The sequence below is a fragment of the Panicum hallii genome, chromosome 9, assembly GCF_002211085.1.
Source record: "Panicum hallii strain FIL2 chromosome 9, PHallii_v3.1, whole genome shotgun sequence".
Taxonomy (NCBI): domain Eukaryota; kingdom Viridiplantae; phylum Streptophyta; class Magnoliopsida; order Poales; family Poaceae; genus Panicum; species Panicum hallii.
Genome location: NC_038050.1, coordinates 5847045 through 5977166, shown reverse-complemented (window position 1 = coordinate 5977166; position 130122 = coordinate 5847045). Strand labels below are relative to the sequence as shown.

At 47.8% G+C, this 130122-nt stretch overlaps 14 protein-coding genes, 1 long non-coding RNA gene and 3 pseudogenes across 21 annotated transcripts; 12 read left to right on the top strand and 6 right to left on the bottom strand.

Annotated features, from left to right (window-relative positions):
* Positions 1 to 28592: 28592 nt before the first annotated feature.
* LOC112873637 (ribosomal RNA small subunit methyltransferase E) lies at positions 28593 to 31801 on the top strand. The gene is made up of 8 exons (XM_025936653.1): positions 28593 to 28869; positions 29167 to 29240; positions 29669 to 29811; positions 29898 to 29944; positions 30018 to 30126; positions 30328 to 30389; positions 30870 to 30984; positions 31402 to 31801. The coding sequence occupies exons 1-8, from the start codon at positions 28699 to 28701 to the stop codon at positions 31560 to 31562; spliced, it is 882 nt and encodes a 293-aa protein (XP_025792438.1). The 5' UTR covers positions 28593 to 28698; the 3' UTR covers positions 31563 to 31801.
* Positions 31802 to 36167: 4366 nt separating this feature from the next.
* Positions 36168 to 39124, top strand: LOC112875619 (ACT domain-containing protein ACR3-like). 4 transcript variants are annotated; one of them, XM_025939537.1, is made up of 6 exons: positions 36168 to 36457; positions 36775 to 36951; positions 37037 to 37082; positions 37182 to 37296; positions 37465 to 38219; positions 38351 to 39124. In XM_025939537.1, the coding sequence occupies exons 2-6, from the start codon at positions 36881 to 36883 to the stop codon at positions 38930 to 38932; spliced, it is 1569 nt and encodes a 522-aa protein (XP_025795322.1). In that variant the 5' UTR covers positions 36168 to 36457; positions 36775 to 36880; the 3' UTR covers positions 38933 to 39124. The 4 variants fall into 4 exon arrangements, with proteins under 4 accessions (XP_025795322.1, XP_025795321.1, XP_025795323.1 ...); XM_025939536.1 differs by having other exon boundaries at positions 36168 to 36668; XM_025939538.1 differs by having other exon boundaries at positions 36168 to 36951; positions 38351 to 38455; positions 38540 to 39124.
* LOC112875620 lies at positions 39102 to 44525 on the bottom strand. Of its 2 annotated transcripts, none has more exons than XM_025939539.1 (3): positions 43524 to 44525; positions 42171 to 42358; positions 39102 to 39900 (listed from the first exon to the last, which is right to left on the bottom strand). In XM_025939539.1, the coding sequence occupies exons 1-3, from the start codon at positions 44431 to 44433 to the stop codon at positions 39463 to 39465; spliced, it is 1536 nt and encodes a 511-aa protein (XP_025795324.1). In that variant the 5' UTR covers positions 44434 to 44525; the 3' UTR covers positions 39102 to 39462. The 2 variants fall into 2 exon arrangements, with proteins under 2 accessions (XP_025795324.1, XP_025795325.1); XM_025939540.1 differs by having other exon boundaries at positions 39102 to 39885; positions 43524 to 44516.
* Positions 44526 to 45384: 859 nt separating this feature from the next.
* Positions 45385 to 47173, bottom strand: LOC112873579 (lecithin-cholesterol acyltransferase-like 1). Its single transcript, XM_025936588.1, has 2 exons — positions 46640 to 47173; positions 45385 to 46547 (listed from the first exon to the last, which is right to left on the bottom strand). Exons 1-2 carry the CDS (start codon positions 47077 to 47079, stop codon positions 45620 to 45622), a joined length of 1368 nt encoding a protein of 455 aa, XP_025792373.1. The 5' UTR covers positions 47080 to 47173; the 3' UTR covers positions 45385 to 45619.
* Positions 47174 to 48957: 1784 nt separating this feature from the next.
* On the top strand, positions 48958 to 49399 carry LOC112877347 (annotated as a pseudogene).
* Positions 49400 to 50799: 1400 nt separating this feature from the next.
* On the bottom strand, positions 50800 to 53280 carry LOC112877344 (G-type lectin S-receptor-like serine/threonine-protein kinase At2g19130). The gene has a single exon (XM_025941640.1). The coding sequence runs from the start codon at positions 53278 to 53280 to the stop codon at positions 50800 to 50802; it is 2481 nt and encodes an 826-aa protein (XP_025797425.1).
* Positions 53281 to 56230: 2950 nt separating this feature from the next.
* On the top strand, positions 56231 to 61031 carry LOC112877546 (peptidyl-prolyl cis-trans isomerase FKBP62-like). Of its 2 annotated transcripts, XM_025941872.1 has the most exons (14): positions 56233 to 56550; positions 56658 to 56747; positions 57001 to 57252; positions 57369 to 57449; positions 57610 to 57690; positions 58082 to 58276; positions 58362 to 58448; positions 58823 to 58998; positions 59084 to 59206; positions 59282 to 59428; positions 59537 to 59664; positions 59745 to 59865; positions 60543 to 60584; positions 60697 to 61031. In XM_025941872.1, exons 1-14 carry the CDS (start codon positions 56325 to 56327, stop codon positions 60739 to 60741), a joined length of 1794 nt encoding a protein of 597 aa, XP_025797657.1. In that variant the 5' UTR covers positions 56233 to 56324; the 3' UTR covers positions 60742 to 61031. The 2 variants fall into 2 exon arrangements, with proteins under 2 accessions (XP_025797658.1, XP_025797657.1); XM_025941873.1 differs by lacking the exons at positions 60543 to 60584; positions 60697 to 61031 and adding an exon at positions 60384 to 60525 and having other exon boundaries at positions 56231 to 56550.
* Positions 61032 to 63181: 2150 nt separating this feature from the next.
* Positions 63182 to 63810, top strand: LOC112877549. 2 transcript variants are annotated; one of them, XR_003225511.1, is made up of 2 exons: positions 63182 to 63296; positions 63565 to 63810. It is a non-coding gene; the product is annotated as an uncharacterized LOC112877549 (long non-coding RNA). The 2 variants fall into 2 exon arrangements; XR_003225512.1 differs by lacking the exon at positions 63182 to 63296 and adding an exon at positions 63305 to 63454.
* Positions 63811 to 68597: 4787 nt separating this feature from the next.
* Positions 68598 to 71432, top strand: LOC112874475 (annotated as a pseudogene).
* Positions 71433 to 71461: 29 nt separating this feature from the next.
* On the bottom strand, positions 71462 to 87023 carry LOC112874474 (calcium-transporting ATPase 3, endoplasmic reticulum-type). Its single transcript, XM_025937803.1, has 34 exons — positions 86547 to 87023; positions 86396 to 86446; positions 86252 to 86285; positions 85364 to 85381; positions 84711 to 84847; positions 84560 to 84634; positions 84019 to 84064; positions 83688 to 83747; positions 83504 to 83584; positions 83019 to 83104; positions 82230 to 82331; positions 81975 to 82028; positions 81501 to 81602; positions 80996 to 81054; positions 80731 to 80875; positions 80445 to 80552; positions 79701 to 79853; positions 79500 to 79604; positions 78500 to 78696; positions 78097 to 78208; positions 77830 to 77928; positions 77614 to 77759; positions 76638 to 76695; positions 76155 to 76247; positions 75734 to 75784; positions 75499 to 75630; positions 75139 to 75240; positions 74584 to 74638; positions 74414 to 74499; positions 73308 to 73456; positions 72325 to 72430; positions 72188 to 72241; positions 71974 to 72022; positions 71462 to 71870 (listed from the first exon to the last, which is right to left on the bottom strand). Exons 1-34 carry the CDS (start codon positions 86577 to 86579, stop codon positions 71806 to 71808), a joined length of 3003 nt encoding a protein of 1000 aa, XP_025793588.1. The 5' UTR covers positions 86580 to 87023; the 3' UTR covers positions 71462 to 71805.
* A 1161-nt stretch (positions 87024 to 88184) lies between these two features.
* LOC112877928 lies at positions 88185 to 90907 on the top strand. The gene is made up of 2 exons (XM_025942305.1): positions 88185 to 89008; positions 89966 to 90907. The coding sequence occupies exons 1-2, from the start codon at positions 88484 to 88486 to the stop codon at positions 90605 to 90607; spliced, it is 1167 nt and encodes a 388-aa protein (XP_025798090.1). The 5' UTR covers positions 88185 to 88483; the 3' UTR covers positions 90608 to 90907.
* An 810-nt stretch (positions 90908 to 91717) lies between these two features.
* LOC112877178 lies at positions 91718 to 93556 on the top strand. Its single transcript, XM_025941393.1, has 2 exons — positions 91718 to 92254; positions 92885 to 93556. The coding sequence occupies exons 1-2, from the start codon at positions 91718 to 91720 to the stop codon at positions 93533 to 93535; spliced, it is 1188 nt and encodes a 395-aa protein (XP_025797178.1). The 3' UTR covers positions 93536 to 93556.
* Positions 93557 to 94321: 765 nt separating this feature from the next.
* On the top strand, positions 94322 to 97530 carry LOC112878329. Its single transcript, XM_025942779.1, has 2 exons — positions 94322 to 95062; positions 96638 to 97530. The coding sequence occupies exons 1-2, from the start codon at positions 94577 to 94579 to the stop codon at positions 97277 to 97279; spliced, it is 1128 nt and encodes a 375-aa protein (XP_025798564.1). The 5' UTR covers positions 94322 to 94576; the 3' UTR covers positions 97280 to 97530.
* Positions 97531 to 98117: 587 nt separating this feature from the next.
* Positions 98118 to 99528, top strand: LOC112873561. Its single transcript, XM_025936559.1, has 3 exons — positions 98118 to 98435; positions 98559 to 98605; positions 99227 to 99528. The coding sequence occupies exons 1-3, from the start codon at positions 98252 to 98254 to the stop codon at positions 99359 to 99361; spliced, it is 366 nt and encodes a 121-aa protein (XP_025792344.1). The 5' UTR covers positions 98118 to 98251; the 3' UTR covers positions 99362 to 99528.
* A 1854-nt stretch (positions 99529 to 101382) lies between these two features.
* On the top strand, positions 101383 to 108773 carry LOC112874861. Its single transcript, XM_025938423.1, has 16 exons — positions 101383 to 101897; positions 102339 to 102698; positions 102777 to 102917; positions 103067 to 103199; positions 103290 to 103403; positions 103500 to 103648; positions 104366 to 104458; positions 104596 to 104656; positions 104773 to 105105; positions 105547 to 105673; positions 105756 to 105855; positions 106170 to 106239; positions 106311 to 106463; positions 107106 to 107201; positions 107452 to 107768; positions 108187 to 108773. Exons 1-16 carry the CDS (start codon positions 101835 to 101837, stop codon positions 108376 to 108378), a joined length of 2502 nt encoding a protein of 833 aa, XP_025794208.1. The 5' UTR covers positions 101383 to 101834; the 3' UTR covers positions 108379 to 108773.
* A 539-nt stretch (positions 108774 to 109312) lies between these two features.
* On the top strand, positions 109313 to 110533 carry LOC112877335 (uncharacterized protein At1g28695-like). The gene is made up of 3 exons (XM_025941628.1): positions 109313 to 109468; positions 109585 to 109962; positions 110042 to 110533. Exons 1-3 carry the CDS (start codon positions 109313 to 109315, stop codon positions 110531 to 110533), a joined length of 1026 nt encoding a protein of 341 aa, XP_025797413.1.
* Positions 110534 to 110951: 418 nt separating this feature from the next.
* Positions 110952 to 114672, bottom strand: LOC112876297 (4-hydroxy-3-methylbut-2-enyl diphosphate reductase, chloroplastic). Its single transcript, XM_025940374.1, has 10 exons — positions 114316 to 114672; positions 113995 to 114191; positions 113533 to 113712; positions 113275 to 113406; positions 113105 to 113179; positions 112911 to 113016; positions 112721 to 112815; positions 111806 to 111991; positions 111564 to 111650; positions 110952 to 111434 (listed from the first exon to the last, which is right to left on the bottom strand). Exons 1-10 carry the CDS (start codon positions 114560 to 114562, stop codon positions 111369 to 111371), a joined length of 1371 nt encoding a protein of 456 aa, XP_025796159.1. The 5' UTR covers positions 114563 to 114672; the 3' UTR covers positions 110952 to 111368.
* Positions 114673 to 115804: 1132 nt separating this feature from the next.
* On the bottom strand, positions 115805 to 118810 carry LOC112877311 (annotated as a pseudogene).
* Positions 118811 to 130122: the final 11312 nt, after the last annotated feature.

Sequence of the window (130122 nt, the reverse complement as noted above, 5' to 3'; positions counted from 1 at the left end):
GATTGCAACCATAGCCATCCAAAAGCCATCCTCTACTCCAAGGTTCTTCAACAACATGTCCGATGATGATGACTACCACTCCTCTCACATTTGTCTTATGGCAAAGGGTGAGAAGGTAAAACTGAAAGCCACACCTCCTCCCTCACCATCTTCTAGTGATATCTTTAGTGAACTTAGTGATAGCTCTAGTGAAGATGATGTCTCTAGTGATGAGAAACTAAATGAGATAACTAGAAAACTAGACCCTTCAACTAAAATCTTCATCATTAAAATTTTGGAGGACTTAGAGAGTGTACAAGCTGAGCTAGCAACTAGAGATGATGATCTCTTAGCACAAGAAAAGCTGTACATTGCTTGCAAGGAAGCTGTTGCATTATAGAGAAGTGAGGTGTCCTCTTTACGCAAAGCTTTGGCTAATGAGCAAAGAGAACATGCTCTCACAAAGAAAGCAAATATTACACTCAATGACAACTATTGTGTCTTAGATGAAAAGCACAAGGACCTTGAGATGCAATATAACCTTCTTTGGGAGAGCACCTCACATCCTTCTAAAACAAAGGACACCTCTACTCCCTCCACTAGTCAAGGTTGTGGAAAATGTTATAATGTTGATTTGAATGTCTATTCCACTAACCTTGCAAACATGGAGGCAATGAGAAAGGAGATTACTAGGCTCAATGCTATGCTGAACAAAAGTGGCAAAGATGATCAATCAAAGAGGCCACAATACAAGGATGGGAGATTACCTCACATCAAAGATGGATTTGGTCATAAAAAAGGTAACAAAACCAATGGTCGCAAGGTGATCAATGGTTTTGAGTGTGTTCAGTTCATCAGCAAAGGGAAGATAGGTACAGAGAGACCTGCACAGAGTGTGACACAAAAGCCAACCCTAGCAGCACAGCCTGCCAAGCGCGGCAGTGCCGCTGTGAAGGGCGGTAGTGCCACGCCCCCAAGAAAAGGGAAGGTCACCTACTCTTCCTCTGCTCATGATAAGACCAAGAAGCAGGTCTACAAAGTGAAAAATGAGCCCCAGAGGCCGAAGAATACCATCTGGGCCATCCCGAATAGATATTCTTATCAACCGAAGACTCATGCACATAGACAAAGCTTGAGTTCATGCTTTGTATTGAAGAACAACAGCAAGGGGGAAGTGTATGCCAAATATGTTGGCAAGGACAGAAATATTTATATTAACACCTTTATTTGGGTTTCTAAGATTCTTGTTACTAATATGCAAGGCCCCACGCACCCAATCGTTTAGAACTCTTGCCTAATCTGTGAAACTGAGTCTCAAACACATTCTAAGCACTCCAAAGCTCCCCAAAGTGAAACCCTAGCTTGCCCACTCCAAATCTTTGGTCTAGGGTTGGGTTTGAGCAAGATCCAAGTAAGATTCAAGTTCTTCCCAAGAGATTCACCTCTCTTGGGCATCTCTTGGCTCTCTCCATCGCTTTCCACATCTATTACTCTTGGAGCTTGGCTTCTAGACGGTTAGAGGTGCTCAAGAACAACCAACTCGTGGTGTGGTTGGATTAAGAAGTTTGTATTACCCTTGTTGCTAGTGAAAAGCTCAAGTTTGACCTTTGTGGTTGCTTGAGAGAGGAAAGGGTTGAGAGGAACCCGGTCCTTTGTGGACTCCTCAACGGGGTCGTAGAATCCTTGAGTGGATTCGAACCTCGGGTGAAAATCTTGTGTCTCTTGTGCTTGATTATCTTACTTCATTCTAGTGTTTTTATTATTCCTACCTTCGTCTAGTATTCTTACCCGATCTACTTGTGTACTTACTTTGAGCTAGATTGCTTCCACATTTAGTGTTCCTCACTTGTTTTAGAGTCTTTCTATTCAAGTGGATTTTGGTATACAAGTTTTATTTTTCGAAAGATTGCATTTCATTCCCAAGACCTCCCAGCGGACGTTGGAAGTGCCCAGCGGACACTCCCAGCGGACAGTCCGCCAGGCAGCCTCGGGCTGAGATTTTTGTGTGTAGGTTTTAAGCGACGATCGCCTATTCACCCCCCTCTAGGCGTACTTTCAAGTGGTATCAGAGCGTGATTCCTCAAATTTGAGTCTAACAACTCGAGGAGATCATGGCCGAAGAAGATTCACACAAGAGTCTTGAGAAGAACAAGGGCAAGGAAGATGAGATGTACAAGGAAGACGACAACGCCAAGTTTGACGTATCCGATTGCTCCAAGAAGAGTGGAGATCACAAGAAAAAGAGTAAGAGCACGAGCAAGAGCAAGAGCATAGTGATTGAGTCATCCTCATCCTCAACATCAAGTAGTGATGAAGGGTCCATCTACATCAAGAGAAGAAAGAAGAAGAAATCGGTTACTTCTAACTACTCTCGCACTCCTTTTAACTATGATAATATGAGTTCCAACAATAATTTTCTTTCCGTTTCTCTTGAAAAACCCCCACACTTTGATGGAACTAACTACTCTCAATGGAGGACTAACATGAGATGTCATTTGTTTTCTCTTCACCCTAGTCTTTGGGAGATTGTTTGTGTAGGTATTGAGCAGCCGGATAGTGGTGATGAAAGCTTTGGACCAACTATGCAACAATTTTTCCACCGCAATGCTCAAGCCGCAACCATCCTTCTTTCATCCTTGAGTAGAGAGGAATTTGATAAAGTGGATGGATTGCAAAGTGCAAAGAAGATATGGGATACTCTCAAAGTGGCACATGAAGGCACCAAGACCATTCGAAAAGCAAAAATTGAGATGATTGAAGGAGAACTTCGGAGGTTTGCCATGTTGGATGATGAAACCCCCCAAGAGATGTACACAAGGCTCAAGAAGATAATCAATCAAGTGAGGAGTCTTGGAAGCAAGAAGTGGACCGACCATGAAGTGGTCAAGAGGATGATAAGGGCTTTTTCGGTAAGGCACATAACCTTGTGTACGTTGATAAGGGAGAGTCCCAACTACAAGAAGATGACACCGGAAGAAGTACTTGGAAAGATTATCAACCATGAGATGATGGAAAGTGAAGCTAAGTATGTGAAGAATTTGTCCAAGGGAACCTCAACCTCAAAAGGGCAAGACATTGCCCTCAAGGCAAATAAGAAAGAGAAGAGCAAGAAAGTAGTGCAAGAATCCTCATCAAGTGATAATGATAGCGATAGTTTAAGTCTTGATGATGATGACATGGCTCTTCTCATGAAGAACTTCAGCAAATTGATGAGAAACCGCAACTATAAGGGCAACAAGAGGTATGAGAGCTCCAAAAGAAGGACCAAAAGAAATTGCTATAATTGTGGCAAGAGTGGGCACTTCATTGCAAATTGCCCATATGAAAAGAAAGAGGACAAGGAAGAGAAGAGGAAGGACAACAAGGAGAAGAAGTACTTCACCAAGGACAAGAAGTTCTTCAAGAAGAAATAAAGTGGTGAATCACATCTCGGCAAGGGGTGGGACTCCGATGATGAGAGCTCCAACTCGGATGAAGAAGAAGTGGCCACACTTGCCTTTAACAAGACTTCTCTCTTCCTCAACCTCAAGGATGGGAAAAACATCACCCACACTTGTCTTATGGCAAGGGGAGGTAAAAGAAAGGTAAAAACCATCCCATGTTCTTCTCCTAAATACACCACTAGTGATGATGAAAGTTCATCAAGTAGCTCTAGTGGAAATGATAATGATATTGATATGATTGCCATGCTCAAGAATCTAGATAAAAATACCATTGCTAAGTTTAACGAACTCATGGAAGAGTTAAATGAGAAGAATGACCTCCTTGAGAAACAAGAGGACTTGCTCATTCTTAAAAAGAAGAGAAACCTTGAACTCAAGAAGCTTATAACTAAGCAAGAAGAAAAATGTAAGGACTTGGATAAGGAACTTGTGGAAAGCAAGGAGACTAACACTAGTCTCAAGAGTGCAAATGTTGCACTTCAAGATGAACTTATTTGCTTAAACAAAAGCCTTGAATTGCAATTTGACACTCTCTTGTCCAATGCCTCAACATCTCAACATGACCCATCAATTAGTCTCTCCATAGCACAATCATGCATTAGATGCAAGGAAATTGATGTTGATGCTTGTGCTACTAATGTAAAGTTGATTGAAAGCTTGAAAGTTAAGATCACATCTTTAGAAGGTGAGACACAACAAAAAAAGAAGGATCTTGAGGAAGAAAAACTCAAATATGCAAGAGGTGCATACTTGAACTCAAGACGCCCCAACATCAAGGATGGTATTGGTTTTTAACATTTTGTAAAGCATAATGCAAGAGTCAAGTTCAATGGGCATGAGTTCCCTAAGTTTGTGAGGGAAGCAACAAATGTGAAAATTGCTTACGGCACTGGGCACCCGAGAGTGCCTGGCGGACAGTCCGCCAGGAACCCTCGGGTGGCAGATTTCCGGCCTCCCGTCCCACTTTCTCTACTGCATCAAAACTTTCTATTATGCACTTTCATGAGTTTAATTCATCATATGTAATTATGAGGAACAAGTTTGGTAGAATCTTTGCTAAATATGTTGGGACACACCGCAAGAGTCCAAAAACTTGTGTGTGGGTGCCCAAATCACTTGTGACTAATGTGAGAGGACCCAAGCAAATTTGGGTACCTAAAAACAAAGCCTAAATTTGTTTTGCAGGGCTATGCCTCCGGTGGATCGAAGTGGATCATTGACAGTGGATGCACTAACCACATGACCGGAGAGAGAAACATGTTCTCAACTTATGAAGAGAACGACGATCCAACCGACTTAATCTCCTTTGACGACAATAGCCAAGGAAGAGTATTGGGTGTAGGTAACATTGCTATATCTTCCGAACACTTCATTTCAAAAGTTTTCTTGTTGAAACCTTGAACTACAACTTATTATCCGTATCACAACTTTGTAACATGGGCTATAATTGTATTTTTACTGATGAGGGTGTGATCGTCTCTAGGAAAAGTGATGGTTCAATTGCGTTTAAGGGTATATTAAAGGGAAAGCTTTATGTAGTGGACTTCACTAAAGATAAAGCTCAACTTGATACGTGCTTAATCACAAAGTCCAACATGGGTTGGTTATGGCACCGCCGCCTAGCCCATGTTGGTATGAAAAATCTTCATAAGCTCCTAAAAGGTGATCATGTCATTGGACTAACCAACGTTGTGTTTGAAAAAGATAGGCCTTGTGGAGCATGTCAAGCGGGAAAGCAAGTTGGGTCAAGCCATCCCGCCAAGAACATCATGACAACAAGTAGACCATTGGAACTACTTCATATGGACTTGTTTGGTCCTATTGCCTACATAAGCATCGGCGGTAACAAATATGGCTTAGTCATTGTTAATGATTATACACGTTTCACTTGGGTAATCTTTTGCATGATAAAAGTGAAACTCAAGGGGTTCTCAAGAAATTCTTAAGGAGAGCTCAAAATGAGTTCAACTTAAGAATCAAGAAGATTAGAAGCAACAACGGGAGCGAGTTCAAGAACACTCAAGTAGATGACTACTTGGATGAAGAAGGAATCAAGCATGAGTTCTCCGCTCCCTATGCACCTCAACTAAATGGGGTGGCGGAGAGGAAGAACCGCACGCTCATTGAGATGGCAAGGACAATGCTTGATGAGTACAAGACTTCCGACCGGTTTTGGGCGGAAGCGGTCAACACCGCTTGTCACGCCATCAACCGACTATATCTTCACCGTCTACTAAAGAAAACTCCCTATGAGCTTCTCACCGGTAACAAACCTAATGTTTCATACTTTAGAGTTTTTAGGAGCAAATGTTATATTCTCAATAAGAAAGCTAAGAGTTCTAAGTTTGCTCCTAAAGCTATGGAAGGTTTTTTACTTGGTTATGATTTAAACTCACGTGAATATCGAGTGTTCAACAAAATCTCCGGATGTGTTGAAATCTCATGTGATGTGGTGTTTGATGAGACTAATGGCTCTCAAGGAGAGCAAGTTGATCTTGATGAATTAGATGATAAAGAAGCTCCAAGTGCAGCCTTAAGGAACATGTCAATTGGAGATGTACGTCCTCAAGAATCAAGCAATGATCAAGGTCAACAATCTTCAAACAAGGCATCTCCTCCAACTCAAGATAGCGATCATCAAAAGATGGCAATGATCAAGGGGGAGGTATTGAACAAGATGAAGAAGAAAAGGATGACGAACAAGAGGAGTCAAGAAATCAAGTGCCACATCCTAGGGTGCACCAAAGTGTTCAACGGGATCACCCCGTGGACAACATTGTTGGTGACATTGCAAAGGGAGCAACTATTCGTTCTCGTGTTGCTACTTTTTGTGAACATTACTCCTTTGTTTCTTTTATTGAACCTCTTAAGGTGGAAGATGCTCTACAAGATGCGGATTGGGTAATGGCCATGCAAGAGGAACTCAACAACTTCAAAAGAAATGAGGTGTGGTCATTGGTGGAGCGACCCAAGCAAAATGTTGTTGGAACCAAGTGGGTGTTCCGCAATAAACAAGATGAACATGGTGTGGTGACAAGAAACAAAGCACGGCTTGTGGCAAAAGGTTATTCACAAGTCGAAGGTTTGGATTTTGATCAAACTTTTGCACCCGTAGCTAGGCTTGAGTCAATTCGCATTCTTGTTGCTCATGCTACTCACCATAACTTTAAGCTCTATCAAATGGATGTCAAAAGTGCATTTTTGAATGGCCCAATTAAGGAAGAGGTATATGTAGAGCAACCACCGGGGTTTGAGGAAGAACCATATTCTAACCATGTTTACAAACTCCATCAGGCGCTCTATGGGCTTAAGCAAGCTCCTAGAGCATGGTATGAATGCCTTAGGAATTTTCTCATTGAAAATGGTTTTAAAATTGAAAAAGCCAACTCTACTTTATTCAATAGAAGAGCCGGTGATGATTTATTTGTTTGCCAAATTTATGTCGATGATATTATAATTGGTTCTACTAACAAATCTTGTTGTGATGAGTTTAGTCAAACAATGATCAAGCGATTTGAGATGTCTATGATGGGAGAGTTGAACTTCTTCCTAGGATTTCAAGTCAAGCAACTCAAGGAAGGGACATTCCTATGTCAAACCAAGTACACACATGACATACTCAAGAAGTTTAACATGGAGCATGCAAAGCCAATCAAGACCCCCAAGGGAACAAATGGACACCTTGATCTTGACATTGGAGGTAAATCCGTGGATCAAAAGGTATATCGATACATGATTGGCTCACTGCTTTACCTTTGTGCATCTAGGCCCGATATTATGCTTAGCGTTTGTTTATGTGTAAGATTTCAATCAAACCCTAAGTAATGCCATTTAAGAGCTGTTAAAAGAATCATGAGATATTTAGTTCATACATGTCACCTAGGTCTTTGGTATCCAAAAGGTTCAAATTTCAAACTAGTTGGCTATTCCGATGCGGATTATGCCGGATGCAAAATTGATAGGAAAAGCACATCCGGGACTTGCCAATTTTTGGGTAAGTCCCTTGTATCATGGGCATCCAAGAAACAAAATTTCGTAGCTCTTTCCACGGCCGAAGCGGAGTATGTTGCAGCCACACATTGTTGTGCTCAACTCTTGTGGATGCGACAAACTCTAAAGGGAGGATTACGGTTATACTTTTAACCGTGTTCCTCTCCTATGTGACAACGAGAGCGCCATTAAAATAGCCGAAAATCCATGTGAGCATTTTAGAACCAAACACATAGATATCCGACATCATTTCTTGAGAGATCATAATCTTAAAGGAGATATAGAGATCTCTCATGTGAGAACAAACGACCAAGTTGCCGATATTTTCACTAAACCTTTAGATGAGAAAAGATTTTGTGCATTAAGGAATGAGCTAAACATCATTGATTTTGCGCACCTGCTTGTCTAATGGTAAACCTCGTAACAACAAAATGATTTTCAAAATATTGTGTGCCTTGTTTGTGAAAATCTTGGATTCTCTTGATCGTTTAAATCGAATTGGTTAACATGGTCATTTTTATATGATGTTCTCTTGAAAAACCATGTATTATATCCAAAATATCCTGCATCATATATATCCAATATACTCTCTAAGTTATTTGAAAATTGGATAGGTTACGTGAGAGAGGAGTGTTGCTAGCTGAGGGCTCCTGGCGGGCAGTCCGCCAGGAGGCTTCGGGTCCAGTCAACCGAGCTGACCGATTTCTTGTATCTGTCGTGATTCTCTTGTGGGCCCATTGTCTCTTATCCGGGGTAAGGTGCTGAGTGGGAGCATTATGATGTAGGTGATGATGATGATGATGAGTGATTGTTGCTCCTAGCTTTCATTTGTCTTTTCTCTTTTTGGTGCTTGATGCCAAAGGGGGGGAAAAGATTGTATCCTAACATATGTTCTTAGAGTCGGTGTGGGCTTGAGTGCCGTCAAAAACTTATTTGGATGTATGTGAGACTATATGTTTATTGCTTATCTCGTATTTGAACTAAGTTGGTTTGTAATAACTTATTTATGGATGATGCTATGCTATGATTGTGAACTTATTGCTTATCCTTGTTTATCTAATCTATTGTTTATATCTCATCATGGTGCTATAACTTTATTTGGTATGCTCATTATGAAATGGAGTTCATGAATATCTTGTGGATGCATGGATTTAGGGGGAGCTCATCACATATATATTTCTGTAACACTCAGGTAATTAGCTAGGTTATACCCTAGATTTTAAGCATACTTGTATGTTCAAAGTTTGGCAAAAATGTACTTTATGTATGCAATGCTATGGAAGAAAGGATGTTTATGTAATTAATATTAACTAAAGGTCCTTTTATGCAAAATGGATGGGGAATGAGGGAAAAGTTTAAAAGCATAAGGGTTATTTTGCAAAAAGTAGTATCTGTGGTCAAATTGCAAAAATATATGTGAAATTACCATAGGATGTATGTGCAAAAGTAATTTTACTTAGGGATTTACATAAAATATGAAATTATTACTAAGTCTAGTTTATTTCCAAAACTATTGCTCAAATGTAGATGAACCTTAAAGAGAAGTTGTAGAGTTTGAAAAACCATGCACTTTTGCTTTTTGGACCATCTTCATTTGAGCATTGGTTTAAAAGTTGCAAGCCCTTTACAGTAAGGCCCCTGCCTTTCTCTGAAATTACAGATCAGTCCACAAATCAGTTCATCCCCTTCCTCCTACCTGCGCTCTGCTCCCCCTGCTCTGCCTCCCCTGCTTTCCTGCCGCCGGCGTAATGCGCCGCCCCTGGTTCACCGCCGGCCACCTCCCGTGCCCCCCCCTTGCCACGCGTTGCTTTCCTGCTCCTCACCGCCCTAGACTTCTGCCGCTGGCGCCCCACCCGAGCGCCACGATTCCTTCCCCCGACTGCCAGCACTGCACGCCGGAGTGCCGGCCGCCGCCGCAATTTCTCCACCGGCTTGCCTTATCCTTCCCTCTCTTCTACTCAGTGGGATCCGCAACTCCACATTGCATGTTTCCCTCGCTCAATTGCTCACCAAACCCCGGCCTACGGCTGTCTCTCCCCTTTTCTTCTTCCCTGCCTCACCGGAGCCGCCCGCTTCTCTCATCGGCACACGCCGTAACCACTCCACCTCGCTCAAATTCCGCTGACCCAGAGTCTCCCCACCTCCTTCCCTTACTCTACATCCTGATCCCGTCCAGCCCCGACCCCTCCTTCCGCCGGATTTACTCCACTCCGAACCGCCCCTCCATTGGCGCCGCCGAGCTCGGCTTCACCGTCGACAGCCCGCCTCGCCACTCCTCCGACCAATCCATGTAAGGGAATCGCTCCACCACATCCCAGTGGTGCTCATGCGCGCGCTAGGCCCCCTTGTTCACCGGCCGTTCGCCGGGAACGGCGTTGCGCCGCCTCGGTCGCCGCCCCTTCTCGTCGCCGGCCGGATTCCTCCTCTATCTGTTGGATCCCGCCTTGCCCTATGTGCTTGCCTCTTTCCCCTGGTCGTGCTTGACCGGCCCCTCACCGCCGGCGACCTCGCCGCCGGTGAGAACGCGCCGGAGGCCGAGCCTCCAGCCGTGTCGAGGCCGGGCAAGGGCCTAATCGTGAGGAGGATATATCTTTTAGGGACCCCAGTGCAAAATGTTCAACCCCCCCCTTAGGCTTCTATTATTTCATGTGAATGTGATTCCCTGTCTTGTAAAATTCATAACAAATCGCAGAAAAATCCAAAAATAGCAAAACTAGTTTTGTTAGAAACTAGATTTCAAACTCTATGACTTTTGTTAATAGAGTTTAGTTTGAAATAAAATATTTCTACCTGTATTTTGAATCTAAAGTTAAAGGGTAAAATACACCCAACCTTGTTATTTCATGTTCTTTTGTTTTTCTAAAATGTAGCATGAATGTTTTATGAACTCTAGCTAACCTTGTGTTAAGTTGCAAACTTAAACTTGATTAAATTTAAATTCTCTTATTTGAACTTTCAAATTTGAAATATTAAATAAACCTATTATATAACCTCTTCTAAATTAACACCAATATTAGTCTCTAATGTGATATTTTATAATCAAATTTCTATAATCTTTTATTTAAAAGTTTTTAATTCAAATTTTGGTTCATTTCAAATTTAATTTAAATATTTTAGTTCTTATTACAATAAATTCTACCATAAATAATATTTCAAATCTACACCCTCTTTATTTATGCATGTTTGGGTGTTAATTGAATGAGTTATAATATTTGAAATGTGGATTTCTAAATTTAACTTTCACCTTATTAACTTATTGCCTTTCATATAGAATCAACGACACTCGACGACGGAGATTACGAACTGGTCTTAGGGCAAGACCAAGGCTTTTCAGAAGATCCTGCACAAGTCGTCGAAGGGCTAACTGAAGCTCCGAACCCGAGTTCGGAAACCTCTGACTCTCCTGCCCCCGCCCCCACTCCAGAAGGCAAGCCCCGGACATATCCCATTATTTTATTTACACTGCAATCTATGCTTATCTATATTATATCCTGCATTAAGTCTAGGAGTTGAAGTGAAACTCTAGATGCATGAATCCTAGGAATCCAATGTAATGCTCCCGAGTCCTTATCGGATAGTTGCTCCGCTAATAGGACCGGTAGAAGTCGAGTGATTTCCTGTCACTCGCGCGATATAGGAGTTGCATGTTTACATTTCTGCAACCACTATAAGGATGACGGACAGGGTCATGTATTGTATCGTGACCTGGAAGTTTACCCTGTCTGTTTTGATAAAAGCTTTAAGGTCGAAATGTGTGGTAGTGGTGGCTAAGTTTTTGAAAGTACTAGCCACATGCCGCGAAATATGGTAAGTGGTAAGCCTAGTAACCAATCGGCCCGGCAAGTGGACATACCTCCCACCACTCGATTTTATGTTATGTATACACGCACCGACGTGCGGGAGTACATTCTGCAAGGCAGACAGGAATACGGTTTTTGTAGTCGCGCTACAGACGTATGTCCTGTACACATTGGGTGTGCGTACGGTCCTGCAGTCGCTTGTGGTGGACCTGATCCACGACCCGGAATGAAAGGCAAACGGTTGCTTCGGAACGATCGTTGGATCTTCCAAGCGTGTGTGTTAGGTTTACCTTGCAAGGTTAAATTCGATTCGAATCGTCCGCCTCTCACGAGGATTGAGACTGCTTATCCCTTCTGCCACATTGAGTAAGAAGTGGAACTAATGATGGATAATCTTGATGGAGGATAATCACTACCTTGCTTGCTTAGTATAGGTGCTAATCTAGAATAAATACTCAACTAGAAGATGAAAGCTAAAACTTGAAAATAGATCATACTCTTTGTTACTTTTCAGCTGAAAATAAACCCAGAGCCTTTGCAATGCCTTCATGAGTCTAGTTATGGGCTAAGTATACCCAGCCCCGGGTAAGCCTTGCTGAGTATTAGAATACTCAGCCTTGCTAATAGCTGTTTCAGGTATAACCTACGAGAATCCCACGGACAACCTTGTGTGGCCAATGTCCGTTCCTTTTGGCTGGTCCGTGGAGTGGGACCCGTCCCCGGCCGGCACTGACCCTCCGGAGTGACACCAGGCCCTGGGCTAAGCTTGGCGTCCGTCTTCGCGACGTGTGTAGTCGCGTAAAACTTTTTCTTCCGCTGTGAGTTTAGACAAGCTGTTATGCTTGTCAGTTGAACATGGTTATGTATAAGTTTACTTATCCTTGAAACTCGGTTGTAATAATGTTGTATGGTTGTAAATTAAAAGTTGATGAGCTATTCTGTGATGTGAACTCGCCTTCGTGCGAGATAAACCTGCTTCGATCCTGCCGAACCGTGGTTATATCGGGCGGAGACCCGACAGACCAAAGGATTGTTCCGTTTGAAGTGCGTTAAGCTGTTTGCAGTTTGTACGGCGGTCAATAGCGCACTTGAGCCGGAATAATTCAAGCGGTTCTGCCACAATTTCCTCAAACTCTATTGAATTCATTATTTTTATTGGTTCATTTGGGTTGTCATCAATCACCAAAAAGGGGGAGATTGAAAGTGCATCTAGGCCTAATGACCTATTTTGGTGATTAATAACAAGCTAAATGAGTATTTAATGTTTAAATTGAGTATAATGAGCAGGGGTCAAAGAAACCAAAAAGGAGAAAAGAAAAGGAGTGAATCTTGATGATTATTCAAAATTGGAGAACGATACCGGATCAAGAAAAGAATTGCAAGCGGAGAAATTTATTTGTTTTATATTTTCTTGAGTTTAGTTTTGCCGTACTATCAAGGGGGATGTGGAAAGTGTGTGGAAGATCACCAATAAATCAAATCCGGAGTGTAAGCCTTGTAGCAAATTATCCAAATCCGAGAGCTCGTGGCGGACAGTCCGCCAGGGCTCTAAAATCAGCCTACATCCGAGAGCTCCTGGCGGACATTCCGCTAGGTCACTAAAAACAGCCTAACGGCTAGTTTTTGTGAGGCACTATTTATGCCCCCCACGCACCCAATCATTTAGAACTCTTGCCTAACCTGTGAAACTGAGTATCAAGCACATTCTAAGCACTCCAAAGCTCCCCAAAGTGAAACCCTAGCTTCCCTACTCCAAATCTTTGGTCTAGGGTTGGGTTTGAGCAAGATCCAAGTAAGATTCAAGTTCTTCCCAAGAGATTCACCTCTCTTGGGCATCTCTTGGCTCTCTCCATCGCTTTCCACATCTATTACTCTTGGAGCTTGGCTCCTAGATGGTTAGAGGTGCTCAAGAACAACCAACTCGTGGTGTGGTTGGATTGAGAAGTTTGTATTACCCTTGTTGCTAGTGAAAAGCTCAAATTTGACCTTTTTGGTTGCTTGAGAGAGGAAAGGGTTGAGAGGAACCCGGTCCTTTGTGGACTCCTCAACGGGGACGTAGAATCCTTGAGTGGATTCGAACCTCGGGTGAAAATCTTATGTCTCTTGTGCTTGATTATCTTACTTCATTCTAGTGTTTTGTTATTCCTACCTTCGTCTAGTATTCTTACCCGATCTACTTGTGTACTTACTTTGAGCTAGATTGCTTCCACATTTAGTGTTCCTCACTTGTTTTAGAGTCTTTCTATTCAAGTGGATTTTGGTATACAAGTTTTATTCTTCGAAAGATTGCATTTCATTCCCGAGACCTCCCAGCGGACGTTGGAAGTGCCCAGCGGACACTCCCAGCGGACAGTCCAGCCTATCGTGTCTTCAACAAAACCTTGGGTAGAGTTGAACTCACAATAGATGTGACATTTGATGAACCTAATGGCTCTCAAGTAGAGGAACTTGATTCAAGTGTTGTAGGAAAGGAGGATCCACCATGTGAGGCAATCAAGCAATTGGCCATCGGCGACATTAGGCCATAAGAAGTTCAGACCACAGATGAGGAGGATCCACAAGCTGTTGCTGCACAAGATTCCGCTGACGTACTCGATGACCAAGTGCAGCACACTCCTGCTGGAAATCAGCAGAGAGGTAGTGCCGTACTTAGGAGCGGTAGTGCCGCTCCCTCTACCTCGACAACAGCTTCACCAACTCCTGCACCACCAATTCAGGGGGTCAATCTTGATCCCATATTTGAAGAAGAAGAAGCTGAAGGTGAAGAAGAAGAAGAAGGTGTTGAGCATTCGAGACTACGCCAAACCATTCAACGGGATCACCCCGTTGACAACATCATTGGAAGCATCCGAAGGGGAGTGACAACAAGATCACATTTGGCAAGCTTCTGCCAACACTACTCCTTTGTGTCACCCAAGGAACCAACCAAGATTGAAGATACTCTCAAGGATCCCGATTGGGTCTTGGCAATGTAAGAAGAGCTCAACAACTTTGAGAGAAATCAAGTGTGGAGCTTGGTGGAAAGACCCAAGACCAACATTATCGGCACCAAGTGGGTCTTCCGCAACAAGCAAGATGAGAATGGCATGGTGACAAGGAACAAGGCAAGATTGGTGGCTCAAGGCTTCACTCAAGTTGAGGGCTTGGACTTCGACGAGACATATGCACCGGTGGCAAGGCTTGAAGCAATCCGAATGCTTCTAGCCTTTACTGCCCATCATGACTTTAAGCTATACCAAATGGATGTCAAAAGTGCATTTCTGAATGGCCCAATTCAAGAATTGGTCTATGTGAGGCAGCCACCGGGTTTTGAAGATCCCAAGTTCCCCGACCACGTCTTCAAGCTCCATAAGGCACTCTATGGGCTTAAGCAAGCACCAAGAGCATGGTATGAATGCCTTAAGGATTTCGTACTCAAACAAGGCTTTGAAATAGGCAAAACCGATCCTACTCTCTTTATACATAAAGTTGGCAATGATTTATTTGTGTACCAGATATATGTCGATGACATAATATTTGGTAGCATTAATTATGTGTATGTTGAAGAGTTTAATAGGACCATGACAAAGAGATTTGAGATATCCATGATGGGTGAACTCAAGTTCTTCCTTGGATTTCAAGTCAAGCAAATGAAGGAAGGGACCTTCATATGCCAAACCAAGTACACCCAAGATATGTTAAAGAAGTTTGACATGGTGAATGCAAAGCCAATCAAAACTCCCATGCCAAGCAATGGACATCTTGATCTTGATGAAGAAAGAGTACCCGTGGAGACCAAGGTATATCGTTCTATGATAGACTCTCTACTTTATCTTTGTGCATCTAGACCTAATATTATGCTTAGTGTGTGCATGTGTGCTAGATTTCAAGCTAACCCGAAAGAGTGTTATTTAACGGCTGTTAAGAGAATCTTGAGATATTTAGTACGCGCTCCTAACCTTGGCTTGTGGTATCCCAAGGGCTCCAAGTTCAATCTACTTGGGTATTCGGATTCCGATTACGCCGGTTGCAAAATAGATAGAAAAAGCACTTCGGGGACTTGTCAATTCCTTGGACGGTCCCTAGTGTCTTGGAGCTCTAAGAAGCAAAATTGTATAGCCCTTTCCACAGCCGAGGCCAAGTATGTTGCAGCTGGTGCATGCTGCACTCAACTACTTTGGATGAGACAAACCTTAAAGGATTTTGGATGTCAATACTCAAAAATCCCACTCTTGTGTGATAATGAAAGTGCTATCAAACTTGTAAACAATCCTGTAGCACACTCTCGCACCAAACACATTGATATCCGTCATCACTTCTTGAGAGACCACGAACTTAAAGGAGATATCGAAATTCGCCATGTGAGCACCGAAAAGCAACTAGCCGATATTTTCACTAAGCCTCTCGATGAGTCAAGATTTTGTGCTTTGCGTAGTGAGCTAAATATACTTGATTCTCGTAACATGGTTTTAAATCCTGCACACCTTCTGATTGATCAACTAGCATGTGTAGGAAAAGAATTTTAAAAAAATCATATTGTGTTTCAAAACCAATTGCAAAACTAGCTCCAAAGATTCTTACCATAGCCTGTATTGATTATTTGTTTCTGGCCATGAAATTTGGAGAATATACGTCCATATCTAAGATGAAAAGAGTCACCTAGATAGTAGCTAAATCCGGTCACTTTGGGCAGGTGCGGCAGTGCCGCACTTCCGGTTTTCTGTGAAAATTCGCCCGTGACTCGTCTGCTCTGTGGGGCCCATTTTTATTCTTCCTTATCTACTCTGGCCCCACGGTAACTCTTCTCCTCTCTCTCTTTTCCCCGTCACCCGTGACCGTGCGCTCTCTCTTCCTCACACGCGCGCACGGAGTGACGGTCGCCGCACGCCCTACCATGGTAGTGCCGCGCCGTCCCTGGGTGTCCTCCCGCTCGTCAGCGCCCAAGGGCTAGGGTCCCTGGCCGGACCCCTTCTCTCCTTCGCTCTCCATTCCACGTGGGCAGTCAAGGTGAAACCCCAACCAAACTTTCTTTTGCCCAGTCTATGCAATGTGATACTTTAGCTCTTGGATTTCTGTTCCTCGATATAATGTGGGGCATTTAGAATTGATTTTGGTGGTTTAAATCGAATCAATTTGGTTTTCCATGATTTGGAAGAAAGAGGGGGAGGGTGGCAGTGCTGCCCAAAATAGAACATCAATGTGCTTTGATGATTCAAACAGCATTTAACTCCTCATTCATCCATGTCATTGACAACCAAGTAGATTGAATTTACTCTTTACAAAGTCAAATTTCTTCATTTCCCATGTTTATTCTCTCAAATTCATGAGCAAATATCATAATATTTTTAGACTTCGATTCAGAGATTGTAGTAAAGAAAAGATTCAATTAGGAGTAAGATTTAGGCAGAGAAAGAAACTGATTGCTGACTGACTGAAAGAACTGAGCGCGGTAGTGCCGCTCTCAGAGTGCGGCAGTGCCGCACTGACATGCAAATATCACTTTCAGACAGTCAGCCCTCAAGTTCTTTCCCTGGTTAAATCTCACCTTTAATTGCAACTAAAACTTTACTAAATGCAGTTTCTTATTCAAGTCTTATTCAAATTGCATAGATGGAGCATGGTGATGACCAAAGAGGCAAAAGGAAGGCAATTCAAAAGCAGCCTGCTCGCTGAGGCAAGGGGAGGGGATCCGACAGCGGTGCAACCCCTCGAGAGTCAATTGACAGGGAGACTCACAGGCAGTACATGCACCAGGAGGATGTGCAACAGCAGATTGGGTACACCATCTCTCCTGAAGGTGATCAAGGCACCCCTTTTCACCTTGCAGAAGCCAATATGGGATATATGGTCTTGAGGACAGAGGAGTTTAGCCTCATAGCTCCAAAGAATGCAGCAAATCACCGTTATGAAAGCTACTACAGGAAATTTAAGGAGAGGCAAAAATAAGCCCGAGTTCAATGCTGCCATTGACACTTGTGAGAGATATGACTTGACTAACATCATGGGTTTCAGGTATGATTGAAATGTGGAGATCCTTTCTCAGTTTCATTCCACATATTTTTGGAACAGGGATTCAGATGAGACGCACTGGATGACTGATGGTAGACACTACCGCATTAGCTTTATCACCTTCTGAATTCTTGATTTTGGAGAGCAGCACAGGACTTACTCCAGGATTCACCAGGATGATCCTTTCAAGGTCAGTGACATCAGTCACTGTTGGAGAGTCCCCAGCCAGGCAGATGGCAAGAGGAGTGGTCTGAAGAGCTTCTATTATGTCATGAACAACCTTCTGAGGAACACCATTGATCCTAAGGATGGAGCAGCTTCAGATATTAATGGCTATGTGAGGAACTTGCTTGCTCGTTTTCCTGATGGTGAGAGATTCAATGTTGGTAGGTTCATTTGGGTGCAGCTGGCTTATGCTATGGATGATGATAGGAGAAGTCTGCCCTATGCTCCCTACCTCATGTTCATGATTGAGAGGTTTCTGGCTATATATTTCCTAAGGATGGTTTCCACACCGTCTATAAAATTGAGAAGACCCAGTCTTATGCAGCAGCCACAGAGACAGTTGGTGGCACCTCCAGAGGTCGTGAGGACGTTCCTGAGAGTTCTCGCTCTAGGAGCAGTGGCAGAGGACTGAGTAGCACAGTCAAGGCCTGGCTGAGAGCTATCTTTGGACATTGCTCTTATACTTCTCAGACAGCCTATGACACCAGGATGGAGCTCAGAGAGTCAGTCAGGGAGACCAGAGAGCGTGCAGGGCTTGCACGGCTTCCACCTCCTCCTGTCCCACCTCAGTTTGAGTTGCCTGACCTTTCTGGGACAGAGCAGAGCAGTGACTCAGGACAGCATTCCAGTGGATGGTATGACACTTTGTTTGAGTATCAGCAGAGACACAGAGACACTCAGGATGGAGGACGTGCAGTAGTCTCTTCTGATGATGAGTGATCCCTCTATTTTATCTTCTCTTTTTGGTACTTGATGCCAAAGGGGGAGAAAATTAGAGGGGTCAAACCTTTTTCGACGACGTGTCCCTGCTGCGGCTGTGCTTCATGTCAGATCCAATGAGAGTAGATGTTAGGTTGTGAGTTTGAGAGTCGATTAAAACTCTATTTGTGTAATATTGCTACCTATGTGACTCTATTTGTATCGGATATGGACATGTATGTGTTTGTGTGCTGTAGCGTACTTCATATTTATACTAGAGATAGTATCTTTCATATATTTCTTGCTGTGAAATTTTCTTGTTGATCTGACTGATGCATATGAGTGCGGCAGTGCTGCACTTTTGTGCAGCAGTGCCGCACCCCATTGCAACAGCCAGATCCTGTAATGCTCTGAACCGTCACATGCATCACGTATTATTATTTTGACACAGTGTTTAGCACCCCACAGCAGGCATGGATGTAGGGGGAGGCCCCAAATCACATTTAAATATACGAACTTTGACTTTTGTGTCAAAATTGGAATTAAAATCCAACTCATATATTTAGGGGGAGGCTCCTACATCCATTTCTCAAAAAATTCTCAGTTATAATTTATACCTTTTGTAAGCTCTAATTGGGTTGTCATCAATTACCAAAAAAGGGGAGATTGTAAGTGCAATCAAGCTCTTTGTGGATTTTGGCATTGATGACCACCTAATTAAGGAACTAATGAGATTCATCGAGATGACATGTAGGGAATTTAAAAAGGAGGATGATGTACAGGTTGGAGGATCCCCCAAATCGATATGATGGCTATCTTGACTCATGAAGGCTTAATTTATTTTATATTTTGAATATTGAGTTTAAGAAAAGCCGTACTATAAAGAGAGATCCAAGAACAACTGTCCAACCGTTGAACCAAATGCTCAAATCCTGAAAACCACATCCTCATACTCAACCAAAACAGCCAGCAAAATTTCACATCTAGCAGAGTTGTTTTGGTGGGTGCGGTAGTGCCGCACCTTGAGTGCGGCAGTGCGGCACTTAACGTACCGTTGGGACCAGAGGGGTATAAATTCCCCAAAGGTAACAGACCACAATTTCTCTCTCTCCAACGTTAAAATTCGCAGAAGAAAGAACCAAAGCTCTTCTCTCTCTCCTCCATTGCTCCCAACTCACCTCTCAAGTGGATCTTCACATCCAACCATCAAATCTTGAGAGAAAAGGCAGCAAACTTCGATTGGAAAGTGGATCTACTGATTCCCCCACTCAAAAGAGCATTTGGTTCATATTTGGCCGGCAGTTCTAGGGTTTGTTACTCTTGGAGCTTGCTTCTAGCCGGCTAGTCGTCGCCCTTGAGCTTGCCTCTTCGTGTGGTAGCCTTGGGAGGTCTGTAACCTTCTCTTGCGGCTAGTGATATTACCCCTCATCTCAAGAGTTCACTCTCTTAACTTGAGAACGAGGAAGAGCCAACCTTTGTGGTGAAGCTCAAGCCTTTTGTGGCTGCCTCAACAACGTGGACTTAGGCCAGCCTTTGTGGCGACGCTGAACCACGGGATAAATCTTTGTCTCGCGTGCTGATTTATATTATTGCTAAGTTAATTTCTCGTTCTAGGTTTGAGGCCGATCTACTTCTCTACTGTGGTTTCCTCTGTTCTAGTTCCATATCTGTGTTGCTGACACCTGCAGAAAATCTAGAAATTAACTCGATCTACTCTTTGGTTCGTCAGATTTTGAATTCTGTAATTTGTGTTCTGTTGAGCGCGGCAGTGCTGCACTCAGGTGCGGCAGTACCGCACTCTCCTCTGACGAGAATTTGGAATTGAGTTTTTACAAGCCTATTCACCCCCCCCCCCTCTAGGCCTCTTTACTGGTCCAGTGATCCTTCAACCCTGCACGCCTAGGCTCTCGGCATCCTCAACGTCCGTGCTCTCGTGCCGATGCTGCTTGACCTCGCCACGCCGTCCTTCTCCAAGTGGCGACGCCTTCTCCTCCTCGCCCTCGGCAAGTACGCGCTTGCCGACCACGTCTTGTGCGATGCCGCCTATCCCGCTGTCCCTCACTGGGTCCAGATGGATCTCCACGTCCTCTCGTGGCTCTACGGCTCCATCACCTCCGAGCTGTTCGAGATCGTCACTACCGCCTCGCCGTCCGCCCGCACCGCCTGGCTCGCCCTCGAAGAACAGTTCATCGGCAATCGTGAAACCCGGGTCGTCCTCATCGACACCGAGTTCCGCACCTTGATGCAGGGCGCTCTCTCCGTCACGGATTACTGCCGCCAGATGAAAACACTCGCTGACTCCCTCATCGAGCTCGGCGAGCCCATCTCCGACCGCCTCCTCATCATCAACATCCTCTGTGGCCTGAATGACCGCTTCGCTCACCTCCGCCCCTACCTCAAGCGACAGCGGCCATTTCCCTCCTTTGCCGAGGTATGCTCCGAACTCCAGCTCGAGGAACTCTCCCTGGGTGCTCCGTCCGCCGTCATGCCGCTCGTTGCTCCTACACCGTCTGCCCCCACGGCCCTTGCCGCCGGCCCCGCACCCCCTGCGCCAACCTCGAGTGGGGGCCGTCGCCGCCGCAAGAACAAGGGGGGCAACGGAGGCACTGTCCCCGGGGGCGGTGGCAGCCGCAGCGGTACCACTCACACCTTCGGCGCCTCTCCAGCTGCCGGCAGCGCTGCTTGGCCCAGCTTCTACAATCCTTGGACGGGCACGATCCAGATGTGGCCCGGACCGCGCCCGCCGTCATCCACCGCTCCACGGCCGTAGGCTCTCCTCGGCGGCCCCGTCGCCTCAGTCGCCGGCGTCCTCGCTGGAGGTCCCACCGCACCGCCCACTCCGACCTACCCCAGCTATACCGGGCCAGTATCCCCGGCGGCCTAGCCACTCTCGTGGCCTTCCCCCTCGGGGGGGACGGGACTGCCTGCCCCGTGGGCTGCTCTTTTAGCCGCGCCCTGGGCCGGCACACCTCCTCAGGCCGTCCCCTGGGCTGGTGCACCCAGTGGGCCGCCCTTGGTGGGCTGGGACCAACCGGCCCTTGCTGGGGCCTTCAACACCATGACTCTCATCCCCCCATCAACGGGTGAGTGGTACATGGATTCCGGTGCAACAGCACACATGGCCTCCAGCTCCGGTATACTTTCTTTTTCCCATCCCCCATCCACCTCCACACCTTCCACAATCATTGTGGGGGATGGTTCTGCTCTTCCAGTCGTGTCCACCGGCTCTGCACATATCGATTCTCTTCACCTTAACAATGTTCTTGTCGCCCCTCACATCATCAAAAACCTTGTTTCTATTCGCCAATTTACAACCGATAATAATTGCTCTGTCGAGTTTGACCCATTTGGTTTTTCTGTAAAGGACCTCCGGACCAGGCGTTTGATCAGCAAGTGCAATAGCTCTGACTCGCTCTACCCGTTGCTGCCTCCGGCCTCCACCACCACACCTAGCGTCCTCCTCACCAGTGTATCCTCCCAGCTGTGGCACTGCCGCCTTGGACACCTCGGTCATGAAGCCCTTTCTAAGCTAGCTGGCTCTTCTGCCATTACTTGCAATAATGGAGCACATGACGACCTCCGCCATGCTTGCCAACTTGGCCGTCATGTCCGTCTCCCTTTTTCCACTTTGCAGTCTCGTGCCTCGCATAATTTTCACCTTGTTCATTGTGATTTATGGACCTCTCCGGTGTCTAGTGTTTCAGGGTTCAAATATTATCTTGCTATTCTTGATGAGTGCTCTCACTACTTGTGTACCTTCCCCCTCCGTCTCAAATCTAACACGTTCTCTACTATTGCACACTTTTTTTCCTTTGTTGCCACCCAGTTCGGCACCACCATCAAGAGTGTGCAATGTGATAACGGTCGCGAGTTTGACAACCCCTCCACTCGCCAATTCTTCCTAACCCATGGTGTTGTTCTCCGCATGTCGTGGCCCTACACCTCGCAGCAAAATGGCAAAGCTGAGCGTGTTTTGCGCACCATCTACAACATCATTCGCTCCCTCCTTTTCCAATCCCACCTTCCCCCTCCCTACTGGGTGGAAGGCCTCCACACTGCCACCTACCTTTTCGATCGCCACCCCTCGAAAACACTTCAGTTTTCCACTCCCCACCATGTCCTCTACGGGCATCCACCATCCTACTCCCACCTCCGCGTGTTCGGTTGCAAGTGCTATCCCAACACCTCTGCTACCGCTCCCCACAAACTTGCCCCACGCTCCGTCCTGTGTGTCTTCCTTGGTTACTCATTAGATCACAAAGGCTACCGCTGTCTAGACATCTCCACAAACCGTGTCATCATCGCTCGCCATGTGATCTTTGATGAGTCCTCCTTTCCCTTCGCTGACACAACTCCGACGGCCTCCCGCCCTCCCTCTAACCTTGATTTTTTGGATGATTTTCATTGTCCAGACTCTATGTAGGTCATTCATCGGAGCACGCCTGGGCCCCCTAGCTTTCCACCCCTGCCAACCAGGCCATCCACGCTAGTTGGGCCGGCCTCGTCGCCTGGCGGGCTGCCTCCGCTTGGGCCACCTTCGCCTGGGCCGCCTCCACCGCCTGGGCTACCCGGAGCTAGGCCTCCCCCGCCTAGGCTTCCCGTGGTTGGCTCCCTTGCCTCTCCGCCATGGCACTGGGGCCATCCGCCGGCCGCTGGTCAGCGCACCGCGCGCGTCCCGCGCCAAGCGCTCGCTCCAGTGCACCTTCCCGCCCGTGCAGCCCCGGCACCTCCTGTCGTCAACAGCCACCAAATGCGCACTCGCGCTAAGAGTGGCTTCATTCAGCCTCGTCTACTTCATGCCACCGCCGTATCCCTAGTACCTACGACTTATCGTTGGGCCCTGGACGATCCGCACTGGCGCGCGGTGATGAACGATGAGTTCCAAGCTCTCATCCACAACAACACTTGGACTCTCGTTCCTCGCCGCCTCGTGCCAACGTCGTCACTGGCAAGTGGATCTTCAAGCACAAGATGCGGTCCGATGGTACCCTGGATCGGTACAAAGCGCGCTGGGTTCTCGGTGGCTTCACCCACCGCCCTAGTGTTGACTTCGACGAGACTTCCAGTCCAGTCGTGAAGCCCGCCACCATCCGCACCGTCCTCAGCTTGGCTCTCTCCAAAGACTGGCTAGTTCACCAGCTCGATGTCCAGAATGCCTTCCTGCATGGCACTCTTTTCGAGACAGTCTACCGCACTCAGCCCTCCGGCTTTATTGACCCGGCTCGCCCAGATCATGTCTGCCGGCTCAACAAATCGCTGTACGGGCTGAAGCAGGCTCCCCGTGCTTGGTACAGCTGCTTCGCCGCACACTTGCTGACCCTGGGGTTCGTGGAGGCCAAGTCGGACACCTCCCTGTTCGTTCTTCAGCGGGGTTCTGACACCGCCTTCCTGCTCCTGTACGTCGACGACATCGTCCTGACTGCATCAACACCTGCTCTTCTTCACCACATCATCGCCGCACTCCAGGGGTCCTTTCCGATGAAGGACCTCGGCCCCCTCCAGCATTTTCTTGGGGTCGCTGTCACTCGCTCCGCTTCCGGGATGCTCCTCTCGCAGCGCTAGTACACCCTCGACATTCTGGAGCGTGCCGGTATGACTGAGTGCAAACCATGCAGCACTCCGGTGGGCACTCAGGCTAAGCTCTCCTCGGAGGGCTCTCCTGTTCCGGATGTGACGTTCTACCACAGCTTGGTTGGGGCTCTCTAGTATCTCACCTTCACTCGCCCCGACATCAGCTACGCGGTGCAGCAAGTCCGCCTCTGCATGCATGATCCACGGGAGCCGCACCTCCTCGCTGTCAAGCGCATCCTGCGCTACCTTCGTAGCACCGTCAATCTTGGCCTCTTCGTCGCCCGCACGCCTTCGCCGAGCACCCTGACCGTCTACACGGATGCTGACTGGGCCGGCTGTCCGGACACATGTCGCTCCACCTCGGGGTATGCCGTGTTTCTCGATGACTGCCTCATCTCCTGATCCAGCAAGCGTCAGCATACCGTCTCTCGCTCCAGTGCTGAGGCTGAGTACCGCGCCATGGCCAATGGCGTGACCGAGGCGACGTGGCTCCGTCAGCTCCTCCTGGAACTCCACCAGCCCCTACAGCGTGCTACAGTCATCTACTATGACAATGTGAGTGTTGTCTACCTCTCGACAAATCCGGTGCAACATCAGCGCACCAAACATGTTGAGATTGACCTTCACTTCGTCCGGGAACGTGTCGCTGCTGGGGCTGTGCGTGTTCTTCATGTTCTGACTACCTCGCAGTTCGCCGACATCTTCACCAAGGGCCTACCTTCGTGTGTGTTCTTGGAGTTTCAGTCCAGCATGAACGTTCGCTCCGCCGACGTTCCTACTGTGGGGGGATGTTAGACAGAGGATATCTCGGCTCCTTTAATCACGGCCGCCCTCCCGTCATGTTTCTATAAATGGGCAGAGGCTTGGCTATTTAGGCCTGTAATCCCCTATCGATCAATTCAGGGTGTGATTACCCAAAATATTCCACGCTTCCACGGTTCACTGCTGTGGAAGCCGCTGAGACGTCCGGACCATAGGATGCTCATGCTGCGCCAGTCAAGGATGCAGATATGATCATCCGTGGAATCCTCCAGTCTCACACACTTGTTGGACAGCAGGAACCACAGGGCACCGTCCGGCATTACGACGGGGCACTTGGGCAGATTCTCTCCTCGGGGCACCGCGTTGTGGTGAGGAAACTTCCCGGCCGTCTCTCCCTTTCCCTACCGCGCTCCCGTGCCTGTACGAGCTCGCCGGAGTAACCGAGCCGCCGCTCGCCGTCGTCCCGTTGCCACGGTCATCTTCGCCGCCTCCTTTTGCCCTAGATCGGTTCCCCGCGTCGCGCTCTCGCTTCCCGTCCAAGTCCGAACCAAAACCGAGCCGGGAATCGCTTTATCGCATGAAGTTCGGCGAGCCGCCGCCGCCTCCGCCTCGCCGCCGGCGCCCCGCCGCCGCTCCCGCGCTGTTCCCCCCGCCAGCGCGATCCCCGCCATGGGATCTAGATCCAACGGCCCGTAATCGATCTAATCCCGGGTCAATTAGTTAGATACCGGTCAACCCGCGCCCTTTTGCAGTTTAGCCCTTTGAGTTTTCCGAAATCAACCCGCACTCCGTCTCAGTTCAAAAGTATTTACGTTTCAGTCCTGATTCTTCTGTTTAGGCCCCTAAGGTTTTTCAAAATCGAACCCGCCGTCCAATATCTCTCGGTTTTGCAAGCTAACCCTTCTGTTTAGGGTTTATTTTCAATCTAGCCCCCGGTTTCTTCTGTCTGAGCCTTTTTAGATCTAGATTTATCACAGATAGGTCCCTGGAACCCCGTTTTAGCCCTAACTTCTCCGTTTTAACTCCGATTCCAATGATTCTTGCGCTCACGCGATCCTTACGACTTATACAATGTTTTTAAATATTATTTTGCTCTGTTTACATTGTATGGTGTACTGTTTCTTATTGTTTTACTTGTTTGCCTGTATGTGCTTGTGTGCGACGTTAGACGGTGCGCAGTTCGAGGATCCGCAGGGCCAAGACTTTGAAGAATTCCCTGAGCAGCAGCAGTTTGCTAACGAAGGCAAGTGGTCCTTGATCATGTTTCAGTCCTATTAATCTCACAAATACACATTTACTTTATATGCATGCATGTGTCTAGAATATGATGGAACCCAAGTTAAGGACATGCCTAGTTTCAATTTATCTTCCTTGATTAAACCTAGGTTGTTTTATTTATGTTATAGCTACGCTAGTTGCTTATTAATAGTTTTTGGATAGTTGGAAATCATGTTACCTCCTATACCTTTCTTGTCCTTTGGAATTCTGTTATGGCGATGAATAAGATTATTGAATGAATTGAAACATGGAGAACCACCCAGGAAAACAGTACAACCACAGTACTATATGGCTCTGGTCTTGGCTAATTAATTAGAAACTTTGGCTTATGATGATCTTACCGCAAGGGCAAGAGGGGTTGCATCGACGGGGTATAGCTCGGTCCTCTTGAGGCACATGGCTATGTGAACCTTGGCTAAGGTATTTCCTCATTAGGGAGGGTTATGACCGCTTTGACTTGAAACCTTAGCGGATTGTCATAAGTTAGGAAATCTTTGTAAAGGTCTCGTAGTGAATCCCTACCACTCACCTCGGAAGTGTTTAAGGGCTTTGCAAACCCGGGCATCAAGGGAAACACGAGCTGTGGGTAAAGTGTACAATCTCTGCAGAGTGAAAACTGATATATCAGCTGTGCTCACGGTTAAGAGCGGCTTGGACCCTCACATGATAATTGAACTCGAAGATGACTTAAGCTGATGTTCTTTATTGTTGTTGTTGTTTGCTTACTCAGTCTTTTATATAAGGGTTGGTATAAACTTAAACCTAGTTAATGCTTGCTAAATAAAACTTGGCCAACTAAAATGCTTATCGCAGTCAAACCATGTCAGCTTATCCTTGATTTGGCCTTGCATGTCATATAATTTACTCCACTTGCTGAGTACCAACCATAAGTGTACTCACGCTTGCTTTATTAAAAACAATGCTGCTCAGAACAAGATAACTTTCCGGAGTTTCCTGAAGACATTGGAGATTTCTAGGCGTATGTCTCCCAGTCAAATGCCTGTGAAGTTGAAGTCCGCTGCTATTTCTCAACGTTTGATTATTCGTTTAAGATTAAGGCTATCGGTCATGTAATAAAGTACTATTATACTTTTATTCATTAATGCATTGCTTCAGATATTCGCTTGTGACGTCTACTGTATGTGCGGAACTTGATCCTGGCGCACATATGGGATGCATTCGGTTACCTTTTCTAAACCGGGTGTGACAGAAGTGTATGTCTCCCAGTCAACTGCCTGTGAAGTTGAAGTCCGCTGCTATTTCTCAACGTTTGATTATTCGTTTAAGATTAAGACTATCGGTCATGTAATAAAGTACTATTATACTTTTATTCGTTAATGCATTGCTTCGGATATTCGCTTGTGACGTCTACTGTATGTGCGGAACTTGATCCTGGCGCACATATGGGATGCATTCGGTTACCTTTTCTAAACCGGGTGTGACATTCTCTGGCAGCCTCGCCTTCTTGAAGTCCTCCAGCAGCTCCCAGATGCTTCTCACACGGAACTGGGCGTCTTGGATCCACCCCCCGCCATGCCCACAATCCAGGTGCAGAGTCCACACGCTCACCATCCTGTCACCGAAGTCCCCGATGTGATCGATGGAGACGAACTTGATAGAATCCCCGGCGCTGCCCATGGTCCGGAACATGTTCACCAACGCCAAGTCCATGGTAGTGTCGACTTGCTCCAACTTCATGGTACCGCCGAGTTCAAGCTCGAACCCAGGGGGCAAGTTGAGGAAGTCAAAATCGACGTGAGGGCGGTCACCGGCGGCGTGCAGGTCGCAGTGCATGGCGCCTTCCATGAGATTGGCCCAGAAGGCATGGTCTTGGAAGGAGAAGGCGACGTGCGCAAAGAAGGGCCCCTTACCCCGCTCATCCTGGATCGGAAGACCCGCTTCTTAATCTGCCACGGATCGGTGGCGCATGACGACGGATCCGCCGACGGCACCATAGGCCACACGCAGCCGCCGCCCTTGCTTCGGGAACTCTGCCTCAACCAGCTCCGCCACGGTGAGCAGATCGACGTCGTCGCGGCGCCGCACGGGAACGGGGGTCCTCGTAAGAGGGGATGCCTGATGCTCTTTAGATCCTCGGCCACCGAGAGCGACTCGCCGACGGCGTCATAGACGAGGTGGTAGAGGAGCTCGCTTGCCTCGAAGCGGAAGACCACCGTGAGCGCGATGAGGCTCTCGTTCGCTTGGTGGACGTGGCCCCGGGCGTAGATCCCTCTGCTCCCGCCGATCTGGAGGAGGGCCGGGGTCTATGGCTCAGGCCCAGCTCCGCTTGAACGATACCAAGCACTTGGTCGCTGAGGCGGATGCACAGGGGCGAGGTGAGGTTCGGGTGGTCGTCGACGCGCAGGTGGAGCGCGAGGCCTTCCACCAGCTCCTGCCCGCGCTCGCCGCATCCGTAGGCCTTCCGGTTAGGGCACCTGATCGCCCCCCACGCGTGCTGGCGCTCGTCGGAGAACCGCTCCAGATTCACGCTGCGGAGCAGGACGACGCACGGCGGCAGATGATTTGCGGCGGCCATAGCTGAGAAGGCGGCGCAGGTGGAGCAGATCGAGGGGGAAGTTGCAGGTTGATCAGATCAGATGGTGTGATTGGCGTGGAAGACTCATCTGCGCGCACGATCCGATTTCAACTCGCGCCGGAAATGGGAAAGCATCTTATGTCTCTTGATGAAGCTCATCTGATTGGGCCAGGCTGCTGCGTTCGTTGTGGGCTGGCCTGACTCGTCCAACCGGGCCGTGCTGCGCGCGGTCCAAAACGCAAAACCCCCTGCGGGCTGCTCCGTGCTCCGATATCCTACCCGACGACCAGCACAGCAGCACCACTGCACCAGCACCTGTAAGGCCCGACGACGTCTCCACCTTCCGCTGCCCCGCCGGCGTTTGCTCGGCCGTCCTCCGCCGGCGTTTGCTCGGCCGTCCTCCGCCGCCAGGCCCAGTGCCGTGGCGATGCCGTCCGTTTCCGCCTTCGCTTCCTCATCCTCAGCTCTGCTGCGCGGCCCCCCCGCGCGGGTCCGGCGCCTCCTCGTCGCAGCCGCGACGCGCGCGCACAGCAGCGCCGCTAGCCGCGCTCGCGGTGGGCTGCCGCTGTTCCACATCCCGTCCCTCCCCTCTTCGAAGGTAAACACGCTTCTTAACCCCATCGCTACTTGCCCGCCGCCGCCTAGGCATTCCGTCGAACGCCTTGTTCTCATTCCTGCTGGCCACGCGGTGGCCTCATATGCAGCTTATCCGCTTGCTGCACCAGATGTTCGTCTGTGTTGGGTTGCCGAGGAGACAATGCGTGTTGCACGAAACGTTGATTTGTTTCGCTTGTATCATGGCATTTTGTCTGAGTAGGTGGCGTGTGTTGAAGTTATTCGCTTGTTGTTCCGTGGGCTCATACTGGATGTAACTAAAATGGATATTACCTTGCAGGGTGAGGTGGTCCGGATCCAAGGAGACGAGTTCTGGCACATGACAAGGGTTTTGCGCCTTGGCGTCAATGACAGGTATCATTGCTTTTCTTCTTCCGTGGAGTACGCGCCTGGCTTGGCTTCTACATGAGTATCTATTCAGCTACTAAAATCAATGCGAAAAACTGTTTTTATATATTCATTTCTACGTATACAGTCAGTCCGGCAAGCACTAGCTTGCGAATTAGTTTATGGCTGCTTAAGCAGGTACTCCAATAAGTTTGATCGGTTTATTAACTTCTTAGGGATCGTCCACATCTATGGTTTAAGTTATTGACCATCTACTAAATACTTTAACTGGTCAGCTCATGCATATTAGCATGTAAGAGAATAATATCGTTACATGGATATAATATAGCATTTTCTAGGAGACAATATTTTTAATACAGCATGGTAAATTACATCTTATATTTCCAACAATTGCTTGTTTACGTGCTGAAACTTCTCTCAACATTTTTTTAAAGGGTTGAGCTATTTGATGGAGCTGGCGGTTTAGTTGAAGGATCCATAACGAAAGTTGACAAGGGTGGCACGGATGTTGAGCTATTAGAGGATGCTAGGCTCGTAGCTCCTCAAGGAATCCAATGGCATGTCTTTGCTGCATTTGGTGAGTCTCGTGAAATAAATATACTGTGCGAACCATGGGACTGTTTGATCGCATCCTGTACCATTTTATAATTCTATAATTTCCAGGGACACTGAAGGGTGGACGTGCAGATTGGCTTATAGAGAAATGTACTGTATGTTACTTGCAATTTGGGTGTTCTGCTTCTTCGTTGCCTACTTCTAAGTCTGTTTCCTTTTCCTATTCAGGAACTTGGAGCTTGTAGTGTAACCCCTCTTCTGACTGAACGGTGTCATACTATAGCAGAAAATAGGGTGGACAGGTTGCAACGTCTCGTGTTGGCTGCAGTTAAACAATGTATGTAGGTTGAGAATATCCTGTATTTCATTGTCTGTTAATTAGTTTGTTCTTAATTGATATATGTTATTAGCATGGTGCGCATATGCTGTTGTTGTTTCCAAGATTTCAGTGAGAAAGGATCTAATCTAACAAATTGCATTGCTCTTGTCTTCTCATAGACCTAAAATACACTAATTTCGCCACTCTTGTGTTCTTTAGGCCAGAGAATACATGAAATGTCACTGAAGCCACCGATTCAGATAGGCAATCTTCTACCTGTTGTAAGTATTGCTTATATTTTGTTATCTATGCATAAAACATTCTGAGCAACCTCAAATTAGTGCAGTCACTACCGACTACTGAGGATACTTTTCTTCTGTGGTTAAGTAACATTGTTTTGACAGAAACCCTGTCATCCTGCAGATTATGACTGACTACTGAGGATACTTTTCTGCTGTGGTAAAGTAACATTGTTTTGAGAGAAACCCTGTCATCCTGCAGATTATGGTAGTTTGTTAAGAAAATGTGTCAGTTCAAACTCAAACTACAGTCATTCTTCATGGGATATGGAAAGTACCACAATACATGTTTAAATGAACTTTCTTGCTGAAGCTGTTTGCGTCTAATATGCATGCAAAACAACTGGAACAACTGTTGCATACTTGATATTTCCACTGTCTGTGTGTGACTAAACAAATTGATCTGAATCTTTTTTGCAGTATAATTCATTTCTGATGAACTGTTGACCTTTTTTCTGTCAGGTTTCACAGTCAAAGCTTGCTTTCCTAGCATCAGCAGAAGCACCTCCTCTTTTAAGGGTCCTGCCAAAATCCAGCAATGAACAAAACGGGCTTTTGATTATTGGGCCTGAAGGAGGTAACAAGATCTATATACATATTCATATCTAATTGTTTAAATAGGAATGACATTGGTGATTGATCACTAAAAGCTCAAATTATTCACCCAGATGTTTATCGTTTACCCCAATATGTGCTTCATAATTTTCATTTTGTTATTAGTTGCTTCCAATAAATGAGAAAGTGATTATATAATGCAAAGTACATATATTAATGAAAAAAAAGTTGTAGGATATTTTGTGTTGGTGCAGGCATGTATGTTAGAAGAACTGTTAAACACATAATTGGATTACATCATTTTTCAGCCATCATAATTTTTTTTATCTTCAAAGACTACTTATAGGGATGCTGTTATTTAATTGTAATATAAAGAATCTCATATTCGAAATCACCATTGTTATTCTAATTCGCACCGTTTGTCATCCATATTCCTCAGACTTCACAGAAGAGGAGGTACATGCACTGAAATCAGCAGGCGCGGCACCTGTCGGTCTTGGTCCATGCAGGCTACGAGTCGAGACAGCCACGATATCGCTCCTATCTGCTCTCATGCTATGGTCGGATGCTAATCACCAGGAAATACAGCAATGCAGCTAGTCAATGGACAGTCACCAGTAATGTGCTTCCTTGTGGTATAATTGTGTCCATAACGTTTGGAGCGTGACGTTCTCCTTGAACCAACTTTCGGGTGAATTTTGTCGTGAAACGTTATTCAAGATGTAGTTGGACTTGATTAGCAGAATCATGTAGAGAATGAGTCCTCAGTGAGCTTCTCGCGAACAACATGGGCATGGCGAACATGAAGACTTATTATACATCATGTCTTGCTTCAGTTATGTTGTCTCAGCGTGCTGGTTGGATATGTATGAAGACAACTACAACCATTTTTCATTCCCCGTCTTTTGAACCAACAACTTAAAACTTCTGTCGCCTTGGCTTTTGATGGAAAACAAAGCTACTGCAGCAGTTAGGTCTCGTGCTGGTTCTGCACACATTCGTACCACATGTTTTCGATGCAACAGAATCAAAGCTTCTCGTATTTAGAATGGATCAATCGACTAGAGAGCTCGACTAATCTTCTAAAGCGAGAGACCAAACGGCCCCCACACTGCCACACACAATCACCTGGTGCTACGATGCGCTGCCTCTCCAGGCACTTCTCTTCCACCAGGTTCCTCCGGAGTCCAGACTGCAGACTTGGCATCAGCCAGCAACCAGCAGGGTCGGACCAGATTCAACAAATATTTTCTTTTATTTAAACGCTTCTTACAAACATCTGTTCCTTCTCTCTCATCTCTGATCTCCTCTCAGAAACGAGGTGCTTCTCTATGCCTGCAGGAACTGTGACCATCAGGTTAACTGATCCTCCATATTTACCTTTCCTGAGTCCATAATTTGCTCAAAGATTTGAAAATGTCTTTTTAAATTGTGCAAAAGATTTTCTATGTCAAGACTCAAGAGTATCTCAATTTAAGGGCAGTCAGCGAGTCACCCAGCTTCTTGTTCCGAAGTTCTGAACTTCATGGGGCTGCAAGTATCTTGTCTGAAACTCTGAACTCTACAGGAGGTGGGCGAAACAAACTGCTTGTATCGGAACATGGGGGACCACGCCGCTGGCGAGGTCACGCAGGTGCTCTTCGAGGACGTCGCCTTTGATTCGACCCCGCCGGGCCACCCTGCCCCGCACCAAGTCCGTCTGCTGCGCCGCCTGCGGCCACGGCCCAGATCAGCTCCATATCTGTCTTGTCTTCTTGTCTAATTGTCTTCTTCAGTGGGTTCAGAGCCCAGGCCTGACGGCCACCACGCTTGCATCGTTGGCGCAGGCGACGGCGAGGGGGCGAGGAAGGCATGGCGCTCTTCTTCGTCTGCTGCAACCCAACTGCGGCTACCGATGGAGAGACTGAAACGATGATGCAATGCTTCAGTTGGTTGCTGCAAGGGAACATCGTCGATGCATTGTAACTTGTCTACCAGCCCCGGCCGGCCGCTTCGCCTCCGGAAACAGGCAGCTACACGGGCGTCGCCATGAGTTGATGCAAGCGGGGAAGGAATGATATGAAAGCAAGAGACCACCGGAGTGAGGTGCCCTGCCGCCGTACATGGCGCTCCGCCTAGCCCCACGGACGGCGTGAAGGAGAGGAGAGTAGGCGTCTCTTGTCATACCAAACACCCCAACCCTCCATCCATGCAAGCTGGGGCGAATGCGATTGAAGCAGAAGGAACAAGATGTAGTAACCAAGGGACTGCCGCCGTCAGGCAGTGCTCCGGCGAGCCGCGGTTAAGGGTTGGGTCCGGATCAGGAATTTCAAAAATCACCCTTAAATATTTACAAATAGACCCGTTATTTGGATCGCGGTTATAGATCGCGATCCGAATATTAACAAAATACCCCCTAATATATGCAAATAAACCCCTGAATTGGATCGCGATTATGGATCGCGATCCGATTATTTATAAAATGACCCCTACAACTTACAAATAACCCCCTGGTTCGGGTCGTCTTCTCCCCACCCGTCCAACGCCGCCCGCGGCTGCCGCTGTCATCCCTGCCCGCCGCGCCATCCAGAGCCTGAAAACCCCGTTACGCTCGAGAGTGCCTGAACCCGGGCGGCGGCGCAACTTGTTCACGCAATATCTCGGTGACTCGGTCGGCTTCCTCGCCGGCACTACGCATCCGCGTCCGTCTTCGCAGCCGACGAGTGACCATCCCCGCTCCCAGCAAGAGCTCTGCCGCAAGTACCACTGCTTGCTCCCTCGCTTTCCCCTTAATATCCACGCCCGATTCCTGTCCCAAATCACTCTTCTTGTCATGTGACGAGGTGGCCGTCTGGCCGACAGCAACTGCTTTGTATCGGAACGTGGTGGATAACGCCGCCGGCGAGTTCACACAAGTGCTCTTCGAGGACGTCGCCTCCGACCCCACCCTGCCTCGAACCAAGCCCGTCTTATTCCAGGTCACCATCATGTCTGTCTTGTTTTCTTCAGTGGGTTCAGACTCGGAGCCAGGCCTGACGGCCACCACGCTCGTATCGTTGGCGCAGGCTACGGCGAGGGAAGAGGACGCTCTTCTTCGTCCGCTGCCACCCCAACTGCGGCCAGCGATGGGGAGACTGACTCTGGAGATCAGGTTCAGCTTGGTGTCTGGGAGCTTTGGACCTCCATCTTCAGACTAGCCGTTGCCATCGTCGTCGGGTTGCTCCTGCTCCATCGAGGTAAAAAGACAATCATGGCGATAAAGATATTTGTTCCTGTCGAGAATTGCAAGGTGTCCAGCAGCTGCAGGGTGATCTGGTGCTCTATACTTGCTCAGGCACTGTAAAACTATCTTTCCAACACGGTAAAAACCTTTCTCAACTTACCGGCCGTTTCGAGCCCGAGGATTGAATGAATGAATTTCAGGTGGGGATCCTCCATTTGACATAGTTTTTTGAAGAGCTTCAAAACAAGCTTCACATAAAGCTATGCTAAAGGGCTATTTTTTAGCAGCTTCATCAATGAAACACCTGATGAAACTATTTTCAGCTTGAGGAGGAGAAGCTAGAAATCGCCTAGCTTCTTCCGCAGATTCACGTTTCACCAAATAATTTTGAAAATAGTTTTAGCCTCACCAAATAAGCTGCTTTCAGGAGCTGTTCTGAGAAACTATACCAAATGGGGCTAGTCTCGTCCTTCCCTCGGCCGTATTTGGGCTCAAACCTCACTTCTACTAAAGTGCGCATCGCTGACCTACAGCAGCGGCCGTTAGCCCATAACTATCGTCTAATCCGGCCCACGCAGCGGCCTCGCCGCCTTGGGCCCAGACCGCGCACGCACGCACGCCGCCGCCGCCGCTGACGCGCGTAGCCCACACGGCCGTTGCGAACCCCGGGCTGATGCCACGCCCTACGCCACGGCTGCTGGGTGGGAGCATGATCTCGCGGCCGCCGCAGCTCGCTCATCGCGTGCGGCGTGACCCGCGGGTACGTGATCCCTCACCTGGTACCGACGCGTCGCGTCACAATTTCGTCGCGACCGCCTCCCGCCGCGTCACTGGTTGCGGGCCGAGCTTGCCCGCCACGCCACCAGGCCACTGCCCACCCCAATGGCGGCGCGCCACGCTCCCACCCTCGCCGCGTGGCGTTCCACATGCACCGGATCGCGGGAGACCCGGAGCCAAACGCGACTGCCATCCCCGGGACCCCGTCCGGCCGCAGGCCGCGCGCGACGCGACGAACGGGACACCCCTCCCGTGCGTGCGGCTGCGGCGCGGCGCGCCCTTGGTCGCTGCCGTCGCACGGGAGACGGCGGTCAGGCCATCCGCAGACCACGTCGTGCGGTCGGCCGGCGGCGCATCTGGCTGCCGGCGGCTGAAACGAACTGATCGGCCGATCCATCGACCTGATGCTGCGGCGCGGATCTGGATGGATCACGCCGATTCCGCAGGTGTGGCGCTGCTGACCCGGCCGGCACGGCAGCAGCACGTACGTAACCGAGTGCTCACGGTTGCCGCTAGCTGCTGCAACCGTAGCTGCCGTCAGCGCTGAGAACGACGACGACGAACTCAGCTAGCCGAGCAGCTGTGTTGTGGAGGCCGGGGATGATGAAGCTAGGTGCCTAGGTTCGTGTTCGACAACTGATAATAATTAACCTGCACAGCACTCGATCGACCGGTCGACCAAAACATACAAGCACGAGCAAACACAAACGAACGCAACCTGGTGGCGGCGGCTCGCTCGTAGGGCCTATCTAATCCAACGGTTGGCTAGCTAGCGGCAGGCTGCTGAACAGGCCGGCGATGCTCCCGCGCCATTTTGCTTGTCCCGTGCTCAAGACAAACTTACTAAACCCATGGCGGCGCGCGGCCTCTTTCCTCCATGGCCTGGTCCGCACGCATCGCGTCAAGAAGATGGTTTCAGAACTGCCGTGGGCTGCGGCACCGCGTGCTCTGACCGATACTAGAGTATGCAAGTGGCACGCCGGCGACATCTCAGCCGCCTTGGGCACAGCAAGCTTGGGTTTTTGCTGTGGTTTCGATCAAAGTGGCATTATTGACTGTATCCGCACGTGCAGCTTTAGATGATGTGCGATTCTACTCTGCTAACGACAGAGTTTTATATTAAAGTATTTCCTTGAAACATAAAAAATATTGAGAAATAAAAGGATGTTTCTTAATTAAGAAAATCTACTGCTAGTACGCCGTGATCGGATCGGCACCGGCCGGTCAACCTCGAGAGCCGAGACGGGAAAGAAAACCACGAGTCACGAACGAACCCGGACAAAGTTACGCTAGCGATCGACCAGGCTGCCGCCGCCACGTGCCCGCGCGCCCGTCCGACGTGGCGCGGCGGCCGTTCGCGCCCCCCCGCGCAAATCCTAAAACGCCGCCGATTCGCAGAGCTCGCAGGAGGAGAGAGAGCCCAAACCCATCGACGAGCGCAGGCGCACATCGGAGCCCGAGACCACCACACCACACGTCTCGCGGCTCGGCTCCCTGCTCCTCCTGGAAACCCAGGGTAATCTCCGCCTCCGCCATCCTCATCCGTCTAGCTATAAAATCGCCTGCTCCGTCGGTTGGTTGGTTGGCTCGCTCGCTCGTCGCCTCCGCCGTCCGTCCCCAGGAAGAGCGATCCGTTGGTGACACCCCGCGAGCATGCTGTCCTTGCGCTGCCACGCCGCCGCGCCGGCGACCCGCGGCGTCGCATGTGAACATGGGGCGCGCTCCTCGTGTTGTCCTCTTTCTCCTTTTCGTGTTTCCTTCTGTTATTGGCGTTGCTCCGCCTCAGATTGGATCTGCCGCCGTCCTTACCATATCGTATCGTAATCCCTGCAGGTTTCCTCTCCGGCGGAGATAAATAAGATCGACGGAGGGAGAAAAAAAAAAGGATTCTTGAAGCGACTGCGGCGGCCGAATAGGGGAGGCGCCTGCGTTCTCGGCGATGAAGTACGTCTCCGGGCCGTACTTCGAGCCGGACTTCGATCCGCTCCTCGACCGCTTCGGCACGCCCGGGTACGCATCCATCCGCGCTCCTCGTTCTTCCTCCGGGACTCTCCTCCAACGGCTCTTGACGAGCTCGCCGTGGGTGGCTCTGCAGGGTCGTCGTCGACAACGAGACGCGCGAGGACTGCACGCTCGTGAAGGTTTGCTCTCTCTCACACACACACAGCACAGCCGAGCACGCGCAGAATCGGGCCACGGCGTGTGCCTTTGTATTGATTCTATTGCTCCCGTTATCTCAGGTTGACAGCGTGAACCGGGACGGCGTGCTGCTGGAGATGGTGCAGCTGCTCACCGATCTCGACCTCGTCATCTCCAAGTCCTACATCTCCTCCGACGGCGGCTGGCTCATGGATGGCAAGAACTAACTGCTCGCCTCTCGTTTTTTTTTAAGTCGATTTGGTTTCTGATGCCATGGCCGCCCATCGAATTTGCCCGCGGTTTTGTTCTCAATGAGAAGCTGGCGTATCAATCATTACCCCCGGATCGATTCTTGACTGGCTGTCATGCCGCGGCTCAATGCAGTGTTCCACGTCACGGACCAGACCGGGCGCAAGCTGACCGACCCGTCGCTCCCCGAGTTCATCCAGCGGGCGCTCGTGCCGTTCCACCGGGCCGGCAACGGCCCGTCGCCCAGGTTCACGACGTGCCTCGGCAACGTGGTCGGCCCCGGCGGCCCCGACGTGTCGGACTGCGCCGCCCTCGAGTTCACGGTGCACGACCGGCCGGGGCTCCTGTCGTCCATCACCTCCGTGCTGGTCGACAACGGGTGCCACGTCGAGTCGGGGCAGGCGTGGACGCACAACGGGCGCGCCGCGGGCGTGCTCTACGTGACGGCGACGGCCGACGGCGCCGCGCTGCACCCGAGCCGGTGGGCGCGCATCGAGCGCCTGGTGAACGCCGTGGTGGACGCGCGCGAGAACGTGACCGGGGAGCGGCACTGGGTGCGCGTGTCGGAGCCCGTGCAGGGCCGCGTCCACACGGAGCGCCGGCTGCACCAGCTGATGCACGACGACCGGGACTACGAGTCCGGCCCGGCCCCGACGCCCGTCGACGAGGAGCTCTTCAGCATGGGCGACAAGGCGGCCACCGCCCGGACGGCTCGCCGCGCGGAGACCCGGGTGTCCATCGACAGCTGGGAGGAGCGGGGCTACGCCGTCGTCAAGATGACGAGCAGGGACCGCCCCAGGCTGCTCTTCGACACGGTGTGCGCGCTCACCGACATGCACTACGTCGTCTTCCACGCCACCGTCGGATCCCAGGGCGCCCTTGCCATTCAGGTACCATCTCGTCGTCTCAGTCCATGTTCACATTGCCCGTATTGCATCATCATCATCATCGTCTGGAGACTGGAGGAGAATGGCACACGGCGCAGGCTGACACTGTCATCCTTGGCATCTCATGGGCGCAGGAATACTACATCCGGCACAAGGACGGGCGCACGGTCGACAGCAACGCCGAGCGGCAGAAGGTCTCCCGGTGCCTCGTCGCCGCGGTGGAGCGGAGGGCCACGCATGTCAGGCTCGACCACCCCTCTCCGTCGTTGTACTTGGCGGGCGCCTCACTAACACAGGGCGTCGCGCATTGGCATGTCGTGCAGGGCATGAGGGTGGAGGTGCGCGCCGCCGACAGGTCCGGGCTGCTCTCCGACTTCACCAGGGTATTGCGGGAGCACGGCCTCTCGCTGCTCAGAGTCGAGCTCAAGAGGCACAAGGACGAGGCCGTTGGCATCTTTTACCTCGTCACGGACACCGGCGGCGAGGTGCGCACCGAGGCGGTGCGCGCCGTGCAGGCCAGGGTAGCCGAGATGGACGTCTCGCTCGACATAGTCAAGGAGGCCCCTGGCTGGCCGCCGGTGAGGAAGACCAGCGTGCCGGCCCCGCCTGCCGCCGGGCAGCAGCAGGCCCAGCAGAGGCCGAGACCTTCCCTGGGGAGCCTTCTATGGTCACACCTCGGGAAGCTCTCAAATAACTTCAGCTACATCAGATCTTGAAAACAGTTGGCAGAACAATCCATCTGTTGTTCTGCGTAGCCGCTTCCATTGGTACCTCATTTCCAGCAACTTCCTGGGCCCGAGGTAGCAAGTGTGAAAATGCCGGGAAGCAGTGAAATTTTTGTATACCAAGTATAGCATGTTGTATTGCACATAAATCCTCGTGAAATTGATGATCATTCTGCTCTTTTATATTATATATGTGCAATTCTTTGAGCAACAACCAACGAATGGAACTTTATTGTTCTGAACTTTAACATCACGAATGCTTATGTACACAAGAGTATGAATAAAATTACAAACCGTAATGCTGGTGAACCACCACATCACGAGCAGTAGTAAGACGACAGTGCGTTCACCCCCGGCAGCTTGGAAGCAAAACAAAGCCGCTCACTTTTGATCGTAAGCCCTATTCTTTTCACGGGCAACTTTCACCTCTCCATTTTCTTGTACATCGGAGAAGTCCAGTTTCCAATACACAGGTTTTCTTTAGTCCAATACAAAAGGTCAAAGGCTCGCTTGCAAATAAATCATTTCACATCATCCTCTTCCAAGTCACTAAAAGAGACATCTTCCTCGTCACCTATGTGGATAGTTGGGTGCCCAGCAAGATCAGCCTCTTCATCGAACCAATCATCTATGTCGTCATCAAAGGCATCTTGCAAAACATTTGAGGTCTCGGTATGATCCTTGGGCAGCTCCTCTTTGATGACCGATTTATCCACTACTGCAACTTCTGTTACTTGGATGGGGTGCTTCTCAACCTCAATTTCTGTTATGGGCATGTAAGAAGCAGTTTCCTGCCGCACGAATGGGAATGCCTCTGTACCATCTTTCAAGGTGTCCTCTCGAAACTGAACTCCAAGATCATCCTTATGATGACCTAGCTGCTCACTTTCAAGTTTCGACTGGTATTGCAGGCGTTGCATAAGCATTGCTCTAGCTTCCACAATCTGCAAGAACAAGAACTGGACTTGGATTACCAGCTGGACAGGTATCATCATTCGAGGAACAAACTTCCACACCAGCAGAACTGACAAAATCATCATATCTTTAGTTATGGTTGCATCAACCAGGAAATCTGGTAATCTAATGTGCATCCCTCCTCCTGATGCACCAATTATGTAAATGGACTCCAAAAGTTAAATCAAGTCAGCTAAGGAAAATTGTTTCGCCGCATTATGAATCTAATTTGTAAAAAACAATCAGAGGGAAATACAAGTGCGCAGAATATTAATCGCTAAAGTAAGCAATCTTGTCCTGAATGCATTTTAAGTTCCACTTTTAATTATTTTATAACTTTTTGCGATCGGTTCCTATATTTTATAACTTTATTTGATTTCAGGTCACTGAGACTAGGGTGTATGGAGCATTGAGAACAAGCAATCAGTTTACCTCAAAATAAAATCATCACAAGCAGCCAAATTATAATATAGCTTCTCAACCGGAGAAGGTTGCACATGGAAAATTGGCAAGGGAGCAGCAATTTGAAGATAAAGAATGCATACTTCTACTTCTCTTTCTGCAGATCTTGGAAGTGCTCGATTGGAATTTTGTTTAACTATGTCTCCTAGAAAAGGTTCTTGGCATCCTCTACTACCACTCCACGTCTCTACCAGACGCTCTCTGATAATCAATTAATCGGACACGCAGAATTTTCTACACTTATGCTGTCCAATAGATATGTCCTTGAAAAAGCCTACCATAAGATACACTGTTGGACATCTTGTAAGATTTTGATTCAAGTAACTGGCCCTAACTGGTAGCTATTACAGTATGCCCCTTGCTTGATTTTACATTCAAAAGGTCAAATTTAGCGCTTCAACTTCTCACCGTTGTGTTAGTACAACAATCAGGACTCTCAAAGAAATGCTGCACCAATAAATCCAAACAGTGCATACAGACTAGAGAGTAGAGAAATATAGATGCATAGACCTAACTATTCTGCAAACCACATAGAGCTTCCAAATTCTAGCTGCAGAGGTCCAAAACATGCTGGAATGATTATATTTGTAGTCAAATAAAGAACAATCAAGTTGATATTACTAGCTCCTTGTATGTATGTTCAAAATTACAAATTGCTTATAGTTTGAAGGAAGTTTATCCACCACCACTCATTGCAAAACATAGAAGAAGTAATCTTATGCATTGCTGCAACCTGTAGGAGTAGAACACACAAGCAGAAGTAATGACATTACTATTTTCCCGTGTGTTTTTTTTTATCTCCCTTTAGCATTTATGTCTAACTACATAAATACAATATTTTTCCTTTATGGTCACATAATGTGGGACAGTTTGGCCATCTGCCTATTTGATTCCTAGATTTAACGGCAATCTACGATTATGGTCAAAATAAGCCAGACACGGAGAGAGGACATAGTTAGCATTTAGCAGTTGCTAGCTTCAACAAAAGCTAGATGAAGGTTATTTCAGATTCCTTCGTCATAATCAGACCATTAAATAGCTTGCTTCAAATTTGTACAGTATGCTGGTGTGAACCCTGAACTCGTATGTCTAGTAGTTGAGTATGAAACTACAAGTGGCGTGCTACTGCATACTTAGAAATAAATCGAGATCTACCAGCAGCAAATACAAATTATATGGCTCAAGCTGAGATGACTAAGCGTTCAAGAAATTATGGGAATATGCTACCAACTGGATGTTTATGCTAACATACAGGCCATAATTACTTCAAATGTTAAGCACCTATATCAATAGTTTACGCTAATATAGGGCAATAAATCCTTGAATCATCAGTATATACTGATAATATTGAAACTTGGGATTATTTTCTCTTCCCTTAAAGCAACCCTAGAACAGACACAAGTTAAAATCATTCAAAGGTCAAACCGTAACATTTCTTATAACAAAACAATGTAAGAAGTTCTCTGTATCATGTATCTCATTAATGAAATAAATAAACCCATAAAGAATGATTGATGTTAATAAAAAAAGAGATGTCCTGAGAAATATACTAATCTATTGAATGCCAATTCAGAACTTACTAGATATATGGTACAAGAATAGCATTGCTAATACCTTAACAGTTAAACCAGAATGTTCTTACCTAATTTGTTATGACAGATCAGGCCATCATGGATTATCAACTTAATTATCATTTATTGTCCTCACAAGCACACATGACTACATATAGCTTTACTACTATCTATCCCACTTTTCTGGAACAAACAATAGTAAACTCGGATATAATCCAGATCAAGAGTGAGGAACATTTTACCTGCGGTGTAGATAGAAGTTCGGCATCATGCTTGTTCAGTCTAGGATGTAGAAGAACAAAGTAAATCTTCCAAAAACATTCTTCGCTCATATGGATCGGGCAAAGTTCAATCCGCAAAGCTGCTAATCTGGGGGCAAGATGCTCAATAGTGAAGGCATGCTCTTGTTGAGCATCAGACATGTCAAAATCTGAAGGAATGAAAAGATTAACGAAAAAGGTAAGTAAGCACTGTAATATGTACAAAATTGGTAGAAAAAACAATGAAGATGCAGAGCAACCAAGACATTAAGCCAATAGAAATAACATACGAACAAAATTTGCAGTTATAGTAGTCAACATTGCATAAGACACTTCGAAACCATAAATCAACGTGAAATTTTAAAGAATATACTCCCCCTGTTCCAAATTATCAGTCACTTAAGCTTTGTCCTAACTCAAACCTCTTCTACTTTGACCAAGTTGATAGAAAAATATGTTAATTTTCACAACACCAAATAAATATACTGTCAACACATATTTCATGGTGGATTTAATGAAACTAATTTGATGTTGTAGAAAGCTAAAAGTGAGTAATAATTTGGAAGGGGGGGAGTAGCATCACACAAGCATTGCATTCAAATCTTATGCAATGAATACTACGACCTGCATACACCAGGCATAATCATAGCTCAACTTGTCACAGAGAAGCGTTTTATTTCCATGCTATTGCTACACAAAAGGAAACCTTACTTTAGGTACGAATCTACCAGGATTCCATTTGTTCCAGAATAACACACACGTATCACGGCTTGAACTAACACATGCTTGGGCATCATTGTTTGGCCCTGGAATCCTTGATGCGGGGCTACATTTTACAAATAACAGGCAAAGTGCCATCAAACACTGTTTCAAGATAGGATGCTGGTACTAAGAAAGCATACATTCACCGCCTAGGCTATTGCTCATACAAAAAGAAATATCCTTTGTAAACATAGTTAGAGAAGACATCTTCAAGCTTCTGTGGCAAAAGTTCACAATACTTTGTGATGGACAATTAGATACTAAATAGTACTCTATATCCATACATGTTTGTATATGCAATGCAAACATAAATCCATTATATGTTTTAAGTCATCATGACCGATGACCCAATTATGGCAAATCAAAATGTATTACATGTTTCTGTCAGGCACACATAATTGTCATTCCTATTCTAGTTGCAATTTCATAAGAAGCACAGAAGATGAATTTATGAGTTTGGCAGTGAACAAAATCAATTGCATGTCTTGAACCTACATTTTCCAATGATAAACTTGAAACTTTACATATGGTCTCACCCAGAAGCAATAACTGGAACAGAGGTGAAGAAATTACATGAGAATGGTCCATCAGACTCATCGTCATCAGGCAGCAGCGGGAAGTCAAGCCAAGTTTCTGGGTGCCTGGCAATGTTTGTGGCGAATGCAAGCACCTCCTCAGTGATCCCAATCACATCCCAGTCCTCCTCCAGCTCCTCCTCCTCGTGCCTTACTCTTTGCTCCTCCAATTCACCATCCTCCTCATGCCTTACTCTCTGCTCCCTGAATTCACCACCCTCCTCATGCCTCACTCTCTGCGCCTCCAATTCGCCATCCTCTTCGTGATTTACTCTCTCCATCTCCAACTGATGCCCTAACCGGTCATCCTCCACCTCAAGTCTTACCCTCTCCTCCCACTGATGCCACTCCTCGTCGCCCTCCACATCATGCCTTACGGCCTCCTCTCCCACCTCATACCTAATCGGTCGTCTCCGCTCTTTCTCCCACTCGCTCTCCTCGTCGTCTTCAGGAGCGAAGAAATTGGAGGCCATCTTAGAGAACCCAGTCACGGCCTTGTGACTCGAGATCCGGGAGATCCCGCTCCTGAACCTCCCGCCAATCTCCGCGAAGTCGTTCCGGATCCCGGCGATCTCAGGCGGCGTCCCCGCATCGCCGGATTGACCCCCCGCCGACTGAGGGGAGGGTGATGGCGACGGCGAGGTCTCTCCGGGCGGTGGCGCGAGGAAGTTGGCGACGCCCCAGAACTGGCGGGTAAGGGTTTTGGACAGCTCCGTGAGGTCCTCCTTGACGCCATCCGCCGCCGCCGAATGCGGCGGGTGAGGAGGTACCGGCGGCGGCGGCGGCGGGATGCGCGCGGAGGGGGAAGGGGTGGGGTAGGCCGCGGCGTCGGCGTCGGGGTCATCGTCGGCGCCGGAATCGTCGGGGATGTTGAGGGATGTGGCGAGGGAGCGGGCGAGCCATGACATCTGCGGCGATCGCCGGCGGCGAGGCGGAAAGGGGGGCAGGTGGGTTGGGGTTGGGGCTGGGTCGGGTCGGTCCGGTTCAATCAGCCGCTTTTCTTCGGGTTCGTGTTTGAAATGGACGCGATTGCGAGAAGAGACAGGGACGGATGGTTTGCTGAGTTGCCACTGGGCCCCGGCCCTCGTGGCGCACCTGGTTTCCTGCTGTTCCTAGATCACGCCGTAGCTCTTGCGGCTATTAGATCTGGATCGTTCGTTTGAAAATGTAAATTGTGAAAGTAAAATTGAGAAAATTGTGCTGCTATAGGAGACTAATTTTGATCGCAAGGTCGTTTTTTCTTTGAAAAAGTGCGATGTCCCCAATTTTGTTAAAAAATTGCACACTTTCAAATAAAAATTTTCATTCATGAAAGATATTGGATGGTCGGTTGGATCTAAATTGAATTGCCTTGCACGCTCTAACCGCAGGCTTGCAGCTACCGCTAAATCCAAATAAATGTTACGTGTGGACCACTAAATCTACCGGTAAAGTGCTTCAACTTTGTACGAACACAAAGGCGATCCGATTTTTGCGACGGTGTAACGGATCATGTCATTCTTACATTCTGCCGTAGAGATCGCCATTATCACCAGCGTCGTACTGCAAGCAAGACACTGATTGCACACCATAGTTTCTTCTATGCTAAGAAAACCTCCCAGTGCACTCCATACTGCAAGTAGTGCAGTACTTGTACATAGCTCCGTGCTGCAGATTAGGGGTGCGAATTGGTGATACTTAGGTGCATCTCCAACCTCCAACCCTTTTTAGTTCAAGTATTTGTAAAACTTCTTTAAAATAGGATTTCAATTTAGAAAATTAGCACAAATATTTGAATTAAAGAGGGTTGGAGGTGCATCTAAGGATCACCAATTTACACCCCTGCTGCAGATTAATTAAATTTGCATCGCGCCTCTGGCTAACATTCAAACTGCAACGTTCAAAAAGCTAAATTCCACTCTGTTATTGTTGCCTCTAACAAGATGACTTGTCGATGTGCACACAAAAAATGCACCCTCTAAGTCTCAGCTAAAAACTACTACTACAAGTACGAAACAAATCCCAATCATCTCGGAAATAGTGAACAGAAAACTAGCAAATCTCAGCGATTAAAGTGGAATTTTTAGAGTCAGTCGTCTACCAATGCAAAGCATCTCAAGACGTCTGATAGCTGGTGGCGTTGAGGTTGATGGAGTCGATGATCCTGATGATCTGCTCGAGCGCGCTCTTGTCGTTGAGGATGCCGGAGTGCGACACCTTGGGCAGCTCCACGACCTCGACGACCTGCGCCGGCGAGTCGGCCCACGCCTTGACCGGGCCGACGAGGCTGGCCAGGTTCACCGTCCCGTCCCCGTCGCCGTACACCACCTCCTCGGGGGGCTCGTCGAAGCCGCCCTCCCCGTACACGAGGCTCTCCACCGTGTCGACGCCGGTTCCCACGAGGCACGTCACGGGCACGCCGGGCTCCGGCAGGGCCTCGACGAGCGGCCGGATCCGCGCGCGGTACGGCTCGACGCCCTCCTCGAACCCGATGTCCCGGAGGAACTGCGTCATGTTCTTGGCGGAGTAGGAGCGGTTGCCGCCGCCGTCGCCGTGGGCGCGCGACACCACCAGCGTGGTGTTGCCGAACACGCCGGGCGCCGGCAGCAGCCACAGGTTGCTCTCGGAGGTCCGCTGCTCGTCACGGATGAGGGACGCGTCGACGAACGGCACCCCCAGCGTGTTGCCGGAGGCGAAGGTGAGCATCTCCTGCACCGACCCGCCCCACGGCGCCGAGAGCGTAACGAGGCGCGCCACGTTCGCCGCGCGCCACGGCGCAGGGCTGCGCGCCAGCAGCTGCAGCGCGAACAGGCCGCCCAGGCTGTGCGCCACCAGGATCGCGGGCCTCCCGCCGTTGGCCGCGCGCGCCGACTCCACCAGCAGCCTGAGGCGCTGCAGGTACGCGGTGCCCACCGCCGACGGGTGCCCCGGCCCGGCCAGCCCGTACCGGAAGTCGTACGGCGCGCCGAACAGGTCCCGGCCCTCCTCGTAGCCGGCCTTCTCCAGCGTGCTCGCTAGGGTGTTCATGTACCCCGTCAGGATCCTGCGAGCGCGCCGGTTGATTGCCACGTCACGGACATTGGCGAGCTACCGTAACACACACAGGCGGAAGTAGGAAAAAAAAATGCTTATTACTTGAGGTTCGGGTCGAGGTAGCGGAGGGTGGAGGTGGAGCCGAAGTCGGAGACCCGGGTCTCGACGCCGGGCGCGTTGCGGAAGTCGTCGGCGCCGGCGTCGTAGCGGAGCATCATCCGCTCGGCGAAGCACCTGGTGAGCGGGGCGAGGAGCACGGAGGGGTCGAACCAGAGGCGGAACCAGCCATCGCGGCCGCGCACGGGCGGCCACACCCGGCACGCCAGGCTGCACGGCCTGTACTCGTCCGTCAGGCGCGCCTCCAGCTGGTTGCCGCCCGCGCCCGGGATGAGCACCACCGGGTGCCGCCCGGCGCCGCCGCCCGCCGCGACCACCCTCGCCGCCGACGCGCCGCCGCCGCACCACGAGCAGCTCAGCGACAGCATGACCACCACCGTGGCCGCTGCTGGCGCGAGGGCCAGCAGTGAAGGGCGCCCCTCCATGCTTCGACGCTCGGTTTTTGTTCCTTGCCCGGTTGCTCCTTTTGTCTCCTTGCTGCTTTTGGGACCAGGCGCTCCCCGCTACTGTGTTGTGTGGGGGTGACGGTGCTTCCGGAGCTTACTGATTGGTGATGCTACCTGGATCGCTTGTAGCCGCTCAAAAGGGGCTCCCCTGTACGGTAATGGTGGTGGTTACGTCGTCCTGGCAGCAGCGGATAGGCATCCGTCTAACCAACATGGGCGTGTGGACTTGGAGGGTCCTGCTGTCGCCGGGTCCGGGGAGGGTTCGAGGCTGTCGGTCAGGCGATCCGCCGGCTGGGAGTGGGGAAGCGTGTGCCGGAGCGCGTACGGGCGGCCGGCTGCCTATCGTCGCCGGACACGATCGGGGCGGGGAGCGCGTACCGCGTACGTGCTCGGTATCAATCATCGCAGGGATCCGGCGGACGGATTCGTCTCTGGATGTGGGGGATGCAGCGGGACGGCGAGGCGATGCATGCAATCGCCATGTGATGTGTTTCCCAGTAGCGAGCGATGCGTGTCCCAGTGAACCGCGAGGAATCGCGAGCTCGCAGTGGCGGCCGCTGATGGGATCATGGCAGCTTCCCATTATTGGGGGAAGGAATGTTGCTACGCTAAAGCAAACCGCTGGTCGTTGGATAACCGAAGACGACGGCTACAAGGGCAGGCATTGGGCTTGCTCGTTTTGATTTCCATGCATTAAGGCGGCCGTGTTCGTTCACTGGACTGCTACACGCCTACACGCATCATGGGCTTCCGAAGGGCCCAGCTGGCTGGAATCTGCACGAGTTTGACATATTTTTGCCTTTTTTCTTCACTTCAAGAAAACATTCTCATAAAGGATTGTCTATGTGTTGGCGATTTTTTTATTTTAGAATTTGTAATTTTATAATTATGGGGGTTATTTCCATGATCGCTATTTTTCAAAACTACATGAAAATTAAAAAAAATTAATGTGCTCAATCATTCATTTGTTTTTTTAATATACTGTACTCGGTGTTAGTTGGAACATTAGGTTGCAACGTACAACTTTTATGTAATATTAGATCTTGATTAAAGTGGCTTTAATAGCCAGCTCGCATGTTATTTTGCGGAAATGGTTAGCGTGGCTGCTACGATTTTCTGCAAGTGGTATCAATAGCCACTCGCTACTTCCACCTGGCTGCAATTCTATCCTTACGCTAGGTACCCAATAGTATTTTTTGGATCAGCTAATTAATTACGATAGCTGGCATGGCATGCCACTTTAGTTCATTTCTCCTTCCAAATTATTTATGCAGAATGCCATTCTAGTTTATTTTATTAATTTTTTAGATTGATCTAAAGATTCAAAATATATATAATTTGCATCCCTAATCCGCACAACACGTCTGTTGCTAATAATAACTGGGGTCCTAATAACTAACGTGGAAAATCATCAATTAAATCCGTGTAAGTTGACACCAGCACAAGCTAAGTTAGCTGAAAGAAAACCCACAATGTCCCTGATTTCCTCGCGACGACCAGAGACTGAACTGAAGCACTGACCCCGTCGATCGGTGCGACTTCAACAAGAGTCCAGACAAGCAGGGGCGCCCGTCTGTCTTGAACAGGCCAAACCAAGACCCCCGGGGCACAGCACGCCGTGCCGCCCTCGCGAGCTCAGTCACGCACCACCAACGAGACGAGCGTCGGGTCAGAGAACACACGTACTCCCTGGCTAGTCCGTAGCCATCCGAGCACGTCACCTCGCGTGGAACGGGTCGCATCCCACCCACCTATATCAAGCCCCCGCTACCCGTGCACCGCTCCCAAGTGCCCGCTGCCACCTCGCTACCGATCGAGCTGCAGGTGCAAAGCAGCACGGAGCAACCCGATCCGTTCATGGCGGCGGCGGTGAGCCGGGGGACGCGGGCGTTGGCGGTGCTGGGCCGGTGCGCGCGCGCGGGACCTGTACGTGAGCCGGATGGCGTCCTGCGCGGGCGGCGGGGGCCGGGGAGCGGGCCTCGGCCCCGTGGGGCTGGTGGCGGCGCCGCGGTGCCAGAGCCACGGGTTCTACCGGTCGGGGGCCGGCGCCGACGACGACGTGCGGGAGCTCATCAGGGCGGCCTCCCGCGCCGGCAGGGCCCCCGGAGTCGGCGGCGTCGGGCCGCGGAGCCAGAGCGTGGCCGTCGGGCGGCTCGACGAGGACCGGGCGTGCGAGTTGGGGTTGGGGGACGGGGAGAGAGCGCAGGCGCTGGGGCTGGGGCCCCGGAGCAAGAGCTGCGCCGCCGTGGCGGTGGCGCCGTCGGCCAGGACGGCTCGCCGGGCCGGCGCCGCGGCTTAGCTGAACGCCGCCGGCACAGGCGCACTCGCGCACCGTGACGGCCCAACGTGGACGGCGAGATGTATGTACTGACAGCACAGTGCACCGCAAGTCCGCAACACAAATCTGCTGTTTAAACTGATCAAAACTCAAAATAAGCACGATTTGAAAGTGTCTCGCTGCGGACTGTGACTGGAAATGTTCTAAACCGTTTCTGCCGCGCATGCCCCCCGGCCGTGAGCTCGACTGAACGCCGACGGTCGTGGTTCTTGGACGCGATCACGCGGCCACCGGAGCTGTCGTTCTCGATCTGTGCCGGAATGTGTTGACGCCATCTTGGACTTGGAGGAAAAAGAGCATGTCTTTCTTGACTTCAACAACGGGCAGCAGAAATAAAGAGGAAAATGCACGGCCGGCTCTCGAACTTAGATCCAGGATGTCATTTCGGTCCTCAAACTTTCCAAATGCACATTCAGATTCTTAAACTTACTAATTGTATCATGTGAGGTTCAAATCACAGTTGTTTAAGCTAAATCAAAAATTATATAATTTGTTTAAATAAAAAATTATATATACATAAAAATAATTCATACCAATTTACTTGTATAAATATATTCAAATACAAAAGATCTATATAGAAAAGTTGTAAAATAAGAAACTTATATGATCAGATTTGTAAAAGATAGAAAATAAAAAAGATAAATTTTGAAGGAAATATTGGCAAAGAAAATATTTGGCATAAATTTTTGAAATAAAATTTTATTTTTTTAAAATATAAGAGTTAAGCAGAATTTTTTTTTAAAAAAATTTGAATCCATATGTAAGCTCTATATAAGTTGAAAATTTTCATTTTATAACTTAAAAACTAATAATTTGGATTTCACGATTAGCAAGTATGAGAATCTAAATATACATTTTGAGAGGATAACATCCCGATCCAAGTTCGAGAGATGGCAGTGCATTTTACTCCAAAAATAAATGTGCAGGCTGCAGTGAGCCAGCCGGGCGACCGAGTCAAACGATAGCTCGGCGAGGGGCGGACGCAAAAGGCGAGACTACCCGTTTCTCGTACTTGTTCAGTAGAATGCCATGCCGCGTTGGATGCGCCGTTGTCCAGTTTTAAGCTGGCACTTGAGCTGCCAAGAGACCACCGGGGCACGGTAACAACGAAGCAAGCTTAGCTCTATGCTCTACGTCTTGACAAACTTAACTGTAAGTGTAGCATCCGATTGTTCGTCACAGTTTCTCCAAAATCATCTGTAGCATTTTCGCAAAAAAAAAAATCATGTGTAGCTTTGTATAGCTGCCATCCAAACGTGCAACTTATTACTGCGTCTGAGATTATTATATGATAAGGTTTCAAATAATGTCGTCCGATGTCTTGATTACATGAGATTCGCACTGAAAGGGGCTAGTGCAAACTAGGAACTGTCCTGTAGATGGGATCGTGAGAGGCCGTCAAGGTACGCACTGGTACGCGCGCTCATCACAGAGCCGGAATTCTCGGCCAAGGCTCGCAACGACGTCGGAACCGGTGGCACGTCCACGGCGACGACCCCCTCCAGCGCCTGCACCACCTGCTCCATCGTCGGCCGGCGCGCCTCGTCGTCCTGCACGCACCAGCAGGCCACCCTGCACGCGCGTTCCAGCTCCCGCGGGTCCGCGTCGCCGTGCAGCCGCTCGTCCAGCAGCCCGTCGAGCGCCTCCCCTTGGCTGACCTTCCTCGCGGCCACCAGCGGGAAGTACCCCGACAGCGACGGCTCCTGCTCGGTGGCCGGCCAGCACCGCGCGTTCCGCCGGCCGGAAACGATCTCCAGCAGCACCATCCCGTAGCTGTACACGTCGGCCTTGGCGGTGATCGGCACGCCGGAGATCCACTCCGGCGCGAGGTACCCGATGGTGCCCCGCACCGTGGTGAGCACCCTGCTGAAGTCCCTTGCCAGCAGCTTCGCGAGGCCGAAGTCGGCGACCTTGGGCACGAGATCCTCGTCGAGCAGGATGTTCTTCGGCTTGATGTCGCAGTGGATGATGCAGTCCCGGCACCCCTCGTGCAGGTACAGCATGCCCCGCGCCGCGCCGAGCGCGATCTGGAACCTCGCGCGCCAGCTCAGCGCCGGCGCTCCCCCGAAGAGCGCCTTGTCCAGCGAGCCGTTGGGCATGTGGTCGTAGACGAGCAGCCGCTCGCCGCCGTGGGAGGAGAAGCCGCGGAGGCGGACGAGGTTGACGTGCTGGATCACGCCGATGGTGCGCACCTCGTTCCGGAACTGCTTCTCCCCCACGCACAGGCGGCCCTCGAGCTTCTTCACCGCGATGGCCACCTGCCCCCCGGGCAGTGTCCCCTTGTACACCGAGCCGAAGCTGCCGCCACCGAGCTTCTCCGAGAAGTTCTTGGTCGCCCTCCTCACGTCGCCGTACTTGAACACCACAAGGTTGCTGCCTTCTGATGCTGCCTGCATGAATGCCATGCTCCTCTGCCTTCTCCTAAACATCCTAATAACAACCACGGACACGATGACAGGCAAGGCTAGGATCGACGACGCAACTGCGGGAATGGAAGCGAAGACGATCTTTCTCCTACGGCCTTTCGAGGAGGGTACGTCCATGGCGGACAACCGGAGGTAAAGGTCATCCATGCCGGCCGTGTCCTCGACGCGCCACTGCAAGTTGAGCAAGCCGCCGTACCACAGAGAGCAGTGGCTGGCGTAAGAGTACGCGGTGCAGTCGCAGCTCCTCAAGCACGCCAACCTGCAGTCTCCAGCGCTTGATGCCTGTGCAGGCGATGGATTTCTCGGCAAAGAAACACCTGGCGCCAGCAAGAAGGCGTCGCCGTCGCCCTTGCCGTGCACCGAGCTGTTCGCGCCACCGTCACACCGCAAGGGATTGTTCCGGCGGCAGCCCATCGAGTGATCTCCTAACTCCCAGTCCCCTATGGAGGAGGGACGGAAGCCGGCGGGGCAGCTGCAGTAGAGCTCGCTCTTCTCGTTGCAGACGCCGAACGCGCCGCACACGGCGTAGACGTCGCATAGTCGGTGCGGCTCCGTCCAGATGATCATCCACTCGTCGGTGGACGGCTCCCACATGATCTGCCTCAGCTGGCCGGATACGTCCAGGACTAACCTGGAGATCACCGTGGGGTCTTGCAGGGAGTAGGTGAAGTAGCTGGTGTTCGCGTCGGACACGAACTTGAAGTCGTACTTGTAGTGCGACGTCATCTCGGGGACCCCGGCGAACACATCGTTGTTCCACTCTCCACTGCTCCAGGAAGCCACGGTCCTGTTCCATTTTGTGAGGTACTGGCTGCTCCCGTTCGGGTTGATCCCCAAGGTGAACATGCCGGGAGCCGGGTCACCGGCGCTCTTCCAAGAAACCAGCGCCTGCACGTCGCCGGTGATCTTGTTCATGCCAAGGCGGGCTCCAGGGAGCCACGTGTCGGTTGGGTGCTCCACGCTCTGCCACAGAACCTCGCCGCTCTCGCGCCGGAGTACGAGGTTCCCGGTGTCCAAGATGACCGCCGCGACGGCGGCGCCGTTCGAGCTGCTGGCGGAGCTGACGTTCGAGGACCAGACGAGCTTGCCGGCTTCGTTGGTGAGCACGAGGTTGCCGTCCGCCGCCACGGCGAGCCGAGAGGACGCTGGGTCGGCGACCGGCGCGGCCCTGTTGGCGACCCACACGGGCGTGCGCTGCGACATGACCTTCTTGTACCAGATCCCCACATAGTAGTTGCTGCGAGAGGAGGAGGCAGTCGTGCTGCCGCCACCAGCGGGACTGAAGAAGCGGAGCTCGAAGTTGCCGCCGCCTCTCGACACGACGGTCCGGTCACCGGAGATGGGGGAGTCGGTGGAGATGGTGTCTGACGCGAAGCACCACGCACTATGACTGCCGCCGTGGATGGCCACGGCCATGGCAAGCAGTAGCGCTGTCGAAGCCATTGGTTAGACAAATGATGGGAGGGGACGCAATAACTGCGTGTACAAGCCGTTCGAGTGAATCGATCGGGCAGGTACGCGTTGCTAGCAACTAGAGAAGTAATGGCTCGTGAACCGTGATCGATGCGTCGATGACTGCTATATGGAGCATTTGACGAAATCGTCAGCTGATCTGGATGTGAGAAACACTAAAGAAAAGAAAAACGAACTACTGAGATCCTCGGTTTGCCGGCTGCCTCACCGCTCCGTAAAGCACGTCAGGAGCTAGTGACGACCACAGAGAAAGCTTGCGACGTCGCCGGCTGTTGTGTCATGCCTGATAGGATACAGTAGTAGTGACCATTCAGGTCCTGTGTTAGCAAGTGCTTCATCCACTAGACCACTAGAATACTCCAAATTGACCGTTTGGCGCCGCACAGGCTTTGCTTATTGGCTCTCCTAGTCGTAGCTAGCTAGGAATGAAAATTGGAACGGAAGAGAAAAAAACATCTCTTATTTTCATGTTCACATTTTGTCGAGGGAACAAAATTTCAAAATGAGAAATGAAGACAAGAACTAAATTTTAAACTTAATATCATATAAAAATGAGTGGAATAAATATAGAAATGGAACGAAACACGATAGTGTCCGTTTTCATCCTCTGCTCGTAGCAACGGTCATTACGAATCAACTTCCTGCCGAAAACCTTCACCTTTTTCCGAACGGGCAATGACCAAAACTTCTTCTCTCTTTTCATTACATCAGTTTTGTTGTTTGAGGCCACCCCAGATCGCGTAGCTGCCACTGCCGGGCCACAAGTCACTCTATGCTTTTCAAATTTCTTTTTGAACCAGAAATCTTCCTGCTTTTATAGAAAGCAAATGACAAAGTTCTTACAGATTTCTGCTGGGGGTACCAGCTTGCTAGAGTAGCGCTCAGAACAAACAACACAGAAAGAAAGAAAACTAAACCAACAGCGGAAACTAAAGGAAAGCTTCGTCAAAGTCCTGTTGTCTGGCTTCTGATGTAAAGTCTTGCACCCATTCACCCATCTGTCTTTTGGTTGCCTCCATCTTCTTGCGATCATCTTCACGCACTAAGATCCCCCATTTCTGTAGAAACATATCGATTTTATACAAAACATCAATCAGGGATGAAGGAAATTTGTGCTCAATGGTAAACTTATTTCTGTTGGTCCATAACCCCCAAGCAACAATTGCAAAGTGAAACAACTCTAAGGGTGTGTTCGTTTCCTAAGATCTAAAGTTTAGAGGTATCACATCAAAGAGAATCTTGTCATTTAGAAGTATTAAATAAAGTCTAATTACAAAACTAATTGCAGAACCCCAGGACTAATTTGCGAGACGAATCTAATGAGGTATATTAGTCCATGGTTAGCTTATGATTACTGTAGCATCACTGTGGCAAATTATGGATTAATTAGGCTCATTAAATTTGTCTCGTGAATTAGCACCCATCTGTGCAAAAAGTTTTATAAAAAGATTTTATTTAATACTTCTAAATAGCAAGATTCTCTTTGATGTGACGGGTCTAAACTTTAGAGGGGAGGAAACGAACACACGCTAAGTTAAAAATCCCGACAATGTAGAGGAATCCAACATGCCAGAAAGTCTGACATGCTACAGAGAGTCCTCTCCCAACCCAAAGCCTCTTTAAAACAACTCCACACAAATTTGGCCATTACACATTTTACAAAAATATGATTGACCGTTTCTTTACCCCCACAAAGAGTACATCTCTCATCCTCCTTTCAATTTCTTTTTTTTTTCAGAGCTTCACTAGTTTGAAGTCTATTTTGAAAGGCTAGCCACATGAAGACTTTCAGTTACAGTGGCATCTTGTTTTTCCAAAGCTTCTTTAGTCTCCCACTGTTTACACCTCTGAAAGATAGAAATCTATACATAGATTTATAGAGTAAATCCCGACTTTTCCAACTTCACTTAACCACGTCCATCTCAACCCCCTACCCCTCTTTGCTACCAGTATTTCCTCAGCCTCGTAGATCATTTTCAACTCATTTTCTATTGCTCTTCTTCATTTCGGCCATTCTTGGGATGTCTCACCCTGGATGTCTTTTCATCCATGTCTTTTATCTTTGCCAAAAGTTTTTTATTTTTCCTCCTGAACTCACCTCTTATATTACCTAATTACCCCCCCCCAAACTTTTATATGTTGTCTGAGTAAACCCAAAATGACATGCCATTTATATAAAGAATATTCCTCGTCAGGGCATCTGTCTCTCCCTTCTTTCCACTTCCCCTCTACCTTGGCTAGAAAGCCCTCATGCTTGAGCTACTGTTTTTCAAAGAAGAGTCTACTTTTGCTAATACCAACCTCTCCTGTATCAAGAATCAGGGGGTAATGATCTGAACCCACCTGGTTATTGCATTTAGAGTGCTCAGGGGAAATCTCTGCTCCCAGTCTATAGTCATCAAGATTCTGTCAATGTTGCCTTTTGTTGGATCTTGTTCTGCACCAGTCCAGGTATATCTTGCTCCCCCGCTCTTCAGCTCTCTCAAGTCTCAAATCTTCTTGCTCAATGTAATTGTTGAAGGCATCGATCAGCCTAGGCTCCCCCACACCTGAACTTCTGACTTCCACATCCTATGATTTTCATGGAAGTTTAATTTCCTTGATTTCTTTGACATCATGCATGGGAAAATATAGTTGGGACATCTTCTTTCCAGCATCTAGGTTTTTCAAAAAAAAAAAGGAGAGAAGAAGACAGGAGACACGCAACTGGGCTCGCGAGCTTCATCTTAGTCCATACAGAAATTGGAGCGCAAGTATAATGCACGATAGGCCCGGCCCACCTACAAGTTGGACCCCGCGAGACACTGCTCCCTGGGCCACCACTCACTGTCTCACGGATCACACACCCTGACATTCCCGACCCCACTCGTCAGCTTCGTCTTCACTTGGCACCGGCGGTTCCGTCCTTGTGCCACGCGCCCGCAACAGAGAGGGCACTAGAACACGGTGTCACACTCACGCGGCGAGGCCGGCGCAGGTGCGAGACCATGGTCCGCTCCTCCCGCATCACCTGCTCCTCGGCGGCGGCCGTAGCCATGGCGGGCACCGGGGGCTCCTCCTCCTCCGATGACGACGAGGCCGGCGAGGAGATCGAGTCGGCGCCCCCGCTGCGCGTCGGCGAGGAGCGCGCCATCGGCTCGTGGGGGATCCGCAAGCGCCTCCTCCGCGCCGGCCAGGGATGGGCCACCCCGGTGCCTCCCGACGAGGTCTCAGGTTCCTCCCTCCTCCCTCCTCTCGCTCCCATCGTCCCCACACCCGCCGCCGCATCGATTTGCTTGCCGCCTCGTCTCATCCCGGTTTTTGGACTTTTGGTTTCGCAGTGCACTACGTTGGGACGCTCCCCGACGGCACGGTGTTTGCGTCGACGAGGGACGGAGGAGGAGAGCCCCGCACGATCAATCTCGGCAGTGGTGAGGATTCACTTTCAACTGCTAATGCCAATTTTGGCGTTCCATTACTTATTTCCTATTAACCTGTAATGCTAGATGATTTGCTTGCTGAATTCTGATACCTATTAATTGATTAAGTACAGGCATATTCAGTTGTTTGTTATACATTATTTCCCTCTATTCCTATTTTACTGTATTTGCGCTACTGTTTATGTTCCCGTGATAAGGTTTTGTTCACAATTTCATCTGGATCTTATTTTATTTCCTAAATTAGGAGATGTGATAGCTGGGCTAGAGCATGGAATCTGTACAATGAAGAAAGGAGAGAAAGCATTATTTATTCTTCCTCCTTTGGCTTATGAAGATTCTGGTGCTCTGGGTGTTCCTATTGGTTCTGAGCTACATTTTGAGGTCGAGCTGTTATCATGGTTGACAGTGGTGGATGTATATAAAAATGGTGGAATTGTAAAGAAAGTTTTGTCAACTGGTGTGAACAGACAAACAGGGGATCTTGATGAAGTTACAGGTGAACACTCCATGACAAACAATCTTGCTCCTTAATGTTTCTTGTATTTAAATACCAATGCTTCATTGGTATCCTATCTGTAATCTTATATTGCAGTTGTTCTTGTATTTATACAGTCAAGTACAAAATCAAGCTACTTGATGAGTCGATTGTTGAAGAATCTCCGGAAGAAGGAGCAACCTTCTTTGTTAATGAAGGTAAATGCATCACAACCTTTATTCAAATGATGAATGTTATAGAGCTCTTCTCAGTAACGTTCATAGTGTGATTGTGAAGCCTGAAGACAGTCTTTATTGGATGGGAAAGATGTTGTTCGATAATATTGTGAGAGATTGAATCAATTTTATGTTTTTTCAGGACACATCTTACCAGCACTGCCTAAGGTCCTAAAAACTATGAAGGAAGGAGAGAGAGCTGTTGTGATGGTGCAATCACAATGTATGTCTCACTGCTGTATTTGTAAAAGAAAGTGCTGCCTTGTCATTACTTGGTTCACCCCCTAATATTGCTAAATTTTAGCATGATTTACCATCTTACTACGGGTAATTGAGTATTGAATTTTCTCCTGATGCAATTGATTCTACATAGTAACATAATTCCATCAAGTCCATCTGACAAGTATATAGTTGAAAGTTGACTGATTAACTCGGTGCACGCTGTCAGTTGAGATATTTCGAAAACTATCTGGGATCGAAGTAGCATCCCAATACATGTGAGGCATGTACACATGTAGTGTAACATTTAACCTTTTTGAGGCCTCCCTAACCATGAGACTTGTGCACTGTCAAGTGTTGCAGTCTACCTCACTCAACCTATTATCCATCTACAGATGCATTTGGGGAGCAGGGAAGAGCTGCTAAAAACCAATTTTCTGCTGTTCCACCAAATTCTGCAGTCAATATGGATGTGGAATTAGTTTCACTGAAGCCAGTGGTTGATGTTACCGGAGATTTAAAAGTAATGAAGAAGACATTAAAGTCTGGTGATGGTATTCACACCCCACTTGATGGTGAAACTGTTCATAGTAAGGATTCTTTTGCTTTCTGATATGATTGCATTTTTATTGTAATTTAATCTCCTGCTGACAAATATTTTAACTTCACATTTAGTTAGATATACTGGCAGCCTGGAGGATGGTACTATCTTTGAAAAGTTTGGCTTTGATGGGGAGCCCTTTGAGTTCATCATAGATGAAGGTGACTGAATTCAACTATATGGTTATATTGATATGCTAATCATTATAAGCATGTAGGAAAATCAAGTATGGTTATGGTATTTTTTTTCCAACAACAGTAGCATATACTTTATAGCCGTTTTATTATTCCTCTCAGAAGTATAGAGACTTTCAAACATTTGGTGCTTAAATATTTGATTCGAGAAATACAGCCACCTGATTTTATAAAGTCGTTCTGTTTCATCTATATATGGTAATTGGGGCTGACCTGGTCCAGTTCATTGGAGGTTAATACTGGTGTTTTATTATGGAGTGTATTTTTATTTAATACATAGGTATCTGTTACTATTAAACTGGCTTTTTTAACTTCCTCCTTTCATTATTTATCACTTGCAGAACAGGTAACGGTTGGATTAGATCGTGCAGTGGCAACAATGGTGAAAGGTGAACTTGCTGAAGTGACGGTGAAATTTGAGTATGGATTTGGCAATACAGAAGCACAAAGGCAGTCGATAACGGTACCATCTTGCTCTACATTGATATATGAAGTGGAATTGATAGACTTCACAAAGGTATTGACTAGTCTGAGCTTTCATCTTCTCCACCTATCTTTCATTTTCTTCTACTTACTGTGCACTCCTGGTTCTGGCGTGGCAGGAGAAAGAATCATGGGAGATGAGTGCCCATGAAAAGTTGGAGGCTGCAGAGAAATCAAAAGTTGCTGGCAATGACTTATTCAAGATAGGAAAGTTTCATAGGGCTGCAAAGAAGTATAACAAGGTAGTTTAAGTTTTTCTGTCTCATACTTTTGGGTCCATGGTCTTCAGGGTGGCAGTCTGATTTCTTTACTCTCAGGCCCTTAATTATATTAACGAAGATGGACAGTTTGAAGATGAAGTTGAAAAGTTAATGAAAACTGCGAGAGTATCCTGCTGGTTAAACCATGCAGCATGCTGTCTTAAACTGAAGGATTTTGCACAAGCAATTAGCTTGTGTTCAAAGGTACGTGGAACATTAATTTCATGTCACCTGAAGATTGAAGTTTGCTTTTTCTTCCCCCTCAAAACAAGCTTGATATTTGTCACAAGCTATGCATTTTTCTTATGCCAGGTGTTAGAAACTGAGCCTTGCAATGTGAAGGCTTTGTATCGGAGAGCACAAGCTTACGTTGAATCGTATGACCTTGAATTAGCCAAGACAGATCTAAGGAAAGCACTAGAATTGGATCCTAACAACAAGTGAGGAGAAACTTTCTTTCCAGTCATATTCTGGTGTACTAGCATTATGTGCATTTCAAATTTCCATTCTTCATTTCTAGGGAGGTGAAAATGCTGCAAGCAAATCTGAAAAAGCTTCAGGTGGAGAGTAACAAATGGGATGCGAAGCTTTATGCAAACATGTTTGATCGAATGGCAAAAGAATCTGATGCTGTATCAAAGGTAACTTCCTTCATTTTCTGTGTTTCATATTCTTTGCTCTATGAAAGCATTGGTACTATAAACTCTACTGCCCGCACCCCCCCCCCTCTCCTCTCAGAGTAGTAGTATCTAAAAGCATAATTTCTGAAGTAAAGTTCCGTCTTAATTGCCAAGCACATGGAAATTTTGTCCTTTGACTTTCTATGCATTTCTTAATTTTCAAGCACATGCTTCTTCAGTTGCTAGCAGAACCGTTAGTTTGATTGCATAGCATTGATGCAGTTTAATTACAGTACGTTACCTGTTTCTCAGGTGAAAGCTTATATCACTTATGTACGTCCATTCTGGTGTAGAACTTTAGATTGATATATAAATATATAAGCTGTATGGTGTGATGTTTAAGACAATAGCACTAACTGCTTACCAATGCATACGGTTTTAAGTGTGCCCTGGCACTAGCACTGGTGACAATTGAAAGATATATCCTACTTATTCACCTGTGAACATTTCAACCATGCTCTCCATTTTCTTTTTGATAGGGAGCTGAAGGATCAGGCATTACTGAAAGTACTGTATTAAGAGTCTGAAAATACTATATAAGAGTCATTTCGCTAGCTAGGCTTGTATTTGATCTCCTATTTCTGTGCTACTCACTCCGGCAAGAGTTTTGCCTGATCTATCTCTTCAACCTCTTACAGAAGCGCAAGGTTGAAAATGCAAGTCACAATGAAGAAGCGAAGGTCTGTACTGTGTACAGTCACGTCTTTACTAATTATAGCACAAACCAAATCCATTTCCATTCAAAAAAAAAACCAAAGTCATTGCTGAATGATTTTTTTCCCCTTTATTCAGAGTTCTGATGCGGAGGAAGCACTAGAGGTGGTCAAAGAACACTGAAGATAGTTCGGCGTAATCCTTTCATGATGAGTATGTTTACGGTCCTTGGAAGGTACCACAAGATTATAAATGGGAAGGTATCAAAATTTGGTTCCTAGGCACCACGATTTCGTACCTTCCTAGTTATAATTCGGCGGCAGCATTGTGTATTTAAACGACCATGCTACGGATGAGACTTTATTCAAACAACCATTGAGTATGTTTACGGAAGAAGCCTACTCTCGAGTCTCGACAAACAACAGAAGTCTCTCTCTAGTCTCTAGAAGAGAAGTCAGTAATTTAGCGCTCCAGAGCTAGTGCTGCTGTCCGTTCACAACTATCGTTGTTGTTTGGTTTGCTACAAAGGTCACGGGAACTGTTCGACCGCCAATGTTTGCCGCCGCCTGGAGCGCCGCAGGTAACGCTCCCACTGTGTTGTCAACTGCTACCACGATTGAAGATGGAGGCGCAGAAGCAGGTCAAAGGTCATACAGTGGTCATATAGTACAGTAGCGCCTGATGCTAATGGTCAACCTCCATGGTGCTCTTGCACGTTTCTAGGTCCTGTGAAATTTGAGTTTTCAAAAAATAAAAGGATCCTGTGAAATTTGCTGAGGAACCGCACGACGGAAAATTTGCACGTTTCTACGTTCAACTTCTTCTTGCTTTTGCACATTATCGTCCTGCAAATAAAAGGAGTAGATAGAAAAAAACAAGTTGGCGCTTGTTAACGCAAAGCATCGAACACATTGAGCGCACGGACAACCAAACCAGGATCACGCACAGAAGCGAAGCTGCGGAGACTTGTGCTAATGTGCTGGCCAGCTATCTATTGGGCTTGGGCCAGGCCGGCCAACTAACCCAGGCTGCTCATCTTCTTCGTTGCCTCGTCGGTTCCTTAGCTCGCCCGACGTCCAGACGCCGTCGCAGGTCGCAGCCACCAGAGCTGGGGAGGGGAGGAGGGGTCTCGGCACCACGGGCAGGTAGGCAGCCTTCCACCGTACTGCAGCGGGAGCTCCGCCTCTGCCGGTGGCGTCGCCGGATGCCATTCCCGCCGGCGCACGATGTTTTGCAAAGCCGCCCCTGATAATTGCAAATACCCCCTAGCTTGGATCGTGATGAATAATCGCGATCCGATTATTTGCAAATCGCCCCCTATCTTGGTATATCTTCTTGGCTTCCTGCCGGCGCCGTGCTCCCGGCCGCAATCGCGAAGCTCCTTCAACCTCTCAAGCCCTAGCACGAGCGCTCCGCTCCGTTCCCCTAGCTTCCCCACAAAAGACCGGAGCCGCTCGCTTGGTCGGCAGCCGAGGATCCGAGATGAGCGAACAGCCACGGCGCAATTTACGCGCCCCCTGCGTGTCAGAGATGGCGCAAGGCTCGTGCTACCCGCCGGACGAGCACTACTTCCCGATGCCGCTGGGCATGAAGGACCCTGCCGGCCTGGCGCGGCGCAAGCTCACCGGCGTCGACTGGACTGGCAGCGTCGGGGGACACCCCGCGCACGTACGGCGGCGGAGCTGTGGCCCCGGCTCGTCGCCGAGCTCCGCGCCTCCAACTTGCGCGCGAACATTGATGATTTGAAGGTTCTTCACAAAGATGATAATCTTCGTTATTGATATCTTAGCGATATTGATGGTTTGAAGTTCCTAATTCTATCTGTCACAACTCGCAAGAGCATCTATCATGTTTTTGTAAATTCCACTGTATTTGGTCTTCGCGCTGTTACTTGCAAAATCAATTAAATGCTTGTGCCTAACTTTTTGACAAATTGAATTATTGTATTTTTACACTTCTCTTAGTTAGATGCATGTTTTTAAGGGTCATGAGTTTCTGAGCGGATGCCTAACATAAAAAAACAGGAGAGTTTTCAGCTGATCTAGCTTATTTCCTGAAGCACTCAAGAAGCTGGCAGATATGCAAAGCATGTCAGATGATGACTTCTCTTTCCTGAAGCAGGTACATTTTTCCTGTTTAAGTATAGACTTCAATCCTGCTTGCTTATCTGCCTTGCCAATTGCCACAGATGTTGCTTGGGGGAATCCTGGCTGCTATGCTACTGTGTAACTCATACTTTAGCCTAATCCATACTATCTTATGCTGGTTAAGGTCTTCGTAAGAGAATATAGATGCTAGATAATGCTGTGCACTTGAATGGCCTTTGTTCGGCTAGAATTATTTGATCTCTGTATGATTGGTTAACCTGGTTCACATCCATTTGCTTTTATTCTGCAGCTCAATGCATGTACTGGTTCAGCAGTTGCTGCAAAATGGAGCCCAAGAATGTTCCTGTAATTCTTCAGATTCGGTCAATATGTGCTGAAAATGAATGGATATATCTCCCTATTCTGGAGAAGCATATTGTTGGTGCAAGTTTACAATTTTTCTTAAAAGATGTTCTCAGTATTGTTAAAGCCACAGAGAAAAGCATTACTAAGGTATTGTGCATTCATTGAAAATTCTGTGCTTTACAAAAAAAAACTTCTATTTTGAACTGCACTCTTACTATGTTAAGAACGCATCAACTCAAGAGCTCTTGAAGGATGACAAGCTTTTCTCCGCCAAGAAAGCTGAAGGTTATGTGTATTCTCTGTGGTTTTCGTTGCCATCTTGTTGCAGCTATCCATGTGATACTTCAAGCAACTTTAGAGTTCTACAAAGTGTTTTTTTTGAAAGAAATGCAGGAGCACTTCTATGTCATATAAGAACAAGCAGCAAGCAAGTTCAGTACAAGGTTGATATTACATAAAACAAAGAAAATTCAAAGCACAAGCACCCTCTACAAACTGTTTTATGCGATACTCTCCAATACCAGCCTGATTTGCGTGGCATTGTTTGCTCCAGTATTCAGGTCCTCCTAAACAAATACGAGGCGTCGAGGGGGGCAAGGCGATGAAGCTGTGTTTAGCTGGCCGGTCGCCCCGGGGCAAAATTTTGATCTGTACGGTGCCAGAATTCAGAAGCACATGTCCTTGTACCATAGCTTCGTTTTTACAGGAATATGTTTTGATTAGAAGCTCGACACTTGGGTTTGTATTGAAAAAGATTGTTCTGCACATGTTTAATGGCAAGTAAATTCTTTGAAATTTATGCACTCGACGCAAGTTGAAGTTGCCGCTTCGGCGACATGAACCACGGACGCCAATGGATGTCGTGGAAAGAAAACGATAATTCAGTTTTGCTCTATGTATTTGGTTGATCGATTCCCTTTCGTGTTTGAAGTCAAGATCTCATCGCATCTGTAATTCTCAGATATTTGGGTTCAGTACTGAAGGTGTATCACTACAGATGGACCAGCAGTATTCTACCGTCCCATCGCAGCAACAATGTGCCAGCCAAAGCAGTGGTAATTGCACTGCAATACTGCACGCGACCGCGCATAGCTCAACGTAATAGTTGTCGTCTGCAAACTCTGAAGCTAAAACGAGTTCAGTTGCTCGCTGCGGGTCCAACAGATTGCTGAAACATCTTGAAAAAATTCAGCATGACTACGTGCCGACTAGACATTGTTTACGGCTGAGACTATCAGGCGAAGATCAGAACCAGCAGTTTGAGGCACTTTGCAGTAGTCATTCTCCAACCAGCAGTTCACTGCAGCCTGCAGGGTGTTGGGGACGGCACCTACCCGATCGGGAGGTTCCTGCGAGCGGGGGGCGGCGGTGACGTGCCTTTGTCCCGGAAGAGGTCCGCGGCGGACTGGAGGGTGGCCTGCCGGCGCCACGAGCGCCGCCATCTCGCCGCCGGCGCGCGCGCGGGGCAGCTGCAGAGTCGGAGGCGAGGCAGTGATGGGGATGCGCTGAGGCAGGGCCTGGGCGGGGGGTCAATAATAGCCGCAGAAGTTCGATCCAACGGCCCTCATAGCCCCAAGGGTGGACGGTATTTCATTTACCGTCCACCCCGGGTATCGCAGGGCGCCGCGTCCGGCGTCCCACCGGCTCGCCACCTCATCGCGGCCGTTTTCTGCATCGAAAGATCCTTTCTCGAGTGTTCCTCTGGCCGCTGAGGATGTGGCGGCGGCCGTCGCGGGACGGCCCGGACGCCGTTTCGTGCCGAACAGCTGCAGCCAGCCTCTCCACTCCAGGCCTCGCTCCGGCGTTCCCGCGTTCGCGACCCCAAACGAGACGGCAACGATTCTTTCTGGCGTTTCCAGGAGCCCTTCCGGTTGACTGGCATGCGTAGCTTGAGCCCGAGTTTTATTCATGCATGCGGCCCGCTCTTCATGCCCGGAGGACGGCGGACTTCGTCAACAATGGCCACGACGCCGCTGAAGACACTGTCCTCCTTGTGTGCATGTCCAGGAAGAGGGCGGCGGCGGCGGCTCGGAAGGAGGCTGCTCTGGCGGCCGGCCGCGCCGCGGAGTAGCCAATAGGGCGCGGTTGCGGGTTTGCGGCAAGGAGGACGCGGACCGTGGCCAGCGTCTTGAGAACAGAGGCGTGAGGGCCTGCGGATTGGGTCGATCGCGGGCCCTAGAGATCTGATCCAACGGATGATAACGACCCAGGGTGGACGGTATTTCATTCACCGTCCACCCCGGACGGTATTTCATATCCCCCGACCACCCTGGTCGTAGTGGCGCGCGCTTCCCACGGCGTATCGCCGGAGCGCCGGAGGCCCGAAGCGTCCACCGTATCCGCTTCGACGGCGCCGTCCTGAGGAATCAAATCCTTCTCCGACCGCGCCGGAGGCCCTCAGGAACGGTTTGGCTTGCTGGTGCCGCCGTGCCCGACTGCCGGGGACATGCTCGCTCGTCTGCTGCCATTGCGACCTGTGCTCGTGGCGTTCGGCCAAACTCGTCACGAGTGCGGCAGCGACGTGCCTTCCGCGGCGATCTTCCCCTGACGAACGGGTGGCGCAGGAAGGGCTTCGGCTGTCTGGCGGCCATGGCTGCGCCGCTGCCCGTGGCACAGAGAGGCGGTACCAGGGACGACGTCCGGCGATGCCAGGCAGGGCACCCTGGCCAGTGGCCATACTCTTCGCGCCACGTCTCGCCGAAGGTCCGCCGCATCCGTCTGCCTCCCGCATCGACGGATCCTTGCTGGTGAGTCCCCGTTGCACGGACGCGGCCGCCGCCGGCGGAGGCCGGCGTCAGGAACAGCACGGCGACCTACGGCAGCGCGACGTCGTCCCGTGTGGCGGATGTAGTTTGCAGCTAAGCTGCTCATTCGTGATCAAATACAACTCACGGACGGCAAATCAACTCGTCTCGATCTTTCCTTCAGTATTGCATCATTGCGTAAGTGAGAAGAGAAACGGCCGGGGGTGGCCGGTCGGCGTTTGAAACACCGTCCACCCTAGATCCCCCGTTTCCCGGCGGCACCCACAGGAGCCCAAAAATCCCGCAAGAATTCGAGCAGACGGGTAACTGATTGCCGGACCGTGGTGTGAAGTTTCAGACTGTGACATGATCCATGGAGAGAGAAACGAAAATAAGAGGAATCGCAGGGGTGGACGGTGTTTCAAATACCGTCCACCCCAGGTCGCCTGATTTTTCAGCTTGCCCGTGCCTGCCTTGCTGCTGTGAAATCTAATCCGATCAACCAGCGAGATGGATGGTAGTTGAGGCGCATGCATCCCCGCTGCTATCGATTGTGTCTGCCATTGCCAATTTGCCGTGCGGTGGCCGGCGTTCGTACCGCCGGCCGCAGGCGCAGGGGCTAAACCCGTCGCCGGCCGGGTGCTCCGTTGGTAATGGGAGAGCGCTCGCGGCGAGGAGGATGGCGTTCGGAGCCCCACGAAGGTGCGGCTGGCCGTGCCGGGTCGGTGGCCGGCGGTAGCAATCGGAGCATGGCGGCGTGATCGGCGAGGACGTTGCTGGGGCTGTGGCCTCAGCTCCAACGACGCGATCCTTTCGCCCATGGCGCGGACGCTTCGGGCCGGTCTGTCCAACCCCGCCTGTAGGCGCGGCGGCGTGTCCATGTCGCGGAGGAGGTCAGCGGCGCGGCGCGGACGGAGGCCGACCTGGGGGCGCCCGCGCGGCAGGCTGGCAGCTAGCTACAGACCTGTGTCGTGGAGAGAGGCGGAGTCGGAGCCAGGGGATTGCAATCGTGGCCGTACACATTCGATCCATCGGACGGTAACGGCCCAGGGTGGACGGTATTGTGGACGGTATTTCATTTACCGTCCACCCTGGACGGTATTCCAAGTACCGTCCCCCCTGGATCCTGGCCACCGGCGTGCTCCCAGCCGGAAGCCGCGAAGCTCGTTCAACCTCTCATTGCCTAGCAGGCTAGCACGAGCGCTCCGCTCAGTTCCCCTTTGGCTCCCTCAGCAAAGACCGGAGGTGCTCGCTTGGTCGGCTGCCGAGGAGCTGAGATGAGCGAGCAGCCACGGGTTGAGCTTCCGCTTCCGCGGAGGCTGGGAATGTCAGTTACAGGCCTGCCGCCGCCACGCCGTGCTCGTGGTCCGGGAGCGCCGCCTCTGGCGCGGTTGACGCGTGCCCTGCTTGGCGGAGATGGCGCGGGGCTCGTGCTACCCGGACGAGCGCTACTTCCCGACGCCGCGGGCCATGGCGGATCCCGCCGGCGTGGCGCGGCACACGCTCGCCGGCGTCGACTAGACCGGCAGCGTTGGGAGACATCCCGCGCACGCACGCCGTGGCGGAGGTGGCACCCCGGCTCGTCGCCGAGCTCCGCGCCTCCAACCACAGCTAGACTGCCTCGGCCCGCTCCTGGCCGTCGCCAACACCGTCATATTCGAGGACTGACGGATGGGAGCTGCGAGCCTGCGACGCTGAGGAATGGATCGGAGCAGGAGATGACAGGAGCATCAAATGCAGCCTGAATGCATCGGAAGTGACGGATTTGGCAACATGGAGTCCTCCTGTTCAGTTTACTTGTGCATCAGTTGTTTTGTGTGACGGATTTTGTGAATCGTGACGAGTCAAAAACGAAACTTTTGCACGGTGTGTTCAGATTAGCTTACTGGTGTGCGCATGCCGACTGCCGACAGAAGGCAGATCGCAAGAGCATCCATTGCCATTTGGCGAACAAACATGTGAATGCAACAGATGCAGCCTGAATGCATCAAAACTCATGGATTTGGAACATGGAGACCTCCTGTTCAATTTGCTTTTGTGAATATCGTCGATGTAGTGCTGGGCAAGACCTGAACTGAGTTGCATCATCAGTCTGAAGTTTTCTGTGTCCAGACATCAGATCGTGCTACTTGTGAACTGTGATCTTGTGTATGTACACGGACGAGGTCACGAGAATGCTGCCTGCAACTTCAATCGTCATGCGTGGCGATTGTATGCAGAGGTGTAGAGCATCGATGTTCTTGTGTCAATTCTCAAGATTTACCTTCTGAAACATACTGCGCAATAAGAGGAACCACCTTTTCCAGCATACGAATCCCCGCCAATGTGGAACTGATTTGAAAGATATTGCTGAGGCTATGCACAATACACAAGGCTTATGGTTTTGCCGATTTTCTCCCGCTAAAAACCGTGCTGTACAAGGGTCCAGTTCTTTGTTTCTAACAGGATGATCAGCTATTGCAGAATGCAAACAAAGGAGCGTAGGGCTGGACGACTCGCACAAGGGAATTTACCATCTCATTCAGAGCTAGCCAGTGCGTACGTGCGGTTAGCTCCTAGCAGTCGTTCTCGTCGTCCTTAATTCGCCAGCTTAGCACGCTCATCACTGACCACGCAGATCACCGTCCCAGTAACGTCGCCGGCCGGCCAATAATGAAGACCGAGACGGACGAGCGGGTCACTATTCAGTCTCTTCAACCTCTTGGAGGAAGCTCAAGGTTGCAGAACCTGAACCTTGGAGTACCACTAGCTAGTATTGACCAACTGGGCACGTGTTCCATGGGCATAGATGTACAAGTACAACCACGCTTAAATAGCAAAATCAGGAGTTTGCATAGCCGCATATACAGAAAAAGAAGAGACGGCCATGAAGGAAAGGATGCCCGTGCTGAAACCTCGCGTCGTCGTCCATGGCGGCCGCCGCCGCCGTTCCTCAGCTGGTCTGCTGCCGCGCCTCTTCGCCGCCGCCTGCCTTCTCCTCGCGCCGCTCTCCCGCGCGGCGACGGTGGTCACCCGCCTGCCGGGGTTCGACGGCACGCTGCCCTTCCGCCTGGAGACCGGGTACGTGGGCGTGGACGACGCGACCGGCGCCGATCCCTTCTACTACTTCGTGGAGTCGGAGCGGAGCCCGCGCGCGGACCCCCTGGTCCTGTGGCACTCGGGCGGGCCCCGGTGCTCGGCCCTCAGCGCCCTCGCGTTCCAGATAGGGCCTGTCAGGTTCGCCGAGGGACGGTACGACGGCACGTTGCCGCGGCTGGTCCGTAATCCGTATTCCTTGACGCAGGTGAGAACGAGATCCTGCTCTTTCTTTTTTTAACAAAAAAATCTCCATTTCTCTCGATGAACCATTTGATCAAACATCGTCAGCTGGCAAGCATTCTCTTCGTCGACTCGCCTGTTGGCACTGGGTTTTCGTACGCGCCCGATCCCAGAGGCTACGACGTCGGAGACATCTCAGCTTCCTTGCAGATCCTGACATTTCTGAGAAAGGTTGATGAACTCAACAAGCTCAGCGTACACTTTGATTTGAAGAACAGGAGATGTATACATGAGCATGCTTCTTACTTCTAATTCTGACCTGTATAGTGGTTTGATGATCACCCATGGTATCTTTCAAATCCGTCCTACCTTGGCGGGGACTCGTACGCCGGGAAGGTAACTCCTCTCATCGCGCAGCATGTTTCAGAAGGTGCCATTTCTTCAGTGATGCCCATTCCCTAACTCCCTGGATGAATAATCATTATGCTAACTGAGTAACTGTGCCATGCTCCAGGAATTGAAGAAATGCAGTATCCACTTAACCTCAAGGCAAGTAAATTCTATCATACAAATTAATAAGCAATTACCAATAGAAAAAAACACGATCATATATGTAAGTAGCCGGTCTAGTCATGAGTCATGACCTATCATTTATACATCGTTTCTGTGTGCAGGGCTACATAGTCGGCAACCCTGCCACAGGGGACAAGATCGATGACAACTCTAGAATTCCATACTGCCATTCATTTGGAATAATATCTGACCAACTATATGAGGTGTGCTTATTCCTTCTCACATAACCTGGAGATAGATCATAGAAGAGTCCCAGTAGCACACTAGCAGAGTAGTACTTATCCTGTTTCTTCCCTTTTGTTTATCCAAGGCTGCCGTGATAAACTGTGACGGAGATTACGTAAACCCGACGAACAAACTCTGCTCTGACGTGGTACAAACTATCAATGATGTAAGCCTTACCCATTATCCTAAATGTCTGAAAACGTATATATTGTCTATATGTCTCGTCCAACTAAGGCTAGAATTTGTTGTTGTATCTTCGCAGCTCAAATCAGAAGTTGATAAGCAAGGCATCTTGGACCTGTATGTCCCGTTGCTTCGCCCAGACCAAGGAGAGATGCCCTAAGAAGAAAGTCTCTAGCAGAGGGGAACACTATCCACTGATGAGTGGCCCACCTGAGGAACCTCCTTTTGGTTGTCTTGTAAGTCAACTTTGTCCTGTTGATTGTAATTAGTTTATTTATGCAGATGTAGAAAAAAGATAAAAATAATTAGTATAGTTAGTACCTCTTGGTCACTACAGATGTAGACCAGAAGCCAAATAGTTACTCCAAGTTGCTCTTTGAAACACAGGCCTATCGCTACTACTTGTCATACTTTTGGGCCAACGACAACGCCACTAGAGCTTCTCTTGGCATCAAGGAGGTAACAAAATGCTTTCTGACCAACTTCCAGTACATGACTGATGTAGTGTGTACTATACATGAATGCTGATTGCTGAGTACAAGCCTGTTTTACGTATATCCTTTCAATATGCTTTTAGCTGCAACTGCTTTGGGATGAAGTTCTAATGACAAAAGGATAGCACTAATAGGGAACAGTGACGGAGTGGATAAGGTGCAAAATTTCCGGAGAACTTCCTTACACGTCTGATCTTCCAAGCAGCATAGAGTACCATCTCAACCTTACCACCAGGGGATACCGCGCTCTTGTCTACAGACGCTAATAATTCAGTAGGAGTGTACAATCATTTATGCAAATGCGTATGCCACAATTCGGGTCCCCCTAACTGTGCTGAGTTGTAACTCGATCGATCTTGTGAGCGCAGTGGAGACCATGACCTCACTGTACCGTTTCAAGGCACACAAGCATGGATAAGATCCCTTAACTTCTCCATCGTTGATGACTGGAGAGCATGGCACCTTGACGGTCAGGCTGCAGGGTCAGTTACCTTCTCTGATGCCCTAGTCTTTTCCGTCAGCCAATCTATTGCACTGCCATTATATATTCCTATCATTTGGCAACTTTGATGTGGATGCAATTGTTGTGATTCTGAATTTTATGCTAATTTTGGTAGATCAATCTAACAAACAATGCATTTCATACTTTTTTGGCCAGATTCACAATAACGTACGCCAACAATCTAACCTTTGCAACAATAAAGGTTTGTCTTGTAGACTGGATGGACTAGTCAGATTCAGATTTCAGATTCATATATATGATGATACAAGTAGCAACACCACTATATTTTGGCTATGGATGTAGGGTGGTCGTCATATTTCTTCAGAAAACCGGCCCAAAGAATGCTTTGCTATTGTAAAAAGGCCGCTGAACAATAAGCCTCTCTAATATGCCAGATTCAACTGCTATACGGGCCTCTCTCCAGATACCAAAGGGTTGTCACTGTCACCCAGATAATTTGCAATAAGTACATATGTTTAAGGTTACTTAACCGGTAGAATCAATCCCCATCAGAACAGGGGGGCAATCATGAACTCGTTCTTTTTTGTAAGCATCAGTTACAAGTATGAGCACGGTCTATAAACTACAGATCCTAGAACACATTCTCAAAGCTGCCCTATGATTTCTGCCCAAAACTGGCATTCTGAGACCTGAAAGAATTCCAGCGTCAATCATTGTATGAGATCACCCACAAGGATCTGTAGTGCTTGTTAGACTGTTAGTCAACAAACATCAGCCAAAATCAGTCTTTCTACCAGCAGAAGCCAAGATTCTCGCTGTGTATCGTATGCATCTCCATATGCTGAGGCCTAAACCTAATTATCTCTTGACTCTTTCGGAAGTATATCACGTCTCCACAACCTTAAAGGGAATCTTCGACCTGTAAACAAGCAAACTCAGATTCTGCCAGCTGAAACAGCCACTGCTGTAGCATTTGTGTAGACCTATAAATCTATGAGATTGTGCTGCAATCAGGAATTTACCTCGTGGGCTTCTCGAAAATAATTTCAATACCTCATCAATCAGAATTACCTAAAAATTAGACGGAATTAGTCTGCCAAATAGATATAGAGAAAAAGATATATAAACAAACAAATATGAGTTTGTTGCTAACTAGCCACTGCTAAAACAATGTTAGAAGGAAAACACAGATCACATAATTTGAATGGCATAACAAGTCATAGAATCAGTACTAACAGGGAAGGATAGATAAAGAACAATCTTCCACTCAGCCCATGATAGTGGAGACACCTGCACAAGTATACCGCGATTTATCCAAATTACTTTTAACATAAAGAACAGAGGACCACAAAAGAATGCAGAATGACACGTACCGAGAAAAGAGCGGCTAGTGGTTCAATGTACAGGACTGCTACGTGAAGAAGCATTGTCAGAATAATTGACCCAACAAGCCATAGGTTACTCCATGGATGAATGACACTGGATGAGAATGAAGCTGCGTTAGTACAGAAGTTTATGGCACATGCCACAACCTTTCAAGTGACACCTGCTATTCTCAAGTTCACAGAAATGGGAGGGGCCCAACAAAACAACCAATTGGGCTTGCTCATAATAATACAAATAATGACTATTTGTACTATCATAATACAAATATCAAAAAATGAGATACATTCTTCCTTTTGCTCGTAAATATTACTCTTAGGTCCCAGGACAAAAAAGGATAATAGCTACAGATTTCAGGTGGTGCCTTATCCAAACTTTTAAATTCATTCCATTATAAACCCTCTAGGTTCTGTGTAAAAATAAAAAGATCATGTCCGAAATTTCACAATGTGCGCTATTCATGGTTATGTAGAAAACATTGTATTTGAAGGCAATGGTTGTGCAAATACCTTAGATTTAGTTGATGGTTCTATGGAGACACATCGGAATCGCCTTTCACAAATGCAAAACTACACGTTGATGTTCCTTTGCAAATCGATCAAAAGAACAATGCACAAACACAAAACATGTATGCAAGCAGGCAATCTCTTAAATTACAGCAAGTAATTGCTCCAGCCAAAAACAGCCAACCAGGTGACATTTCAGGATGTTCAAAGTTTTCAAGTCTTAAATATTAATATCTTTAATATTCATTCTATTTAATATTCATTCTGAATATACAAATTTGTCTCGAAAAGTACTTTTCCAATACTATAATCTTACTAGGTTTAAAATATATCACAACAGAAATTAGTGGTCATAGTGGCATTTTGAATGCTCTATCAGTGACCAAAGCATCACTTATTTGTTATTGGCGGTCGTACATGTAGATTAGAATAGAACAGTTATAGTAATGGAGAACAAGAGCTCTTACAGCAGAGATTGGTTTTCACTTAGGTTATTCAAGGCATTAAACATCTCGACAACAACAAGCACGGTCATTGAAACAGTGGATGGATGACGATCCTCAAAGATGCTGCAAGGATAAGAAGTTTGCCTGGCAGAACATGAATCAAAATTGACCTGCAATGGTTAAAGGAATAAATTCGGAGTGTATGGAATCAGTAAGGCATATTAAAGACCCAGAGCAAACTTCAGAAGGAATATAAAATGAGGTAAAGTAGACTGTAAACTCATTCGCAACCATGCAGTTCAAAAGGTGCCAAGTGCCCGTCTAGACTGAAACATAATTGACCTATGAAACCATGCAAAATAACTACAGTTCAGTGGTACTGCAAGTGTACAAATCCTTGCAATACCATCCATAGCAGTGTGAAAACCCATTCCGTTGGTAGTTGGGATTTTCCCTGTGAGTAATTTCTGTTTCTTTAAAAAAGGTCCCTGGGTAGAGACAATTTGCCAAACAACCATCATCTGAGATCTCATTACCTATACAAATCGCAAGGCACAATAAAGGGCTTTTATTTGTATAAGCTCTTCATAGGGCTAGGGTGATGATCCTATCATGAATCAGACTCTGCATTTGCCCTCATAATCTCATACATATTTAGACTATGAGAAATCACTCCCACAGTGCTGACTGCTGAAGTGACTCCTGAGGATCTTTGTCTCATACTCTCATACTATTTTGAGTTCCTAGTTTCCGTTCTAACAAGAAATTTTTAATATATGTTCTCTGTATAGCTATTTCATATACATATTTTACAGCAGAGCTCTCCCTATTGCTGTTCTCTAGATTAAAAAAAAATCCATTCAACTTATTCAGACATAGTTGACCAATAATCTTCTGTCAATAAGATGCAACTCAATGTGACAAGCAGCACAGCAAAACAGCAGACACCAGTTGTCATACGAAACTAGTACTTTATATGCTTTACATGAATACTTCGTTGAAGTATAACCTTCCGTTGTTGGATTGTTGATGATAACACTAACAACAGGTCATTGCACGGCAGTTCCAGTAAATACAGAAAGGTACCAACACAGAAAAGGGAAAATAGTTCCAAATTCCCAACTTACCAACTCAGAGTATGGTAATCCAGGACCATTTTCAGAATAAACGAACCACCAAACAAAACCTGCTATAGTAGCAAGGCCGACATAAGCTGCATTAACAAAAAAAAAAGAGTAAAAATCTGCTACAGCTATCAATAGGAATATCAAATTGTAAGTAGATAGAAGAAATGAACCTCCAATGACCAAATAACGGAAAAAGAGCCAACCACTAACGACAGCTTCATTAACCTGTCATGCAATGAAAAAGGATCATTGTTTAATATCTGATATGTCAGTTTAGAAAATGAAACCCATAGCTCTTACTTGAAATGACTTGCCTAGCAATTCCTAGTCATCAATATAAACTCATGTTTTTGCAATCATGTAATTTTTGTGTAGTCACCAAAGCAAGTATTAGCAGATCAAAGGTTTCCTGGATACAAGGTTTTTGCTTAATGCAACATCCGTTCGATATTAATTAGCAATATTCTTGTGCACGAAAAATTCAAGTGCAAATAATAAGGCTCAGCAGGTATGTTATACTACAATCTTTGACTGGACTCTGCTAAAAAGCTAGCAAGCTGATCAAAATAAGTATTTCTTGAGTAAACATCATTTTCTTAATTGAGTGCCAGGTAAACATGCATTAACACATAGTTTCATAGAAGTGTAAACAAAAGTTACCAGCATGAGATCATGAATAGCTCTTGATACTCAGGTGCTTAACCAAATTTTTAGTTTTATATTACCTTGCGGGGCTTGACTGTCATGATGTTGCCATCAGGCTTATTGAAACCAATTGCAGTTGCAGGCAACCCATCAGTAACAAGGTTCACCCAGAGTAGCTGGACCTGCAAAGCAATGACGAAAAGACATAAGCATAATTCACATCCATGCAAAAAGCAGAAAGATCCGCAGAATAAAAAGCAAACTAATGTTTAAAACGGGTTTGCAAATAGACAGGTGATTGTTCTCATAGGGGAGGCGTGTGAACATAAACAAGGAAAAAAAACATCATCACATGATAAAAATGTGAAAGACAGCATTTATGAAGACCACCATTATCACAATAGTTTACAAGCAAATAATAAGAGAGAGTTTCCACTCACAGGTATGAGTGTGTCAGGCATCCCAAGCACTGCCGCCACAAAAATACAAACCACCTCTCCAATATTTGATGAGATCATGTACCGAATAAACTGCTTGGTGTTATTATATATGGCCCTTCCCTCCGCAACAGCCTATGAACAAATGGTAGAGCAGGGTTTGGATAAATATCATCATCTGAAAATAACGACCAACTGTTCTCATATTTGTATGTCATGCCATGAGAAATAAGCTTACAGCAACAATTGTGGCGAAGTTGTCATCCGCCAAAACCATGTCTGACGCACTCTGAGATATTACAAGTGTATAATGATTAAATCCAAGTAAATCCAAGAAACAACTGTAATAAATAACTTGAAAGGGCAAAATTGGTTATAAGGAGCTTCACTCAGTTAGCATTTGCTGAGACACACAGTACAAAGGTAATTTAGATGCACTCAGCAAATCATGCATTGCTAGTCAATTTTCATCACTGCACAAATAAAAAACAAAGATGTGCTCATTGACTGGTGCACATCAGGAAAACGAACTTTAGTTGGCTAGAGAAAATGATCCCCAAATTTTTTTTTGTCTCAATAATACCAATCAAGGCAGCACCCAGGAGCCAATCTTGCAACCAAAAAAATAAAAAGAAAAGGCTTGTTGTACTTCTTAGTACCTTTGCAACTGCGGTTCCTGACCCCATTGCTATTCCTATATCCGCTTTCTTCAGCGCAGGTGCATCATTGACACCATCTCCAGTCATAGCAACCTTACATACAAAATGAACATAGAATTAGCCCATGGAAATGGATAATTTGGATTACTGCATAAAGAGGGTGGCATGTTATTATGAGTGTCAATTATTTGGCTATTTGAACAACTTTGTCATATTAATTATAATGATGACTAAGAAACAGTGCCTGAGCTACACTAAGAAGACCTATGCAATAATTAAGAGAACCATTTATAATAGAAGAGTCTCTACAGAAATAGATGCCATGGGTTCGAGGGAGAAAAAGAAACAGATGCCAGGGATTTTTGTTTCTGTGTATCAGACTTCCCCATAGGTACAATGCCCTGGCTCGGTCACTGACAACTGAAAGAAGCACAATGGAGCACTTTGATGACAGGTAGGAATCATATATAAATGTTAGCTTACCACTTCATTGTGTGTTTGCAAGGCTTCAACAAGCATCTTCTTGTGGGAAGGTTCCACTCTACACCATTTAGTATAAATTGTCAGGTTATGATAGGGAAGTTGAAAGTATAGAATTGAAAGCGTCGCTATGTGACTTCACATTACAACATGATTTCATCAGTTTAACTATCTTATCTCTGATATTTCACAAAGCTCAACATCAGATCTCATATTCATAGGTGGTTCTGACATGTTATGGCCGGCAAAGTAAGAGCTGAAAATCAATTTTCCCTAGTAGGAATTGAGAAACAAAATCAGCTTCAGACATGATGAAATTTTGAACTGAAAAAAAATCATTTTCTCACAACCTGTGCAATGGTACGCAAATGATGATAACAGTACAAGAATAGACCTCTGATTCCCAATTTGGACCATGAGTTTTTCAGTTACCCTAAGTTCCACCCTTTGAAACAGAGGTAGCTTAGGCATATGACCCATTAACATGCAACCAGAGAAACTCCATTTGATTGATACCCATAGGCACCAGATCAACTATATTTGTCTTAGATTATTATCTTGTATGATCATAGCTAATCTTTCATCATCTACACATCCATTTCCGTAGTACACTCTCTTAGTGTATGGGCAAGTACAATATTGCGAAAGTATTGTGATCATCATGTTAGGTATCTTTCAGCCCCCTTTTGTGAAACTAAACCATCACGATTGCTCTGTTTTTTCGTAAAATGGCAAGATCCCTATAATTTGTGCATTCAAGTTTTATATGTTCCAAGATTCAAACTCAGAAAAAAGCTCAGGCAAGGAGCTGGAGTAGCCTGGGCAAAAGCATTTTTCATCCAGCAAAATATTCATCCGACATTTTGCATTGTGTTTTTTGAGTTCATGATTCAAGAGAAAAGTGAGAATGGTGTAATTAACCATTTAAAAGCATAGCTAAGTCCTGGATTTGTTCTACAAGACAATGATACTAAATCACCTTGAAAACAGAACCATCCTTTGCAATGCGTTTGTCCTTTCCAGAGGAGGCAATCCTTCAAATTCTGATGCTGTATAGGAATACCCCGCAAAGTCATCCAAGTGCTCAAAAGCACCAATTTGCCGACACAGAGATTCTGCTGTAGACTAAAATAGTGCGCATTAATTTTCTCACCAGTAGCAAATATCTCACAAAATAGGCCAGGATTTCACCAACCTTGTTATCCCCAGTAACAACTATAACACGGATCCCCGCAGACATACAAGAGTGGATAGCATCCCGAACTTCTTCTCTTGGTGGATCAAGCATCCCAACCTAAATGAGTAGCAAAAGAAATGGTTTCATCAATAACTACACTATTATGCTATAAACAACAGAAACATAACCTCATTACAAACGGCAAAACAAATTAGAACATGCGAAATAATGTAGAATAGTGTAAGGATGGGAGAGACGAAGTAGCAGGAGAGTGACAAACCATACCAATCCTATAAATGTGAGGTTGGCCTCGTCAGCATAAGAGATGCTTTGTTGACCAGCTGGCATCCGTTTTAATGCTAATGCCAAGCACCTTAGTGTATCTTTCCCTGCAAAACTGGAGTTTTGAGACTATTTAGCATACTACAGCAGAAAATTATAAGATATGTTACTGAAGTATTATTGTAGACAAAGTTTACTGGTGCAAGAAAAAAGAACAAGCGATCAACATAATCACTTGATAGTAACTTTACATCAAGGGTGTAGCTAGGGCAAAATTACCAAGGTCCCTTGCCAACAAAAAGTGTCAGAAGTATTATTAACTACACTGATATGAGCTATTTCGATATGTCATTAAAGCGTTGAAGGTGCCGTGCCTGAAGACAGATTACACATGAAAAAGGCTAACCTTTGAAATCTAGCTTCCAACTCATTACGAATATCCATAGTCAATGGTACTGAAGAACCATCATCATTGCACAATATATGTGTGCATCTTGCCATTATACTTTCAGGGGCACCTTTTGAAAACATAATCTCTTGTTGTTTTCTACTGCAAAGGACGCTCATCATTTTGCGATCTCGGGAGAACTCTAGAATGGATATCTAAAGAAACAAATCAGGAAGTAGAGTAACAATGAATTTGAAAGAATAAATCTGAAGAAGTGCGAAATAAAGAAAAACGGCTAGTTATAACAAAGAAAAAATATTAGCCTCATTCAACTGATTCAAGGAACAAAGAAAATGATAGGTAATCAGCACGGCAAGACGGTAAGAAGAGGCATGTACTGGTCAGGCGGTTACTGTAGCGCGTGGGCAGTACCAGATTAGGTTGTATGACTTGGTTTGTAAGGAAACAGATAAGTTAGATTGATTCGGTTAGGATATTTATTTGCTTAGGGATCAGTCAAATTCTTGAGCAACTAAATAGTAAGGTTGCTGACACAGATCGATTAGACATAATTTGGAAAAGAGTAAAGCAGTTTGACGATAATGAATATGAGAGCAGTTTCAATAGCACCATAATCTAGTGGTCCAATAGTTCCATCAGATGCCTATATGTTTGACTATTCAAGGAATTGTGCTTGCTTGGTAGAGACTAGTGAGCAAAGTGACTAGTGAGCAAAGTGCAGAGTGACTAGAGAAATTAAGTGTTTAATCTATATTCATCAAACCTGAAGTTTCCAGGCATCATTTGAGAACCTCACAGTTACAAGTTATTGACTTTGTCTATTTACAAGAAGAGTTGCATTCTGCCCTTTTTAATGTACTAGGTAGAATTAGTTAATGATCAAAGGCTATTCCCTTAAGAAACACGTGAGGACTTTTAAGGGAGTCACAAATACGGCAACCGGCAAGGTTATAGTACAGAATAAATATAGCAATCCAAACAAGATGAGGAAAATAACCTTTCTGAACTGATTTTCCCAATAACGGTTGCAGTACGATGCACGCTCATGCTTAGTTAACATGTTGAGGGCTGAAGGCATTGAATCAAAACCAGGAAGACCAACCTAACAGGGTTTAATACAATGAACATTAAATCGAACATCATATTTTCCATGAAAGCAAAAGTTCATAGATATGTTTATCTATATGCAGTAACTGACCTTCTCCACAAGCACACGCAGAGCAACTTCAGTGGACTCTCCAATTTTTTCATAACATTTTTTATCAGGGTTGAATTGTAGAGTGGACTCGTTACAAAGAGCTGAACACATAGCAAGATGAAGGAGACATGGTGATTGTGGGGGAAACTCCAGCTGCAACAGATTAAATTCCTTTAATTAGCACTACTAAAGCCCTAAATCCAAAAGGAGACTTGCAACTATATTTGTCTAATAACATAACTGGTGTCACAGGTTACTAGATAGCAGGCTTGGATGTTTCATAGGTTGTCTAAAAGTATCCAGTGGTACACATCCAAAAAGTCTCGGCAGCGGAATCAGTCTATTTGCTACGGGTTAATACTATTTGTCGAGCTAGGTAGAACTAATAGTAAAGTTTGCGGATTGATGAAAAGTTGTGTACTGAACCCAGCCTTTCGCACTGGCTAAAAGTAGGGCAGAAGGCTTTGTCAGCTGTCAGCATGAAATGCACGACCTATCATTCATATTTTGTTCAGTTACTATAATGCAAAGCATTCCTCAATAAAGGTGGAATTATCTGGACAAATTACAAAAATATCCAAGAGGGGGTGTGATGAGCAATTTCAGGTGCCAGGCGTTATCTTCTACAAATGCAGGATTTGCTTTCCCTGGATTGAAGAAAGCATAACTTATATTGGATAATGGTTTTAAGATTTCTGCAGACATCCCAGAAATTAATTGAGCCTAGAGAATACACTATTTTACCTGCAATCCACCAGCGTCATAAATAAAACCTTCAGGAGCAAATGTTGTTCCACTAATGGAGTACTCATCAGTCATTGGTCTCTGGTGTACAGACCGCACAACACACACCTGGAATGTTAAATGCACTTTTTAAGTCATGCGATGAATTCAAATATATCAACCTACAATGACAAACTATTTTTAATTGAAAGAGCATATCAAATTTCAGCTCCACATCATACTGAGCACCTGTATATCCAACAAGGATAGTATAATGAAAAGGCCACAGAAAAGAGAAATGCATCACCTTTGACACAGACATCATGTTTGTTGTGAGAGTACCGGTTTTGTCACTGCAAATAACCGTTGTGCATCCTAATGTCTCTACAGAGGGAAGAGACCTAACAATGGCGCTCAAGCGAGCCATTCTCTTGGTACCAAGAGCTAAGCACCTAAAGAAAAAACAAGCAAATGCTTTATGAGGTTTACTTCAATGAGGAATTGAGCATAGCACTACACCTCAACAAACATGGTCCAATGACAACCAAGAAATTGTTTAACAGGAAACTTACGTTGTTACAACAGCTGGAAGACCTTCTGGAATAGCTGCAACAGCAAGAGCTACGGCTACCTATGAAAAGAACAATACCAGAGGGTACATCCTTTGAGAAACAGTATTATCGCTCAGTTCTCTATCAATGTAGTTATCCTATACAACCCATATTGTGCACATGTTGCAACCACTGACATGTATTAAGCCTTGTCCAGTAAGGCTTGTCAGAGTGAGTTTCTTTTTAAAAGAAAGAAGTCGGTATACATGCTACCATAGAACATAATAAGAAAATAACTATTTGTGAACAAACAACAGAAAAAAAAAAACTACAAGACTTTGCAAATGTGGTCCCCAGAAAAAATGATCAACATGGCCAAATTCTGCATTCTGGCCACACTTCAACAAAATAATTTCCAAGTGTTCAAACTAATAAATAAGACAGTATTTGCCAGACTGTAGGTTGACCTACACTGATTGAATGTTACAAAAAAAATGTAAGTTGAAACATGGGAGCAATAATATACCTTAAAATAGTGGATGGCACCCCTAACAAAGCCACCATGAGAAGGATCTCGGAAATGTCCAATATTTACAACCCAAACAAGTATACATATCCCTGCTATCACCTGGAAAGAAAAATATTGTATGAAGAAGCTTTAAAAGAGAATTTAGACTACACAATTTGTCATTCCTGGTAGCTCTAGTTAACAGGGTAAATATCTCATTTCTCTTTGTGGCACTATAATATTTACCTACAGTGTGCTTGAAATTGAGTAATGACGCTGCAGCTTCTACCGATAAGTTAAATGCTAAATTCCAGGAGAGAACATTAAATTAATGCTCGCAGTTCATAGATGTCATATTGTCATCAGTCTACGATACATTAAATATCTCCATGATTTACTTCAGCGATAAATGTTTCACGCTATATTACTCCTTAGTTTTGGAAGGAAAAAAAAAACTACTCACAACTTGTTGAAAGAACCATGATCTGCTACCTTTGCCAAAAAAGTACCAAACTCATCAAGCTTTTTCTTCAACGGTGTTGCTTCCTGTAATTTAGTGAGAATTTAAACTGTAAGCAGAATAATCATCACATAAAGCATGGGGGGGGACGCTGTCGTGAACCTAAGTGCAAACAGGAGTACTAGTTCCAACATTAAAAGGAAAATACATTTAGAATGAAGCGAAATCACATAGCTCAATTCTCCACTGAAGGCGCAAATGAGAAGAAATATATGTTTCATACTTACATCCTCTGTTCTAAGCATAGCATCACGTATACTTCCCATTGCAGTATTAGATCCAACCCCAATAACAACTGCTCTTGCTCTGCCAGCTACAACAACAGTGCCCTGAGAAACAACAACAGTACAAAACACACAAGTCTCAGCGGAGGCAATAAATTATGGATGAGGGCAATGAATATGAATGTTATAAAAAGTAACTGTTCAAAATCATTTCAGGCGCAAGAACTACCAGGAACTCAGGAAATCTACTGCTGTGTATATAAGTCTCTGAAATGCCACTGCTTCACTATATTTCAGAATTCAACCATGAATCATGCTGCAAAGACCCAAAAAAATCGAACTTGCTCACTTTTATTCTTAATACATATGGACCATTCCAGAGTTTCCCAATGGAGATGCTCATAAGAAGAAAATATACAACAGAAAAAGCTTCAACGATTCTGAAGAGAGGAGCAAGAAATCCAGATATAAGACATATTTTCAACAAACCAGATAAAATAAATGCTACAGAGTTGGAAACTTCTATGTAGCATAATCATAGTAACTGCATAATGGAGTTCTAGTCCATTTGAATCAGTCTTCCCTTTGCCAACGACAAACTTTCTTGCTAGAGTGCTTAGCTAGTACCCTAGTACCTTTAGTGAAAAGTTTTATTCAAAATGCATAAATAAAAAATGGATTGTACATGGAAACATCACCATGTCAAGAGATGCATATGATTTACTTTCAGTTTTTAGCTGTACAACAAATACAATACTGACTTAATTGCCACTGCCAGCACGGTATGCTTACCGAAAAAAGAATGTTTGTTTTGTCCTGGTAGACGGCATTCATTGCTGAAGTTGATTCGAGCTCTTTAGCGACTGAACAGCTTTCTCCTAGTAAAACCACAAATTCACAACATTAGCAAGAAACCATGTTTTCAATAACTGATGCTCAGGCAGTTTATAATTCATACAAATCGCTCTATGACCAGATTCAGTTAGCTCATCAAGGATAAGAGACAGCTACATCATCTCACCAGGGCCTCCAGAAATGAAAAACTAGCCATTGATAGCTATTCTAAATTGGAAATGTAGAAAGCAAATCACTCAAAATGATGAAAAAAAGAGTCAATATAGTTATTTCTTTCCCTAACTCTTGAAAAAAATCATCATCAGAACAAATGGTTGATACCAGCTGATTTTAGAAACCAAACAGTGAAACAGGAGTTGGGATGCTACCTACATAACTTTAGGATGAATAAGTGGATGGCACAAGAAAACAAAAAAAATTACCTGTAAGAATTGCTTGGTCAACACGCAATTGGTGGCTTAACATTTCAACCATTCTCATGTCAGCCGGAACTTTGCAACCAACTTATCCACAAAAGGGGAAAAAAGCAAGTGTCAACTAAGTGGCATCAGGAAAATGCCAAACATGGTACTAAAAGGAAATTATCAGATGAGCAATCGACTGTACCTCCTACTTCAACTATATCTCCAGGGACAAGTTCGGTTGCTGGAAGTATAGAAAAGCAACCTACATGATTCAAACATTGACAAATGTACTAATCAGCTAAACATATGAGTATATGACAGAACATGCATGATTAATAGTTTAATTCAGTTTCTGGCATCAATGTTTTGTGACATTTGCTGGTGGAGAACTCATAAAAACTTAGTTCTGATGGCAGACGTTGAGCAACTATGGTAATTGGCCCCTGGACTAATGCCAATCAGATTACAATTTCCAGACAAAAGATCAAACAAAATACAATGAAATGCAAGAATCAATTGCGAAAGTGTGTTACCATTGCGCAGCACCGTTGCAATATCAGCTTGATAAGCACGGAGCTCCTACAGATTTGATAGAAATAAGTGATCATGGAGGGTGAAAAAAAAGGTTGGCCATTGCAATATATAATGTAGTTAAAGAATGCTAAGAAAGACAATTAACAAATTGAAGCATTCAGAGTTGAGATGCACCATGCATACAAGTAATCAGTTACGCAAACAACAAGCATAGAGGATCATAACTCGGTGCTCTGGCTATTCCTCCCGGTTCCCAAAAAACGAGAACATGATAGGATCTGAAATATAGTAATCGAGAAAACAAACCCCATGTGGCCACATAAAGGCGGTAGGATCTAAATCACCTCATAGTTCCACCTATATTTAATATAGCTCTGTTTCTGGTGGTATAAAGATACATGGGAAGGCAAAGATTAAACAACAGATCAATCTCATTCACCAAACTATCTCGTACCATGTGCCAAAAAGAAACAACCATACAGCAGGAACAGCATCATGAGAATTAAAAACAACATTAGGGCCATATTTAGAAGTACGAACCTCAAGAGCTTTTTCAGCATTAGTTTCAGTAATCACACCCACAGCTGCATTTGCTGCCAGTATCATAAAGATGACCTATAGTCAAAATCAAAGAACAAAGTCAATTTCCGCCTGCAGGTCATTTTAAACCAATGGGATATATCCAACTTACAGATGGTTCCAAAAATGCTGATAATCCAGTTTCACCATTCATTCGAGCCAAAAGGAAGGATATCACAGCAGCTGCTATCAATATTTTGACGAGTAAATCATCAAATTGCTTCAAAACTAACTTCCAAAAGGGAGTACCTGAGTAACAATTTCCATATCAAAAAAGATGAATGCTGAAGAGTATAGAAAATTGGATATTGTTAGTTCAAAGAGCAATTGGGAAAAAGGAAAAGAACCAGAGATGTAAGGTGTCTAAAAATATGGGTGGCCTCAGAAGTCCAAAAAAAATCGCTTTAATTAAAATCAAGCCCCAATTCACGAAGTAGTTCTGCAGAGTTACAATTTATGTGCCTACGTAGAATACAAAACTGCAGAGCGATAAATTAGAGCTAATGGCATGCTTTCACACATTATTGTTAGAGAAGCTTATTAAATGTCTATGTTCATATGGTTACAAAAATACTGAGTAAAGCTGTCGAGAGGGTTCAAACCCACAGGCCGTAGTTGAGCCCTATAGAAAACAACATACATATGGGAATACAGAAAGCCAGCTTGATCTTATGGTTAACACTCATGAGAATGAAACATACAGGTGATAGGTATTGCGATGAAAGATTTACAAAACAGAACTGGGAACTTCAGGTGATAGCTTACTTTCTTCTTGGGGAAGCACTGGAGGTAGTCCATCCATGAAAATAATGAAGACAATTCAGTAATCATCAGAAAGACTGTAAGAATAAAAAATGTGCATAATGCAATGCAAAAATAAATTATATATATGCATGCCAACTTCGAAAATACACTCCGATTGAAACTTCAAACTGATAGATAGCAGGGGACTCCAACTAGATTAAAAGCATCAAAGCTTTGGTTCAGTTAGATTGGCATAACAAACATGGTCCATGGCATATAATTCTGGCTCATTACATGGTGTTGTCCTAATGCCCTTGAGATATCAGAACTGCTATTGCTTGTGAGATGTGACATTAATTCCCAATATTTTTATATCAAATTTATCCAAACATTTGGTAAGGAGAGAAATTGTGGACTGATTTTCTCACAGAGAGTCTTCACTGAGCAAGATCCTCAGAAAAAAATCTAGAAATTAGAATATGCTCACCACTAGTTACTACAGTGTTGGCTAGTGATGAGCCATAGATTCTACAGAGAAAAAAACAACAACAGAGTTTATAACTGGTTGCTTTGCACGAATGACCAAACTCTAATATGGATGAACATGGGAAGTATGCATTCGATAGGTCCGTTGGTTCATGAAAGCAATTTAGAGCAAACACCCTTTTGCCTGAAAAACACTCTCAAGCTGCATAACCTAAAACCACTGTTCCTCTAAAATCAATGTGTAACATTTCACTATTTGAACGAGACATGACCTCACCAAAAATGTAAAAGTATACATAACGACACACACTGTACAACTACTGACACACAGATAATGTTATTTTTTTTATGTGTGATGCAACTAGTCCATTCCTACCAGGAGAAAAAGGAGTAATCTAAACGCGTAGAAAAGCAAAAACTCACCGTTTTTGCCGTAGAGCCTCGCATGCTGCTCCACCTGGGCACAGAAACCAAAACCAAATCAGCCCAACCGAACCCCCACCAATGTCCACCACATTACCCGTACCCACACTGAAATTCACACGGCGAAACGCTTCAGATCAGCACCTGCGAGTCGGAGAGGCCCTTGGTCCGATCCACGCCGAACGCCTCCAGCACCTGCGAGAAGGTGAAGGCGGCCAGATCCGTGAGGGGCGGCGGCGGGGCCAAAGGGATTAGACGAACAGGACAGGGGCTAGGGTCGGGAGGCGCTCATTACCTCGGCGACGGACTTGGCGTAGGCGTCCTCCATGGGCGCCCGGCGCCGCCGCGGCCTCCTGAGACGCCGGGGGAGTGAGAGAGAGCTCTGGCAAACGGGCGAGCCGGAGAGACGGTGGTGCGACTAGAAGCGATCGGGTCAGCGCCGTCTGGCTGCGGTGTTCGGCAACGGTCACGCCGTGCCGGAGCCCGGAGATGCGAGACGGCCGGCCTGGGGTTTTGCTGATCGGGTGGACGTGGCGTCCGTCGAGGCGGCGTTTGCGCTGTTATTCGCTAACCTTGCAGCTGGCGCGGCGTGACCGCGGGAGCCGGGAGGAGCATATGGCGCGTGACTCGATGAGGAAATGAAGTGAGAGACAAGCAATCCATCCCCAATGGGGCTGGCATTGCTTCCGCTTGGAAAAAGTTAACTACCGTTTTTTGTCACCAGCGTCATGGGAATACATCTGTCGTATTACTATTATACATGGTTTTGTGATCTAGTCTATAGTGGGGATGGTGAATTCATGATAGGTGTGATTAATTAGATGTACAAGTTGTGCCTGCCAGGATGAACTTGCACATGCTAAGAAGATGTAATGGGGATAGATCGAGAGATGGCTTGTGTTTGTATGCACTTGCTTAATTATATGCAAGGGTCTGTTGATCATGTACGAAAGATTAAGTAACATTTGAATGGCTTTAATTTGTCATTTTGTATCCCAATAACCCATATTCATCTTAATGGGCTATAATTCTCATTAGATATTACTTTATGATGTACATTAATCACATGTTAAATATACTATGATTAGTGTAGTCTAAATGAGGAGGAATAGTGAATTGAGTTTCCTTATGAAGTCCAGTCCTGATAAGCAAATATGTTAAACATGTATGATTTACCCATCGACCATCCAAATAGGCAAAACTCAAAAGAACACGCGTTAACGTAGCATGGTTCAAACTCATACACATGACCATTCACTCTCTACATAATCACTCTAATGTTTCTATGTAATCATTCCGATGTAGTCAATGCATCGTTTAGCCGTCGATCTTTTTAAATTAAATTTGGCTAATTTACCGTATCAATCTTTTTTCATTTCTCATGCTTCACGGATACTCCATAAAAAGCACACATATACTATACTATTTCTTTTGTAACTTGAATTATAAGATTTATCTAGTTCAAAATGTAAACTATTAAATCTTTATACATCTAACCAAAACTTACGATGGCTTGATCTGATTATAACATAAAATTAATCCGTAGGTTTTGGGTTGATCTCAGATGTGTCACCGATAATCATGTATTTAGCCTTTTTTAGGGTTGTATTTTAAATAATTTTGAAATTTCAATTTGCAGAGTGTATGGCTACGCAGCTCTTAAAAAACAAACAGAGATCAAACTCGAGATTCAAAAACATTAGATTTTTTTCGGTAGAATATCACGCTCCCCAGGCCCCCGCGTTTACAGGTTGACCAACCAGCTCGAACATGCAGCACCACCGGAATCAACGATCCGGGGCAAATCTACAGAAATCCCCATCTCACGCGATCCACCATCAGACAGCCCTCTCCACTCGTCCACCCGCTATAGCCGCTACCGCGAGCGCGAGTCCATCTCACGGGACAGATCCTTCACGGCTTTTGTAAACCGGGTCCATCGGTCCGTCCGGCTGCATCTCCTCTGTTGCTAGGTGAGCACACCCGTGACGCTACACGTCCCCCGAGGCGCTCCTCACTCCACCCCACACCACCAGCAGCAGCGCCGCCCGCTTCGCCAGTTTCGCACAACCCCAACCACCGCCGGCCCGCCAGGCCCCAGATCTGGTACGTGCCGCCCCTCGATTTGGCGCGCGCGATCCGGCCTCGTGCCGGAGATATGCCAGGCTCGAGCTCAAATCTGGGAGAGTCCACCGAGCCGAGATCCTAGTCGCGAATCGCGCGGGCGCAGCGATGCAGGCGCGGGTGGCGTCCATGGAGGACGTGAAGGAGGCGCGGCAGGCGGCGGCGGCGGGGCAGGGGAGGTTGCTGCCCACGGGGATGCTCAAGGTGTTCCTGGGCTTCCTGCTGCTGGGCGTGGGGCTGTCCGCCGCCGCCATGTACATGGCGCGGCACGCCGTGGCGGCGGCCGCGCCCGCGCTGTTTCGGCCGTGCCTGGGGTCCTCCGCCGCGGAGGAGGAGCCCGAGGGGCTGGAGCGGTGGACGCGCCCCCCGGCGCGCGTGGAGCACGCGATGACGGACGAGGAGCTGCTCTGGCGCGCGTCGTTCGCGCCGCGGGTGCGCGGGTACCCCTTCCGCCGCGTGCCCAAGGTGGCCTTCATGTTTCTCACGCGAGGCCCGTTGCCCCTGGCGCCGCTCTGGGAGCGCTTCTTCCGTGGGCACGAGGGGCGCTACTCCATTTACGTGCACGCCTTGCCATCCTACCACGCCAATTTCACCTCCGAATCCGTCTTCTACCGTCGCCAAATCCCCAGTAAGGTTAGCCCACCTCTCTCTTGCTTTACTTCATTTAGCCAGACCGTAGTAAGTCGCTTCAATTACTTGTGCTGATCGAGATGGATTGACAGCAAAAACAAATGCCCTTTAGTGCCATGTTTGTACATGGAGTTGTACTGTAAACTCAACGATTTTGCACGTGATCTGGCAAGTTGGTTACTGAGGACCTACGTTCCTGTACTTTAATGTATCCACATGTAACGTTCTCAATGAGAGTATTATCAAGCTGTAAATGATGACTTAAGAATACTGTGGAGAGGAGGCAGCGTAATCCTTTTGCATTTACCATTCCCCCGGACGATGCAAATTTTGGGTGCTTGGTTCGATGATTGAAATTGAACTGAAAGAAGTTGATCAAATCCAAACAGATGTTCTGAATTTTGTGCTATGTCTCTGTAAGTATAATCGCTAATTACCCTCCATTAATACTGATTAGCAGCACTGCCAATCATATTGCCGACCTAGTTCAAAGGCAACCTTTTTCAGCTGAGTATGTATCTACACCTTACCAATACTCAAAGAGTTCATAGATGGGATTGCTCTTTTCTGTCATCACTGCACATTTGCTTCTCAGGAAGATGGGCACCAACTAATTATAGAACACAGACTACTACCATCAGGAAGGCTATTTGCCTTTTCTTTTGGTTTTTGGGAAGACCAGCCATTTTGTGACATTATTGTTGGGTCATGGAGGCCTTGTTCTTAGTTTTTCCAGACTAACTGTGTGAAAACCACTGCCTATAGATATTTCTTGCAAACCTCAGTTATTGGTTGATTCCTGTTCTAGCACTGTAATGGTATATGATGTAAACCATACAAACCAACTTATACATCATAGTCATGTGTAGTATCATTTGATCAATTGGATGATTAGTTTCTTATGCTTCCCTGGTATTGAGATACCCCGACTTATTTGCTTGGTTTATGTACTGATCACAGGTTGCAGAATGGGGTCAGATGACCATGTGTGATGCTGAGAGACGTCTACTTGCCAACGCTTTGCTGGATTTATCCAACGAGTGGTTTGTGCTAGTGTCTGAGTCCTGCATTCCTATATTTGATTTCAACACAACATATGAATACTTCCAGAATTCAAACCGAAGCTTTCTCATGGCGTTTGATGACCCTGGACCATATGGACGGGGCAGATACAACTGGAACATGACCCCTGAGGTTGAACTTGACCAGTGGCGCAAAGGTTCTCAATGGTTTGAAGTAGACAGAGAACTTGCTATTGCAATAGTCAAAGATACGGTCTATTACCCAAAATTCAAGGAGTTCTGCAGGCCCCACTGTTACGTTGACGAGCACTATTTCCCTACAATGCTGACAATTGAAGCTCCGGATAGCCTGGCTAACAGAAGTGTTACTTGGGTGGATTGGTCGAGAGGTGGTGCACATCCAGCCACGTTTGGCAGGGGCGATATCACGGAGGAATTCCTGAGGAGAGTCCGAGAGGGGCGGACCTGTCTATACAATAACCAGAACTCAACAATGTGCTTCTTGTTTGCGCGGAAGTTTTCTCCAAGTGCATTGGAGCCATTGTTAGAGCTAGCGCCCACTGTGCTCGGTTTTGGTTGATGACTTGATGTATGCTTGAAGAGGTGTTGCCTGTAATTTTGATATTAGATCAGTGTAGGATTACAGCGTGGAGACATGGGCTTAGATTGATGGATGTAAACACGCACGGTGCCCGCATCCACTGATTATTATACACAAACCTGTATTGTTCTGTACAGTAAACTGACAATGGATCACAAGGGCTTTTCTCTCTAGGATTGTTCTTACTACCCCGCATTTTCTTGGTTTATTGGAAGATAATGTACTGTGAAATTTTTGGAGAAAATACTTAATGGAACGATGTAGGGCAGTGGGAGTGAACCTGGCCCAAAATCGAAGGTATATTGGATACTCTCTGTTTTGCCATCCCGAGAAAACTCCTCTTCATTGCTCTATGAGGACTACATATCCTGATACCCAGTTAGCAAATTATAGCAAAAGTGTGCAATGGCTTTTAGTCCCAACGGAACTGTTGTATCCGATCAGAAAGGCCGATCGCTTCTTCATCCTTTCATCAGTCAGGGGCAAAGGCTTTAACAAATAGACGTGTGATTTTGCCTAGTAATAGCGTACTCGTGTGTGTGTAATGCGCACTTGTGTGTGGATTATTCTTGTAATCATGAAAATAACTTATTCTAGTGATGGGATTTGGGCCTTGTCATAGAAAGTAAAAATAGTCTGGTGGTGTTGCATGAAAAATGGATAAATCGTGCTATGAAAGTATGAATCAATGTCAAATGACACATTCGGCCCCCCACGAAGAGCTCAACGAAGCCGGTCCACACTGACTCCACACACAGCCGAACCCCTGCCGCCTGCCGCCCCTTGATGGCTTTCGTAAACCGGGTCCATCTGGCTGCACCACCTCCGTTGACGAGAGCATGCCGGCAAAGCCCCGAGACGCCACACGCTCGAATCCCACCACCACCCGCTTCGGAGTTCGCGCCACCCCAACCGCGCCGCCGCGACCCCCCAGAAGGGCCAGAGCTCGAGCGCGTGCCACCCGTGATGCGGTGCGCCTGTGATCCGCGTCGCGCGGAGACATGCAACGCTCGCGCTCAAATACGGGGTGGGGACTGAGTCCATTCCACGCCGTCAAGAGAAATCCTAGCCGGGCCGCACCGCACCGCGATGCAGGCGCGGGTGGTGGAATCCATGGAGGACGCGAAGCAGGCCGTCCCGCCCGCGGAGCCGCGCAGGGTGCTCCCGGCGGGGATGCTCAAGCTGTCCCTGGGGTTCCTGCTGCTCGGCGTCGGCGTGGGGCTGTCCGCGTTCGGCCTGTTCCTGGCGCGGCACTCCGAGGCGGTGGCTGCCGCCGCGCCCGCCCTGTTCCGGCCGTGCGTGGGGGCGCCGGAGGAGGAGGAGGCGCTGGAACGGTGGATCCGGGCCCCCGCCCGCGCGCGCCACGCCATGGCGGACGAGGAGCTGCTCTGGCTCGCGTCGTTCGCGCCGCGGGCGCGCGGCCGGAGCGGCGGGTACCCGTTCCGGCGCGTGCCCAAGGTGGCCTTCATGTTCCTCGCGCACGGCCTGCTGCCGCTGGCGCCGCTCTGGGAGCGCTTCTTCCGGGGGAACGAGGGCCGCTACTCCATCTACGTCCATACGATGCCTTTGTACCGCGCCAACTTCACCTCCGACTCCGTCTTCTACCGCCGCCAAATCCCCAGCAAGGTTAGCTCGTCGCCTCCCTCTAGCTTTACAGCTAAACGACTTCTAACGTGATCTGACAGGATGGTCACTAAATATACCTATTTAGTCTGTCACTTTTAAAGATGGATTAAAGGACCATTTCTAATTAGGAGAGTATTTATATACTGAACATATAGGATGGTATGGTAAGTAATGCACCAGTCAATCCCATGAAGAAAGTTGTGATTTCAACCTCATATTACGAACTGGAAGAACACAACTAGATTTTATTTTCGAGAAAATCGACCATTTCTGTGATGCAGGGGTGTCAAATTAAGAACTAGAAGAACATAACTAGATAGATAACTTTGTTAAAAGTTCTGTCTATGATGTTTCTTGCAGACCTCATAGTTATTCATTTACTACTCGATTCACTGGTTGTTATTGTACTATTTGGATGTAACAATATGTATTTATCTGAAAATTATACTACTTTGATGTGTTACAATATGCAAATCATATGAACGTTGAACGAGCACATATCTCTCTCATTGCTGCGCGTACAGCTATTTGATCAACTGGTGGAGGAGTCATTTCTGTCTCTTTTCTCTTGTATTGAGATTCCCTGCTGGCATACTTGTTTGAGTTTGAAATAATGTTCACTGATTGCAGAATGTGGAATGGGGTCAGATGACTATGTGTGATGCTGAGAGACGTCTGCTTGCCAATGCATTGCTGGATATATCCAACGAATGGTTTGTGCTAGTGTCCGAGTCATGCATTCCTCTATTCGATTTCAACACAACTTACCAATACTTCCAGAATTCAAGCCAAAGCTTTGTCATGTCGATTGATGATCCCGGGAGAGATGGACGGGGCCGGTACAATTTAAACATGGCCCCCGAGGTCGAGCTGGAACAATGGCGCAAGGGCTGGCAGTGGTTTCAGGTTGACAGGGAGCTTGCCGTTGCGATTGTCAGGGACACGGTCTATTACCCAAAGTTCAAGGAGTTCTGCAGGCCTGGGTGTTATGCTGACGAGCACTACATCCAAACGATGCTCACGATTGAAGCTACTCATCGCCTTGCCAACAGGACGGTCACCTGGGTGGATTGGTCAAGAGGCGGCCCAAACGCAGCGCATCCAGCCACGTTTGGTAGAGGTGATATCACGGAGGAGTTCTTGAGGGGGATTCGAGAGGGAGGGGCTTGTATGTACAATAACCAGAACTCGACGATGTGCTTCTTGTTCGCGCGGAAGTTTGCTCCAAGCGCGTTGGAGCCATTGTTAGAATTAGCACCCACAGTGCTCGGTTTTGGTTAATATCGTTTCTATATGCTGTAATCAGTGCCTCCTGTAATTTTTTATTAGGTCACTGTGGATTATTACATTTTTGGAGATATGTCGGTGGATGAATTGATGAAACCATGAATGAACGCTGGCCAATTCAACTTGAATATTTTACACGGATTTTTATTTGTACGGTGAACCGATAATGGATCACAAGATTACTTTTCTCTAGGATTATTATGGTCCTGTGTTTTCTTGGTTCATCGGAAGGTTATAATGCAGATGTTTGACAATTATGCGTACTAATGTGATGGAAAATGAAGTTCAGTCTTGCAAGAGGTGGATTGTGCTGACGTGACTTCGCTCTTGTGCTCACCTGCAGGAGGGAGAGCAAGGTGGAGTCTAGTGGTTCATGAGGTGTGGTTGAATAGCCGAACAGGCACGTTCTCGTAAACTCTGCAATGGTAATAACTTTGATGATTGTATCCATAGTGTGTGATCAGGGAAGAATTTAGCTTAGATAATCTAAGGTTCGGTTAAAAAAAGCTGAAGACTTATCTTATAAAATTTTAAGATAAAAATACGTAAATACCAAGTTTAATTATAAAGAGAGCACTAAAATAATGATCTATTACCACTCTACGTGTCATCCGTCGTATCATCAATCTTCTTAATGGAACAGATATGATTAGTCAACCCAGCAAAGCATCCAGTCCTCCCAGGTCTCGGCAATTCTTGACTGCTCTGACTACTTGGCCAAACCTGAAAACTACCTGAAACCTTGGCCCCCTCAATGAAGCCGGTCCACGCACACCGTTCCCACTTCCCACACAGGCGAACCCAACCCCTTCGTGGCTTGCACTAGACTGGGTCGATGGAACTGGACCACCTCCGTTGATGGGCAAACTGCAAAGCCGGCGAGCAGCGTGGGCCACCCACGATGCCCCTGAGGCCCCGATCCGGCGTCGCGCCGGAGATAGGGAGGCACCCCCACGCTCGAATCTGGGGGATCCCACGGTGTCCTACGCCGGAGAACTCCTAGTAGGCTAGCCCCTAGCCGCGCTGCGGGCGCGGATGGCGTCCATGGAGGACGGCGTGAAGGAGGCGCGGCAGGGGCAGCACAGGCTGTTCCCGTGGGGGATGCTCAAGGTGTTCCTGCTGCTCGGCGTGGCGCTGTCCGTGGCCGGCATGCTCACGGCGCGGCACGGGCACGCGGTGGTATCGGTCGCCGTCGCGCCCGCGCTGTTCCGGCCGTGGCTGGGGGCCTCCCCCCCCGCCGCCGCCGCCGCGGCGGCGGAGGGGCTGGAGCACTCGATGACGGACGAGGAGCTGCTCTGGCGCGCGTCGTTCGCCCCGGGGATACGGCGGTACCCGTTCCAGCGCGTGCCCAAGGTGGCCTTCATGTTCCTCACGCGCGGCCCGCTGCCGCTGGCGCCGCTCTGGGAGCGCTTCTTCCGGGGCCACGAGGGGCGTTACTCCATCTACGTCCACGCGCTGCCGTCGTACCGGGCCAACTTCACCTCCGGATCCGTCTTCTATCGACGCCAAATCCCCAGTAAGGTCAGCTCGCCTACTTCTTAGCTTGTCTGCTCTAGACTGTTTGACAACAAAATCGAACCCCAGATCCGATTTAGGATTGCACATTGAGCTGTATTGTGTGCTTGCTCAATGTGTTTTCATACCGACGTTCCGGTTCAGCGGTAATGTACTGAACTACTTAATGTGGTTTCTCAGAATGCTGAGGAGTATGTAAGATGTGGTACTTAGTGTAAGTATGTAGTATTTACGATGTGAGTAATGCACCCAGATTCCCATGGAGGGTTGTAATTTCATTATTGTTTGCTTACCATGCCCGGATATTGCAAATGCTGACTGCTTCTTCTGAAAACGAGACAATCTGTTCCATTTGAACACTGTCAGCTCTGCAGCCTCTGTGCGTTACATCTCTGGTGGCTAAGGCCTGGCAGCATTTCTTCTTCAGTCGCTCAAGTGTCAGATGTGTTTGGACTTAACTTGATGACTACCCCCCCCCCCCCATCTAGTAAGCTTTACACCACCACTTGCCACTGGAATTCTGGCAGATATCCTGATCTCAACCATCTGGCACATCTGGATAACCCGGAAACCACAAGTTCTTCTAGAATGAGAAAGTAGTCAGTAGATGTCGTTTCCATCCTTTGTGCTGTAGTCCTAGACCTAGATCTATGCCATCACCGCTTCAAGCAATGTGGTTCTGCCAGTGAGATTTGAAGCTGGAGGTGGAGGGAGCACCTCTCTTTCAGCAGATCATCTGTTCCATCTCCCCTTTCTGGAGCTTTGCTAGTATGATTGTGGTGCGTACACCGGGGCGTATATTAAAAACTTAAAAATGTTGCTGGGTTGGACTATCGAATTGATAGAAGCTGATGATAACGGAAGTTCCTGTCCATCCTTTAATGAACCTGGTCCAATTTTACACAGGGTTAAGTTTGGTACTGTGTATCTACAAGCACCATTGTTTACCATCAATGAATATGTGGTTTGAATCTAATTCACATTGCTGCCTCTTCATATCGCCTTACTCACTATTATGAGATAGCCATTTCCTTCCTAGAACACAGTTACAATTTTCAAATGCTCCAAGCATATGAACTGAGGTTTCGAAGTTGAAACTGAGCAAAGTTCTCTTCCCCCTGTTGTCTTTCCCGGCATGCCATGCTTGCAATGCAAAAACTGTGTTCTCTACCTGGGTTTCACCTCGGCTTTTATATTGAGTTCAGGTGGGCAATATCTGCCCCCTGTTGCCACCTCAAAAAAAAAGGGATTAAAGTAGGATGGAAAACTAACTTATGCTGAAATGCTGACTACAATGATTAACTGAGTAGCATTGAAAAATGAGAAGGTTGTGCTTTTGACTTTTGAGAAAACCAACCTTCTATTAAAATAAAGAACTGGAAAATAGACCTTGATTACCTCTCTCTATAGATGTTTCTCGTTTTTGTTCTACTTGTAGATTGCGTAAACCATATGTGCCAACCTACTTCATGTACCTAATCGTGCATAATATTATTTAATCAACTGGAGAAGTGATTTCTGTGGCTTCCCTGTTTGTATTCAGATAACCTGACGCCTGTTTGATTTGTGTACTGATAACAGGTTGCAGAATGGGGTAAGATGACAATGTGCGATGCTGAGAGACGTCTACTTGCCAACGCCTTGCTGGATATATCCAACGAATGGTTTGTGCTTGTATCTGAGTCATGCATTCCTATATTTGACTTCAACACTACATACCAATACCTCCTGAACTCAAGCCAAAGCTTTGTCATGGTGATTGATGATCCTGGACCATATGGACGGGGGCGATACAATTGGAACATGACCCCTGAGGTTGAACTTGACCAATGGCGCAAAGGCTCGCAATGGTTTGAAGTAAACCGAGAACTTGCTATTGAAATTGTCAAGGATACGGTCTACCACCCAAAATTCAAGGAATTCTGCAGGCCTAGTTGTTATGCTGATGAACATTATATCCAGACAATGCTCTCGATTGAAGTTCCGCAGGCCCTGGCTAACAGGAGTGTTACTTGGGTAGATTGGTCCCGAATTGCTGCACATCCAGCAAGGTTTGGTAGGAGTGATATCACGGAGGAATTCTTGAGGGAAGTTCGAGAGGGACAGATTTGTCTGTACAATGATCGGAATACAACATTGTGCTTCTTGTTTGCTCGGAAGTTTGCGCCAAGTGCATTGGAGCCATTGTTAGAGTTGGCACCCATTGTCCTCGGTTTTGGATGATGTATGTTTTAGACTTGCTAGATTTGATGCGACTTAAATCTTGCAGTACCTAGAGAGGTGTTAGGTTTAGCAAAGGATGCGAGTAGGGGTTTATCTGGAGTATGGAATTTTAGATCCAAATGTTCAAAATAGGTCACCATGTTTTAACCGGTGCCACCTGTAATTTTTATATTGGATCATTGTGGATTACATATTTACATATATGGATAACTTGATGTATGAAAACATGCTCGGTGCCCAGCTTCGCTTGATCACTAATACAAACTTTTCTCTTGAATTACATGCCGAGTGGACTGTGGATATATGCTTTGTACAGTACACTATAAGTTGATTTCAAGAGAGCTTCTCTCTTGGATTTGTACCTTGCATTCTTTTTAATGTGAAATTCTGAGGAAAAAATTCTGAGGAAAGCAAAAGCTTGACATCCACTGATCCACAAGCAGAGCTGCGAGCCAAAAATGTAATGCGGAAAATGTATTTGAACAAAGTATCCTGTGCCCAATCAGCCTCAGTCTCAACCTTGCCCAAAATCCAAGCTGTACCGGAGATGTCCCTGCCCGTTTCCATCGAGAAAAACCTGTGACCTTCCGTTCCTCGGGACTTACTTACAAATATCTAGTATAGCAGCGTGGTGGTTTTGAGCAGAGTCGAGTTGAGTTACGCAACCGTGTTGATGTCTCGATCCAACCGGTTGTTATTAGTCGAGTTGGGAGGAGTTGTGAGTTGTGCGGTCGTGTTGGTCGGTGATGGTGTCGTTGTTGGTTACTGTGGTGCCCAATCTGGATGTTGTTTGCTTTTTCAATATAATCGGCTGCTGTTCTGACTGTTTGGTTTAAAAAAAAATCCAAGCTGCAGTGGAGATGTCCCTGCCCGTTTCCATCCAGAAAAACCTGTGGCCTTCCGTTCCTCAGGACTTGCAAATATCTAGCAGCTTACCAGCATCTAGCGGTGGCTCGGCCCCAAGGGAGACTGATGGATCCAATCAGAAGCCCGGTCGCTGCAGCTTCATCCTTTCATCGGTCAGCGGCGAAGCATCTCCAGCAAGCCGTCACCTTGGCTCAGAGGAACGGAATTAGCAGGAGGTCCCTTCTGACGTTGCTGACATCCACTGCCGCCATACCCGACGGCAGTGAATCAAGGAAGGCTCTACTGCAAGGTGAGCACCAAACTGATCAGACTTTTCGAGCTTTGAGCTAGTAGTAGCCTAGAAATATCAACGGTTGATTTGCTATCCACCTTGGGTGTATCAACAATTTAGCTTGTGGGTTCGTACACGCAGAGTATCTGAAGAAATCAAAGGACAACAAAGAGAAGAATGACAAGGAGGTACGCTGCCTTCTTTCAGTTCCTTTTTCCTTAGTATCCCATCACTATCCCAATTCCCAATTGATTGAGAAAAATGGCTGAGTCATGTCACAACTCGCTATTCCCGAGTAAACAAGGCGACTTTTGAGCAAGACTGACTACGGATTTAAGCAAAGGAAACCGGAAGTATCAGAATAAACTTTTACTAGTCTAGGAACATGAGTGGAAATACTATTTCCCAGTGAATACTGAATAGTTCGTTGGCTCTTAAGGCTGAAGTAAATGTCTCATGACTGGAAATGGAAGGGAACCTCTGTGCTAGTTGCAGGCCGAAGCTAAAGTTTTGCAGACGCTAACTTCAGGAAACTTCTCATTCGAGCATGAAGTTTCATGTTGCTGTGCATCTTCGTAATCTACAATTCTGAAACAAGTCGAGGTTCAAAGTTTCCCCCCACATCCATAACAATTCAGAAGTTGGTAGGTTTTTCCTCATGCAAACGTGAACTGACATAGGAAATATCGACTGACGATGTCATTCATATGAACTGCCAACGATGGTCCAAAGGGCAGCCGTCATTTTTCCTTCTAATAAAAACTAAAAATACGCTGCCAATGATCTCCGCTGCGTTTCTCATGTTCCAGAGGCTGGATGACTACTACAAGCGGAATTACATGGACTACTTCGGGCTCATCGAGGGCCCGGCCAGAGAGAAGAAAGAGGAGGAGCGCACGGAGTCGGAGAAACGGATCCTCGAGTGGCTTGACAAGAACAAGTAGTCAATGGCCAGGACAAGGGTGCTGAAGTTCTGACAGCCTTCCTCCGGTTCTTGCTAATTGCTATAGCTATGGCGCTTTGTGTAAGATGCATACTGGTTGAAGCCAAGCCTTGAAGGCCAATTTTTTAATAAAAAAACGACTCGCTATCCACGAGTACCTGGAAGATATCCCACGCAGCAATTGTGTGGCTCATCATTTGCTATGACAGGTGCATGAAGTCTATGTTAAAATAGTTTTGTGAAACTTTTTAATCAGGTTCTCCGGGTGGTGTGGTTGGTTATCACGTTAGTCTCACACACCAAAAGGTCCCCAGTTCGAACTTGGCTCAGACATCAGTCCTCTTGATATTTTTCTCCCTTTTCTGGCTTGCTATTCTTTTTCTCCCCAGTATTCTGGCTTGCTATTCTGTATGTCCCTTCCTTCCATATGTTGCATGCTTATTTAATTTTCCTAAACAAGTACTCGCTTCTTCAAACCTGCCTGCCACTTCCGAGTACAATATTCTTAACCGCAAAGGCCTTGGAACAACAGCCGCTGCCGCAACCATTACCACCATTACACAACGGCAGCAAGCAGCTCGACCAAAACCGGAACAAAACACACACCACCACCACAGCATTCAACTTCAACAATCAACATCCTCCTTCCTGCCCTAGGATCCAGCTTGATCCTCCGTCTCCAACCAGGCGTCACCCTTGAGACCACGGCATCCAGTATCCACCGGTTGGCCGTTGGCCGGCCGAGCTACGACTAGGACGCCTAACACTTTGACTTCCGCGGCCGTGCTACCTTAACGCAGCAAATCAATTTTAATCATCAAATCCCGCGGCCAACATAGCCGGATAAGGCAGTCTAGTGGGCCACGTGAGCGCACCACCGATCCAGATCCCTGCCGTTTTTTCACTAGTACACGCGGCTCACCTGCGGGCCGTAGAAAATGCCGCAGGATCGCGCCAGTGCTCGGCAGGCCGGCGAGCCGGCGACATTTGGCAGCGGCGGGTTTGACCACCGAGGGGGGCGGAGTGGTTGCGTTAGATTAGGCGTGGTTGGGTTAGGTGGCCCGCAACGGCGCCGTGTCTCTGTTCGGTGACGCTGATTTGATGCAACGCAGCGCAGCCGAGCCGACCCAACCGTCCGCTCGCTCGCCAGCCCGTCGTCGTCCAGCTCAGTGCCCCGCATCATTCACTCAGCCCACGCCTCCCCTCGAGCGCGCGGTGGCGGGAACGGGTCTCGGCCACGCGGCCGTCACGGTGATCGGCGATGGCGCCCGGTGGCCGGCCGCCGGTGGTGGTGCAGGCGAGTCGCGACTCGCGAGGCGTGGCGTTGCCACTCGTCGTGATGGGACTCGTCAGGATAGATAGACAGAGGGAAAACCCCCAAGCCAAGCACGCGCGCGTACACCTACCTGTACGGGGCACGAGCTCATTACGAATTCATACGGCTCGCGTAGAACCTGGGCGTGCTCGTACCTGATTCAACTCCTCCCCTCAGAAGGCCGGCCGATCAATCAACGGCCCATTTAAGCGCGGCAGCAGGAGTAGTTTGCCAAAAAAGACACTGGTGGAGTACGACCTCACCGTCAGGGGATTTCGTGCTGCTCCCGTCTCTGAAAAAAGGACAGGAAGTTAGGGGGCGCTCAACGGAATCCGCCGAACGAGATGGCAAGCGAGACTTCATTCACATTCGTTCGTTCAAACGGGTGGGAGGCTGCTGCCACCGCTGCCGACTCGCCTCCGCAACGGTACGACGAACCGAGGCTGGCGGCGCCTCCGTCCGAGTCCCCCGCCCGAAGACCCGTGCGCGCGGCTACCGAACGGCCGGACGGACCGGTGGCACGCGGCCGTAAATAGGCCCCGACCCCGCGCCCTCTCTCGTAACTCCACCCCCCGGGTGCAAAACGCCGCGGCCGTGAAGCCCTACCGGGCAGCGAGAGGAGGAGGGGGGGAAGGGATAATTAATTGCGGTTAATTCGTTTTTCCCGGTTTAATAATATCTCGCGGCTCTGCTGGCTGGCTGGCTGGCTCCTGGCGCTGCCCCTGCGTGCCTTTCTCCCCTCCTCACTGCCCCCACGGCTGCTAGTAGCCTTCACGACTAAATCCACCACCACTCCCGCACACCTCACCTCTCCCCCGCGTCGCCTCCTGCCTCCCTCCCTCTGCGCGTCGGGCGGGCAGCTCCCGGGGGGCGGCACCGAACCCTAATCGCTCCGGGCGGCATCGATCCGCCCCAGCGGCCGGCCGCCGGGCGAGGCGCGGCGGTGGTTGCGCTCGCGCTCGGGGCGCGGGTCCCGAGGTGGGGGCTCGAGGAGGGCGCGGTGGGCCCCGCTCCAGGCGGGGCGGCGCGGGCGTGAAGGCGGGGGCGGGGAGGGGTTGGGATTTTCGCGCGGGACGATGAGGCGGTGGCTCGCGGCCGCGGCGTCGCCTGCGGGGCCGTGAATGGGAGCGGCGGGGCGCTGCGGGCGGCGGCTGCGAACATGGAGAGCGGGGCACCGCCGCGCGGCGGGCGCGGGAGGGTGCTTTGGCTCGTCAGCGTCGAGGTGAGCTGCTGCCCCGATCCGGTGCGGGCGGGCGTCGGGAGCGGGGTGCACGGAGCTGGTGGATTTGGGGCGAAATGGCCGGGAAATTGCGGGGGTTTGAGCCGGCTCTGGGCGGATTTGGTATGGGCTGATGCGCGTCTCGTGCTCTGAGGCTGATTTGGGAGATTCGACTTGCTGTTGCTGCTGCGTAGGGTTTTACTGTTTTGCTCCGCACTGTTGGGGGCAAGAAGTGTTTCTCTCGGAGCTATTTTTGGATGTTTGGGCCACAGCCAAGTATAGTTACATCAGAGTCTGATCATTTTTGGTGGATTTCTTGATGTTTGCCTTCTCAAGTTGCGAATATTTATGGGTTCCTATAGGTTGCGGTCAAGTGCCTCTGAAAGGAGCTGCGCTTTTGTATTGATCTTTACGATTTCCTTTCATTCTTTTCTCTTGCTGCAGATTGTGTTGATTCTAGTCTGTACTCAAGGAGCTGGTGCGGATTCTGGCGAAAGCAAAGCATTGTTTCCGCAAGACGTGGAAGCTGGAGAAAAGGATGTTTACCTTAGCCACTCTTGCATCCATGACGAGATACTGCATCAGCGGCGGCGAGCTGGGAGGAAGGAGTACTCTGTCATGCCACAAGTGTACCATGAGTCTCAGGAAAAAGCGGAGCACGTAAGAGGACGACACTTGTTGAGTTTGTCGTCTTCGCGTGCTCCACAGAGGAATGTCAGGAAGCCAATACGCATATACCTCAATTATGATGCTGTCGGGCACTCGCCTGACCGGGATTGTAAAAGAGTTGGTGACATCGTGAAGGTCTGTTTGTCGCATTAGCTTCTCATTGCGTCAGCAGCTGTTTATAAACCCTTTAATTTTGATGTTTCTGTTTGGTAGCTTGGCGAGCCTCCTGTACCTTCAGCACCAGGAACCCCTATATGTGATCCTCATGGCGATCCACCACTGGTGGGAGACTGCTGGTACAATTGCACCCTTGAGGACATAGCTGGGGAGGACAAGAAGCAGCGGCTCCGGAAGGTGCAATTCTTGTGCCTTTTATTGTCCCTCTCTATAGTTTCAGTTAAAAACAATCCAAACTGACTTGATGACTGTTATAGAAGATGGAACTTTGCTATCCCCATGTGTTCTTGACTTCTGTTTTGTATGTTATTTGAGCCATTTGACAGGCACTGGGACAAACAGTAGAGTGGTTTAGAAAAGCTCTAGCTGTTGAACCTGTCAAGGGGAACCTGCGGCTCAGTGGGTACTCAGCTTGTGGTCAGGATGGAGGTGTACAGCTCCCCCATGCGTATGTTGAAGGTATTACATCGTCACGATGAGTCGTTTTCTCAGTCTTGCCTTCTGATTGCCTGACTCTATATTGTCATATGAACCTCTCTTGAATCACAGATGGTGTTGCTAATGCTGATTTAGTCCTCTTAGTAACAACTAGACCGACGACAGGTAATACCCTTGCATGGGCTGTGGCCTGCGAACGTGACCAGTGGGGTCGGGCCATTGCAGGTTTGTCAACCAACACACACTTGCATACAAACATTCAAATGTGGGGGATCTTATAATGTTATTCTGACCCAATGTGTACATTCCATTTGCTTTTAGGACATGTTAATGTGGCCCCTCGCCATTTGACAGCTGAAGCAGAAACATTACTTTCAGCTACTCTAATACATGAGGTCATGCATGTTCTAGGCTTTGATCCGCATGCCTTCACACATTTTCGTGATGAAAGGAAGAGGAGACGTGGTCAGGTACTCAGCAAAGTCTTTGCTCACTTTATTCTCGCGATACATTTTCTTTTGCTTAATAGAGAGTAGAGACCCTAATGCTCAGAACTCCCCATGACTAGAGCGCTAAAAATTCGATGGACGATGTCAGCTTAGCCCATTTGTTGAATAGGCTATTCGGCAGTTACCCTATGAGCCTAATAAGAGGGCTTGAGAAAGTTTAAATGCTTCAAGCATAAAAGTGCTTATAAGTTGCAGGATTGGAAGTTAAGCTAAAACCTTTTGGTTGTCATATAGAAAGATGATGTTATTGAGTGTTTACACTATAACAATCATTGTGACTTGTTTTATGCGATAACTGTAAGCAAGCTGAGAAAGGCATGTAAGCTTCTGTCAGTTGGGCAACCAGTTCACCATGGAATTTATGGTAAAATGCATGCCTGCAAATGTTTATGGATAACTTTGTGAATGTTTATTAGAGGAAAAGAATAAAATTCCACACAACATGGCATGCTTAGTGTATCGGGCCAGGATTTGTGAAGAATGGTTTGAATCATGTGGAGCTTTGGGAACTAGTGCGTGGCACCAGACCTTGTTTCCCAGTATTGCTCTACTCGAAAAATGTCATGTTCACTGTATTGATGAGTAGCACAGCCTGAAAAATGAAAACTGCGTCGAAATTCTTTCTTTATCTTGATAGATTATTCCCCTCTTTCAATGTTTTTCTACTCGTTCGTTCAGGTTACTGTTCAGACTTTGGACGAAAAGCTTGGAAGAATGGTTACTCGTGTTGTCCTACCTCGAGTAGTAATGCACTCCAGACATCACTATGGAGTAAGTTGTAACTAAAGATGTGAAAGACTGTTAAATCTTTCGAATCATTTGTGGCTGTGGCTTTTTTTCCCCATTTCCATGCTCTTTACATATGGAAAAAATGCTTTATATAAACTGACCTTTCTTTCTTATGTTAGGCATTTTCCCAAAACTTCACTGGGTTGGAATTGGAAGATGGGGGAGGCAGGGGTACCTCAGGTAGATATCTAGCATGTGTCCTTTATAGTTTGATTCTTGGATTCACTGATATATATTTGTATTACGCAAGTATCCAAACACCTTCAATTGTTTTTTGACATTTGGTATACTATTAGGTTCACATTGGGAGAAAAGACTCTTAATGAATGAGATCATGACTGGGTCAGTGGATACAAGATCGGTGGTTTCAAGAATGACTTTAGCATTATTGGAGGACAGTGGATGGTATCAAGCTAATTACAGCATGGCTGAGCATTTAGATTGGGGTCGGAATCAGGGAACAGAGTTTGCTATATCTCCTTGCAATTCGTGGAAAGGGGCATACCACTGCAACACAACTCAACTATCAGGATGCACATATAATAGAGAAGCAGAGGGTTACTGCCCTATAGTAAACTATAGTGGGGACTTGCCCAAATGGGCTCAATATTTTCCCCAAGCCAATAAAGGTATGCCCAAATGTAGCATGGATTACCTTCTGACATTAAAAAGGATGTTAAGTGATGTGGAAACTTGAAAGTAATTTAAGCTTCCTGTTTGTTTTTTCCCCTTTTGTTGAACTCCCTACTAGTTCTTGCACTCATTCCTACTCTTCCAGTCACAAATAAGCGCCCTTTTTATTTTTGTCTGTGCTAATTGTGTACAAAATTTGGTTGAGTTGTGGAGATAAGGCCACGATTCAGCATTCTATGTTTTTCTAAATAACAAAAGGTACCTGTTTAACATAAACACGATATTGTCTAATCTAGGAAGTTGTCTCCTGTCGTGATGTCTTGAGCTGTCATGCTTTCTTATCCTCTTTTTAATTGGAATTGGATTAAAGTCTGTATTTAGTATGCTGCACTTTTTTATATTGCATATGATATATGTTCGGGATTTGATGTTTGCAGGTGGTCAGTCTTCATTAGCAGATTACTGCACATATTATGTTGCTTATTCCGATGGTTCATGCACTGATGTAAATAGCGCACGGGCACCTGACAGAATGTTAGGTGAAGTGCGAGGAAGTAATTCAAGGTGAGGTCACAGACTACAATTTCGATATATGTTCAACTACATTCACTAGTTGCATTGTAATTATAAATTTGTTAATAAGCAGGTGCATGGCCTCAACTCTAGTGCGAACGGGCTTTGTCCGTGGATCTATGACCCAAGGAAATGGCTGCTATCAGCATCGCTGCACAAACAACTCATTAGAGGTGAATATATTTCATAGTTCATTCTGTCAGTCTGCACTAGGTTTACTTTGCATTCTTTGGATCCTGTTGTCTTTTTCTAGTGCTGAGTTTTCTTTTCTTGGAGTGCCTTTGTTATTTTCCGATATTCATCATGATTACCACAAATATAGTTGTACACATCAAGACCACCCCTGCAACAGTTCAATATTAGTTTTTCTATTTCCTTACTTTTTCCTAATTAGGTACATCGCAAAATCTGATGTTGTTCTTAAGTAGCTTCCTAACTTTTTTCTAATGTTTACCTTGTCCTGTGTTTGGAAATTCATGCTGTTTAGGTTGCTGTTGATGGAATCTGGAAGTCATGTCCACAATCCGGTGGGCCTGTTCAGTTCCCAGGATTCAATGGTGAGTGTTGTTACCTAAGGTGTATCACATCAGTATATCTTTTTCTTATACAAGTTTATTTTATGCTGAAGGGGAATTAATTTGCCCGGCGTATCATGAGTTGTGTAATACTGTACCAGTCCCTGTGACTGGCCAGTGTCCCAAATCGTGTAGTTTTAACGGTGACTGCATCGATGGGACCTGTCACTGCTTCCCTGGGTTTCATGGACGTGACTGCAGCAGAAGTGAGTATATTTTATTCCCCCGACGATCAAAGTGGATGTTTGTTTTTTCTTCTGAACATCACTCTTTTTTGGCATCTTCTCTAATGTCAAAACTGTTGCTGTTCCTATGAAGATATAATTCTAGTCACTAATACCATTTCGATACGATGTTATTTTCATTGTTTCAGAGCAATATGTTAGTAAAGATCATGAAATTATACGTTAAAGAATTACTTTAATGAAAAGTCTACAAATATCGATTTCCATATGACATATTGTAGTGCTTGTTTGTATTTGAGTGGTCAAAGCTCTCAACATTTGACTGTAGGCATTCTCAAGTGGCATTTATATGTGATAAATAAATTGGGTGTTCAAGGGATATTTTTAGATGCAAGCAATACCACCGAATAATAGTTTAGGTGAGAGAAGTGGCATGCAGCATTTTGTTGTTTGCTTCATGTATATTGTCATTTGTTATTTATAATATGAACTATATAGGATGTGTTGGTTCTTGCAAAACCAACATTGTGCGTTTAGAGATGTAGCAAGGTTCTGGTGTTTGAAAGCTGTTGAAAATTTCACAGTTGCTGCCTTCTGATATATTGTAGTATTCATTCGGTTATACCTCACAAATTCACTAACTATTGTTGGTGTGGTGAACAGGATCTTGTCCAGACAAGTGCAGTGGCCATGGTATATGCAAAGCTAATGGGATCTGTGAATGTCAAAGTGGATGGACAGGGATTGATTGTTCAACAGGTGAGGTTTTAGCTACTGATTTTTTTATTTACTAAATGGACACATTGCTTGTTGAGTTGGATTCGTGATATACATGACATGGTGAAAGATTTTGCTTGACAGCTGTCACAGTAGGGATTTTGAAGTGTGTGATGAATGGCATGCCTTATGCTGTCTATGTTTGCAAACTATATTTTGTTTTTGCTCAGAATTGTTGCTCTGTTCTTATTCATGTAAACAAGAAGTAACATCCTCCTTTCTTCTTATGCAGCGGTCTGTGATGAACAATGTAGTTTGCATGGAGGGGTTTGCGATAACGGTAAATGTGAGTTCCGTTGTTCAGATTATGCGGGCTACACATGTCAAAAGGGTTCTACAATACTGCCCAGCCTGTCAATGTGTCATGATGTACTTGTTAGAGATTCGGATGGGCAGCATTGTGCACCAAGTGAACTCAGCATACTACAACAGCTTGAAGCTGTAGTTCTGGTGCCAAATTACAATAGGTTGATGCCAAGTGGACGGACCTTCCTTAACTTCTTCAACAATGCCAACTGTGCAGCAGCTGCGAAGCGGCTGGCCTGCTGGGTATTGCTTTCTTCCACCATTTCTGTTATCATGATTTTCCCTGTACTCTTTGTATCAAACATTTTAACTTAAGCTTGTCATTGCGTACTCATTTCAAGATTAGGCGCTTCCGCGCACTGTTTCTGGAAACAAAAAACAATAACTGGAAGAGCACACATCTCATCTTAAGTCAACCAACAAGCGGCACTTTAGATAAGCATGTTTACAAAATAGATGTCAGGATGTATCTTATGCTAACTTTGGTGCTATTTAAGCTAATTGCTAGCATATGACTGTCCTTACTATGTTCCTTATCTAGTGCCATCAATTATATCACTTTTGTCATTTGGAGAATACTAGATATTGTTTTAATGTGACTTTAGCAAATTTGTCATCTAGCAATGAATAAACTTGTCCTGATTAAATTCCTCTTAATCAGATCTCGATTCAACGGTGTGACGAGGATGGGGACAACAGGCTTCGGGTATGCTACTCTGCATGCGAATTGTACAATACTGCTTGTGGAGCGGGTCTGGATTGCTCAGACCAGACCCTTTTTAGCAAGAGGGAAGAAGAAGAGAAAGGTGTTCCGTGCACAGGATATGGCGAGAAGAAATCTTTCTGGCTATAACTTCTCCCGAGCTTCTTCCCTTGCTGCTCTGGAAGAAGCTCAGCAATTGTGTAAAGTATAATTGACTGTTTTCTCTTCTTTTTTTCCTTTTCATCCACTACTTCCCAATTGTAGGATACGGGAAGTAGGAGGTCCATTTCACCTAGGTGCCTGAAGATGGGTGCCTGGTGTACAAGCTGTGTTGGTGTGGGCTCTTTGTTAGAAGGTTAGTCTGACTGGAAGAGGGGAGTTGTGGGAGATGGAGGTGGATGGTAGATTCTTCGTTTTCGCTTCAGAAATAGTGAAGGGAATGTAAAGGTTGATGTGTGTTGTAATCCATGATCCTTAACAGAATCATTTCAATGAGAGCCCGTGTTGTGTCTGATGCCTTTTAGGTGTCGTTGGCCTGAAGCAAATCCATGATCCCAACAGTCAATACTATGGCCTAACTCTCTTATGGATAAATTCATCATAGAATCGATGTAGCCGTCTTTTGCTTTTATTGGACGTTTCAGAAGGCAATGCGCGAGGGTTCGATGTGTGATCATGTTGCATTGAGGCTGCTCTGGAAGTTTGACTTGAAAAGCTTGTTGCAATGCCAGAATGGAGCCTAACAAAGCAACCTGCAGGCCATTTCCTCATGCCGGCGCGTTGGAGGGTACTCGACGCCATGCGTTTCAGTACATTTGACGTATGTGATCTGGGGAACCTCGTGGTGAATTTTGCGTGATAAACTGTCAGTGCAGATGGGTAGGTCAGCTGCAATCTTCTCATGACTGCCCATGCACATCTCTTCTTGTATAAAGCCTGAACTAACAGACCCCGATCCATGAGATTCCGCGCGCTTTCTAGCTCGTTCCCAGCCGGTAAAACACCGTCCTTCCATGGTGATCGAACTACAGCAGGCTCTCCTCCGACGGTGAGGAGAAAGGGCGAGCAAAATCGATCCAATCCGATGGGCACGTCGATACTAGATCGGCCGGACCACTGCACACTGAGCCGTGTCGTGGCCCTCGCCACCGTCTGCGTCGTCGTCGTGGTTTGCACGTACGCGACGTCTTCTCCGGCCGGGAAGGACCAGAAATACAACATATGGCGCCGGCGATCACCGGCAAGTCTAATTTCTAGTGTTCAAATCACCAGTTCCTTTTCAGGGTTGTCATCACTGCAGCCTAATCATCCCTAAACCCTAGCTTAATTCTTGGCATTGCCAAAATGGATTGCCAGACCGCCTTCGCTCCCGACAACGATCTGGAGGTGGCGCTGCGCGGCGCGGCGTACGCGAACAGGACGCTGATCCTCACCGTGCTGAACGAGGCGTACGCGGAGGAGGACAGCCTGCTCGACCTCTTCCTGCGGAGCATGAGGGAAGGGGACGGCACCGCGCAGCTCATCGACCACGTCCTCTTCGTGGCCATGGACCGGCAGGCCTTCCGGCGGTGCAGGAGCCTCGCCGGCCTCAGGTGCTACCTGCTCCGGCAGCGGGACGGCGACGACCTCTCGTCGGAGCAGCTCTACATGTCCGACGGCTTCATACGCATGATGTGGCGGCGGATCCGCTTCCTCGGCGACGTCCTCAAGCACGGCTACAGCTTCATATTCACTGTGCGCACGCCTGAGATCATTCATGCGCGCCGCCTTGATGTGACACAAGCTTAGATTTTGGCGTGCTGATTTTTGCAAGGACATGGACGTGATGTGGCTGAGGAACCCGTTCCCGAAGCTGGACGTCGGCGACGGCGAGGACCTCCTGATCAGCTCCGACAAGTTCAACGGCGAGGCGCGCGACTACGTCGGCAACGAGCTGAACACGGGCTTCTTCTTCGTGGCGTCCAACGCCCGGACGGCGGCGCTGTTCGACGAGTGGCACGCGGCGCGGCGGGCCTCGCCGGGGATGAAGGAGCAGGACGTGCTGAACCGGATGAAGCGGCGCGGCGCGTTCCGCCGGCTCGGCGTGCGCGCGCGCGTCCTGGAGACGGCGCGCTTCAGCGGCTTCTGCCAGGACAGCCGCGACGCGGCGCAGGTGGCCACCGTGCACGCCAACTGCTGCCGCACCAAGCGGGCCAAGGTCGCCGACCTCAGGGCCGTCCTCCGCGCCGCCGGGCGGCTGAACAGGACGGCGGCGGGCCTGATGAGGTGGCCGGCGCACTCGGAGTGCGTGAGATCGTGGACGTGACTCGTGAGAGGGGAGACCAGGAACGCCTGGTACTGAGGTCTAGTGTTGTTGTTCTTGCCTTTAGTCCCCAGCTAACGATGCAGCACTGTAGCACTCATTACTACTTTAACAAAAAAAAATTGGTTAACCAAAAGTAGGCTATCTAATGGAGAAAAGAAAACATAGCAACTCTGAATTTCTGATCTGTAAAATGCAAGAAGCAACATTCGTTGGTGATTTGGGAAGGTATGCTTCGTTGCTTTAGGCCTATAACATGCATAGAGCCCATTTGCACGTCAGATTTACAGAGCGGTCGTGAAAGCATTACCCATCATCGGACATCAAGCTCCGCAAGTTTGACATGTCCCGTATTTAAGTAAAGAAATAATACGAGAAAGTATGATAGCAGAATTGCAGAAATGAAAGAAAAGCACTAGAGTAATGAACGTTTCAATGTCATTTCTTCTACAACTGGTGATACATCAAGACTGGACTGGACTAAAACTTTTAATACAGAGGAACTCTGCATTTCTGCACTTGTGTAGGTACATGAATTCCTGCATCTGAGCTCAATGCACGAACTAACACGTGAGATTTTCTTCATATGGAAGAGGCACTTCCCTGACACTAATTTAAGGGCCAAAAAGTCACAAAAGCTGATGGAACTGTTATCCATAGGAATGATTACAACAATTTCTTTTCCACCAGACTATAAATCCGAGCACAAGGGCAGTGCCTCGTGGTAATACGTGCCTAAATCGTAACATTCTTATCTACTGTACAAGCATTGCCCGTGCAACAGTTCTACTAGCCTTTGCCAAGCCATCAGCTATTACACTCTTTTCCTGCTTAGAATTCAGGCAACCTGCAAAATTTCCTGACGCTTGATCTCGAATACCTTCTGAAGCGCATCCTCAACAACCTGCATAAGCAGAACGTTCACATCATTGCTACACAGATTACATTTATCCATTCTGCATAATATGCGCACTAGTACAAGCACTCTATAGAAAAGAAGCACTTAAACTAGATCCGTACAGCTATACATTACCTTGTCTGGAGTTGAGGCACCAGAAGTAACACCAATTGTAATAGGCCCCTCAGGTAACCAGTTCTCTTTCTCGACAAGTTCACCATGCTGTTAAACAATCCAAATTTCAGTAAAATTTCTAATTTCTCCTTTTTCTGGTTTCCTAGTTATTCAACGCAAAATCTCTTCAAAATTCTATTGTTTTCCCAAAAAAAACTATCTTGGTTAAATAAAGAAGCGTCAGTGGAGGGCTTAAGAAGTACATTTAGCTTGTAGCTGATCCTGTTTCCTGGGCCAATCCTTTGCTCACTGTCAATCCAGTAGGATGGAATTCCACTAAGTTCTCCGATTTCTTGCAAATGAGAGGTATTACTGGAGTTCCACCCTCCAACAACCAGAATAAGGTCAACTTTCTCCTTCACCAGCTGATACATAGCATCTTGTCTTTCCTGAGGTATCAAATGGATGGATATATATATATATATCAACATAGCATATGTCAAAGCATATATTTATCTCCTAAAGAAACATTTTCTAAAACCAAAAATAGAGCAAATTAAATCAGCTATGATCCATTTAACATTGATTTAAGATAAGGATATGCAATATAGCTGTCTCAGTTTCCTTTTGCAGGCTGCAAGGGGACTGTATTGGACCATGAATGACATAACTGCTACCACCAACTGTATACTACCATTCTCTAAACATTACATTACAAGGTACACTCACACACACAGAGACCAAAGATCCACATTATAGCCTCACATAAAGATTAACTAGTGCTATAAGATTGCTGCTTCCATTATTAAATATATCGCATAGAGTACTTATGAAGTAGGTGTTGGTTGTGCGAGGTTTGTATTTTTGGTGACTCCGTTCCAGTTCCACTTCCACATGATCAATGAGAACATGCAGTGGTGTGCCCATTAAATATGAATATGGACAATTTTGGAACGAAAACTTCTTTGAAAAGTGAGAATGATGTTCCCTTAGGTAGAAATATCTTTCATTCAGCAATGGAGCAACCAAGATAAGATAGAAACAACCAGTTTTCTGAAATAATCAAGAAACTATTATGTTTTGGAATGCATCGCAAAATATCAAAAATAGAGTTGAAGGTCGGGGCTAGAAGATTTTGGGTTGCGCAAACTGACATATCTGTTGGAAAGGCACACTACCTGAGTAGCATCACAAATTGTGTTGAAGGCCATGAAGTGATCATTGACATTTTCAACTCCATGCTTTTGCATCATAGTCCTCTCAACAAGTTTCCCTATAAATCATAAAGAACTAAAATCAGAATGGGTGTGTGCTAAAATCAATTTTTATTGCACTATAAAGGAAGCAGGGAGTGGCATCATAACCCACCGATTTCTTCAGTTTCTCCTTTAAGCATTGTTGTTTGATTTGCAATGCCCACCTTATCAAGATCAACATCAGGATCAAATCCTGGAGAAACAGCATTTTTGAATTTCTGCAGATTGTATCAAACAGTTTAGTTAGCCATTTCTTTCCAACATGCCAGTAAATGACATAGCCCGAGCAAAGTCATCAGTCCTCACCTCAAGGAACGCCTCTTTTGTTGAGCTAGACCCATCAAGTTGGCCACCAAGTATATAATCACACACATAGGTTGCCTGTTACAGTTGTAAACATTTCAACTTTCTTATCTTCAGATGCCTTCAATACAAAGTCCGAAAGAACAGCAGAATACAAAACTCATTAGATGTACCTCTGCTATATTCTTCACAATGATGTGCTTTCCTGCAAAAGAAGCAGTGGCAACAGTTTCTTCATGGGAATATTTTCCGTGAATAATTGAAGTGTATTCACTCTTCTTGTGCTTTTCGACCATGTTCCAGACCTATATTGAATGATGAATTTCATCAGACTGATATAGTAAAATTTTCACTTGAGGAATAACAAGTGCCGAGTGGCACAAACTGACAAAGGGCTTAACACAAGGGGTGTCTCTGAAAGGAAAATATACCTTTGAAACCCAAGGGCAGGTTGTATCAACTATCTGCACTTTCTTCTCATTCAGTGTGTACATCTCCTCCACAGCAGCTCCAAATGCAGGCAACACGACAACATCGCCTTTTTCAACAACATTGAAATCCTTGATACCCGCATCAACAGGAATGGTTTCTACACCCATCTCATCCAACCTCTGCACGCATCCAATCAAAAGAATTCAAGTCAGTTATGTACGTGGCATCTCGCAACAAAAAAAGAAAGAAAGGTGAGATTATGACTTCTGCTTTGAACACTGAGACCTAATGAATCTGGAGTTCAAAAGTGAACATGTTGACCAATACAATTATGCCTTTTATCCCTGAATTAGGCAAAATCTCATTATTTGTGCCCTTGTACAATCTCTACTGCTCGTAAGAGACACCCATCACCATGGTTACGAGTGGGAGAGTTCAGCGATTACGGGTAGTGCTGTTACCTTGTTGACGGTGGGGTTGTGGATGATCTCGTTGGTGAGCCAGATGCGCTCCTCGGGGAACTGCTTGCGCGCCTCGTAGGCGATCTGCACGGCGCGCTCGACGCCCCAGCAGAAGCCGTAGGCCTCCGCCAGCTTCACGGTGACGGGGCCCCAGGTGTGCTGGTTGCCGTTCTCCTTGAGCGTCTTGATCACATCACCTGCGAAACAGAATCCGGCGCCCCTCGTGAGCTAATCAGGGCAATAACCGACGGATCGGGTGGCCGTCCCCTCCCCGTCCCCCTCGCGGCGGGCTCGCGCAGCTTTGCTACTAGTAGCACTCACTGGTGTACTCCTGGCTCATGAGCTCGAGCGTCTCCTTCTTGTGCCCGAAGCCCTTGCGGTTGTAGTTGTCGCTCCGGGTGAGGTTGTGGCGGAAGGCCTTCTTGTCGAAGTCCGGGTCGAGCGACGCGGACGCCGAGGAGGACGGCGGGGAGGCGTCGCATCGCACGGAGGAGGGCGCGCGGCGGCGCCCGCGGCGCCCGCCCGGGGCGAGGAGCGCGGAGCGGAGGTGCGTGGTGATGGTCGCCATCGCGGGCGTGGGCCTCGTGGCGGAGTTGCCGCGGGGGAGCACTAGCGGAGAAGCAGCAGGAGGAGCCAGGAGGCGGACGGCGAAGGAATGGGAGGGGGGATGTCTCGGGCCCCCGCGCGCTCTTTCTTATCCCTGCGACTCTCGCCGTCCCACCCCGCGGCCGTCTGACTCCGCGGGCCCACGTGGGGCGGGACGGGAAGGGATATTCCGTGGCGCGCGAGGTCCGCCGGCCCCTGTCCTCTTGCAGAAGCCGGAGGCGACGGGTCAGCATGGGCCAAGGCCAGAGAGGAGGCCGGAACGGCCGGTCGGGTCGGGCATCGGCGGCACGTTTCCCTGACCGGCCAAATTGTGCGAGGACCCGGGTGGCGCGCGCGGCTCGATCTTTTCTGTTGCTGGGGGTCTGAATTTCTGTGGGCCGGTGGAAGAGACGCTGGACGGCGGAACTGCTGGCTGACACGTTCGTGATAGCACTCTGCGACAGGGCGGTGTCGAGAGAGGGACTCGTGGGCGGTGGCATGCGCGGATCGCCACGATTTTGGTCGCTTTTCCTCCCTGTGTTTCGTATGGTGGTACCAGGATTAGCTACAAATTCGGCGGGTCGGTCACACGTCCCAACAGCCTTTTGCGTACGTGTGACTTCAGTGCTTCGTCCAGTTATGTATTTTTTTTTGAGGTAAAATTAAGGAGTGAGCATGGAAGAAACAGTTTTCAGCTACTAAGACACCGAAAAAATAAGGCACAAGCAGGCAGAATCCAAGATGGCGATGCTTATGGTCAAACGGTGCGGGTGCGACTTCCAAACACATGCCTATCACGCTGACCGAACTGTCCTCTTTGCCGGCAACGTGGGTGGAAACCTGAAAACCGCGCGACACGTGAAGCCGGGTTCAACAACATGTGCCTGGAAAAAAAAGGGGGGCTCCACGGCGCATGCGCCGCCGCTCCCGAGTCTTGGGTGGACTCGCGCGCCGTTTCTTCCCAAACTCCTCGCTTCAAATGTCGTAGGCATGCCAATAATGTTGCGGGCGACCGCACCGGCGGCCCGAGCGGAGACTGGCCAGGGCGGCGCGCCAGCTGCCAGGTGAGCTTCCACGGCAGCAACCCCGCGCCGTTGCAGCGCGGCGGCGCAGGTATATATGGTTGCGCGCTGGCCTCCCCAGCGATCGGTGCCGCCGGCCGCTCCCGCAGGCACGGCTCGGGAGCCCGATCGTGCCCGTGACTAGTGGCGTCGGTGGAGCCTGAGCAGGTAAGCGCCGCGCTGGATCGGTGCCGGCTCCTGGTTCGTTTTGCACAGTCCAATCTGATGAGAGCACAGCATGTCGGCATGCTCAGATGCTCTCCATGTCCAAGCCCCTCAGGATTTCCATGCGCCTGCTTCCCTCAAGCTTCACGGTCCAAACAAATTCCCCCACAGCACGGTGCACACACGCTAGTAGTAGGAAACAAAGTCTCAGCGTCTCACGCGCGCACGAAAAACTGTTTCTGTAACTCTTACAGGGACACGACGACATGGCTTATTCCGTGGTAACTTCGAGTGCCATCAGGGATCCAAGCAGCTGGAAAAACATGCTCAAGTAGTCATGTACGTCGAGCTTGCTCGGCTTCTTCCTCGTGCCATCCTTAACTATCAGGCCAAATCCTACCGCTGGCGCTGCTCGAACGATGCTCCGTCAAGTTCCTGACGCTTGATCTCAAACATCTTCTGCAGCGCGACCTGCGCACGAGGAATCTGGAGTCAGCTACGCGGTACAGTACTACAACTGCTGAACACTCTGGTGACTGGAGCAGAACACCAATTTCTATTTCCACAACAGGTAATGTATGTACCAAAAAAAAAGAAGAAAAAAGAAAAAGCTGCATAAAAACTAGATTTCCTATGCTACCTTGTCCGGAGTGGAGGCACCAGAAGTGACTCCAACTGTGATGGGTCCCAGGGGCAGCCAGTTCTCATTCTCAACAACCATGCCATCCTGTCAACGCAATTCACTCAAAATTCACACAGATGTACTGGATTGTAATCTCACATGCCTAGAATCTTGGCACCCTTCTCTACACTCTGCACTTGTGCTTCAACTCAGTGCACTCCATGGAGTGTACACACACATCAGCCAACATAGAAATGCATCTGGTGTCCAAGTTACCTTTGTCTTGTGGCTGATCTTGCTCCCTGTTCCGATCCTTCGCTCACCGTCGATCCAGTAAGAAGGGATTCCACAGTGTTCTCCGATTTCTAGCAGATGAGAGGTGTTACTGGAGTTCCATCCTCCAACAACCAGTATGAGGTCAACTTTCTCCTTCACTAGCTTATACATTGCATTCTGTCTCTCCTGATTTGCCAAGACATATATAAAGCGTGTGATCAACATTATCCATAGCCAGGCATTCAGAAACAAACTTGGAGCACGCTGAGGATCAGATGAGCAGACTATCTTTTACAGAGTTACCTGAGTGGCATTGCAAATGGTGTCGAACCTAATGAAGTGTTTGTCGACACTCTCAACACCGTACTTGCGCACCATAGTCTTCTTAACCAGAAGTCCTGAAACACGCAGCAGTATTTTCAAACGTGGTACAATTTCAAAAATGAAGGCATCCACAAATATGTGCAACGATGGAATATCACTGTCAATGATCCTGGGGAGATAACTCACCGATTTCTTCAGTTTCTCCTTTCAGCATTGTTGTTTGATTTACAACGCCCACTTTCTCCAAGTCAGAATCAGGATCGAATCACGGAGATACAGCACTTTTGAATTTCTGCAGTTGCAAAGCAGTTCCGTAAGTTCTAGCTGTTTGATCCTAAAATGCCGGTAAAACCATCCATGATTCTGTTTGTCCTCACTCCCCACCTCAAGAAATTCTTCCTTTGTTGAGCTAGACCCATCCAGTTGGCCTTGAAGGATGTAATCGCACACATACCTCGCCTATAACATCCCAAAAGGCTAGTTATTAAACTTTGTCACATAAGGCATTATTGAGAGGGAAGAAATACAAGCTCATCAGATATGATGTACCTCTGCCATATTCTTCATGATGATGTACCTGTCTGCAAAAGAGGCAGTAGCGATAGTCTCTTCATGGGCATATTTCCCATGGATAATAGAAGTGTAATCACCCTTCTTGTGCCTTTCTACCATGTTCACGACCTAAGATTGAACCATACAGTCCATCACCCAGATAAACAGTAATTAACCAAAGAAGAACAATGAGAAACCTAATTTGAAACCAAGTGGAACAGTTTGATGCGGTGTTTTTCCCTCCAAACCAAGTGAAACAGTTTGGTGTTGTGTTTTTTTTCCCCAGATCAGGAAGAGGCATGCGTACCTTTGAAACCAGAGGGCAGGTGGTGTCAACTATCTGCACATTCTTCTTGTTTAGCCTGAACATCTCATCCACAGAAGCTCCAAACAAAGGAAAGATGACGACATCCCCCTCTTCAACAACATCCAGATCTTTAACACCGGAAACAACCGGAATGATTTCTATCCCCATCTCTTTCAAATTCTGCAAATCCAGAAATGTTCATTGCACATTAGCTTTCGGTTATTTGATATGTCAGAGATTATTTTCGACATGAAAGATTGATCAGATATTTCAATATGGTCACCGTTGATGAGTTTGTAGTTGGAAAGCTCACAGGCAAGCATGCTGGATGGTATAGTACCTTGCTGACGGTTGGGTTGTGGATGATCTGGTTGGTGAGCCAGATGCGGCGGTCTGGGAACTGCTGGCACGCCTCGTAGGCGAGCTGCACGGCGTCCCTGACGCCGAAGCAGAAGCCGTACTTGTCCGCCAGCCTCACGGTCACCATCCCTCTCTCGGCGGCGTACACGCCCCCGCTCTCCTCCACCTTCCCGATCAGCTCGCCTGCACGCACACGCATCGCATCGACCGATCAAACACGTGCTGCGCTGGCACATCTCGCTGGTGATCCATCGTCGAACTCGCTAGTTGCGGGCAGCTTTGATTTTGTTACTAGTTATTACTTGTGTACTGGAGGTCCATGCGGCCCCGGGTCTCCTCCCTGTGCCCGAAGCCCCTGCGGTTGTAGTTGCCGCCGCGGGCGATGTCGCGGCGGAAGGCCTTCTTGTCGAAGTCCGGGTCGCCGGGGGAGCCGCCGCCGCAGCGGACGGTGGAGGGCGGGCCGCGGCGCCGCGCTGCGGGGTGCGCGGCGGCTCCCGGCGCGTAGGAGGGAGCGAAGCCGACGCCGACGCCGACGCAGGGAGGCGCGAGGGCGCTGAACGCCATCTCGAATTCTCGATAGGCCCAACGATCGTTCCCGGGCTTTAGCGCCGCCGCGCGCCGCGTTGGTGGCGCCTAGCCTACGGCGGCGGTTGCTGGATGCTGCGCGACGCCGACGCGCGAACAGTTTAAAAATGGTGAGGCCGCTTTCGGGGCTGAGGCGGGCGTATCCGTTCCTCGGCGTGCAGATGCTGCCGCTGGATGCAGGATCTCCGGATGCTTTTCTCTTCCGGATGCTGGCGATGATCTTTAGCTTTTGACCTCGGTGCCATGGCGCGCACGCGGTGGCCGCGGCGGTCGTCGGGCTGGCGGTTTAAAAATTGGGAGGCCGCTGTCGAGCGTGAGGTGAGCGAATCTGCTCATCGTTGACCGGCACCACCTGGGGATCCTGAAGCCCACACGGTCGCCGCGCTGCGCCACCATATGTTCGGCGGTTCCCCCATTCTGGGCTCTGGCTTGCCCCGAGACGATTCGGAGAATTCCTGCGCGCCAAGCGAACTGGAGCGTGATGCCGCAACTCGCTCGGCTCCAGTGCTCAGATTCAGTGCGCAGTATTGGGCCGGTGAAATGCGACGAGCCCACGCCTGCTGCTGGGATTGGGCTCGTTTCGTTTGCATCTCGGCCCAACGCTAACCTGATTCCTTTGGGTTTGTAACGTACTAATCTTTTCGGGCTGGGCCGCCAAATACTGGACAGTCCCTGTTTCTTTTTGGAATTTTTTTTACCTCCTGAACTTTGGGATAAGTCCGTGTTTTTTTCCTAAATAATCAAACCATTTGTCTGGACTCCTTGAACTCGCGTTAGGGAACATATGACCTCCCTGACTGGTTTCTCTTAATGTGCTTTCTCTTTTTCTTTTATAATTATTTTGGCTGAATCTTTGAAAAACCATAGTAAATTATAAAAAATTATAAAATGTAAAATCCAATTTTGTTACACTTCATATGAGTAGATCTATACAATGAATATATAATATGATATAATTTAGTAATAAATTTTTATTATACTTTTAGATATATATTTTCTATAATTAATTTATATCTAAAGTTTTCGTGGTCCAGTTATGGTGAAATTTTATGGTGGGACAATCAGTATATGCTTGATCTATAATAAAAAATTTATGCTCATTGGATCATGTATGCATGAACAACTAAATTCTAAGCTATATCAGAGACTCTTCAGTTGCTCAAGCATACATGCAGAGACTCTTCAGTTGTTCAAGCATACATGATCCAATGAGCATAAAATTTTTACCACAGCTCAAGAATATAATGATTAGCCCACCATAAAAATTTCACCATAATTGGACCACGAACTGTAGCTATGAATTAATTACAAAAAAGTATATATCTAAAAGTACAACAAATAATTTTCACTAAATTATATCATATCATATGTTCAATGCATAGATCTGCTCATGTGGAGTCCAATAAAATTAGGTTTTTTATTTTATATTTTTCTTATGATTTACTATAATTTTTTAAAAATTCAGCCAAAATAAATATAAAAGAAAAAGAGAAAAACCACTGAGACAAACTAGCCAGAGAGGTCGTGTGTCCGGTGACGCGAGTCCGAGGAGTCCAAGCGGATGATTTCATTATCTAGGGAGAAACACAGACTCATCCTAAAGTTTAGGGGGGAGTAAAAAGGATTTTTTTCCTTTCTTCTCCCACGCACCTTTGGACCCTTGGTCTTGAACTTTAGAGGAGGGATGAAAATTGGATGGAATGAAAGTTTAGGTGCGGGCAGAAGAGCACGATACATGAAAAAAAAGAGTAGCAAATCATTTTTTAAAAAAAAGGAGTAATAGACGTTCATTACTAATACAGATGTGCTTCGTTCATACGATGCTCTAAGGTGTGCTTTGGAAGTGTTTTGGATTTAATTAAAAAACTTTATTTCGATTACATTGGATTACGTATTTTATCCGTAAATAAGATGCCATAATCTGAACCTAGCCCTTTGTACAGTAGTATAACACTAAAGTGTTGCTCCAACTCTAAGCCTCTTCAAAGTTCAAACCAGACGACGGCAGAATTGCTCGAATAGCCAAACATGCCGGTCCATTTTAGCTCGCTGCAGACGCTAACATCCGCCCAAAAAGTCGATTGTCACACGATCACGCCGTGCTACTTGGAGTCACTAACAAGCTAACCTAATCGCTCGACGAAAGCAATCTATGTGATCAAAATTCAGCACGCGCTGGCTCCACACAGTTCATACGCGGTTACCGACCCCTCGATCACAGAGAAAAATTCAGACTAATCGCATGCCACGGAGCGTACGACAGCGACCGCTCGACCGGCCGGGCTCTCCCCTCCCGCCGATCCCCGTTTCCTCCCCCCACTTCCCGTAGCAAGCAACAAATCGCCATCGCCATCCGCACAAGTCCCAGTACTCGATCCGTGGAGGAGCAGAGCAGACTCAACAGAGCAGGGCAACTGAGCATGCAGCAGGGGCCGCGGCGTGAGCGGGACAGCACGTCCGAACAAAAGCTCTTGTGGTGTCTGCGGTCAGTCGTCGCCGCGGCAGAGATACACTGCTGCGCCTGCGCTGCCATCCGTCGGCAGGTCGTCGTGTCACGCACCCCTCGGGAACGGCGCATTCCCTTTGCATGCCCCAGCTACGTTGTACGTACGCTGATGAGCTAGCTCCGTAGAGACCACCCAGCCGGAGCCGAGATCGGTCGACGACGGCGACCTGCGTTCAGGTACAGCGGCAGCGGCAGCGTCAGTGGCAGGCAGAACGGCAGCAGCAGCAGCGTCAGAGGCAGGCAGGCGCCTTGGATCACTCGGCGGCAGGCTGCGCGCGGCGGGGCCGTGGCCTCTGGCCTGCGCCTGCCCGCCCGCCCGCGTTCCTGGCCTCCTGGGACCTGCGGCACGGCGCGCCTTTATTTCAAAAAACGCGCAGGGAATGACGAGGGGGGATCGGAGGAGTCAGGCGGCGGCAGTGGGCGCGCGGCAGTGGCCGGCCTAGCTAGGACTAGGAGCATCTTGGCCGGCCGGCGCGCCCGCCGGCGAGCTGGATCATCATCGGCTCATGATTCATCGCCTTGCATTTCATCGGGCCATCTCAGGGCGTGTCGCGGAGCGCATGTGATGCGGAACGGAAGGGCAGGGCGGCAGGCGCCTAGACCACGAGAACCCAGTAGCCCTGCGTCCGCTGCTGTCCCTGCCGCATCCCTTTTGTCACACTACGTACGTAGCGGCCGCAGGTAGGCACGCGGGCAGATTCTCTGCGCTACTGGAGACCGTGGAGGCATCTAGCGAGGACACAGCGCAACGTCACTCCTGACTAGAACGAGAGAATTGTAGTACTAATTTCTAGAGGCTCTTTTCTTTTGTAAATAAAAAGTTTGTTTTGGTTCTGATCGTCCATGCATTATTAGGCGCCTTTGAATCTGATGTAAAAATATGTCTCGGTGCATTATGCATGTTCTCCCGTACATGTACCTCCTCACCTCATGTCCGTCCTGCATCATATCCGTCCAGGTCCAGTGGCCGTTTTCTCATGGACTGATCTCAGATTGCTCATGTGCTACTCCCATTTTCTTCATCAGCAACGTAACGTAAAGGATCTTTATGATTAGCTGCTTGTAGTACTACGCCGCTGACTAGTGATTAGTGACCGCCTGACCGGTGCTAGCTATCGCCCCTGGGGTGGGGGGTACCAGCAGGAGATAGCTTAGCTTAGCTTGGGCAGCAGCAGATGATGGATGGGCCTGCATGGGGATCTCTATGATGGATGCTGCACTGCGCAAAAGCTGCCAAGCTGGGCCCCCGCGCTACGACTACTACATTCCAGAGGCCCACTGCCCGAGAGCCCAGACGCTGCAGAGGGCAACAACAGAAACTACTACTACGTAGCATTGCACACCAGCGGGGTCTGTCGCATGCCACGTACATACGTACAAAGCCAGCGTATACACAACGAGCACTAGCATGTTACATGTACACGGCCGAGCTAGCGTATGCTGCTGCAGCATGCATGTATGTCATCGTCTGTGCGTGTGAGTGTGGTGCGTGGGCCTGCGCGGCGGTGGTGCCCGGTCGGTCCCCCATGGGCCCCCACGGGAGGGAGAGTGGTGGAGCGTTTGGGTTAGCTGCGAGCACAGCTCAAAGCAGTTGTCCGTCATCTCTTTGGGCTTGGGGGCGGGCGGGACCAGATGCCCTCAGCTCCAAGCTACGCCGCCCCTCCCTGCCTCTCTGCTGCCCGGTCCCCCCGGTAAATGAACCAACCAGAATCACACCAACAACTAGAAGATCTCCTGTGACAAGCCCCTCTCGCCGGCCGCCCCCATCCATCCCACCCACTTCCCTAACCGAACTCCATGCGCGCGGCGTCCCCTCTTACCACCGGCGCGCGCGGTGGCCTGCTGCCCGGGAAGCTAAGCGCCGGAGGGAGGGAGGGAGGGAGGGAGGGGATGGATTTTGATGGGAAACTGAGCACACTTAATGCGGCGCACGATCGGCGCCGCCGGATCGGCCGTCACGCACGTCGTAGCCCCCCGGCTGCCTCCTCTTTCTTCGGTGCTCTTGCTTGGAATAATAAATCGCACGCACGAGGCCGGTCGAACGACGACGGCGGTTGTGCGTGCGTGCTAGTGCTATACTCTTGCGGATCTTTGTAATTTCGATCGAGCTAAAAGATACGCGGCTTTCCTGCGCGTATGTTATCCTCTCGACGAGTCGAGAGCATGTGAATGATGATTGGCACACGCGAGACGTGCGCGCGCGGCGAGCGCGGTGGCGCGGCTTCCATTGAAGCGGGGGATGGAGGTGGACTCTGCAGTGGCGGGGGCGCGCGCGCGTATGCATGGCGGCAGAGCGGCCCACGTCGGCGGGTAGCGGCGGATGCCAACGGCAGCGAAATGCTGTCGGCTTTAATAATTTATTATGACCAGTGTCGTTATGGGCCTGCCGGGGTGGCCTACCACGGCGGCAAGTTGTTGCACCGGTGATTCCCTTGGCCTTGGGGGCTCGCCTCGCCTGTGCTCTGCCCGGCCTCACTCACCTGACTTTCTCTCTCCTCCTCTCTCTCAGTGTGTGTGTCGATCGTTGTGGGCATCTCTCAACGCCCATCTCCCCCTCCCTCCCTCCCTCCCTCCCTCTCTCTACACACACACGTCGCTTTCTTATCTTTAGTATTCCCCGTTTTCCCCTATGGCACAGGAGAGAGGGACAGGCAGCTGAGATGGGAGAGAAAGAGGGGTTTAATTTATGTGCTTCCTCCTGAGTTAGTAGATGCTATCATGCCATGAACAGTTGCTGCAGAGAAGGAGAAATAGATAAAGAAAATAGAAAGATACAAGATGAAGAAATGCATGGTCCTGGGGATAGCTTGATAGATGCCCTCCCTGAGCTGATAGGGTTGGGATTGGGGGCCATGCCATGCAGATGCAGCTACAGCACGAAAGCATGCATACGCAGGAGCTAGGCGACCCAGGAGGGCCATGCCATGCATGCAGGACGGCAGCCCTAGCGCCTTAAAAGGGCTTGCCACCGATGAGAGCCGCCGCCACTGACTCTGAGGCCGCAGAAAGTGACTAACTGGAGAAAGATGCTGGGCATGCAGGTGCCGCGGCCGCCAGTTGGAAATAAATCACCACAGTGACTGGGGGCCGCCGGGATGGGGTCTCCCTCTCTCGCCCTGGCAGCGCTCAGATGTGGCTTTGCAAATTGTTCGTATCGATCGACCGGCGGCGCCCACTGCCGCCGCGCGCCGGCCGGCCGTCCGTCCGTCCGGCCCACACACCCTCTCCCTCTCTCCCCCTCTTGCGGTGGTGGCATGGCATGGCATGGCATGTTGTCCCCTACGCCCCCCTGCCCTACCGATCCCCCCGTGAAATTGACCGCTCAGAGCTCGGCTTTACACGCCACAGTGCTCCCCGGCTCGCATGCTGCATGCATGGTAGGCTGTTGTTATCCTTTTCGATGGACAGTGCATTATATTCTTCCTTCTACCCCGGCGCTAGCTGATGACATGATGATCCCCCATCTCCGTCATTATGGATTCATGATTGTGCTTGCGAGCTGCGACCGTTTCAGGACCGGACAGCTATCTTCTGCCACTTGATTACTTTCAGATGCCGTCGTCGTTGATGATGAGCACTACTGCTGCTGCTGTAAATCAGCCGGCGTCGACATCAGAAACAGTTGTATCGATCGACAGCGGAAAACTGAATTACACATGGGAATGGAGGAGCAGTCAGCTGTCGATCACACCGACTGAGAAATCTGCATGGCTAGCTTGGACCTTGGAGACCCATGCATATATCAGTAGCTAGCTTGCAAACCAATCCATGGGAGGATCGGATGGGAATAGAACAAAAGTAAAACAGCGATGTGGCCTGGATGCATGGAGCTGCTCATGCCGCCGCCCCTGAATATCTGTCCGCCTTACCTGGCACGCTGCAACTGCCGCCATCATCAATTTAACTCCCCACACGCCCGTCGCCGTCGGCGCCCATGTGCCCGCAAATCCCCAGGGGCGCACGCCCTTCACACAAGGCGCGGCGAGGCATATCCGGAGCGCAGCGCGCCGGCCGCGCAGGGGTCGCCATCCCGCGGCGCGTACGCGTGAATGCGAGGCCTGGGGGCGGACGGGACGAGAGAGCCTGAGCGGCCGAGAGCCCCGCCCCAACAGTGTCATGTGTGCCTGTCCTCCGATGGCGCAACCGCACAACGGGGTCGGGAGCTAGCGGCCTACCGGCGTAGCTGCCGGGGCCGGGGACGGGTGCGGCTGCCATTTGATTGGGCGGCGACGGGCGGGTGCACCAACATTCGCAGGGACCTGCCCTTTTCTTGTCAAAGAAGCTTCGATCGCCATGCACGCACCAGCGCATGATTGGGCGCACACCATCAGTCCATCACCACGCCGTCGATTCGTAGTTGTATGTATAATATATATGTATCATATAGTATGTGTGTGTGTGTGTGTGCAGGGAGAGGGCCGGGGAAAGTGACGGAGAGGGAAAGAGGAACTTTACGCTAAAGGGCTATGGTACACTGTTGACTAGCAGCAGCTGGTGCTTGATGGAAATCGATCGATCGATCGAGCTGATGAGAGCTTTTACTCGCTCCGGCCGGCATCGCAGCTTGACCTGGATCGTTTTCTCCGTTTCTCCATCTGTCTTTTGGCAGCAGCTGCACAGTTCAGACTGCAGACATGCATGCAGCAAAGGCGACCTCCCCATGCCGTCGTGCTGCGCGCGCGGTGCTAGCTAGTGGAAGGGGGGAGAAAGGCGCCCTCGCCGATTTCATACACTGGTGGCGTGCGATTAGATACGCTGATTAGGACATGGTGACACCGATCGGGAAGGCCATCAAAGGCTCGGAAAGGTGCAGATAGTAGTATATATAGATGTGATCAGTTTCAGTTGATATTTATATACAATATATGCCTAGCTAGCTAGCTGCTAGTAACGTAGTAGATGGTCTCTAGCTAGAAGGCCAACGTCTGCCAGATCTTGGATCCATTACGTGTGCACCCATGCTCAGCAACTCACAGCATGCTACACTAAACTATATCTGGAGTGCACAGGCCGGTGATAGTTACTCTTTTTTTCTATTTTTTTTAAAAAAAGGAGAGAGAAAGTGATGAGAGTGGTACGTGTTCATTGTTGTGCTAGCATGGCAATTGGAGGCAGCTGTTCTTTTTCGCGCACCTACCACTGCGTGCGTGGTTCCGAGCTTAGAATATGCACAACCCCCGCTGTTGGGAGTATTAGGTCACGTCAAGAAGCGGCCAATTGTTGCTTCCGTGCCTCCTTGACCCGGTGCTGACAACCTGCCGCCCCCTTTCGCGATGCATTCATCACCGGCAGGATTTTCTCCGCGGGGAGGAACGCCGGCGAAAGTGCCGCCTTGTCCTGCGCTGCTGCTACGCGCCTACGCGTCACGCGCGACATGACTGGCCATCTGGAGAAACAAACTGCCAGCAGCATGAGCACCCATATATACCGCCTCGACTGAGCTAGAAAGACTGCGACCTCGCTCACCAGCTGATGACATCGCCCATCTAGCCTGCGCCACGAACAGCTTGAACATCTATAGAAATTGCCCTGCAAAATTACCCGTTCGATCCGCATGCGAGCTAGGCTGGCCGGACAGCAACAGTTTGGGGACGCCAGGTGAGGCGAGTCTCGCTCGCTCGCCTGGCTGGCTGACCGGCGTACGCCAGGCTCTCGGCTTGGCCTGGGGTATCTATCAGGTACGCGACGGTCCAGCCAGGAGAGCTAGCTAGCTTGAGCTTGCTTGGAAGAGCAGGAAGGAGGGAGCTGACATGGCCATACGTGCACGTGGGGGAGCCGTCGCCTCACGTGGCCAGATGCCAAAGAGGAGGGTGGGCGAGGTCTTTGGATGCTGTTGCTGTGGTCCGGCCTATAGTTTTCTCCCCCTCTTTGTCATGCCCGGTCATTTCAACTAATTGCACAGGGAGAAAACCCGAAAACTACGCCACACGCAACAAAAATGTGATCATTCCCATCCAGAAAAAAAAGAACTTTTTTGAAAAAATATGTGCATATTTATGAAAAATCTTTTTGCATTTTAGAATTCAGAAGCTAGCTAGGGAGATCTTTTTATTTACGTCAGTTGCCCCAGTAGTCGTCCTCATCTAAATGGCTTTAGTTTGTTGATGATATTTTCCCTGTCCTTCAGATGACCCTTGCACCGATGTGACAGCATCCTCGAACTGAAGTCATGGGAGATGGTAAACATCAGCGGAGGTGCCCTATGTGTGTGTCAGTAGTATAGTGTGTATTTGTCAGTACTATAGAATGTTTGCCCATGCCGCAAGGGCATTTCTTTCGAGCTACTGTTTCCATGAAGCTGCCATACTGTTGCTTTTCAGTAGTAACTTTCAAGATATGATTGTGCCCTAACCCCATCACAAGGGTCAAGACACTCCTTAACTTTTGGATAAGACAGTCCTCCAATCCTGTGGCCTCATTGTATATCCTCTGCCGTCATATATACAGGAGCCACTGATTGGACTTCTAACAATTTTAAGGACAGATGTAACAGGTAAAATTATTTATATTATATCGCTTTATTTCCACCTCTAAGATCAGAAATAGTATTTGTTCTTCCAAATAACCAATGAGTCAAATACACTAGCATTTGCTTCGTTTTGTTTTCTTTAAAAGAAACAGACAGGTAAAACCAAGCCGTCTGTGAAAATACCCTAATACGGGTGTTTAGTTAGACAAAAAGTCTCTCACGTGATTGTTCCTTGGGCGCATTCATCGAGTGGAATCATCGCTACCTTTTTGGTTTTCACTGGTATCATAGAATTTGATGTGATATGTGACAAAAGACTATCAAAGATGGTTCTAAACTTAGAGCCATTTGTGATAACTGATCACTTTCACGTGCAGTTTAGTTCCAAACCTTATGTTATAACAGTTTTCACATACAGTTCACAAATCGTCTCTGTTGGCCATTGATGTATCATTGGAGTTGATTGTAGGCAGTCCAATAACCGTCAATGGTGGTCATCATTTTGAATGTTACATATCTGCATGCATGTGTAGCATGCATACAACATTCAACGATGAGCATTTTGAATGCTAGGTATGTGCATGCGTGTGTAGCATGCATACATATGCACTGCCGCCCCATATTGGGCGACCTTACGTGCCACATGTATCCCCTTTGAACATCTTCCTTAGCTTCCTCACATCCAAGATCCTATTTCTACAAACAAGTTATTGAAGTACAAGTGAATTATTGGCCTTTTCGCATCAGCTTAAAATTTATTCTAGGTGAATTAATCGGTGCATATAATTTAATATAGTATGAAGTTAGAGAGATCTCGAGTCCGAATCCTAGTCACGACACCTAAATAAAATAATAGCAAGGTGGTCTTCGAAATTCATGCTAGCTAAACGTGCCCTTCTACTACTACATCGGAAGGTGTCATGTCAGTTGTATTGCTAGGTGCGATTTTGCAGCACCTATTAGGCTCTCCATTTTGTTAAACCTAATGTCTTTATTTCAAAGTTATGGATTTCTCTCTCTAGAACTACGTCCGGCATCTAGTTTGCTATCAACGATATCAATAGGTCAAAGTCACCAATATCTCAACTGGTCCTCCTTGCATTATTTCGTAGATTCCCTCGTGTGTTACTCATGTCCACACATCTTAGAAGATGGAAATGCTGTTCATACTAAAACGTTATGCAATGAAATTAGGTTCCTTTTTTATTATCTCCAATTATGCTAGAGGTTTGTAGTTCACTTAAGAAGGGACATGCCCTCAAACATTATTGAAAAAACTTATACTACTTTGCTTTTCAAATATCATTTTAAAGGTTTAGTCCCTTGGAACCGCGTTGTATCGTTTTGCTTCCTCTCTACGAATACATGACGAGCAAAGCTCCTGACATTTGCTTTAAGACAAACATTTCAGAATCACCAAAAAAATTAATCAAGAAGACAAGCTGGTGCTAATTATACAAAGTAAATTATAAATTTAAAAAAATCGAAACATATCCCCTTTCTGTTTCAAAGTATAAGGTATTTTAGTTTCATCCTAATCAAATGTATTTTTCTTAAATTTATTTAACTTTAACCAACATCACGAAAAATACTCTACCACATATATATATCATGTTGCAAATGTGCACAACATCAAATATGTTTCTCATTGAATCCACCATGAGACGTGCCTTGATAGATGTTAACACACACATAATTGATCAAAACTGGAGAAAGTCTGACTTAGAAATAACCCAGAACGAATTACGTTTCGAGACGGGAAGATATGTTCCAGCTAGATCGAGGCGTGACCAGGTTCTGGATCCACCCTTGAAAGTAAGCACGAAAGGAAGAAAGAAAAGAAAGTAGCAGGAGGTCCCCGTGTGAAGGCTCAAGGAAAAGAGGAATAAGCGAAAAGCGCGTTTGGATGGATTACCCTTTAATGTGACAATCAGGGCGGAAGACGAAGATTAGTCCTCTCCGGTTCAGTCAGGGGTCGATCAGCCCACTGGGCGGGCAAAAGCGTGATGCGCACACGCGCACGGACGCAAACCCACAGCAAAAATTCGCAGAAACCGCGCCTGGCATGCGGGCCCCGCACGGGCCTGGGCGGAACAGCTCGCTCGCTCGGGCGCTGCTGCTGGTACGTATAGTATAGCAGCTAGCCTGAAGCCGAGCGCGGGGCCCGCGGCGAGATAACACATGATCACTGTGTGAGACTAGGATTGAGTTGGTGCGGCGTCCAAATCACAACGGCCCAATAATTGATCGGGACGCCTGCCTCCGCCTCTCTCCCCGCGCCCAGCGGCCGACAAGGCCCCGCCCGTGGCCGCTATC

Bases quoted from the DNA above. Each gene is read 5' to 3' on its own strand.
- LOC112873637 (XM_025936653.1), top strand. From the start codon at position 28,699: ATGCCGTCCGTTTCCGCCTTCGCTTCCTCATCCTCAGCTCTGCTGCGC. The intron at 28,870-29,166 runs GTAAACACGCTT...ATTACCTTGCAG, and splicing joins CGTCCCTCCCCTCTTCGAAG to GGTGAGGTGGTCCGGATCCA. The intron at 30,390-30,869 runs GTAAGTATTGCT...TTTTTCTGTCAG, and splicing joins TAGGCAATCTTCTACCTGTT to GTTTCACAGTCAAAGCTTGC.
- LOC112875619 (XM_025939537.1), top strand. From the start codon at position 36,881: ATGAAGTACGTCTCCGGGCCGTACTTCGAGCCGGACTTCGATCCGCTC. The intron at 37,083-37,181 runs GTTTGCTCTCTC...CCGTTATCTCAG, and splicing joins AGGACTGCACGCTCGTGAAG to GTTGACAGCGTGAACCGGGA. The intron at 37,297-37,464 runs GCAAGAACTAAC...GGCTCAATGCAG, and splicing joins CGGCGGCTGGCTCATGGATG to TGTTCCACGTCACGGACCAG.
- LOC112875620 (XM_025939539.1), bottom strand. From the start codon at position 44,433: ATGTCATGGCTCGCCCGCTCCCTCGCCACATCCCTCAACATCCCCGAC. The intron at 42,359-43,523 runs GTAATTTCTTCA...TCATTCCTTCAG, and splicing joins GTCTGATGGACCATTCTCAT to ATTTTGACATGTCTGATGCT. The intron at 39,901-42,170 runs GTAAAATGTTCC...ATCCAAGTCCAG, and splicing joins AACTTCTATCTACACCGCAG to TTCTTGTTCTTGCAGATTGT.
- LOC112873579 (XM_025936588.1), bottom strand. From the start codon at position 47,079: ATGGAGGGGCGCCCTTCACTGCTGGCCCTCGCGCCAGCAGCGGCCACG. The intron at 46,548-46,639 runs GTAATAAGCATT...GCGCGCTCGCAG, and splicing joins TACCTCGACCCGAACCTCAA to GATCCTGACGGGGTACATGA.
- LOC112877344 (XM_025941640.1), bottom strand. From the start codon at position 53,280: ATGGCCGTGGCCATCCACGGCGGCAGTCATAGTGCGTGGTGCTTCGCG.
- LOC112877546 (XM_025941872.1), top strand. From the start codon at position 56,325: ATGGTCCGCTCCTCCCGCATCACCTGCTCCTCGGCGGCGGCCGTAGCC. The intron at 57,691-58,081 runs GTATGTCTCACT...ATCCATCTACAG, and splicing joins TGTGATGGTGCAATCACAAT to ATGCATTTGGGGAGCAGGGA. The intron at 60,585-60,696 runs GTCTGTACTGTG...CCCTTTATTCAG, and splicing joins GTCACAATGAAGAAGCGAAG to AGTTCTGATGCGGAGGAAGC.
- LOC112874474 (XM_025937803.1), bottom strand. From the start codon at position 86,579: ATGGAGGACGCCTACGCCAAGTCCGTCGCCGAG. The intron at 86,447-86,546 runs GTAATGAGCGCC...ACCTTCTCGCAG, and splicing joins ACGCCAAGTCCGTCGCCGAG to GTGCTGGAGGCGTTCGGCGT. The intron at 83,748-84,018 runs GTAACACACTTT...TGAATCATGTAG, and splicing joins TGCAACGGTGCTGCGCAATG to GTTGCTTTTCTATACTTCCA.
- LOC112877928 (XM_025942305.1), top strand. From the start codon at position 88,484: ATGCAGGCGCGGGTGGCGTCCATGGAGGACGTGAAGGAGGCGCGGCAG. The intron at 89,009-89,965 runs GTTAGCCCACCT...TACTGATCACAG, and splicing joins GTCGCCAAATCCCCAGTAAG to GTTGCAGAATGGGGTCAGAT.
- LOC112877178 (XM_025941393.1), top strand. From the start codon at position 91,718: ATGCAGGCGCGGGTGGTGGAATCCATGGAGGACGCGAAGCAGGCCGTC. The intron at 92,255-92,884 runs GTTAGCTCGTCG...CACTGATTGCAG, and splicing joins GCCGCCAAATCCCCAGCAAG to AATGTGGAATGGGGTCAGAT.
- LOC112878329 (XM_025942779.1), top strand. From the start codon at position 94,577: ATGGCGTCCATGGAGGACGGCGTGAAGGAGGCGCGGCAGGGGCAGCAC. The intron at 95,063-96,637 runs GTCAGCTCGCCT...TACTGATAACAG, and splicing joins GACGCCAAATCCCCAGTAAG to GTTGCAGAATGGGGTAAGAT.
- LOC112873561 (XM_025936559.1), top strand. From the start codon at position 98,252: ATGGATCCAATCAGAAGCCCGGTCGCTGCAGCTTCATCCTTTCATCGG. The intron at 98,436-98,558 runs GTGAGCACCAAA...TCGTACACGCAG, and splicing joins AAGGAAGGCTCTACTGCAAG to AGTATCTGAAGAAATCAAAG. The intron at 98,606-99,226 runs GTACGCTGCCTT...CTCATGTTCCAG, and splicing joins AAGAGAAGAATGACAAGGAG to AGGCTGGATGACTACTACAA.
- LOC112874861 (XM_025938423.1), top strand. From the start codon at position 101,835: ATGGAGAGCGGGGCACCGCCGCGCGGCGGGCGCGGGAGGGTGCTTTGG. The intron at 103,404-103,499 runs GTTTGTCAACCA...ATTTGCTTTTAG, and splicing joins GTGGGGTCGGGCCATTGCAG to GACATGTTAATGTGGCCCCT. The intron at 104,459-104,595 runs GTAAGTTGTAAC...TTCTTATGTTAG, and splicing joins ACTCCAGACATCACTATGGA to GCATTTTCCCAAAACTTCAC.
- LOC112877335 (XM_025941628.1), top strand. From the start codon at position 109,313: ATGGGCACGTCGATACTAGATCGGCCGGACCACTGCACACTGAGCCGT. The intron at 109,469-109,584 runs GCAAGTCTAATT...ATGGATTGCCAG, and splicing joins TATGGCGCCGGCGATCACCG to ACCGCCTTCGCTCCCGACAA. The intron at 109,963-110,041 runs GTGCGCACGCCT...GATTTTTGCAAG, and splicing joins GCTACAGCTTCATATTCACT to GACATGGACGTGATGTGGCT.
- LOC112876297 (XM_025940374.1), bottom strand. From the start codon at position 114,562: ATGGCGACCATCACCACGCACCTCCGCTCCGCGCTCCTCGCCCCGGGC. The intron at 114,192-114,315 runs GTGAGTGCTACT...TCTGTTTCGCAG, and splicing joins CATGAGCCAGGAGTACACCA to GTGATGTGATCAAGACGCTC. The intron at 111,992-112,720 runs GTAGTGTGCCTT...TTGATACCTCAG, and splicing joins CAATTTGTGATGCTACTCAG to GAAAGACAAGATGCTATGTA.